The following is a 134,015-nucleotide window of genomic DNA, read 5'->3' on the forward strand; positions in this document are numbered from 1 at the left end:
AAAGTGATGAGTCATACTTTGAGTAAACGTCGGCGTATTTGTTAGATCTGTCGGCTTATTTGTAAGATCCCCATGTGAAAGTACAGGAGAGCTGCAAAATATGAAATATGATCTTCAGTAATATGATCATCCAGGAGCGAGGACTCTGCCATGTGAAACTGGCCTTACTGTCTAACATGACTCCTAAGGCATAATATGTTTCGAAAATGGGACTTACGCTTTGAAGGATTTGGGGTCGCTGAATCCAAATCCGAAATCAGAAATCTTCTATCTATATTTTTAAGGAAGTTAGACTTTGAGAAAAAAGTGATGAGTCATACTTTGAGCAAACGTCGGTGTACTTGTTAGATCTTGCCTCTGCTTGCCTCGAGGGGAAAGATGTGACAAAACGAGGTTCCTGGATAGGAGTCACCATGTGAAAGACATGATCTGACTCAATGTACTTCGACAAAAAAACGTGAACACTGTTCAGTGTTCAAGTTGCACGTCTCCTATCGTGTGAAAGAGGCCTAACAATTTCACAGGGTTCATATAATTCTCATACCGTTCACTAGATGTATTTCTCAATGAGAATATTATATTTTCACATTTTCTCTCATTCAATGCCAAGTGATTGGCTGTGTACCATCGCTTTGAACTCTCTAAAGCATTGTTGAGTTGACTTAAAACAACGTTCTCATTCTTATCAATGCTCAGAACGGTGGTATCGTCAGCATATAATACTGAATAAGATGGGACATTCACACTGTAGTCATTGATATAGACAATGAACAAAAACGGGCCCAGTACAGATCCTTGCGGAACGCCTGCTTTTGTGAATCTAGGAGCTGAATAATTATTATTGACTCTGACTATTTGGATTCTATCTTTCAAGTAGCATTTGATCAAGTTCAATTCAGAGCCCTCAATTCCATAATATTCAAGTTTCTTACATAGAATTGAGTGTGACACAGTGTCGAAAGCCTTGCTCAGATCCAGCAGGCCACCACCAATAACTGAACCTCTCTCAAATCCCTCATGTATAAACTCCACAATTTTCTCTAAAGCCATAGTAGTGGAGCATTTGTTTCGAAAACCAAATTGATTATTATTGAGCAAATTATTAGTTTATATGATTTATTATAAAATAATAAATTATTGATTATTATTAGTAGTGAAATGTCCAGTAAGTGGTATTAATAAACAAGTTTCAATCACTTTACTGATAATTGGTCCTATCGCAACAGGTCTGAATTTTCAGGTTGGTTCTTATCACCCTTTTGTGAATGGGGTTGACTACTGATTGTTTCAAACAGTCGGGGAAAACACCAGATTTAAAAATATAATTTATTATGAATACCAATGGAATATTGATTGAATCAATGATGTTCTTTAGTAAGAAATTTGAAATTCCAAAGACATCTTCACTACGTGATGAGCTCATTTTTTACAATTTTCATTATTATATTCGTGTCTACCTTAATCCAGGAAAACTTACATGCAGTTTTGTTGTCATTCCTTCGTATTCCTTTGTTGGTTCTTAGAAAATCTGAATAGTAAGTGGGTTTTGACAGCTCTGCTGATGGCCAATGACATTATCAGGAACGTCTACAGAGAAATCGTTAAATTCGTCCGGTGAAATCTTGACATCAGTTAGTAAAGGTGTTGTAGTGTCCTTAATAGAATTTATTATTTTCCATGCAGTTTTGCATTTGTTTTTTGACTCCAAAATCAATTTATTATTTGCGGCAACTTGTGCTAGTGTCAATGCCTTTCTATACTTTTTCTTGTAATTTATAAATAGAATTATATAAATCTAAAGTGTAGGTCATATCTAAATTCACAAAGAGTTCGATTCTTGTTGGTAAGATAGATGTTATTCAATGCAGAAATCATTGTTATTTTACTAAAAGATAGGATAAAATGAATCTCTTTCAGGGGGAGTTTTGACAACCCACAAAACTCATTTTTCATTTGAAGAAATAATATCAAAAAGGTGCATAGGACCTTACTTAATAGGATCCTTTTTCATCCTTTGAAACCCTTAGAGGCAAAATATCTCAAAATCCGTTCTTAGTGCGCGTCTAGCATGTTTCAAGAATATTTGTGCAAAGTGTCAAGTCTGTAGGACAATTAGTTTGAGCTGTAGTGTGATTTTACATCAACATTTTCGAAAAATGCCCTCTCCTGGACCCCCTGTGCTCCCGATCGAAATTTTTCTGCATAGATCTAATTTTTTTTCGTAGCTGAACAAAAAAGTTCCTCATGACTTTGCTGTGCAATGAGCGGTTAAAAAGTACAAAAATTTGGGGGGGGGCCAGCTCCCTCAGGGGGGCAAATTTCTGAAAATCCTTCCTTAGTGGATGTTTTCAGGCTACCATAAACAATCGTGCAAAATTTCAAGTTTTTAGGCTCAGTAGTTTGGGCTGTGGTGTGATTTCAGTCTGTCGGGGCTTAGCCTTCTATAAGTATAGAGAAGAAGAAGATTAAAGATGATAAAATTTCCAATGAATTGACTGGTCGCACAGGACTACTTTTTGGATTTTTTATCTGAAGTGTTCCACAAGATACACAACTTTGAATGTGCGAGAAATTTGTGATATTTCCCCCATTTTCACAGTTCCGCATATGCAACGTTGCGTATCTTGTGGAACACTTCAGATAAAAAATTCAAAAAGTAGTCGAGGTTGTGATGAATTTTCTCCTCTTTTCACTCCCATGAATTATACTTCTGTTTTCAATACCGTTAAAAAGTTACAGCCAATTGAATGATGGTCTTTATTTTCTCACTTTTCTTGCAATTTTACTGTTATTAAAGAGTCTCTAAAATATGTACAATACATGATAGAAACTTGCGATTGGTCTTAAATGAGAGAAAATGTCATGCTCTATAAGCTGAGTTAACTTAAATTGATCTTGCATCACTGTTTATATCGAAAAACTGTCGAGACTGTGAAAATGAGAAAAGTATTGCAAATTCCTTGATTTTTTGAATCAAACGTATCTTACTTCACTATTATATTTTTACAAAAATCATTCACCTCACATAAAAGAAGAGACTCTTTTCTTCAAATCAAGACCAAGTATCATTTTGAGTTACCGAGATACACAGTTTTGAATATAGAAATCGGTCATTTTTCTATGCATTGAAATATGGGCTAAAATACACTAAAGGAGGAATTTCCTATTTTTTTAAACAAATTTTAGTGAGATGATACATGATTTTCAACCGCCTTGACGAGCTGATATGAACGAGCTGTAGTACGAGGAGATGTGATCATTCAGTCAAAAGTTATAAGTGTTTAAAGTTTTGATCCTGGACGTATCCTTATGTGTGCCCCCCACTAGGAAATACTGAAATCTAACGAGTGATTCTCATAGAACATAACCCTCGTAAGGTGATTTCAGTCGAAATATGTTTCTTTTTTGTTAGGAAGGCCATGAAAAGGTATTATAAAGAGAATTTGAATTTTGGCTGTAGGACATGATTTTCTATTTTTGGGTGTATTCCCCCTCCCACCTCTACTAAATTCAAAAATAGGTACCTAAGGAATTCTGTTCAGAACTAATATTGTTAATTCACGTGATGTGTGGCTTTCTGTCATTACTAGAAAAATATCCTAGTTGTATAGGGTAGAAGTGGTAGGTTTGCATAATTTTGAAAACCCCTTAAAAAAAAATACCCCTTTTTTGAAAACTCTTAGCTCCAGAATCAAAAATCGTAGAGTCCTGCGCGACCACTGAATTTATTGGAAATTTTATTATCTTTAATATTTTAGAGAATGCTTTTTCTCGAGAAGTTAAAGGTTCTCAAGATTTAATGGAAAACTTGAAAAAAGTCCGAAATTTTGGGGTTTTTTGGGAGTTTTGGGGGTGAAGCCGCCCTCTGGAATGTCAGCAAATTTCAGATTAGAATTCACCGCCCCAAAATACATATAGAACCGTGCGAAAAATTCTTTCGGACTGTTTCCTGAAAAACGACCATTTGACTGGACTATTATACAAAACAGAAAAAAGTAATGAAGCATTACAATAATTACTTGATTACTGTGTGGTAAATAGGCTGTAAATTAAAGATTGGAATTGGCTTCATTTGATATTTTTCACAAATTTTTGACAAGAGAAGTTTTTTCTTCTGTCAAATTCACTAGAGTTTGCGATGTTGTTTATAATTGCATTCCCATTTCAGAGACATTAATATCATCATGAAACGCCTTCGAAATTAAAATAACTATTAGAATAAAATGTACATTACAATTTAACTTATCATTGTGCTTTTAAGAAAATAAGGTTGTAACAGCAAGGAAATCAAACACAGGACCATTAAAAATTAAAATTAAGCATAGGAAATCAGAATAATAGTGGATGATGATTTACCTTCAAACTCATAGGCTTAAAATTACTAAAATTCCTGCATACACATATTATCAATTGTATTTTTTATACTTTATATTGAGTTAAACTTTGCAAACTATAACATTGTAAAAGTGGGAAAAGTATTAAAATTAACTACATTGGGATATCTCTATTTAATACCTTGATTTTTTAGCCATGATTCAAAATGTTGACATAAAATATAAAAAAAATCATGCCCCCCCCAAAAATGTTGATGGCGCAAATTGCTGTTCACAGAACTACTAGTTAAATGTCTTGAGACCAACTTGATGCTACCATTGTTCAACTTGAGTTGAACCTTATTATGAAATCAACTATGTTTCATATTGTACTCATATAACAACTGTAGTTACTCAATTCTTAAAGATTGAATGTGAGATATTGATTTCTCCACTAATGAACAATAGTGATACAAAACGAGACATGGAGTAACTCGAACAGTGGGATGCCATAACTTATCAACAAAGTATCCAGACAAGCCACCATTCAATATATATATTTAATCTACAAGTTTCAAGTCTCAGTACCGTACTAAGCTTCAGAAGATCTTCTGTCTGATTGTGATAATGATAAAATCATTGAACAGTCTGAAATTGCATCATGATGTTATTATAGCGGTTTGATCTTACCAATCAATACTGGTTTTCAATTACTGGCAATGGTCTGGCATTACAGAAATAAGCTTGAAATTCAACCAATGAGTAATTGTGGAAAGAATTAAAAATTACGTACATCATGAATGATTCTATTTTTAAACTCATGAAGTTTTGAAACTCAAAATATGTTTTAATAAATTCCTGTGTGACCTTTTAAATGTCAAGTTTATCATTATATTGAAACAGTAGGGTAGTGATTATTTTCCAGGATTGTAATATAACTTACTGTAATGCATTCATAATAACGTGACTGAACAACGAAATAGTATTCATTTCCATGCAATGTGATCAATAAGGATTATTCATTGCCGTCTTCTTTAACCTATGAAAAGCGTTCAATTCCTATTTTCCATCAAGTTATTACATAGTAGCCTACCGTCCAAAACTGTTAGGCATTGCTCTAGTAACCTTTAGTTTAGTATCAATCAGGAACGATGAAGAAAAACTAACAGCTATCACCGTAAGGAGGTGGTCTTGTTGGATATATAACTGGATACAATAATTATTCAATGCATTTACTATTATAATAGCTTCAACTATAATAAATCTATCGATCCAAGAATTATTTTGTTGATAAATTATGCGATTACGGTACAGAAACCAGGAGAGAAGTCAGAAATCAATTACAAATAGTGAGGATAAATAGTATAATATATAACTACCCCTTTGAAACTTCAAAGTAGGGTCAAAGAGCCTTTCTAATATTCGCTAGAAAAGTTCATTATCAAGATCCGCCATTTATCATACGTATGATAAGTTTGAGGATAAATCCTATCAGGAGATCACATAAACTCAACCGATTTATTCACCGATGAAATGAAAGGGAAATACGACGATAGCAGTAGAGAGACAGTGAGACAATGTAATTAAATTCTATACTCACTGCAGAGAGAACGCCACTACCTATTCTAGCAACTTTACTGTTTGACTAAACGCCAAACTGTCATAATTCATAGACCTCGTTATCGATGGAAAGATCAGATCAGATCTGAAAGATAAGATCCAATCAGATCTTATCTATATATATAAAAGCGAAATGGCACTCACTCACTCACTGACTGACTGACTCACTCACTCACTCACTCGCAGAACTAAAAATCTACCGGACCAAAAACGTTCAAATTTGGTGGGTATGTTCAGATGGCCCTTAAGAGGCGCACTAAGAAATCTTTTGGCGATATTTTAACTCTAAGGGTGGTTTTTAAGGGTTTAAAGTTCTTTTAGCATGTATATTCTTCTTATTCCAATATCTTAAAATTATAATTGAAATGTCCATACCATATGTTAATATAGAACTATAATCTAGAGAGAGTACCTCGTCGAAACAGTTGTTCTGGTAACTAAATTAAAAATTTTGTCAGGTTGGCATTAAATTGAGTTGACTTTGTCGTTAGGTTGGCACCAAGTTGAAGATTGAAATGCATTTATCCAGGACCTCCTAAATACCAATTTATCCAGTTAGCCGAAATTAGCGTTTTCTCAGCTTTTCTGCGTTTCCTCACCTTTTTCAATAATTGATGGAAATATATTTAAAAAAAATCAGTACACAGGTTTAGCTGAGGTGGAAGACTTTTGTTCGCCAAAGATAAGCCGATATAGTAATAGGTGTTCTTCGAGATCAAATTGACATAATACGTTCAAATTCAGTTCAGAGGTTTCGCTGAGGTCTACATGCAGGCGAACGAAGCGAGCCCGCTTATCTCATTTTTGGACGATCCAGTCGGGGGTCCAGGGGGCGGAGCCCTCTGGCTAGACGGATATGGCGAGCGAAGCGAGCCTGACGGCTAGTAATAATAATAAAATTAATGTGTGAAATCTATTTCTATTTAGCGCAGGAAACTCAGGATTGGAATAAGCTACTTGAGGATATATGTAGGTAACGTTAATTTTTTCCTACTACAATATTGTGAATTCATCTTTGAAGTCTGTCAAGTGTTAACAGACATTCAACCAAAGACCGACAGTGAGTTATGTTACCAATTCATAGAAATGAACCTAAAACAGGTTGAGCTTTGAAGAAAAATCAAATAAAATAAAAGGTGTAATTTACGAGATTCGAGCAAGAAGTGAAGCTATTAACAGGAAAAAAACAGCGGAAAAGTTCTGTTCTGTTCATTCATCTTTTACTATTTTTACTATTCCGATGATTCTCACATAATAAGAAGGAATCCGCTGATTGCAAGGTGAGCAAGAGTTCATTTGCATAATATGTTGTTTACTAATTCACTTTCATGGATCTTATGTCAAGATTCACAAAAAAAGAAATGCATTCACTACGGACTAGCCTACATGAGAAAACAAGAGAAAAGGTGTTGTTAGAAGAAGCTGCTGTGAACGTGATCCCAGTTGTGTTTTATTAATTATAGTGGCATTCGCTTTTAAAATTCACCAATTACATGGCAATTTTACCATCCTAGAAATTACAGTGTAGGGATGTAAAGAAGACAAGTAAAAGAGGATCAACCTATAATAACATTCTTTACCATGCTGAATTGGTTGAAACATAGAAAAACTTTGCTAACGATTTCGTTTCTCAGTTTACATAGAAAGCAGATAATATAATACTGAAGTAAGGTGTTGCAGGCTATTGAAAGCCCTACTATAAGTCCAACCCAATTTAGTAATATGCCAGGGGTGCCCACAGGGGGAGGGGTTTGGATGCAGACGGCGGCCTTTTGAAATTCTTGTGGGGGGAGGGGGAGTCTTAAAAAAGGTTGGGTGAGGGTTTTACATAAATTTTAGAGGTGTTCCAGTAAAAGGTTGGAAGTGTTCAACATGATTTTTTGTGAGGGCCCCAATATACACAGGGGAGTATACCCCTGATATTGATACTGATATTGATACTTAGGATATTTGTTTGAGAGGGACTTGGACTTGGGGTTCATGTGAATAACATTACATATTTAATCTCACGTTCTGGCGTGAAAATAATTGAAAGTTGCGGGTTTCAATGATTACAGAACAATAGTTCTTGAGCGAGTTTTCCAACCCAGGGGTCACTAGTTAACCTATATGTAATGAAGAAGAATTCTCAAATCGAGCATATAGGCCATGAGATCAATAATATGGAGAACTGTGCAATAACTGTAAAGTTTTGACATGAAACGGTGGGTTTGAACTTTGATGAATTTATTCTGCTAAGGATAGAATGCCCTTCCAAGAATGCCCACCATTGCTATTAACACTTGACTTGGCTAATAATTTGACCGATAATATTATTGGGGGTTGGGAGCCTCTGGAATAGGTGACTGGGGGTCGCTTTATACGAAAAAGTTACACTAAAATTCTATTTCAACTTAAACCAGACTCAATTGAAACACATTGTAATAAATGCGACCATATAAAGATAACGCGGGTTTAATTATTCCCGTTGAATCTTTACCAACTTTTATACTTACCTTTATGCTAACTCATTGATTTTAAGACATAGCCACTACATTCATCTTCCAGAATAATTATTTCTAATGGATTTGATGATCTTAGACAGCGGACTGATCCTTTCCGATCAAAACTGTCAGAAACATACCAAGGATTATAAAAAAGTTGTCAAGCTCTTAGAGAAGTAGACCACTCCTGCTGGTCCAGGAGTCTCAGGTACCTTGGTTTGACATAAATTAGATCCGTCAATCTATTACCTCTGAAGCATATACAATTTATTACATATTATGATAGTATTTTTATACATATCTAAGCACGCTTGATAAGTCGGCAAGACGCTACTTCTTAGAAATTCAATTTATGAAGCGTGTGTTTAGCCCATGTTTCAGTTTTCAATAAGGAGCCACCCATTAGACATATATATCTAGTTTTTCGCAAGACAGAAGTTGTTTTTTCGAAGAGTTGATTACAGTTAGAGGTTCAACCTGTCATCAAAACTCGCCTGAAGGCGGCAACCACAACCAATTCCAGAAGCTAGTCATTATTATGCAGTATAATGGAAATTTGAAGGAATAATTGCTATTGCAGGGTATGTGTAGTACGGTACATGGCCTGTAGTATTTTGCAGACAGCAGACAACTTGTCCCTACAGAACGGTTTGATTGACATTTCAAAGTTTTAATACTGCAATGCATATTTGCTCTAGTTACATGATAGCTTACACCTTCCACATGCATTAGCCTGAGGTACTCAATTATCCCATGTAAATATACCTTGAATATTTTTTTATCTTGTCAGGATAACTAATATCATCCTTTATATTGTATTACCTACATTTCATACACCGAACAAGTTTATCAATTAATTTCTGGAAAGATAACGCCAGTTTTGCTTATCCACGTTGAAACTTAGTGGTAAAATATAAAAATTTCTTTCGACAACGGTGGATAAAGGAAAAAAAGGTGGAGTCTTTAATCAATATAAATTAATAATTATGATAGGAGCTACTCAATGAATAATGATATTATCAATCTGAATATAAATCAATAAATTTATTCGAAACGCTGAAGGGAAGTTGAAATTTGACAATGGGAAAGGTGGTTTAATTTATCTCTTTATTTAAAAACAATCATACAATCTTATACTGGGTGCGGCAGGAAGGATGGATGTTTTTAGAACAGATAGTATTCTGATCTGGGTAGTCGGATTGGGCCAGCTGAAGTGAAAATGTGTTCGGTAGATCATACCATTTCTTCTAGTCATTGTTTAGTCGGCATCATGGATTCGTGGAATGTGCAACATCGTGTGTTTACTTACGACAGTTTTGTGCGTAATAATGAGAGTATCATTACAGTTCAGCGCGAGTTTCGTCGTCATTTCAATCTTGCGAGAAATGGAAATGTACCCACTCGTAACACCATTTTACGTTGGGTAAAATCATTTCGTTCAGTAGGAACAGTAATGAATAAACGACCGACCACCAGGGGTTCATCGCACTGTACGCACTCCACAAAATGTAGAAAGAGTTCGGCAAGCCATACTCCGTAGTCCTAATCGATCTGCTAGGAGACATTCTTCTGAACTGAACATCAGTGATCGGTCAGTAAGGCGTATTTTACATAGGGTCTAAAGATCTAGGATTTCATCCCTACAAAATGGCCATGGTTCAACAATTGAATCCTGGCGATTATGTGAAGCGGCTGAATTTTGCTCAAGAAATGGAGACCATACTTGACCAAAATAAAAACATCATTTTGTTTATGACAAATGAAGCACATTTTCATTTGAATGGTACCGTTAATCAGCAGAACTATCGTTATTGGTCAGATGAAAATCCAAAATTAATGCATTAGAGACCATCATCACACAGTCCCAAGGTGATGTGCTGTGAGCAGTACAGTTGTTATTGGTCCATACTTTTTTGAAGACGACAACGGGACCACTGTAACTGTAGCCTCAGAACGTTATAGACAGATGTTCACTGAATTCTTCCTACCTAAATTAATAAGAAGGAAACGTATTCCTATCCGGCAAGTATGGTTTCAGCAGGACGGGGCGACAGCTCACACAGCAAGAAATTCAATGGAAGCAATTCGTGCTGTTTTTCGTGGTCGCATCATTTCTCGTTTTGGTGACATTGCTTGGCCTCCTAGTTCTCCAGACCTGTCCATGTGCGACTACTTCTTGTGGGGTTTCCTGAAGTCACGTGTTTACCAGCATAAACCACGTACACTTCAAGAACTAAAGGAAGCAATTCGTGAGGGGTGAGGAAGTCGAACAAATTGACAGGGCAATGTTAGAAAGAGTACAAACCAACTTCCGAGAGCGGCTTGTAAAGTGCAACGCTGAAAACGGCCGTCACCTGTCAGATATATTGTTTCAAACATAAATTTTCTAAAATTATAAGATAATGTGAATATTCTGTAAATAAATGTTTTTTTATTCACAGGTAACGACATATTACTTTCTTGAAAACCGTTCATCCTTTCTGCCGCACTTTGTACAATCATTACAACCTCACCACACTTCGCTACAATCCATAGCGTCCAACCACAAACAAGAGGCTTGAATCTGTGGTACAGCCCATAAGCTTAGGATTTCGCGCGTGAGTGAAACAAAACTTTGAAATAAGGAAAGTGTTATAAGACTTATAAACTTAGAAAAATGGAATAATCATTTGTTTCTTTAGTCAAGAAACCCAGATCAACATACACTAAAATCGATTATTGCTTTTGAAGTACAGTAATAAGAATTCAACAAATTATCAGTATTCTAAATTCTAATTATAGCTATCCATCCATCTCATGGATGGAATATTTCAGCAACGGGATTCTTCCACTTGACATGTAAAAAAAGGTAGTAAAGGATGACTATAATAGAAATAAAGTTTTTTCTATAAAAAACTCTATTCTCAATGATAAATGATAATTAATAATAGTTATTCCCACAAGGATATCAAGTTTAGAAATAAAGCCAGTGTAGAAGGCGTAAGCCTAATTTAGCCTACGGTACAGTAATGAGAAAACTTCCATTCATAAAAAACTATCTCAATATATTAAGTAGAATAACCGGTTTAAGTTACAACTTCATGAATAAATAAAAAAGAATGCACTGTGAGATGTTCCTTTTAGGATTAAAATAGTTCATTTTCTAAACATGATTTGTATGAAGAAGCTTGAGATTATGATATGGCACGAGTAGGTACAGAAGGCGTTTTTTAGGCATGAAATAATATTAGTTTTCAGTTGACTATCATCCCACATTGTATTAGTAGTACTCTTTCCTTAGTATAAAATGTTCTGGTACTCATATAATATATATATATATATATATATATATATATATATATATATATATATAAATTTCCTGTGAGGGCTACTCGTATTTATCTGGAGACTGGTCGGCAGGCTCGCTTCGCTCGCCTTATCCGTCTAGCCAGGGGGCTCCGCCCGCTTGACACCCGGCTGCATCAACCAATAATAGGGTTAGCAAGATCATCATTTCATAGGGTTAGCATTCATCATTTGAGCTTTCTTCCTTCCGTCAAAAAGTCAAAAGAGACTTTCAGGCTCGATTCAATCGCCAGTTTTCTTTGAATTATGAGGTAGCAAAAATCTCTATTTTATCAGAATTGGTGGATATTCAGCTATTTCTCAATATTATAAACTTGGTTAGGTAATTATGAGAATTATTTTTATTGTATTTCAGTTTTTTTGAAATTTGAAACAGGAATGATATGGAGAACAACCAAACCAACATTCATATCTAACCCTGCCAAGTATGAATTTGCTTGAGAAATGTAGAAAATTGCCTAGAAAATTCAATGAAAAACTTGAGAATGGAAACCCTCTAAAAAACGCTGGAGAACGTTGTAAAAGCGCCTTCATTGGTCGTATCATTGAAGTTTTCTCAGGACGAAATTCTAGACCCTAGCTGATCTTCTGTACCAAGTTTGAAATTTTTTTTCAATTGATTCTTGAAAAATGCGTGAGAGAACGCTGAAAAAACGCTAGGAAAGCAAGGAAAACGCAGTAAAACCGCCGATTTTTGGGCGTATCTTTGGTGTAATTCTGAAGTCCTCTCAAGACAAAATTTCTAAACCCTTGCTGAGCTTATGTACCAAATCTGAACATTATCTGGCAATTAGTTCTTGAGAAGGCGTGGAAAACGCTCAAAAACCGCGGAACTTGGGCGTTGTTCCAAGAGCCTCCAAATGCAATAGTCTTTTATGCAGCTGAGTCTGTGTACCAAATTAACATTTTCTCTCAATTAGTTCATGATGGGAGAAAACGTAGAAAAAACGCTAGGGAACGCGGGAAAACGCAGTAAAACCACCTATTTAGGGCGTATATTTGGCGTAATTGTGAGTCCTCTTTAGAATAAATTTCTAGACCCTTGCTGAATTAATGTAAAACATTTCAACTGGATCTGTCAATAAGATCTTGAGAAGGCCTAAACAACGCAGCAAAAACGCTCAAAACCGCCGATCTTGGCGGAACTTGGGTCTTTGAAGTTTAGGCGAAACTTGACTTCCAATACAACATTTATATACCTCAGCTTAGCCTGTGGACCAAGTATAATCATTTTCCACCAATTAGTTCGTGAAAAATTTTGAGAAAACGCAGATTTTGGGGGTATCTTTGGATTTTTTTCAAATCCATTCTTAGTGCGCCTCTAGATGGCCAACTAGACATACATGCCAATTTTGGTACAGTAGATTTTTAGTTATGCTGATTATGAATGAATGAGTGAGTGAGTGAGTGAATGAATCAGTGCCATTTCATTTTTATATAAATATAGATTAAAAAATCATTTTAAAATTCATTCACTCACTTGAAAATTGCGTTAATATGTCGAAACATGTCGTGGGTAATAGATAAATAAAGTTTTTTTAAAAAGGTGTATGTAGGCTACTTTGATTTTCTAATTTCTAATTTAATATCTGTTTGAATTTGAGATTTTTATAATAATAAGTGATTGTAATGTTTTTACTTATTTTATCGATTGGAATAGAGCATTCTGTGAATAAATAACCGAATAAATGGGGGTTAGCACATTTTTTATCGAAATGAATCCGAAAAAGATTTGATAAAATAAAAAGGTATCCTACTTTCAACCTCTAATCAAAAAATTGTAACAATATTGAATCTGAGCTGCAACCCTCTTCTACAGTTAAATGAGGAGAATGTAATAGACCTAGTTTAATTAATGAATAATTTTAAATGTATTTATTTATAGACAATAAATTTATTTATTTAATTATATTAATTGATAATAACTTAATTAATATACCGTATTAATAAATTATTTTATTATTTATTAATTAATTTAAATTATATTATTTATATTTTTTATAATTAATAAATTTATTAATTAATTTATATTTACATTTATTTAATGTATTATTCATTTATAGATTCGACCAATAATATAATCAGGGTGATAATATTCTACAAAAGAGAAAATAATGAATCAACAACATAAATATATTTTAAGCTGCGTTTATACCAAAGTTATTAAAAAAATGTTAATTACTTAATCCTTATAGATTCTATTAGATTGGACATAACTTATCATTCACATGATGAACATTATGTGTTTGTCAAGTTCCGTTCAATCTAATAGAATCTATAAGGACGGAAAAATAAACATTTTGTTAATAGCCTCAGTGTAAACGCAGCTTTACTTTGCTACATATACGAGTAAGTAGCCTAGTTTACTTTCAAATACTGAACTTGAATAACTTATATGTTGGAAGATTTTAATAATAGCAAAGTTATTTTATTATGAGTAGTCTTCTTAAATCATGAATAATATTTTTTATTTAAAACATTAATTCATTTAAATGTGTTTAAATAATATTATAAATCAATATGGTTTTCATGGTAGCCTTAATAATTAATTATCAAAACTGCATAGATATTCAGTAGTCCTTTTTAGAAGTTTTTATTGAGTCTTTATTGATTTATACAAGAAGTACATCATCGAAATGATAGGGGAAGAAAAAATAAGTTAACCTTGTGCTATTCCTTCCTTCTGTGCTAACCTAGTTGAGGTTACACATAGTCCGAAATAGATCAAGTACAATTAAATTTTGAAAACTAGGTACATATTTAAAGCTTCAGTGATCGTCTTGCAATAGAGTTATTCCATTAAATGGAAATACAGTACCCTCATTCTAGCTCAGATAAGCTTTCAGATTAGCCATTTCGATAGTGATAAAGATAAGATAGTGTGTTATTGAAAGAATTTATATATAGATTGAATAATACGAATTTATGTCTATGAATATCAAACACACTTCTACTGGTGCTTCGGAGGCCAAGAAGTGGCCGATACTTCAATATTGTACAGCTACCGACAATACGTAATTATTGCGAAATGAGCAAATGAGACACTTCTACTGGTGCTTCGGAGGCCAAGAAGTGGCCGATACTTCAATATTGTACAGCTACCGACAATACGTAATTATTGCGAAATGAGCAAATGAGTCAGATGATATACACTGCGCCGCCTATGATTTATAGGTTATTGAGTAATAAACGGAAAGCCGCAGGACGCAGGCTCACTAATAAACTGCAAACATTCACTACTGACACTGATCAGCGGTCGACGAACGCCAATTAGCCAATCCATGACCACGCCACCGACAAAATGGTTCCCCTGCAATTAAGTGCTCTTCCTCAATAAATTGGCTGCGCACTGCTAGTTTGTAGGATCTGACGTCCTCAAGTTGTAGTAATGAAAATGCAAGAGGCTACTCCACGAATTTCAAATAAATATAAAGAACTATGATTGATTGACACTCAACCATAAGCTGCTCTGTAGTGAGATTATATTAATCTAGATGAATATCAATCTATGTATATATATATATATATATATATATATATATATATATATATAATATATATAAAGTTATGTATATATGAAAACAGAATAGTATTCATTGATTCATTCAATCATTCATCTATTCACTCACTCATCAACTGAACTAAAACTCTACTTACCGTAACCAAAAACGTTCAGATTTGAAAATTATATCCAATATTCAAATGAAATGGCTCTCTATAGGCGCACTAAGAAAGGATTTGAAAAAAATAAAAAAACGCCCAAAATTATTGTTTCTGTAGCGGTTTTTCTCCTTCCCCAGCTTTTTTTTTAGAAGAAATTAACAGAAAATATTCAATTTTAGTACAGCTAGAATCAACAAATCTTGTGTTGAGAGAGCTTCAAAATTTCGCCGAAATTGGCGTTTTCTTCGTTACGGTACCTCACTTTTTGGACACAGTAGCCAACATAGATTCATCTTTAGTCTTTGTTTTCCTAGTGAATTAGTGACTGGAAATGGGCCAATTTTTGAATGGGGTTTGGTGTAATTGGATGCTTTTAAATTTTTAATTTATAACTTATTGGGATTTGTAGATTTTTCTGCTAGTAAAAGGATCGGGGGAGGGTCACTGTTGAAGGTTTCCGGAAGCCTTATGGTGAGGAGAAACACTCTTCTCCATAGTGACTCACTAAGATGGGAGGATGGATGCAGAGTCTATCTGTACTCAGATGGCACATATCTACCATAAAAAATAGTCTGAAGCAATTTTTGTCGGTGAGGATGATGCCAGCTTTACATTACATTTTTTTGTAATGGGTATGCATCCAGTGTTGAGGGTGTTGCAAGGCCGGGGACTGTAAACGCCTCCTACATGGCTAAACTCTTGTAACCAGCTGGGAATAGCAAAAATTCAGACCACTGCATACCACCCAGAAGGCAACGGGAGAATAGAGAGGTTACATCTCACCCTCAATTAGAGCATGGCTCACTTTGTTCAACGGGATGGTAGTGACTGGGACAACTGGCTGCTTTATGCTCTGATGGCTTATAATAATTCAGTTCCTCATTCTTCAACAGGGTATTCTCCATTCTTTCTATGTCGGGGTCATGAAATGGTGTTACCTGCCAATCAACCCATACTTCAAACCTTTAAGCGTTGTTCAGTAGGAGAGCATTTGAAGACATTGAAAATGAGACTGGGTGAGGCTTATCAACAAGCTGTCAAGAGTTCCTCGGAAGCAGCAGATAAACGGCTTATAACCGCTAATAAAGGCAGAAAACCAAGGGAATTCAAAGCTGGAGATGCAGTTTATCTGCACAATTCCGCAGTAAAGCCTCGATTCTGGAGAATCGAGTAAATTCCATCTCCCTTGGGAATGGTCCCATTTGAAGTGAGTAGGAAGATGTCCCCAGTGAACTATATGGTGATCTCGCCCAATGGTCGCCAGATCAACGTTCACGTGAACCGTTTGAAACCATGCCTCAAACTCAAGGATGAGGAGAGACTGAGTTCCAGTCACGTTGCTGAAGAAGTTTTGATGAACAGGAGAAGGAAGACAACCTGGAACAGGAAGTACCAGATTCGGAGGAGGATGACCCATCTTATGTGGCCGGAGGTAGGAATGAAACCATCACAAGAACCTCGCCATATAACTTGAGACGGAGGAACCAGTACCGGTATAGCTCTTCTTTGAACGGTGGGGAGAGTGTGAAGGGAATCCCCTTCATGGCTTCCATGTTATTAGCATTCGTTGCCTTGGCAACCCTTCAGACAAAAAGTTTGTTATCTTGTTACGATTAGTCATTAATGTTCAAGTTTTATTAAAGAGAAGTTCAATTTAAACGGTTTGATTGACATTTCAAAGTTTTAATACTGCAATGCATATTTGCTCTAGTTACATGATAGCTTACACCTTCCACATGCATTAGCCTGAGGTACTCAATTATCCCATGTAAATATACCTTGAATATTTTTTTATCTTGTCAGGATAACTAATATCATCCTTTATATTGTATTACCTACATTTCATACACCGAACAAGTTTATCAATTAATTTCTGGAAAGATAACGCCAGTTTTGCTTATCCATGTTGAAACTTAGTGGTAAAATATAAAAATTTCTTTCGACAACGGTGGATAAAGGAAAAAAAGGTGGAGTCTTTAATCAATATAAATAATTATGATAGGAGCTACTCAATAAATAATGATATTATCAATCTGAATATAAATCAATAAATTTATTCGAAACGCTGAAGGGAAGTTGAAATTTGACAATGGGAAAGGTGGTTTAATTTATCTCTTTATTTAAAAACAATCATACAACCTTATACTGGGTGCGGCAGGAAGGATGGATGTTTTTAGAACAGATAGTATTCTGATCTGGGTAGTCGGATTGGGCCAGCTGAAGTGAAAATGTGTTCGGTAGATCATACCATTTCTTCTAGTCATTGTTTAGTCGGCATCATGGATTCGTGGAATGTGCAACATCGTGTGTTTACTTACGACAGTTTTGTGCGTAATAATGAGAGTATCATTACAGTTCAGCGCGAGTTTCGTCGTCATTTCAATCTTGCGAGAAATGGAAATGTACCCACTCGTAACACCATTTTACGTTGGGTAAAATCATTTCGTTCAGTAGGAACAGTAATGAATAAACGACCGACCACCAGGGGTTCATCGCACTGTACGCACTCCACAAAATGTAGAAAGAGTTCGGCAAGCCATACTCCGTAGTCCTAATCGATCTGCTAGGAGACATTCTTCTGAACTGAACATCAGTGATCGGTCAGTAAGGCGTATTTTACATAGGGTCTAAAGATCTAGGATTTCATCCCTACAAAATGGCCATGGTTCAACAATTGAATCCTGGCGATTATGTGAAGCGGCTGAATTTTGCTCAAGAAATGGAGACCATACTACTTGACCAAAATAAAAACATCATTTTGTTTATGACAAATGAAGCACATTTTCATTTGAATGGTACCGTTAATCAGCAGAACTATCGTTATTGGTCAGATGAAAATCCAAAATTAATGCATTAGAGACCATCATCACACAGTCCAAGGTGATGTGCTGTGAGCAGTACAGTTGTTATTGGTCCATACTTTTTTGAAGACGACAACGGGACCACTGTAACTGTAGCCTCAGAACGTTATAGACAGATGTTCACTGAATTCTTCCTACCTAATTAATAAGAAGGAAACGTATTCCTATCCGGCAAGTATGGTTTCAGCAGGACGGGGCGACAGCTCACACAGCAAGAAATTCAATGGAAGCAATTCGTGCTGTTTTTCGTGGTCGCATCATTTCTCGCTTTGGTGACATTGCTTGGCCTCCTAGTTCTCCAGACCTGTCCATGTGCGACTACTTCTTGTGGGGTTTCCTGAAGTCACGTGTTTACCAGCATAAACCACGTACACTTCAAGAACTAAAGGAAGTAATTCGTGAGGGGTGAGGAAGTCGAACAAATTGACAGGGCAATGTTAGAAAGAGTACAAACCAACTTCCGAGAGCGGCTTGTAAAGTGCAACGCTGAAAACGGCCGTCACCTGTCAGATATATTGTTTCAAACATAAATTTTCTAAAATTATGAGATAATGTGAATATTCTGTAAATAAATGTTTTTTTATTCACAGGTAACGACATATTACTTTCTTGAAAACCGTTCATCCTTTCTGCCGCACTTTGTACAATCATTACAACCTCACCACACTTCGCTACAATCCATAGCGTCCAACCACAAACAAGAGGCTTGAATCTGTGGTACAGCCCATAAGCTTAGGATTTCGCGCGTGAGTGAAACAAAACTTTGAAATAAGGAAAGTGTTATAAGACTTATAAACTTACAAAAATGGAATAATCATTTGTTTCTTTAGTCAAGAAACCCAGATCAACATACACTAAAATCGATTATTGCTTTTGAAGTACAGTAATAAGAATTCAACAAATTATCAGTATTCTAAATTCTAATTATAGCTATCCATCCATCTCATGGATGGAATATTTCAGCAACGGGATTCTTCCACTTGACATGTAAAAAAAGGTAGTAAAGGATGACTATAATAGAAATAAAGTTTTTTCTATAAAAAACTCTATTCTCAATGATAAATGATAATTAATAATAGTTATTCCCACAAGGATATCAAGTTTAGAAATAAAGCCAGTGTAGAAGGCGTAAGCCTAATTTAGCCTACGGTACAGTAATGAGAAAACTTCCATTCATAAAAAACTATCTCAATATATATCAAGTAGAACCGGTTTAAGTTACAACTTCATGAATAAATAAAAAAGAATGCACTGTGAGATGTTCCTTTTAGGATTAAAATAGTTCATTTTCTAAACATGATTTGTATGAAGAAGCTTGAGATTATGATATGGCACGAGTAGGTACAGAAGGCGTTTTTTAGGCATGAAATAATATATTAGTTTTCAGTTGACTATCATCCCACATTGTATTAGTAGTACTCTTTCCTTAGTATAAAATGTTCTGGTACTCATATAATTACATATTATATACTCATAATATAAATATATATCTATATTAAATTTCCTGTGAGTGCTACTCGTATTTATCTGGAGACTGGTCGGCAGGCTCGCTTCGCTCGCCTTATCCGTCTAGCCAGGGGGCTCCGCCCGCTTGAGCCCTGGCTGCATCAACCAATAATAGGGTTAGCAAGATCATCATTTCATAGGGTTAGCATTCATCATTTGAGCTTTCTTCCTTCCGTCAAAAAGTCAAAAGAGACTTTCAGGCTCGATTCAATCGCCAGTTTTCTTTGAATTATGGGGTAGCAAAAATCTCTATTTTCATCAGAATTGGTGGATATTCAGTTATTTCTCAATATTATAAACTTGGTTAGGATATTATGAGAATTATTTTGATTGTATTTCAGTTTTTGAAATTTGAAACAGGAATGATATGGAGAACAACCAAACCAACATCTATATCTAACCCTGCCAAGTATGAATTTGCTTGAGAAATGTAGAAAATTTCCTAGAAAATTCAATGAAAAACTTGAGAATGGAAACCCTCTAAAAAACGCTGGAGAACGTTGTAAAAGCGCCTTTATTGGTCGTATCTTTGAAGTTTTCTCAGGACAAAATTCTAGACCCTAGCTGATCTTCTGTACCAAGTTTGAAATTTTTTTCAATTGATTCTTGAAAAATGGGTGAGAGAACGCTGAAAAAACGCTAGGAAAGCAAGGAAAACGCAGTAAAACCGCCGATCTTGGGCGTATCTTTGGTGTAATTCTGAAGTCCTCTCAAGACAAAATTTCTAAACCCTTGCTGAGCTTATGTACCAAATCTGAACACTATCTGCCAATTAGTTCTTGAGAAGGCGTGGAAAACGCTCAAAAACCGCGGAACTTGGGCGTTGTTCCAAGAGCCTCCAAATGCAATAGCTTTATACCTCAGCTGAGTTTGTGTACCAAATTAACATTTTCTCTCAATTAGTTCATGATGGGAGAAAACGTAGAAAAAAAGCTAGGGAACGCGGGAAAACGCAGTAAAACCACCTATTTAGGGCGTGTATTTGGCGTAATTGTGAGTCCTCTTTAGAATAAATTTCTAGACCCTTGCTGAATTAATGTAAAACATTTCAACAGGATCTGTCAATAAGTTCTTGAGAAGGCCTAAACAACGCAGCAAAAACGCTCAAAACCGCCGATCTTGGCGGAACTTGGGTCTTTGAACTTTAGGCGAAACTTGACTTCCAATACAACATTTATATACCTCAGCTTAGCCTGTGGACCAAGTATAATCATTTTTCACCAATTAGTTCGTGAAAAATTTTGAGAAAACGCAGATTTTTTTCAAATCCATTCTTAGTGCGCCTCTAGATGGCCAACTAGACATACATGCCAATTTTGGTACAGTAGATTTTTAGTTTGCTGATTATGAATGAATGAGTGAGTGAGTGAGTGAATGAATCAGTGCCATTTCATTTTTATATAAATATAGATTAGAAAATCATTTTAAAATTCATTCACTCACTTGAAAATTGCGTTAATATGTCGAAACATGTCGTGAGTAATAGATAAATAAAGTTTTTTTAAAAAGGTGTATGTAGGCAACTTTGATTTTCTAATTTCTAATTTAATATCTGTTTGAATTTGAGATTTTTATAATAATAAGTGATTGTAATGTTCTTACTTATTTTATCGATTGGAATAGAGCATTCTGTGAATAAATAACTGAATAAATGGGGGTTAGCTCATTTTTTATCGAAATGAATCCGAAAAAGATTTGAGAAAATAAAAAGGTATCCTACTTTCAACCTCTAATCAAAAAATTGTAACAATATTGAATCTGAGCTGCAACCCTCTTCTACAGTTAAATGAGGAAAAATGTAATAGACCTAATTTAATTAATGAATAATTTTAAATGTATTTATTTATAGACAATAAATTTATTTATTTAATTATATTAATTGAAAATAACTTAATTAATATACCGTATTAATAAATTATTTTATTATTTATTAATTAATTTAAATTATATTATTTATAATTTTTTATAATTAATAAATTTATTAATTATATTTACATTTATTTAATGTATTATTCATTATAGATTCGACCAATAATATAATCAGGGTGATAATATTCTACAAAAGAGAAAAGAATGAATCAACAATATAAATATATTTTAAGCTGCGTTTATACCAAAGTTATTAACAAAATGTTTATTTCTCCGTCCTTATAGATTCTTTTAGATTGGACATAACTTATCGTTCACATGATGAACATTATGTGTTTGTCAAGTTCCTTTCAATCTAATAGAATCTATAAGGACGGAAAAATAAATATTTTGTTAATAACCTCAGTGTAAACGCAGCTTTACTTTGCTACATATAAGTAGCCTAGTCTACTTTCAAATACTGAACTTGAATAACTTACATGTTGGAAGATTTTAATAATAGCAAATTTATTTTATTATGAGTAGTCTTCTTAAATCATGAATAATATTTTTTATTTTAAACATTAATTCATTTAAATGTGTATAAATAATATTATAAATCAATATGGTTTTCATGGTAGCCTTAATAATTCATTATCAAAACTGCATAGATATTCAGTAGTCCTTTTTAGAAGTTTTTATTGAGTCTTTATTGATTTATACAAGAAGTACATCATCGAAATGATAGGGGAAGAAAAAATAAGTTAACCTTGTGCTATTCCTTCCTTCTGTGCTAACCTAGTTGAGGTTACACATAGTCCGAAATAGATCAAGTACAATTAAATTTTGAAAACTAGGTACCTATTTAAAGCTTCAGTGATCGTCTTGCAATAGAGTTATTCCATTAAATGGAAATACAGTACCCTCATTCTAGCTCAGATAAGCTTTCAGATTAGCCATTTCGATAGTGATAAAGATAAGATAGTGTGTTATTGGAAGAATTTATATATAGATTGAATAATACGAATTTATGTCTCTGAATATCAAACACACTTCTACTGGTGCTTCGGAGGCCAAGAAGTGGCCGATACTTCAATATTGTACAGCTACCGACAATACGTAATTATTGCGAAATGAGTCAGATGATATACACTGCGCCGCATATGATTTATAGGTAATTGAGTAATAAACGGAAAGCCGCAGGACGCAGGCTCACTAATAAACTGCAAACATTCACTACTGACACTGATCAGCGGTCGACGAACGCCAATTAGCCAATCCATGACCACGCCACCGACAAAATGGTTCCCCTGCAATTAAGTGCTCTTCCTCAATAAATTGGCTGCGCACTGCTAGTTTGTAGGATCTGACGTCCTTAAGTTGTAGTAATAAAAATGCAAGAGGCTACTCCACGAATTTCAAATAAATATAAATAACTATTGATTGATTGACACTCAACCATAAGCTGCTCTGTAGTGAGATTATACTAATCTAGATGAATATCAATCTATATATATATATAAAGTTATGTATATATGAAAACAGAATAGTATTCATTGATTCATTCAATCATTCATCTATTCACTCACTCATCAACTGAACTAAAACTCTACTGAACCAAAAACGTTCAGATTTGAAAATTATATCCAATATTCAAATGAAATGGCTCTCTATAGGCGCACTAAGAAAGGATTTGAAAAAAATAAAAAAACGCCCTAAATTATTGTTTCTGTAGCGGTTTTCCTCCTTCCCCAGCTTTTTTTTTAGAAGAAATTAACAGAGAATATTCAATTTTAGTACAGCTAGAATCAACAAATCTTGTGTTGAGAGAGCTTCAAAATTTCGCCGAAATTGGCGTTTTCTTCGTTACCTCACTTTTTGGACACAGTAGCCAACATAGATTCATCTTTAGTCTTTGTTTTCCTAGTGAATTAGTGACTGGAAATGGGCCAATTTTTGAATGGGGTTTGGTGTAATTGGATGCTTTTAAATTTTTAATTTATAACTTATTGGGATTTGTAGATTTTTCTGCTAGTAAAAGGATCGGGGGAGGGTCACTGTTGAAGGTTTCCGGAAGCCTTATGGTGAGGAGAAACACTCTTCTCCATAGTGACTCACTAAGATGGGAGGATGGATGCAGAGTCTATCTGTACTCAGATGGCACATATCTACCAAAAAAATAGTCTGAAGCAATTTTGTCGGTGAGGATGATGCCAGCTTTACATTACATTTTTTTGTAATGGGTATGCATCCAGTGTTGAGGGTGTTGCAAGGCCGGGGACTGTAAACGCCTCCTACATGGCTAAACTCTTGTAACCAGCTGGGAATAGCAAAAATTCAGACCACTGCATACCACCCAGAAGGCAACGGGAGAATAGAGAGGTTACATCTCACCCTCAATTAGAGCATGGCTCACTTTGTTCAACGGGATGGTAGTGACTGGGACAACTGGCTGCCTTATGCTCTGATGGCTTATAATAATTCAGTTCCTCATTCTTCAACAGGGTATTCTACATTCTTCCTATGTCGGGGTCATGAAATGGTGTTACCTGCCAATCAACCCATACTTCAAGACCTAAAGCGTTGTTCAGTAGGAGAGCATTTGAAGACATTGAAAATGAGACTGGGTGAGGCTTATCAACAAGCTGTCAAGAGTTCCTCGGAAGCAGCAGATAAACGGCTTATAACCGCTAATAAAGGCAGAAAACCAAGGGAATTCAAAGCTGGAGATGCAGTTTATCTGCACAATTCCGCAGTAAAGCCTCGATTCTGGAGAATCGAGTAAATTCCATCTCCCTTGGGAATGGTCCCATTTGAAGTGAGTAGGAAGATGTCCCCAGTGAACTATATGGTGATCTCGCCCAATGGTCGCCAGATCAACGTTCACGTGAACCGTTTGAAACCATGCCTCAAACTCAAGGATGAGGAGAGACTGAGTTCCAGTCACGTTGCTGAAGAAGTTATTGATGAACAGGAGAAGGAAGACAACCTGGAACAGGAAGTACCAGATTCGGAGGAGGATGACCCATCTTATGTGGCCGGAGGTAGGAATGAAACCATCACAAGAACCTCGCCATATAACTTGAGACGGAGGAACCAGTACCGGTATAGCTCTTCTTTGAACGGTGGGAGAGTGTGAAGGGAATCCCCTTCATGGCTTCCATGTTATTAGCATTCGTTGCCTTGGCAACCCTTCAGACAAAAAGTTTGTTATCTTCTTAACGATTAGTCATTAATGTTCAAGTTTTATTAAAGAGAAGTTCAATTTAAACAGTATGATTTTTCATTAAATTTTTAGCATTGCCAGTTCTTTACACTCCCAACTCAGGAATAGAGTCCTACACAAGGTGGGCTTAACTTGCTAGGCAGGTATCAGTGCATAAATGCATTCTCTCGCTCTCTATAAGCTCTATTCTTGAAAGAAGTAATGTTATGTTGAGAGAACTTACAAATTCTATGGTGAAAATACGTCTATTAATCCATCTGCGTTTGTAGTAATTTTTTCCAGGGTTTTCAGGAACGAAACAACTAAACATTTAGGTAAGCCTAAACACGATACACAAGTCCAGTTTAGGTAACGCCTTGCTGTTTTACATGGTTTTTTTACCAGTTTTTAATTGCGTTTCCCATAAATTTCTTCCGATTTTCCAAGTACGGTAGATCACTACTTGAGTTCTGTAGATCATTTCCAAAGAGTTATAGATACAACATTATTAGATTCAATAGTTCTCACAATACCGTTAATCATGCTTTTCACGTGGAAAATTATATTTGCATCAACACTTATTAAAAAAAAAGATTGCGATACAGCCCTAAGATAGGGTTAGATAGATATTTAACACTATTATAAAAAGCGGCTAGGTTTTTTACTTTCCTTGCCCTACTACCATAGGTAAGGAAAGTATTGCTTTCCAAAAAAAATTAAGATACCCCAATTTCAAGTTTTCTATACGTTTCAAGGTCCCCTGAGTCCAAAAACATGATTTTTGGGTATTGGTCTGTGTGTGTGTATGTGTGTGTGTGTGTATGTGTGTGTGTATGTGTGTGTGTGTGTATGTCTGTGAACACGATAACTCCATTCCTAATTAACCGATCGACTTGAAATTTTAAACTTAAGGTCCCTATACCATGAGGACCCGACAATAAGAAATTCAATAAAATTCAATTCAAGATGGCGGAAAAAATGGCGGATAATTACTAAAAAACCATGTTTTTTACGTTTTTCTCGTAAATGGCTCTAACGATTTTCTTCAAATTTATATCATGGATAGCTATTTATAAGCCCTATCAACTAGCATAAGTCTCATTTCTGGGAAAATTTCAGGAGCTCCGTAATATTCTTGAGAAAAATGGCGGAAAATGACTAAAAAACCATGTTTTCACGGTTTTCTCGAAAACGGCTTATAACCGCTAATAAAGGCAGAAAACCAAGGGAATTCAAAGCTGGAGATGCAGTTTATCTGCACAATTCCGCAGTAAAGCCTCGATTCTGGAGAATCGAGTAAATTCCATCTCCCTTGGGAATGGTCCCATTTGAAGTGAGTAGGAAGATGTCCCCAGTGAACTATATGGTGATCTCGCCCAATGGTCGCCAGATCAACGTTCACGTGAACCGTTTGAAACCATGCCTCAAACTCAAGGATGAGGAGAGACTGAGTTCCAGTCACGTTGCTGAAGAAGTTATTGATGAACAGGAGAAGGAAGACAACCTGGAACAGGAAGTACCAGATTCGGAGGAGGATGACCCATCTTATGTGGCCGGAGGTAGGAATGAAACCATCACAAGAACCTCGCCATATAACTTGAGACGGAGGAACCAGTACCGGTATAGCTCTTCTTTGAACGGTGGGGGAGTGTGAAGGGAATCCCCTTCATGGCTTCCATGTTATTAGCATTCGTTGCCTTGGCAACCCTTCAGACAAAAAGTTTGTTATCTTGTTTACGATTAGTCATTAATGTTCAAGTTTTATTAAAGAGAAGTTCAATTTAAACAGTATGATTTTTCATTAAATTTTTAGCATTGCCAGTTCTTTACACTCCCAACTCAGGAATAGAGTCCTACACAAGGTGGGCTTAACTTGCTAGGCAGGTATCAGTGCATAAATGCATTCTCTCGCTCTCTATAAGCTCTATTCTTGAAAGAAGTAATGTTATGTTGAGAGAACTTACAAATTCTATGGTGAAAATACGTCTATTAATCCATCTGCGTTTGTAGTAATTTTTTCCAGGGTTTTCAGGAACGAAACAACTAAACATTTAGGTAAGCCTAAACACGATACACAAGTCCAGTTTAGGTAACGCCTTGCTGTTTTACATGGTTTTTTACCAGTTTTTAATTGCGTTTCCCCTAAAATTTCTTCCGATTTTCCAAGTACGGTAGATCACTACTTGAGTTCTGTAGATCATTTCCAAAGAGTTATAGATACAACACTATTAGATTCAATAGTTCTCACAATACCGTTAATCATGCTTTTCACGTGGAAAATTATATTTGCATCAACACTTCTTGAGAAACATGGCGGATAATGACCAAAAACCAGGTTTTTCACGGTTTTCTCGAAAACGGCTCTAACGATTTTCTTCAAATTCAAGCCATGGGTCATTCATAAGTCCTATCAAATGACATGAGTTTTTTTCTTGGAAAATTGCAGGAGCTCCGTAATATTCTTGAGAAAAATGGCGGATAATTACTAAAAAACCATGTTTTTCACGATTTTTTCAAAATAACTTGACCGATTTTTTTCAAATTCATACTCTGTATAGTTATTTATCAGCTCATTAACTGGCATGAGTCTCCTTTCTGGGAAACTAATGGGATGTCCACCCCATCCTTGAGAAATGGACTTTGTAACCTCCTTCTCGTGCATGAGGTAGGTAGGTAGAGCAGTTCATAAAAAGAACACATAGTCGAGATATTTCATCTGTAGAACAGCTGTTTTGACGACTTTAAAAAAATGACGACTAAAAAAATCATTGAATTTCACAATTTACACAAAGGAAAAAGTACTCTGAAAACAATTATATATACACATATACAAAAGTCTGATCGTAGTTTCGAATATGAGCAGGGAAAGTTGTGTGAGTGTACCACACCAGATTTTTTTTTCTATTAACAGTGGTGGTTCGTCATGAATTTCTCTTCCAATAATTTCAATTAGGTGGGATATTGAACAAATGAGGAATTAATAAACAATAATTCAACTAAATGTGAAAAACTTGTAAGGATTTATGTGGTACCATCCTCCCGCAGCAAAAAGTGATATTTTTAACGTGGCTAGCATGTAGGTTATCTTCAATCTAAAATTATCTAAATAAGTAGCTCCAGAAAATATCACTGACCTTTTCAACCTGATGGGAAAGTTGATTTTCTGCAACAGTATTTTGTACCTAAGAGGTTGAAAATAGTTATTTGTATATCTAGAGTGAAAAGTACGACTTTTTCTCCCTGTGGGAAAAAGTTTGAAGCCCGAGGCGAAGCCGAGGGCAGCAATTTTCCTGAGGGAGAAAAAGTATTTTTCGCTTGTGATGTACACAACATTTTTCCTCCATCTACATTTTTTTATAGAAACTGCAAATAAAATCATTCTAATAACTTACGTATTGGTGACAATGATTCCTAACAACATAACCTGAATCTAAAACCTAAAAACCGGTCGTCTGATTGGCACAGCCGATTGCGCTATCTATCGGCAAAAGTTGTAACAATTATATCAGCTGAGGAGCTACCAAAAATGGCTGACTCCAGATCACGCGGTTCAGATTTGAATAAATTGCAGATCAAAAATATTTGTTGGCTGGTATTTTGAATAGAATAAAATATTTTAAAAATTGTATAAATTTTTATCGTCTACTAATATTAAGAATATAATAATTATCATACAAACATTTTCTTATTGATTGACGGAGTTTCTCATAGTATTGGACTATTGAAACCGTATCCTGTCACCTGTCAATAAATCTTCAGCGAAAAGCTTGTACAGTTCACATCATGCATTTTTATAAAGCTTAAAGTTATTTGATGATTATTCCTTCAGCTGTAATATTGAAAAAGCACATGAAAAGTTTTTTTGAAGAAAGATCAAATCAAAATACTTCTTAATAATATTAAAAACTGATATAGGCTTCTGAGCCTTGTAGTCAGATTTTTGATCAAGATAATCTTTAGCCAGGTCACTAGTCGCAGCAACAAGTATTCCAAAGTGATAAGTGAAAAAATTGACAAAAGAATATTTTTAAATAGATGTTCAATTATATTTTTATAACCAAAACTAACAAATGAATTATTATAATAACAGCTATAAATAAGTGTAATAATCATAACTAATAAAATTGATGAAATTTCATTCTTCAAGCTATGATTTCATGTGAAGTAGTATATGATAACTTCTTGAGAATAAATAAGAATAAGAAATAACTCATCATGTTCAATTAATTTTTGAACAAAAATGTCTTGAAAATTACTAGTACCTAATAATCTTATAATATTATGATGAAGTACCATTATTCAATGTATGAGAAAAAACTGTAAAAAACAATAATAATGATAATGAAGTCAATTATTCATAAACTTTATTCAGGTATTTTAAATTTGGAAAACGTCTGCAGCAAATGTAAAATGAATCAACAGATGGTAGAAGCATATAATGGCACTACTCAGAGAGCAAATTTTTGAACAACCTCTATAAGTTTTAGTAAAATTAATATTGTTCTATCTTCTAAAATCTACACTACGATTCTTGTTTTGTTCAAAAGCTTATATATCTGAAGCGTTACTATCTCGAGAAAGCCTTAAAAGAATGAAGATTAAAATTAACTTTTCTAAATGAATAAAATAGAGAGTTAAAATATAACATACAATTGCATGAACTAATATACATTAAATGATTAGTTGGATAGGCTACAATACCTAATACTTAATTATGAAACATTATCTACAGCCAGTTCTATACAATAATAGCTTATTATTTACAATATCATACACATTTATAAGTTAGTTATAGCAGTCAATGAAAGATTGAGGAATAGAACACGATTATGAATGTTGTATACCGTATCCTAATAATCTCTCATAAAAGTGTCATTCATAATTATTTGGGTTATATGAGAATGACAAAATAGTTACAAATTTCTGGATCTAGAACTAAATGAATATTATCATACATGATTTAAAAGCCATTAGGAATCATGTGAATGAAGATAATGAGAATGAAGTAAAGAATCTATTGGTACGAATTGAGAATTATCTCAGTTTTACTGAAAAAATGTGAATTGATTGCAAAAGTAATTATGTATTCTTGTAAAACTTCAAGGAATAAAGAACGTTCAATTAAAAAATATGAATTGTTGGAAAAACATTTAACATATAATATAATAAAAACCATTGATATGAAAGTCGTATTCAGTACTTGAACCATATTATGTCTAATAAGTGAATCACACATTCAATTTCAAATGTTATTTGTAGACTGTGAAATGCTGAAGTCTAATTGAAATACATGGCCAGATTCTGATGTTCTATAGTTTCCTGTTGACAGGTCTCCCGTTCAGAACATCTTGAATCTCTTGGAGGGAAAGACCCCGAGTGTCGGGCAATAATACCACTGTGAACAGGATCGCCACCACGCAGAACCCTACAAAACAATCAAATTTATACATCAATCACTTCTACCCCATAAATTATATAGCTTTTTATGAAACAATATGATGACGATATCTCAGTAATAAGTAGATATAAATCGATAAAATTGATTGAAATGATCAAAAGATAATAATTGTTACATGGTTTATTGACAGTATCATAGTAGGCCTATTGTAATTTAATGCATTATTAGATTGATAGTCCATCAGATTTAATAAGAGTCCTAGAAACAGGGTTTAAGACTAAGATGAGTAACTGGTAATAGTACATGATCATTTCGGAAAATTTAGTATAGACTGAACTGGAGAATTTTGCATGATGCAAGAGGATAGTATATAGCTGGTTAAAACCCTTTATTTCGTAGTGGTTTCATATTGAAACCACACATTCAAGATTTTTTTTACAGCTTTGTAGTGGTCTATAGACAACACCACTCTCTAATAAGTTGGTAAAACTATTTCTCTTTAGAGGTAATTATTTTCATTCGCCTGACATTGGCCAGATTGGAGTAATCAGACAAAGCTTAGCAGTGCGTCATCGTTTTGTGAGGTTATGTCGGCAACCCATGTTGTGCACCACGTTTTGATTTTTTACATACTATTTCTGCGATTTGGTGAGTTAATTTTTTCATACATTGTTGAATATTATTCAGACTAGCTATTATGAATATTACTTCACAATTATTTCACTCTAATCATCCTCTGCTGAACGAAATATGTGTGGTATCACTGTGAAACCACCATGAAAGAGGAACCGCTATGAATTGCGCTTTTAGCGCTATTAGTCTTCCCTGTGCTCCCAAGGAAGGCTAACATCCCTTTCATTACTACTATTGTATTATCATTACTGTATTAGTACTATTATTATTATTATTACTACTATTAAATTCCTTTTATTACTATTATTGTATTAGCATTACTGTATTTTTATTATTATTATTTGAATAAAAAAATATTTAAAAAAATCATTATTATTATTATTATTACTATCACCGTATTACTACTATTATATCCTATAGTGATTGTATTTATTATTGGGCTGAATAAACCATTCTGCATAACTTTAATTTACTGATTGTTTTCTCATCCAAACAACTACCATTCTCTTCACTCACATATGAATGACTTTCATAGTGGTTTCACAGAGGTACCACCTCATTATTTGAGGCATTAGTGAAAATTTCGTTAACTTTTCAATTAATGGTCAATTTTTTGTTTAGTTGAACAAGAAAATGAATGAATTCCACTTGATTTCTTGAAATTTCTTAATTAATGAAATAAAGGGTTAACTCATCAACTAGACTACATGCGCACAAGCATTGCGTGAACGCGGCATCAGTATTTTCGTGATTCCAAGTTTTTCTATCGAAGAGTAATTTTTTTTATTCTATGGGTGTTTCTATTGCATGAAAAAATAATTGATCAAAAGCGAGTTGATGGTTAGTTCAGCGGATAGTTTGTTGACTAAGTTAATCATTCAGATATGGTAAATAGATCTGCTTCTTAATTACAACCTGGCATGTTCTTCCAATATCATTGCCCCAGGTTGAGTCACCATTCACCATTTTGTAATTAAATTTTTTCTAGGTGAACAGTAACCTTATGCATATAAATCTAGCCAATACCTACGTTCAACATTCGTCCATTGAGTACAAGAAGTAAGAACTATAAACATTGAAATGCATAACTCATAATCCTTAGTAGTTATCAAGCTTTGATAATAAATATTTTAAAAAATGCAATACTTTTATCTTTATTGAAAACTAGCAAGTAACCCGTGCTTTGCACTGAGGAAAATGTTGTGTTGTAAAATGCAATCTCCTTATGTCTAGGAAACAAAAAATAGAATAGGCTATTTATTTATTAGTCTTTCAAAATTTTGTAAACAATCTTCATCAAGAGTTGAAAATTAAAAAAAAAAAAAAATAGTTTGGTCACGAATCCGCAATCTTTGACTTATGAACCGCGCATGCTATCAATTATTACACTAAATTCAGAATCTTGATGTAAAATAAATAACAAGTTAATCAGTATGTTATTTATTACTAATAAGTGATGATTCCTATCCCACACATTTTTAAGCCAAATCCTTTCTTTATTAATAAGAGGATTAGATATTAGGCATCATATAATATGATGTGATCGCAACATGTTTGAGTAAGTGCAGATTATAATCTCAATATTCACCTTATATCCCAAAATTATCTCAATCCAGAATATGAAATAATGATTCATGAAGTATCTATTAAAGTGAAAAAATTATGAAGTGAGTGCTGCACGTTGTAATATTACATTTTTTCTCACATTTGAATCGAATCTTCAATTCGAGATCTATGAAACTTTATAGTAAATATCAGAGTTATCTATAGACGGACAAACTTTTCGACGGAGAATTTTTTATCGTAAATGTTTGTTGCATTGTTCCATGGTGTCACCGAGGCAGGGTTAACAAAATTACTAGATAAATGGTTTATTTAAATCGAGATATATATAAAAATTTAAAATAATAGTTTCAAAATAAAGTTTTATTGAGAACAGATGTAGAATGTGAATTCTAAACTTGTAAGTTATAATTTTTTGGTGACGTGTCTGTAATATCTACACCGAACAAGGCATTGGCTCTGTGATTTGTAACTTAGGTTTTTCCTGTTCTTCCTTCTCTAGAAAAATGGCTGGCTTTGTGTTGTTGTAAAATTTTGCTCTGAATCATTTTCGTTTATTAATGTTTTAAATTGCGTTTTAAAAAGTTTATTGTGTTCTATTTTGTTAACATATAGCTATTAGTGTATTCAAGCCAATAGCCACTGTTTTTCAACTGTAAACTAGATAAGTATTTTAGTTCGTAGTTACTCTAAAAAATTAGGCTTAAGATATAGTTCTTTGTGTATTTGTATAAATTCATCTGAAGATTATAAGTTCATTTGCTCTGAAAACTGGATTTCTCATTCATAGGCGATAGATCCATTCACAATTTATCAAGAATCTATTTCATTGGAGCCGACAACTATCCTTAGGTTAATAGGTGGAATGCTATTCCAACCGATTTAAGGAAAAATTGGTAGCACGGCAAATGTTACCCCTGTGGTGGGACCGAATTACAAAATAAATATGTCCCAAATGGTACACCATGAAATCCCTGAATATAGAAATTATTAGTGGATAGATATCTTGATAGGTTATGAATGGTATACTGCTGAGTGGGAAGTCGGTTCAAGAGAGATCAAGTCCTAATGAATATATTATCTGTGCAGACTAGCAAAATGGCATACAATATGAAAAATATTAAAAATGATGATGAGTAATAGCTGCCTTAACACAACTGTTTGATAAGCAAGATGCTAAGTTAGACCAAATGTTTAAAAATCAAAATGCTAGATTTGATGAGCAAAATGCTAAGTTAAATGCTAGGTTTGATGAGATGAAGCAAGAATTTGCTAGCATTAGACTAGAGCAGGTTAGTATAAACCTTCTATTGAAAAATGCACATGAAACATTGAGTGATAATCATGAAGATGAAAACAAATTGACGCAGGATAATAGTAGTGTTAAGATACAAGATCAACTCATTCAAGTTTCTGACAATGTAGGCCTAGTTACTGTTGTTGGAAAAGTCAACCCTAATGAGATAGTAGAATTGAGTAAAGAAGTAGGTAGGGAGTTGTCTTCACTGAAAGTCAACTATCATGAAAGTAATATTGCTACATTGAAGGTTAGGAAAACTATGAACAAAGTGAATGATTACATGAGACAGGTTTCTGTAGAGGTTAGGAACAATGTAAACAAAATGAATGTTGCTTTGAGTCAAGTTGATGAGTTCAACTTTCAACTGAGAATTGAAAAGGTGTATGCAATGCATTCTCAAGTGAACATGACTAACTTTTGTAGGCAAAATGGCTTTGTTGAAACAAATGAACCCATGAATAAAATCATGTTCTTGAAGAAAACAAAGTACAAAGTTTCCATTGATGTATTAGTATTCAAAGGTTGTTTCAAGTTGCTTATTTACAAGATGATGACAGTGAATCACATGATGAAAGGGTATTCCCCAACACACAATGATTAGGAATCCTGTGTCATGCCGGGATTCAGAATAGCAATGACCGTAAATACTACGTATGGTAAGAGTCCATAATTGTATCTTTTTTCTTTCCTGTAGCCTATTTTTCTTGGCCCTTAATCTTTTCAATTTTCGATTCTTTCCTGTCTTTGTGTAATATTCAGTAAATTTCTTCTATGATGCATATCTTAACCAATCTTGTCCATAGTCATTTAAATTTGTATTTTTTCTGAAATAATTTTGGAAGTTAAAATAGTAGCTTATTTTCCTAATCCTTAAATTGTTGATGAAAATTAACTTTTCTAGAATCTATCCACTGTAGTGTAAAGAATTGTGTGCTTGTGACATATTTTTTCATCGTGTATCACTTATGTGAAGTGTATCAATTTTGTGTGTGTTGTTTTAGGGAATTTATTTACCCAGTTTTCTATTTCTCTTTTTTGTATTTTTTAGGGAACTTATTTACCCATTATTCATCTTGATCATCTTTGTATTATAATCTTGAAATGTTTGTACTTATTATACAGTCTTTAAATTATAAATTATGTTATTATAATAAATAAACTTCAAAATTTGAAAGTATTAATGAATTCTGTAGCCATATATATGTGATGTATTAATGAAAGTTAGCTTGAATAATAATGTTTTTATTGAATAAAAACGTTTTGTTATATTATTAATTGAAATAAGTTTTTGTGATTGATATCTTTTTCAAATTTTAAAATTGTTTGTTCTATAAATTTTGATATGATTGATTATCGTTTGAAATGGATGCTGGAGTGTATGTAGAAATTTTAGTGGGGTTTGTTGATTAGAATTTTGCTGGTATGTGATTGTTTTTTGAGATGGAAACCCATTATTGCCTAAAGAAGGAATAACAGAGGTTATGACTTAGAGAGGCAGTAATGAGATAATATTTCTTGTGTTGATTACTTATGTTGATTGCCATAGATGCAAAATAATGATTAATAATGTTGATTGCCATAGATGCAGATTACTTATGAATATTGATTGCCTTTGAAGCAAAATATTATTGATGTTTTGAATGGTTTCTTGTTTAATGTTTGATAGTAAAGTTTTGTCATGAAATGTAGTTTGTGTTTAGAACATTGAAGAGTCGAAATAAACTATAGTATCCAACAAACGATGATTAACAATATTAAATAATTGCTTTTTATACAATTTTTGAACAAAATTAAAACTAAATAATTTTGAAACCCTGAATGATAAATCATAAATGTGAAATGAACTTGCTATAAATGCTATAAATGAAATGTTATATTAAATGATAATGAAATGCAGATATATTATGAAATGATTGTGAATAGAAGACCAATTGTCTGAAATTATTGAAATATATATTGAAATTATTTTTGTTGTGAGGATCTGATGTTTTTACAATTTTGATAATGATACAGGGTGTTATGAAATTCTATTTCTATTTTGAAGAATGGATTAAATTTTGATATTTGAACTGTGAATAGATGAAAATGAATTTTTTTAAATTTATCATTGATATGTCCATATTTCACAATTTATGTATTGCTGACTGTATAATAAGATGTTAACAAATTTCAATTTCATATATATTTAAAAATAATTTTCATGTGTATTAGATTGTATTGATAGCCTAATCAAGTTTTTCTTTTTAGTTTATAAGCATTTTAAGATAACAGGTACAGCACAGACATTAACATTGAAATAGTTATCATGTGAATCTCGAAATCAGCAACAAGTGAACGCCATGAAGAGTGTTAAGAACATTTGGGTGATTTTCGAACTAGTGTGACTCATCTACGCTGCGGCCTACACCAATAACTACGCCAAAATCTACGCCGATGCCTGTGCTGATGCCAATGCCTGCGCCAATGCCAATAGCTACGCCAATGCCTGCACCAATGCCAAAATCTGCGCCAATGCTGATGCCAACGCCAATAACTATGCCAATGTCAACACCAATATCAACACCAATAACTACGCCAAAATCAATGCTGATGCCTACACTAATAACTACGCCAATATCAACACTAATAACTACGCAAAAATGCCAAAATCTACGCCGATGCCTGTGCTGATGTCAATGCCTGCGCCAATGCCAATAGCTACGCCAATGCCTGCGCCAATGCCAAAATCTGCGCCAATGCTGATTCCAATGCTAATAGCTACGCCAATGCCTGCGCCAATGCTGATGCCAACAACAAAAATCAACGCCGATGCCTGCGCCAATGCCAATATCTGCGCCAATGCTGATATCAATGCCTATGCCTGCGCCAATGCTGATGCCAATGCCAAAATCAATGCCGACACCAAAGCATACGCCAATAACAATGCCAACGCTTATTGCTGACTTTGTATCTCAAACTTCAACACTACTACATTACCTGGAGGTAATTGCCATCCATGTTCACATTCACAACTTTGAATTCAGAATAACAGTCACAGTATCATGAAAGAATTGATTAAAAAATCCTCTCCTAAATTATTCCTGTATGCAGAACTCTAAACCTTGAAAGCTGAAAATATAAAAAAACCAAACCTTACCTAAATTAATCCTCACCTAAATTAATCCTGTATGCAGCGTCTATCTCTTTTCCAAAAAACGAATTACATTGTCATTTCAAGCCTGAAATGTACATTGTATAATTACAAATATGATACAAAATTTATGTGACTCTGTATTGAATTTGGAATGCAGCCGTCTACTACAAGCATGAGGCAATGCTAACTGAGATGTCACCTGTATCGAGTTTGATATGCATCAGTCGACTACAAGTATCAGCCCAACACTACATGCATCCAGATCAGCCCAACACTAACGTCATCACATTGGAGTCACACTTAACTGAAAATCATACTGAGTGCCTTAACAGACTGTTTCCAAAATGTGCATCAATAAAATCAACTGCGTCAATAGTGAAAGAAATGAACATTTTTTGATTTATTGAAATTTTATGTGAGAATTAAATGTAACAATTCATCAATTCATTTAAAAAAAAAAATATATATATATATAATATATATATATATATAAATAATAATAATAAATTTTTTTCATTCAACATACTAAATTTTTTTTTATGCAATAAAAATTAAATTTTTCTATCTATTAAATTTATGTGCAATTTCAAAAAACTATTCTTTACATATTAAACTTTCTGTTGAGATATTTTCCTTTAAATTATAAAACTAAATCAAAAGTAATATTGATATTCTATATTTTGAAATATTGTTTGGAAACATATAACAAACGCTATTGATGAATTTTTATAATAATTTTCAATATTATTGGATGACATGTATTGTTTTTCTAGAAAAAATTGTTACTGTTCTCGAATTTAAATTTCAACAATTTTCATTAGGGTCAATGTAATTTTTTTTCTTTAAATTTTCAAACAGTGAAATTTTTTATGTCAAGAGGGGGGTATTTGTAATATTACATTTTTTCTCACATTTGAATCGAATCTTCAATTCGAGATCTATGAAACTTTATAGTAAATATCAGAGTTATCTATAGACGGACAAACTTTTCGACGGAGAATTTTTCATCGTAAATGTTTGTTGCATTGTTCCATGGTGTCACCAAGGCAGGGTTAACAAAATTACTAGATAAATGGTTTATTTAAATTGAGATATATATAAAAATTTAAAATAATAGTTTCAAAATAAAGTTTTATTGAGAACAGATGTAGAATGTGAATTCTAAACTTGTAAGTTATAATTTTTTGGTGACATGTCTGTAATATCTACACTGAACAAGGCGTTGGCTCTGTGATTTGTAACTTAGGTTTTTCCTGTTCTTCCTTCTCTAGAAAAATGGCTGGCTTTGTGTTGTTGTAAAATTTTGCTCTGAATCATTTTCGTTTATTAATGTTTTAAATTGCGTTTTAAAAAGTTTATTGTGTTCTATTTTGTTAACATATAGCTATTAGTGTATTCAAGCCAATAGCCACTGTTTTTCAACTGTAAACTAGATAAGTATTTTAGTTCGTAGTTACTCTAAAAAATTAGGCTTAAGATATAGTTCTTTGTGTATTTGTATAAATTCATCTGAAGATTATAAGTTCATTTGCTCTGAAAACTGGATTTCTCATTCATAGGCGATAGATCCATTCACAATTTATCAAGAATCTATTTCATTGGAGCCGACAACTATCCTTAGGTTAATAGGTGGAATGCTATTCCAACCGATTTAAGGAAAAATTGGTAGCACGGCAACGTATAATATCTCAATTCAGATTATGAAAATGATTGATGAGTTTTAGGACAGGGAAGCTTTCAAATTTATTTATTCATTATCCACTGTCAGTGAATATTATGAATAAATTACGCATAATGTAAGTGTTCAGTGTTGCACGTATAATATCTCAATTCAGATTTGAATAATGATTGATGAAGTTTGAGAATAGAGTGAATGAAATTGAAGTCCATTTTTATCTAAGCTTATATTCTTTGATGTCACATTATAATTAAGGTACCTGAGAAAATCCAGAAAGCAAAAGCCATTCCAAGTGATGCAGCCACCGAATTGAAGCCCAAAGTTATGATGAAGCCAAGAATCCAACAAAACGAAGCTGTAATCGCAGATGCTTTGGCTTTCATGTTAGGTGGAAACATCTCCCCCATCACAGCCCACGGCAATGGTCCGAAACCTGAAAATAATAAAATTAGAATTTCGAATTAGGCTACTCATCAAAGGTGATTTTAGACAATGAATTGACAATAATTTACTGAATTTGTCGATTAATTCATTCATCGACAAATACTTGGTTCGATTGTAACAGTGAAAAATAAACTTGACTATTGAGAGACCGTTATCTTTTCTTACTCAAGAATTAAGAGTTTTGTACATACATGTTTGTGTCTTCCCATATCGTCAGCCACTCAGTAAGATTCTTTTCCATAGATTTTCTTATACAATTGAATAAATCATTTCAACTGATTATTTTAATTCATAGCACACTGAGATTAATTCTCAATTAGAAGACCACATAGTGTGTTTTTTAAATGAATATTTGGAAATGAGCTTGTCCATAAAAACCTCGATCTGAAACTTCAGATTACCTTTAATACTAAATAAGATGTACTGAAAGTATCCACTCTCCAAGGTGCAGCAGAACCGATTTTGCTTCGTCACATGGGCTATGGCAGAGTTAAATTTTGGACTGCTGTCAATGTTTGCCCATTATTTAAACATTCAAGTGGGGAACATGATTTGGGAAATCGTGTTTTGCTGTACTCATTTTTGGACGAAAAGAATATAAATCTGTAATCGTTACACAATGTGCTTTTTGACGACAGTTCAACATTACACGCGACATAACTGTTCCTAATGCTAACATAGTTCGGTCCTGGAAGTTGGAAGTTGGAAGGATCAGGTATATCACACTAACAAATGACAGACGTAGGCGTCGCAGATCCATTAGAATCACATTCTTCTGAATTGGAGATTTGAAAAGGATTGAGAAGGATTTTTCACTCTGATTTGAAGTCTCATCCTTTTACAATAATGATTGCTCAAGAATTACGCTCAGCAGACTAACTAAGGCAACCGGAAAAATTTGTGTGAGCAAAAATGCTTGCTCAGATCCCTCTAAATGCAGCTTTCCTTAATAGTGACGAGGCATATTTTCATCTCAGTAGACCGCAAAACAAATAATTATTTATGAATTTCATGCCATACCCCGCGACATGTGTGCTAGAGCTGCTTAAAAATTCAAAAATCGTATTGAACAATGTATTGATGCATGGCCGCGATATTCAGGACATTATTTTCAAAACCTGTTCAATATAATATGTGCCTTTATACCGATTTAGATACCAAAACTGAACTTAATTCTACTGAAATGGATTCATTAATTAGATTTAACCTTGGTGCTGGCACGTATTGATGCCCCTTAGATATCCTGAAGTTTCAAATGGCTTGCAACAATTCTCCCTCAAGAGAATATACTTGTCCTGGCTGATCAGATAGGTAGCCTACTGTACATTGCACAATTCTTTCCAATTACGAGAAATTTCTATTGCATTCATGCCAATCATCCAAGGTCGAAACAAAATTCAAGTTACACAGAGCTCTCTAGAAGTAAAATAAGTGGAATATTTGAGGATACAATTTTATCCAACAGTTTCATGGCTGTTAAATGAGATAACTTATTTCAGATTCTTCCCACTTTTACTGTTATCTGTAGTAAACACTCTCAGCCAACGTGATAAATAAAACAAAGGACCACTCACCTAGACAGTATGTTACGATGTAGACAACCATGAAAATGATGGGAGCTGTTGACAATGATGAAACATCAACTCCCTTATCTTTGAAAAAGAAGTATACTCCAAGGAGTGCCTGTGAAAATTCAACGGAAAATTATTATTGAAAATAAGGACTGAATGCACAGTGTTATTATAATTGAAATTTATCATGAGACACAACGTGCACAGTCAGACCTGATTAGAAACTTCCTAATTCCTAATGCGTAAATGTGTTCTGCCATCTTTCATGAAAATAGTAACTTCCTTAAATTAATAGAAAGATGTCGTGCATTGAAACCGATGTAGACTTCTTCGTTATTTGGAATAGGAGAATATTGTAGTATGAATTTTTTTGAACTGTTGCATGAGCATAACTTGTTTTTTATCTACTTGATACTGTGAACAAGTTGAATGTTTAGAAAGGTGATCATCATCCCTTGTAATAATTTATTCTGATCAGAAATTCAGTTCCAAGCGGATATCGGAAATATATTCTATTGCTTCAGTGAGTGTAACAAGTTTGGAATTTTTTTCTAAGTGATGGTTCAATATGAAATTTTTTCTATAAAATCTAGTTAGTCAATATCAATCAACAAAACGTCGACAATTAATTTCAATCACTATCTTGGGACAATAAAGAGCATCCCAATCCAATCAAAAAATTTGAATTGAAGGTATAGAATAGAATAGAATATCTTTATTAGCCTCAATAGTACATCACAATTTGACATATAGGCCAGTCAACACAATACAATACAGCACAATAAAAACGGGCAATAAACCACCACAATAAACAGTCACAGTAGTACATTGGATTGAAATTCAAATATACATTACATACAGTTCATAATATACAACAATACACATCATTCAAAAATATACATTATTTTTAATTCATTTCAAAATCCCTTGGATATAATTTTTTCTCCATATATTCTTTGACGGAGTAGAAGGGATTATCTAAGAGAATTTTTCTAGCACATTTCTAAACCTTTTTTAATTAAGTTGTCTTATTTCAAAGGGCAGTCTATTCATAATTTTGATTGCGGCATTAGTGGGGCTTTGATCTGTCTTGTGGAGTCTGCTTCTTGCTAAATTCAAAGATTGACTTGTTCGAGTATTATGTGTGTGTGTAGCACTTCTCAACTCCATTTTATCGGGATTAGCTTTCAAGAACAGTAAACATTGTAATATGTATAATGAAAAGAGTGTTGATATACGCAATCCCTTAAAATTTCTCTACAATGTTCACGAAATGGAGCTTTGGCAATGACTCTGACAGCCTTTTTCTGCAACAAAAAGATATCATGCGCTTGTGCTGCACAACCCCAGACTATTAGGCCATATTGGATATGCGACTGAAAAATGCCAAAATAGGCCTGACGAATGCCATCCTGGTCCAGCTCACCACAAAGACGTTTGAGGGCAAATACACTGCTGCTCAACTTATTTTTCAGACTGGCAATGTGATGGGTCCAAGTTAGAGTAGGGTCTACAATGATTCCCAAAAATTTCTGAGCCTTATTATTTGTGCTATTGGAAGCAGATCTACTTTTAAGCCCAAACGTGATTGTTGTTGTTTTATCTGCATTGAGAAGCAGCTCATTCGCATTCAACCACGTTTGAACTACCTTCAAATTAGATTCAGAAAGTGCCACAGCCTGAGTGTCATCTGAATGCCTATTGAGAACTGTGGTGTCATCTGCATATAAGACTATTTTCGATGGGACATTGATGCTCAAATCATCAATCATAATAAGAAAGAGCAAAGGACCCAGGACCGAGCCCTGAGGTACTCCACACTTAACAGACAAAGTACCCGAGCTTTTACCATCCACACATACATATTGAGTTCTGCCCTGCAAATAGCTGGAGAATAAATCCAGTGCTAATCCTTCAATCTGTAAGTGCTTCAATTTTGCTAACAGGATGTCATGTGAAACACATTCAAAAGCTCTACTGAGGTCGCAGAATGATACAGCAGCAGAACATTTCTCCTCAAAACAGTCCAGAATTTCCTCCACCAATTTAATCAGAGCATGGGTGGTTGATAGGCCTTTTCGGAAACCGAACTGAGTCTTACAGAGCAAGTCATTCTCCTCCAAAAATTTGCAAAATTGCTTTCCAAGCAGAATTTCTATTATTTTCGAAAAAATAGGAACTATAGCAATGGGCCTGAAGTTTGTAATATCTTCATGTTTACCCTTCTTGAAAACCGGTATTACTTTAGTGATTTTGAGTGAGGTGGGAAATTTCCCTTCCGCAATGACTTTATTTACAAGGCATGTGAACGGGGTTAGAATACAATTGATAATATTCTTCATTAGAGCATTGGACAGTCCATAGTGGTCCTTACTATTCTTTGTAGACATATGCTTTACAACTTCCAAGATACAATTTTCTGTTACAGGTTTGAATCGGAACTTCTTAATATTTTCAGGAATATTTTTCTTTTCTAATAGTTCAGCCGATGTTACTCTATAGTTTTTAACAAGTTTTTTCTTAATTTCTTCAGCTGTATTTACAAAAAAGCTATTAAAATTATCAGGAGATATATTTATTTGCGGTAACTCCTCTCTTTTTGTTTTACTTTTATTTACAATGTTCCACAACATTTTTGACTTATTTTCAGAATTTTCTATAATATTTCTGTTTGCTACTTTCTTTGCTTCTCTTATCATTAGTCTATAGGAACTTTTTTCTCTAATATACATATATCTATAATCTAAGTGTGTTTTAGAAAGAAAATACAGAAAGTCCAACCTATTTTTCTGCTCTTTCAGCTCCGGAGTGAACCAAAATTGATTTTATTATAAGAATGCCTAGCGGTTCTTGAGTTAGAATTAATTTTTTTGATCATGTTGAAACTCAGATCATAATAATATATAACTGTATTCAAAAATACATCAAAGCTCGTATCAACATCACTATCATAAATAGAAACTGACCAACCTTCCTTTAACAGGTGGCATCTAAATACATTAATATTACTTTCATTTATTTTAGTGACTTTTCTATAAATCTTACTCGAGGACAACAAGCTTTTTTGAGATTTATTGAATTTTACTGAGATAAGCTGTCCTAAGTGGTCGCTGACATGGCAGTTGCTTATTTCTACACTCAAACTGTCTTGGAAGCTGGATGAGAAAACATTATCAAGACAATTGGCCCCCCTAGTCGGCTCATAAACCCTCATTTCAAAGCCATACATACTACACAAATTAACAAAGTGATCTGCCTGTTTGTCATTTGCATTGAAACGTAAGTTGAAGTCCCCACAAACTATTGACTTTCGGTTTCTCTTATTCAAGTAACTAAGAGCTAATTCCATTATTTTACAAAACATTTCAAAAGTCCCTTGAGGACTACGATATACAGTAATGACCATAGTATCAATATTTGAGAATTCTACACCTGCTAATTCGCAGTCCAGCTCTACAGAAATGTTATTTATATATTTTAATAATCTATACTGTGAAGGTCTATATTTTGAATAAATGGCTACCCCACCATGCATTCGTGTTGTGCGGCAGTAACCAGTAACTAATTGAAGTTCTTTTAGATTAGAATTTACTTCCAGTTCAACCTCAGTCATCCAATGCTCAGTAAGACATAAAATATCTAGTTTCTTATCCACAATGATTTGTTCAATTAAACCTATTTTATTAGATAGACTCTGTACATTCTGGTGGAGAATATTTATATTACCGCTAGCTGAATCGCATTTAAAACTTTTTCCTTTTATAATTGCCCCTGTAACTGTTTTACTGCTAGGTGTTGTATCCCCTATATCAGTACATAAAAACGTTGACGTGTCAACAAGAGTCACATTTTGAACAGATTTAGTATTCTGTTTAGTATGCTGCTTAAATGAATAATTCTTATTACAGTTGTCAAAACACATGCAAACACACCCTGAACACCTTTTAGACTGTAAACACATTCTAAGCTCCAAATTGTTTTGATCGTGTTGATCAGTTATAGAGAGTTGTCTAAAAAAATACCATCGTAATGTGATTGAGCAGTTGTAAAGTTCACAATTGAAGAGTCACTCACGTTACCAGCTTCACTTAGTACTGCAAAAGGATGTTCACCGCTGTCAGTTGTTGAATCCCTTGGAGTAAATGAGAAACCTTGTAACTCCTGGCAAGTGGGTGAGAACCCCCGAAATTCCACGATGGAGTCATCATCAGTAACTGCCTCAGAACGCACCGCAAGACTGTGACTGTCCTGGACAGATTCAATTTCTGTCGAACAGACCAAACTCCTACTCTGAGCAGCTTCATATAAAATCCTTGAGTTTCCAATAGTTTTGAAAATTTCCTCGCAAATTATCTTTTTTCCCATTGTGCTATAATGAAGACCATGTCGTGTAAAGCACCTGCGTTTCAAATATTGACTTGTGTCTTTGAGGGTGATATTTAGTTTTCCCTTATACTTTTCCAATATATTTCTGATAAGTGAATTGGCAAAGTGTATGTCATCGTTGAGGGCAGTGTTGTCAAAACGAAATGGAATCGTGTGTAGAATCACATTTGTCCGATTGGGTAGAGAAAACAGAGCGTCTAGGCCTTGCATTATGGTCACTGACCAGTTGATCAGTCCTTATCTGGCAGGCGATGAGGTCGGATCGTTTATCGGAGCTCCGGTTCACAGTTTGAAAGTTTCGAAGTGCATCAATCCGCCTGATTGTTCCTGTATTTGCCGGTATTGTGTCTATTCTGTTGCGAATTAACTTTCAAATAATTATTTAAAATACGCGTATACACCGACGGGAAATGGCCAAGTGCAAAAAGTGTGATAAGGACATTGTCTTTGAGAAAGGAATAAAACTGGACGATTATAAATGCGTTATTTGCCAGGCTCAGTTTCATACGTCGTGCGTGAGTGAGACGTTAACACGTGGTGCGAAAACAAACTGGAAGTGCGAGGTATGTGGTTCTAATACTGTATCAGGGACAAGTAAACTAGAAAATAACAAAGATCAAGCAGATACATTAGTGCTTAAGGCGATAGCTGATCTACGAGCTGAAATTAATACGCGGTGGGATGAAAATGATAAAAAACTCGATCGTATGCAGAAAAACATTGATCAAATTAACAGTGAATTTTCGTCTTTTAAAGCGAAACTCGATGGAGTTGAGCAAAAAGTTTCTAGTGCCGAAAGTAAAATTAAACTATTAACCGCGGAAAACTCAAAATTGAGAGATGAAATTAATGATCTGCAACAGCATACACGGAAGAATAATGTGGTTATTTCCGGTATCCCGGTTCTCCCAAGAGGTGCTAATGTGTTCCCGTTAATTGATAAAATAGCCGATCTACTTCAAGTACAGTATTATCGCACGGACATTAACGCTGCCCATTGGCTTCCGGTACGTGGGGGCGGCCAAGAGAAACAGTCCATCCTCGTTGCTTTCGTATCGAGGATTGTCAAGCAAGAATGGCTACGTGCGAGGCGTAACCGAAAAAGCCTCACCGCCAATGAGATTGACAGAAATTTCCCACAGAACCAAATTTATATTAACGATCAACTGACACAAAAATCGCGTGAAATTTTCAACGCTGCGAGGTTCTTGGTCAAACAGGAGAAATTGGCCTCGGTGTGGACGAGCGACGGCATCGTGATGGCCAGGAAAATTCCACGAGGACGACCCTTCCGGGTGACCAGTCTGGATGCCCTCACCGAGAGAGCGTCGCCTCCGGGGGCTGCACGGCCCGTCACCGTCCCGCCCACCACTGACCAGCCCAGCGCGCTTGACCAGAGCCGACGTCGTGCCGACGACGAGCCGAACAAGCAGACAGTTAGTGATACGACCGGAAATTTGTAATTGTAATGGACTTGAACAAGGTAAAGCAGAGCATTTTTATTCTTTTCCTTTCTTACTATTTGTATACTGTATCAAAGCTCAAACAGTTGGGATACATAATTTAGAGACTTTCTTTATAATTTTGTTTTTTTTTCTCAAGTTTAGTTTTTAGTTTATTATCTTTATATCTTTTTTTGTAATCCATGCAACAAGAAAAAATCCTACTATAGCTTATGGTTTTGGGGGTGAGGTAGATATGAAGTATTTTTCCAGATGTACAGAATATTTATCTTTATTATTTCACTCAGTATGCTTGAATGAACACGATCTCTTAATTTTGTCTCTGGTAATAGCAAAGTAAAAATCTTTCATCACATGTATTTTGTCGATCTTTATCCAACATAGATAAATGGAGTCCTAATACCCGAACTGAATAATCATATTTCGATAAAGCGATGACAGCAGAAGAGATAGGGCATAATATTGAACAAGCTCGCCATAATTACGGGATTAGATTCCCGTTCAAACAACTATAATATATCAAACTATAAATAAAAACTATAACAGAAATCATCATACTATAAATATCAAACAATGGAATACGGTATTAATATTGCTTCTTATAGACCTAGGAACATTGAAGGTATAATTATGCCCTATGCACTATTAGACTAGTTCATAAATAAATTATTTGCTTACTAGTATCCCGAAGCTTGCAGAACATTATAATTTTAATATTGCAGGTTATTCTGCTAATGTTCAATTTTAATATTGCGGGTTATTTTGCTAATGTTTCAAACTAAAAATGATGGATACACACCCATTGCTACAAAAGTTCTGTATTACTTTATTTCAGATTGAGAATTAGGATTTTTCTTTATTGTCTTGTCTTTTTGTTGAACACAGTCTGTCATGAATTACGAAAATAATAGATAAATATAATCAATCTGTATGAAAATAAATATAATGAAAACATTGACAAAACCTTTAAATGAAATATGTCTTTTAGTACTCCAATTTCATTTCACTGGAAGTGAGGTACACGTTTTACTCTCAATTTATAAAATCCTTATACATTAAAGTTTGCTTAATTACACATATAAGAATTATTATGAAAATTGTCTCCTGATTTTAAACAAAATAATTTAAAAATAGATACCTCGTATCAAACTTTTAAAATTTCAAATATGTAGTTATAAGTTTGAGAGTGAATCGTTAATCTAGAAAAGATAAGGTATAATGGGTATTAGCTATATATATGATGTATGTGATATATATATATATATATATGATACGTGAATAAAAATATATTGAATTGAATAAATTGAATTGAGCTATTCTATCTTTTTTTCTCAATTGTTCAGTTTTGATATTAAGTATTAGTTTTGATATTAAGTATTAGCAACTTTTATAACAGCGTAGATATATTATATAATAATTTTTGTATCTTGAAAACCACATGAAGATGAATGCTTTACTAGAAAATTATATGCAGCATCCGTTAACATACTTTTTAATCAGGCGGTATGATGCACTGTTCTTCACCATGAATAATAACAATCAAGATGAAGTCCTGATACAATGTTCCGAATTTGCTGACAATGATGATTTAAATAGTAGTTTTCAGCATAACATAGATGTAACAATTAATTGTGTTAGACTCAGATTACTTCATCTCAATATTCGAAGCTATAATAAAAACTTTGATGAATTTCTCATATTGTGGCAGGGTATTAAAACTAAATTTAATGTTATAATTTTAACCGAGGCATGGTTGGACGAGGATAGTGAGCTCATGAGCCTTGACGGGTATCAACTGTTTCGAAGTCACAATGGATTGAATCAATGTGATGGCATAGTTGTGTACTTGGATGATAGCTTATCTTCCGTCACCTGTAATCAGTTCTCAATTGGTGGGCTAGCAACGAGCTTGACCTTGAATTTCACCTGGGCCAATACACCTTGTCAACTTCTCTGTATTTATCGTAGCCCGTCTTCATCTCTTCCATACTTTATTGATAGTTTAACGAATTTGCTCCATACCGACACTAACCCTTCATATCTAAAAATCATAGCTGGCGATATAAATTGCGATATCCTTCACCCAAATATAAACTCGCAAGAGGAACGCTATCTGGATATGCTATATGAATGTGGTTATATATCATGCATAGACCGGATAACGCGCCCCAATAGCAATACATGCATAGACCATTTCTTTATCAAATTGCCGTTCCATTTCAATGCATGTTCTTTCATTCTTCAAACGAGCATAACTGATCATTTTGTAATTGGGTTAGAAGTAGAGAATAATTTGTTGATAGAACCGAGTAGAAATAGTGACACCCAATATTCCAAGATCATTAACTGGTCTGGAATTGATGAAGCCTTGAAAGTGGAGAGTTGGAGACGGGTGGTCGGGGCGGCTGATGTTGATGAGGCTGTTGAGAGTTTCAATGAGATCCTACAGAAAAATTTGGAGCAGTTCACAACATCCGAAAGAGTGTGTGCTAAAACGAAAAAAATTAAACCATGGATAACCTCTGGCCTCCTGCAATCGATGCGTCGTCGTGACAAGTTGAGTAAAGAGGTCAGGAGAAATCCATACAATAATCAACTCAGACAAAAATTTATTCGATTCCGAAATACACTTAAGGCAGCTATTAAGCGTTCTAAATACAATTATTATAAGAATAAATTGAGTGAAGCTGGGGGAGACTCTAGGAAATTCTGGAATGTTATTAATGAGGTTTCTGGTCGATCCACGGGCAAGCCGAAATTTCCGCTGCAGGCGTACTGTGAGCGCGGCGGTGAGGCCTCTCCCGCTGAAATTAAACAAATAGGTAATGCCTTCAATGAATACTTTGCCTCGGTTGGCTCGCGGTTGGCCGGGGCACTGCAGCCGACTGGTCCACTCGAGGTGGACGACGCCGACCATGCGACGGACGCTGTCTTTGCTCTTTGTCCCGTCACCCACAACGAGCTTATCGCGGTAGTGGTCAGTATGAGAGGCGGCTCGGCTCCGGGATGGGATGGAATACCGACCAAGTTAATTAAAAACAGCATTAACACACTACAGTTACCTCTGCTACACATAATTAATCTTAGTTTTACAACAGGTAGATTTCCGAATGTTTTTAAAATTGCAAAAGTTGTTCCTATATTTAAGTCTGGACAAAAAAATGTTACCTCAAACTTCAGGCCAATTTCTATACTTTGCACGGTATCAAAAATAATTGAAAAATGCGTCAAAATACAACTCACAAATTACCTTGAGCGTGAGAAAATAATTTCCAATTCTCAATTTGGCTTCAGACAAGACAGGGGTACCTCCCACGCGCTTTTTGAATTAATAAGATACATAAGTGGAGAAATAGGCAACAAAAAACGGGTGATTGTCACATTCCTCGACCTGGCAAAAGCATTCGATTCTATTGATAGACATAAATTGATAGTGAAACTCCAGCACGCCGGCGTTGAATCCCTGGACTGGTTTATTAGTTACTTGGAAAACAGGTCACAGTTTGTGTCCATCAACGGTACACAGAGTGACCCAAAAAGCATCGAGTATGGTGTGGTTCAGGGTAGTACCCTGGGCCCCCTACTATTCTCTATCTATATCAATAACATAACTAGAGTAAATATTGAAGGGAAACTATTGTTATTCGCCGATGACACTGTTTTAGTGTCGTCTGGAAGTTCTTGGGACGAAGTCTATGAACAGGCCTCCTCAGACCTACTAAAAGTTAAAAGGTGGTTTGACCAGAACACCCTATCATTGAATGTCGGAAAAACCAAGTCTCTGCCTATATACTTTAGACAGGATGGCGATCCTGGGCTGAGAAGGCTTGCAATACACTCCTGTGGTGATCTGCGGTCGGCCGCCTGCGGCTGTGACGAGGTTGAGCGTGTGGAGCAGTATTGCTACTTGGGAATAACAATTGATCACAAAATGAGTTGGTCCCCACACATTGTCAATGTTAAACGGAAATTGAGGAAATTATTGTATGCCTTCTCACAGCTGGCATGGTTGCTGGCTGCGGATCAGTGCAGGAGTGTGTATTTTGCGTATGTTCAGTCGCTGCTTCAATATGGTGTAGTGGCGTGGGGCGGTGCCTCGGCCGCTGTGCTTGAGCCTCTGGCTGTCACGCAAAGAGCGCTTATAAAAATTATTCTAAAGAAACCAGTCAGATACTCGTCAGACCAGCTCTTTTCCGATTTCCAGGTACTGGATATCCGCCAGCTTTACTTGAAATCCATCCTCACATTTATAAAAACAAATAAAACCAATATCTTTACAAACTTACAACATGATTATCAAACCAGACACCGAATAAATTACGGATATAACTTTCCCAGATCAACCTTAACGTCACTGAACAGTAATCCCTTTCTACTTGCCCATTTGATTTATCGAAACCTCCCACAAACAATTATAGATGCAGAAGAACTTGGTGCTGCCGCCTACAAAAAGAGAGTAGGTTTTTGGCTCCGCTCAATCGGCCGGGTGGCCGCCGCGGCGCTGCTGGAGTCGCCATATAGGTGACACGAAGCAGTTGGCACATGCTCAACCACAAACCTCACTAGTTTGTGATTTTGTATTCCAAGCCCTTCATGCCTCTCTTATTTATTTTAATTATTTATATTCTGCTTTTATATTGTACTTTCTATTTAAGGTTGTTAAATCGTCAGTTCAGATAGCTCACAAGAAGATGAAGTATTCTGAGTCGGGTACTTGTGCTGTGTGAATCATCATACATACAGTTTGTATTTTGTACATTACAGGATTTAACATATTTTTTTTTCTTATTTATAGGTTAAGCCAGAATCAATATAAATTATTGACTGCTGTCAATGTTTGCCCATTATTTAAACATTCAAGTGGGGAACATGATTTGGGAAATCGTGTTTTGCTGTACTCATTTTTGGACGAAAAGAATATAAATCTGTAATCGTTACACAATGTGCTTTTTGACGACAGTTCAACATTACACGCGACATAACTGTTCCTAATGCTAACATAGTTCGGTCCTGGAAGTTGGAAGTTGGAAGGATCAGGTATATCACACTAACAAATGACAGACGTGGGCGTCGCAGATCCATTAGAATCACATTCTTCTGAATTGGAGATTTGAAAAGGATTGAGAAGGATTTTTCACTCTGATTTGAAGTCTCATCCTTTTACAATAATGATTGCTCAAGAATTACGCTCAGCAGACTAACTAAGGCAACCGGAAAAATTTGTGTGAGCAACAATGCTTGCTCAGATCCCTCTAAATGCAGCTTTCCTTAATAGTGACGAGGCATATTTTCATCTCAGTAGACCGCAAAACAAATAATTATTTATGAATTTCATGCCATACCCCGCGACATGTGTGCTAGAGCTGCTTAAAAATTCAAAAATCGTTGTGAACAATGTATTGATGCATGGCCGCGATCTTCAGGACATTATTTTCAAAAACTTAATTCTACTGAAATGGATTTATTAATTAGATTTAACCTTGGTGCTGGCACGTATTGATGCCCCTTAGATATCCTGAAGTTTCAAATGGCTTGCAACAATTCTCCCTCAAGAGAATATACTTGTCCTGGCTGATCAGATAGGTAGCCTACTGTACATTGCACAATTCTTTCCAATTACGAGAAATTTCTATTGCATTCATGCCAATCATCCAAGGTCGAAACAAAATTCAAGTTACACAGAGCTCTCTAGAAGTAAAATAAGTGGAATATTTGAGGATACAATTTTATCCAACAGTTTCATGGCTGTAAAATGAGATAACTTATTTCAGATTCTTCCCACTTTTACTGTTATCTGTAGTAAACACTCTCAGCCAACGTGATAAATAAAACAAAGGACCACTCACCTAGACAGTACGTTACGATGTAGACAACCATGAAAATGATGGGAGCTGTTGACAATGATGAAACATCAACTCCCTTATCTTTGAAAAAGAAGTATACTCCAAGGAGTGCCTGTGAAAATTCAACGGAAAATTATTATTGAAAATAAGGACTGAATGCACAGTAATTGTAATTTATCATGAGACACAACGTGCACAGTCAGACCTGATTAGAAACTTCCTAATTCCTAATGCGTAAATGTGTTCTGCCATCTTTCATGAAAATAGTAACTTCCTTAAATTAATAGAAAGATGTCGTGCATTGAAACCGATGTAGACTTCTTCGTTATTTGGAATAGGAGAATATTGTAGTATGGATGACGTATAAGAAATAGAATTTTTTTGAACTGTTGCATGAGCATAACTTGTTTTTTATCTACTTGATACTGTGAACAAGTTGAATGTTTAGAAAGGTGATCATCATCCCTTGTAATAATTTATTCTGATCAGAAATTCAGTTCCAAGCGGATATCGGAAATACATTCTATTGCTTCAGTGAGTGTAACAAGTTTGGAATTTTTTTCTAAGTGATGGTTCAATATGAAATTTTTTCCATAAAATCTAGTTAGTCAATATCAATCAACAAAACGTCGACAATTAATTTCAATCACTATCTTGGGACAATAAAGAGCATCCCAATCCAATCAAAAAATTTGAATTGAAGGTATAGAAATCAATGTAGAAGTTTAGAGACTTGGATATAGATCCCGCAATGAAATTGGATAACAAAATGAGTGTGTTTCTAGTTACTCACCTCAGATAAGAACATGCCAACGCCTGACACAATCAACATCATTTTGATTCCGAAAATACTGGTGACTGGAGGAGCGATTCCACCAGATATGACCAGCACTGCACCAATGATAATGGAGCAGATGGCGGGAGACAGAGCGGCCCCAGTCAGGTGGAATATTTGCTCGCTGTAGAACAGAATCACGTTGATTCCACTGAACTGTTGAAACGCAACCAGGCCGCAACTGAGGTAAAGTGCTTTAAAGTTGCCTTTCGATTTCACCAGCTCGATTGCTCCTGATTTTTGCGTTGCTGACTCGTTTACAGAGTTCTGTCAACAAAGAAAAATCAAATTTAAAAAAAGTGGTGGAGATGGAAAAAATCATATGTAAAAAATTATTTCAACATATTGAATGTTAGAGGCCAAAATAAATCAATGTTCAAATGTTACATAGTTTTAATCATCTTGAAATGTAACTTAAATATGAAAATATGTACTTGAAATATTATGTTCTTCAAAATAACACGTTGAATGTTAGAGGCCAACGTGAATCGATGCTCAAATGTTGTATAGTATCAATCATCTTGAAATTTATAACTTGAATATTATGAAAGTAGTTACTTGAAATATCATTTTCTTCAAAATAATTAAAATGTAATTTTGTTTGACCTTAAAAAGATTACATGATTTGAGTTCAAACAGGTGATTAAATAATACTATCGAACGTTTAGATACAGAGTAGAACCCGAGTACATTTTGTGATTTCAACTTATACAGAGTGTTTCAGAGAAACGGGAAATTTTGAAAGTTAAATAATTTCAAGAAAAACAAATCTTTAAATAAAGTTTTTCATATCATTCAATATTTATGGATTTGTTTTACTTGAAATTATTTTACTTTCAAAATTTCCTGTTTCTCTGAAACACTCTGTATATGGTCCTTACAGTCAGTGAAAAAATAATTTCAAAACTGAATGAATAAAGTAGAAAGAATAATAATGTACTTTTTCTTGTTTTCTGTATTCAATACATAATTATGGATTTGAATTTGATATTCGAGTTATAGGTCATAAAAAGAATACAGATGAACATGCGCATGCTGATTCTTAATATGACATGTCGTATGCACACAAAGTGGTGAGAAACAATACTTTCAACAAACCTGCATATCAGTGACTTCTTTTTGCACAATTGAAGCATCATCGGCTCCTCTCAACCACTGCAAGGCTCTGATAGCTTCAGCATTTCGCCCTTGGGCGATCAGATAGTAAGGTGATTCTGGCATGAAGAAGAACAAAACTAGAAAGGCGATTGGTGCAATACATGACACCAAGATCAGCACCAAATAGCTGACGTAAGGTCCTACGACGTATTCCAGCAGGAAACCACCGCAGAGGAAGAATGCCAGTAGAGAGCCTACGGCACCACGGACGCTGTCCTGTTTATAGAGAGAAAAAATGAAATATTTACATTTTCAAACACCATGAAGTCCTAAATTGATAGGCTATGTAAAAAAGGGATGTACAAGTTATAAATAATACTCCTCCCCTGGATACAAAATTGATGAATACATGAGAGTAATATTCTCAAATACAGTATCATACTCAATTTTTTGAAATTTATTTAATCTGCTGTTCAATTGATATCATATACATCAATGAAATTTGTAAAAGATTTTGATTTTGTTTACTGCGATGTGGTAGATCTCCGTATTCTAGGTGTGGCAAACTGGCGGCAGGGAGCACAAGAGCGGGATTTCTGGAGGCTTCATGTAGAGAAGGCCAAGGTCCACCCAGGACTGTAGAACCAGATAAAGTAAGTAAAATAAGTTATTACGATGACATTATTATACTTCTTCTTCGACTGTACAGTTATAATATTTGTAACAAATGTTATTTAATAGCTTGCAATATGAAATACGATTTTAGAGTATGAAAAATTGTTGGATTCATATCGTGAAGAAGATAATTCAAGTTTTTGTATTAGTTGGCTAACGATACAATTGGACTTATAAATGAGCGTTATTTTAGAAAGTGGATTATTGCATTGTCATATGAATATAAATTAAATTTTGTTTTCTAATCAGGGATTCGTCTCAATCTTGAGCTGCGTTTACAGCTAAGTAGTCAAAAAAATGTTGTCCAGAAATAGTTTTTTTACACTAAATTGTCATTTTTTTGTACATAACAATGTAGAGTAACAAAATTTATCAATTTTTCACCCAGAGAGCTTAGTCGGTGTAGAGGGGGAACATTTTATTGGCAACTTTCTCAGTAGGATACAAAACCTTGTTCAAAGGATTTCTACTAGTTGATGACAAAATGTTGCTGTGCTTCTCAAGAAATTGACAACAAAATTGTTGCAGTTCGTTGAAAACTCATTTGAAAACTCTGGTTTATGTCGTCTGTTGTGAGATATTAACATAACTATTAATAGATCGCCAAAGAGTCACAAAAATGATATCTCAAATATTAAACGATGAGATGTGAACTTGGAAATATTAAAATTATTTTCTTATGGAGTAAACGATACTTGAATATTATCGACTGTGGGAAAATATAATGTGTGAATCATTTAAATTTGTTTTAAAATCTTATTAATAGGAAAATGAATGAATAAGAGCCTGTTAGAGTATGAATGCGAAGACTGGAATCCTAATCATAATATAAATGTCCAACAACATTTGGACATTTTTTTAAAGCAGAAGTTGTATGCTCCTTTGTTTACCGAACTTTTAAATTTCCTCAGAAGTATGTTTACGGTAATATTAGATCACTGAGAGTGATGTCAAATTACTTGCTTTTCTCTACAATTTATTGAATAATATAATTGATGCATCCTACTTGCTTTCTAAAATCAACATACAATCATACAGATATACTATTGTTCGAAGTCCTGGATTTTCATTTAATGGATCTCGTTCTAGAACGGCAAGCCATTATAACTTTCATCTTGAGCAAAGAGAATTATTCAAAAGTTAGTTGATCGGAGCACTTGATATATTCTGGTTCTCGCCGAACAAATTCCGAAATATGATACATTTATTGTTCAATTATTATTACAGCGTACCAAGGTATATTATGCATTGGTTTATGATTGTGCATCATCCGCAATGGATTTGGTTATTTTTACAATTCTATATTGATTGTATATTTTCTCTATTTTTCATATCTTTATTTTAAATTGTATTATGTTGAGAATTATTTGTATTGTTTGAAGGTGGCAAAATAGGTTTCGACCTGTAGTATCAATTAATAGAATTATCTTTCATTATTATTATTATTATTATTATTATTATTATTATTATTATTATTATTATTATTATTATTATTATAGCAAAAATGTTATCTTGGAAGAAAATGTGTGAGTATAATAATTGATCATGGGCTCACCTCAGCGATTTCTCCGATGTACATTGGTATAGAAGCATAGCAAGACCCTGCAGATACACCGGCCAACACTCGGCCCACATAAATCAGTTCAAATGATATACTATCAAAACTGCTAATTGCAATTCCTATCAGAATCCACGATAAAATGATTAATACTGCATTCAGGTAAAGAGTTTTCTTCCTTCCTATCCTGTCAATCAAGAATCCAGAGACGAAAGGCCCCAGCGACGCTCCCAGGGCGATCAATGATCCCAACCAAGATTCTTGACTTATGTGGATCTCGTTGTTCTCTTTCATCTTTGATATTGTAGGGGAACTCCATGTTAAGGCGTTACCCGCTGCAAATGATGCCAAATTACCTGCATACAAAATCAGACACTCAATTATAACTTTTCTGATAGAGCTAGCTGACTCTCAATTTACGTATCAATATGGGTCAGTTATAATCTTTCTTTTAACATTAGAATAATTGTATCAATGTTATCTAGAAGGAAACAAATGAAATGCAAACTTGAGAAAATATGACTGAATGCTGATTGTTAAATTTTCAAAATATGTAGACTACCTATGTGATCTAATTCAATAAAAATCTGCATCCAATAAAAATTATTGTAACTTTCATTATTCATAAAAATGATACAATTGACTAATGCCTTTGACTATCTTTAGATAGACTAAAGCCTTGTACACATCACTGCTAGTCGCAAGACGGTGACACGAGAGCATGAGAATTTTCAAGCCGTTGTTCAATGTTTGATGTCACCATCATGCGATTCGTCGTACTGGTGTGCACAAGGCTGTTGAGAGAAAGGTCTCTACTACAATTTTCCAATACAATAGCCTACCATCAGCAGAGAGAAGGAATTAAACGAACCAAAAATAAATTAAAAAGGAGAGATTGATATTTCAGGAGAAAAATATTACTTTTAACTAAAATATTAATAGCTGATATTTATTAATATAAAATTGAGGTGACAGCTGAAAGATAAACTATCTATTTATTTTACTAAGACTACATTTTTATTTCATTAAAAAAAGGAAATAGAATGCAATATTAGTGAAACAGTTAGATAGATCAATACATCTATAAATTGATCATAAATCCTAAATAAATTGAAAAAATATCATATTATCAAAAAGTCCCAGAAAATTGATCATGCAAATCCTAGGATTAATCAATTAATGCCATATTTCACTCTATTGCTTTGCAAAGCTATAATAAAGTTTTTTTGCATCATTTTTATTGGTGACATAAAATAGCAAGGAAATGATCACCTAAGCTTGCGACAAAATTATCGAATTGAGATTGAGGTGCATGCATACATCTCAACAAACAAATATATTGCACTTGAAACTAATTAACAGGCAATGAGTGGAATGGGAGCGTTATCTTAGCTCCTGTACTACTGGCATAATCACTCTTGATTTTGTCGTGGTGCCAAATGAAAACGCACTTCAAATTATCAATTCTGTTAACTGTATTGAACTTGAGTAAGTGCATATTCTGTTGAAAGCATTCAAGTTTGTCACACCTAAGGTGTGACAGTTACAGTGAGTAATAGCAGCAATATTTACCCAAAATTGAGTACCTGAAAAAAATTCAGGGTTATCAATATTCTTGTGAGACTCGATCTCGCTTCAATTTGATATAATTAATAAGAATCGACCATGGGATCTTAAAAATTTTGAAAATGGGATCTTAAAGAGTGATAAATATCTTAACTGGATCTAGATTTTACCACACATGAGAAGAGAGACCTGCATTATTCATGCAATTAAAAATGTTTCAATAGGATGAATAAAGTACCGGTAATGATATTTAACGTAGAATATGATGAGAGATTGATATAAGACTGATAATAGATAACATCATTTCCATAGATTCAATATTATGTACTCTATCAATTTGAACAAATCATGACTCTAGATGTTAAATGAATTGAAAATCTAAATATTTTTAAAATTGACTCTTCGAACGAATGAATAAAGAAATTTGTTATAGAATAGATTTTCCTTCTCTATTTTTACTTGATCAGATCTTTCCGAAATTAGTTTTACACTACTGCTATAATTTATGATTTTTCTCAACGGAGTGAATAAAAAAGGATTTGTTGGTTAAAAATCTAGACTAGTAAATACTAATCTAATAAATGCCATTCTGCTAAAAAATACAAACTCTGGTAAAATAAGGATGAGTCTCTTTGGTGTTGAGATAAGATACCCTTGCTTCCAGACATAATTCATTGGCGGCTTTATTTTAATTCTTTCAAACAGATGTTCGCAGTTTGCTTCAAATACAGTCGTGGCCATTGAACAATCAGTTCCAGAATAGAAGCAGTCGAAGCGAAATAAACACGGAACTGTTTAATGACTAGTAAATAAACTGGAGCCATCTCGTGAGTCTTAGTAGCATTGCAGAGATACTGAAAATATCCTCTGACAGGAACTTAACAGTAGCTGAATGAGTGTTGTTAAATAAATGTATCTGTTCCCCACTAATTCTGGCTACAGTCCATACAGATATTCAAGTACGAATTCCATTGTCCAACAAACTTTATTATTCAATGCTGAAATTCTTGTGGAAATCTATATTTATAATTTGATGGCTAATAACTTCCATATGATTTTATAGGTTTGTGTGCAGTTGAAGGGGCGAGGATACTCTACACGACCCGAACCGAAGTTGAGTTTTACAGAGATCAACGTACAATGTCTCCAAATGAACAGTTTAACCAACTGAAAAATAATTCACCGATGGATTGGAATCCACCTGGAACTGCAATTTCCCAGAATTATTCCTCCTATTACCAGAACATGAGCCCGGGACTTTTGTTGGCATCATCGTCAGAAATAAGGCAATACACGAAGGTGATTTATCTTAGTTTGTTGATTGGCATGGAATTATTATGGGAATATATAAATTATGAAGTTGCATGGAAATCTTTGTTTTGAAGAGCGCAAGTGGTTCTTTAACAATGCAATTTCAATCGCCCTTAAACAGTGTTTATTTTTTATTCTTTTCAGGTATTTGTTCTAGCTAGTTTTTTATAGAGTTCCACTACGAACAAATAAAAAATTTAACCCTTGATGACAATGTAATCTAGACTCTGTAGAATCCTATATACTAAATAAAGCTCAAGTGCCTATATGATTTTCATTGCTAAAGAACGCAGAGTATAATATGTTAACTAATCGTTTTCATAACTTACGACAAGCATTTCATAATAAGTGTTCAAGAAAATAGAGAAGAAATCAGTTTCAATTTCGTAGAACAGGTAGTTTATATATTGAATTTTCCAATTTCATTGAAGCAAAATATACAAGAGAAAAATAATTGAATTGCCAATATACTGTAACATAGTATATAAAAGTTAGTAATTGTTGTCACCAGATAATTCAATAGCAAATGAAATATAGTAGTTACACAATACGTTATGGATCAAGAGATTCAAGATAAAATAATCAATTCTAACACTCTTTAACAATAATAATTGGCTATTATTATAAGGTATACAATTGAAATATTGACAAAAATTAACATCATTAATGCTTTCTATCACAAGTTTATACTAACATATCTATTTTTTTGTATTTGACGAAATCCAGAATTAATAGAACTTACAACGCACTGGTGGAGGGACAGTTTAAAATTAAATTTGACAGTACTAACAAATCTGATCTGATAAAAATGTTATTCGTCAATAAGAATTTTCAAACAGCTTAATATATTCAATAGAAATATGAAAGATTCTACATTTTCATAATACACTAATACAATAATGCAATTCGCAAAATAAAACATATAGCTCATGATAGAAATAAACAACTCGAGTGAGACATAAATTATATTATATTAAATATCAACAATGATAGACTTTATCTGCAATTTACAATGCAAAGAGACTTTGAAATAATAGAGATGAAAGGTCTTTTAAATTCAATTAAGGTACACTCATTGTATAGAAAAACATTCATTTGAGTTAGGTACTTAAGTTACTGTAGGTTACGTTAGGTACTTTAGTTTGTTTGTGCTTCAATAACGTGATTTATGAAGTACGAGTAGAAGAAAGGATGAATTGGATAAAAATTGAACGTATTATGAAAAATTGAACAAAAATTAACATTCTATCTTCTAATAGGGATTTCAATATTGAGTTCACATATGAATGATATTATAGAATGATATTTATTAGATAGAAGTCGAATAAGTTGATACATTCTTATAAGTTGAACTTTTCTAGAATTTATAGGCCATCAAATTTGATAAGCTACTCCAAGAGTTCCTATCAAATTAAATGAGTCCTCAATCAAGTTAGTTTCTTAAGAATAAATCCATTTTCACTGACAAATGCCATCATTATTATTGGGATGCTCTTGGGAACTAACGGTTAATAGAATTACTAAGAAATATATAGAAATAACAATAGAGGCCTATCAAACACGAAACAGCCAATAAACAAGGATTTTGTTACTCAAGAACTGCGTGTCTTTTAAAAAAATCTTTTGAATTAGCATTTTCTGATGTCAAAAGGTTTTTGATTTCATTCAAAATAATTTTGCTTAAATAATCCTCTACATTTTGTCTGAAGGAAAAAGTTATCTAAAAGATATTTAATCCGGGAATCGTGTAGAAAATGGAGAATATAAATTGGTTCCATTAGTAGCATAACATGGAAGATGTTTGGAGTAATAGTCAAATTCACCAAGGTTATGGTTTATGGAGGGGCTTAGGCCTATACCACTAAAACTGCCAGCATTAAACAGATTTTTGGGATTTCCAGAATAAATTGAATAAGCAATTCTCTCAAGAGTTCTCTGGTCGGCGATTTTTATTGAATATATCCGTGAATAAAATATCAGTCTCGGAAGAAAGAGAATGAGACAAAGAAAACAAGAGAATGAATGAATAAAGAGAAAATTCATTCATTGCCGGGAGAAATAGCTAGGCTATAATTTGTTTTAAAGATTCAATAGTGATATTTTATTTGTATGCCTCTTTATCTCTCACAGTTTAGTAGCCACTGTAATTATCTTATTTGAAATTGAAATCAATAATCAATAATAACATCTCCCTTTGTCATAAGCAACATAAAATAAAAACTAACTAGTAAGGTTTTTTCCAAAAGTACTGACAAAGACTGTGATATTGATTGTGGGATGATTGAAAATAGAAAAATTTGAAACCTTTAATTTCAGGCTTCTTGAACTTATTAATAGTTCCAGAATGACAAATAAATAATACCTATTTGTAGATTATCAACATTATCATGAACTATATTGAGAATAATTAGAGGAATGATTCATTTTTAATTTGATATAAAACTCTTTTTCAATGCTTAGGCCTATTATTATATTCATGACAAAAATGTTCATTTTGGGATCTCATTCTGAATCCTATTTAATATTGATTTGTTTTCTTTTGACTTGGGTATTATTTTGATTTTGCTTTTGAAAAATTCGTAATTTGATTTTACGAGTAGAATTGAAGAGTAGCTAGTAAAATAAGGTTCAAGTGGATTCCGTAATAGAGTATATGATTATAAATAGACGTGATTTAATTACTGATTTATTATTTACTGGATAAAGCAATACAATAAATTGTACTTATATATACTGTTTTGATTTTGTTAATTTAAAATAGACCTCAATTTTCTTAAATTAGAAATGTCATAGATATATAATTTTGTTGATTTGAATTAAATTTTGTTAATTGAGAATTTGAATAAAGTACTGCTATTTCTCAGAGTGAAAAATTGTTAAAATCCCGTAAATGTGATTGTAACATATAATTGAATTCAGTAAAACTCGAGTAACTAAAACTTGTATATTGGGACATCAGTACTCAGCCTTCTTTAGCTACACCAATAAACTAATGAAGTTACTGAAGCTGGTACAATAATTCCATCAATTACGAAACCCCTATCAAAGATTCATAGTGGCAATCACACTTTGAACACATTGAACACACTCACATCCCACACAATTACTTACTAACTCATCACTAACACAATAAATAATTCCTCTGCCTAGAAAAATGTGAAATCTTGTTCAGTATAGGGGTTGAAATAATGGAGTAGGTCAATTTCCTTATTTATGTATTATTTGCATAGAAATATTAATTTTTTCGTGGTTTCAAGTGACATTTAAAATTTGTCTTACAATACTGTGATAGAAGTTTTTCTGTTTGATTTCGTGTTTAGGAATTAGGAGTTGAATGATCTGATAAATGTTTAGTTGATACCGTACATTTCGGACTTTGTGTATGAATCGAATCAGCAACTCTACATAACCACCAGACGACTGGCTATTTTGGATTAGGGTTTAAAGCAGTTTTCGGCGAATGTATGTTGTTTTTACTACGAACCTAGGCCTATAGGTTAGTATATACGGTAATTAAATCAACTCGAATTGATTTTTAGAATTGATTTTACTATTGCTGTTTGGTTTCATGTTTTTATATTCTACTATTCTCCACAAAACTATAGTATATTTCAATTCACATTCAAAATACAAATTTCAATCTATTTCTATCCAGTACATACAGTAATTAAATTAACTCGAATTGATTTTAGTATTGCTGTTTGGTTTCATTTTTTTATATTCTACTATTCTCCACAAAACTATAGTATACTTCAATTCACATTCAAAATACAAATTTCAATCTATTTTTATCCAACAAAACTATTGTATAATCTTGAAAGTGACTCACAAATGCAGCAGGCGATGTAGAGATTGCGGTTTGAGGTTTTGCCAGACTCCATGGTGGGCCTAGCGCCCCCCCGGGGCCTGTCCCCCCCAAGGAGCGGGTGCACGGGTAGCGCTGCCTCACTGTTGTGATCGCCCTTCGAAGCCATCGTCGACTGAACGCCGCAGCCAAACCGCAGCGCCACACAACTCAGGCCACTCCATCATTCTGCAACCGATAACACAACGCATCACGTGTGACGTCACTCTAGCAATACATAGGCCTGCCCTTACCCAGTCAACACACAATTATTGTACAAATAATATAGAAAATTATTTGTATTATATCCAAACTATTGTAATAAGCTGCATTGTAAAAGCTATTGATAATTTATATTTTGTATGGAGAGATTTTGTAAAGGGAACCAAGGGTCACATCGGCCTATAGGAGTAAGTAAGTATTTTATATTTTGTAATTATTTATTATAAGCTATTTGTTATCTATTTTCTATTATCGATAAGGGACTAGTTAACAGTTTCAATTTATTTATTAAAATGAACCAATTTGAAGCAGAGGCTTTGTAAAGGATACCAAGGGTCACATCGGCCTGTAGCGCCTAGGAGTAAGTAAGTATTATTATTTAGTGATTATTAGCTATTTATCTATTTTCAATTATCGGTAAGGGACTAGTTAACAATTTGAAAATATCAAAATGCAATTGACTGGATTGTAAATGTTAGACTATTGTTCTAATCCGAATTGTTAGTTGCTGGCATGATTCATTATATTTTATGAAAATATGATTCATATTCATTTCATACTCAAGTTTAGAAGGTATTTCCTAAATTAATGAGAAATTTTATTATCCTTGATTCCTTTTGTATATTTCCACGAGATGTCAAATATGAAGTATATTGGAGAAATGTAAAGATAACCTGTGATATGATGTGGATTGTAAAAGAACTAGGTACTGAATAAGTACGTCACTAATGAATTGGCCTTCCGCTGTATATTTTAGGTTTAATTGATATAACTAAAGCTTAATCATTACACAATAAAATTCATTTAATTTGCTTGATAAAATCAATTGACATCTACAACACATTGAGTAAGAACGTGCATACGGTAATGAAAAGTTAATAAGTTCAAATTCAAATATATTAATTCACCATAATGATTATATACAAAATAATAAAATGAATATTGTCGATTACAATACGGTACTACCGGCAAACAACAACTTGTGCGCCGGCAGTGAGTTCGAACAACTAGATATGATAAACATGTCAAAAGAATAAGAAAAATAGAGCTTATTATAAACAACTGAAATGAATGAAATTAAGGAAAACTAAGTTAGTAATCCACGAATCAATTTTTAGCGATATAACTTGAGTTACTAAAGTGAGCGATTCTAAGAAATAAGTTAGTATGAGGGATTCCACAATAGTTATAGGCCTATTTGAAAATTATACGTACATTTTTTTCTGAGGTTGATGCCCACATGAGCTCTGGGCTTGTGCGTGGGTAATGAGACGGGTGATAATGAGAGATGAATGGACCTACAGCTTTAGGTGGGTTCTGAACCACCGGGAAGTGATTTTACAACTGAATCAATCATGATGGGAAATTAATGTAGTATTGAAGAACGATTAATCTCATACTGGGCACTTACAATAATGAATATCGGGGCACCGAGCTTCGCTCGTTATTTATTTATTGATAAACAGAACTCAATTCTTTAAAATGATTGGGGAAGGACTAACAGGCAAAACCAAAAACGGTTTCTTCCCCGAATTTTGATTTATACACTATAAATATTCCAAAAAGTAGGTTATGTTGCATACACTTGAATTCAAGTCAAATTTTCAGTCCAAGTATTTGAAAACATAAAAGTTCTAATTTACATTGTTTACACACCAAATTGAATAGGTAACAAAATAACACTCACTTATCACTTAGAACTGTAAAATATTGATTAACTATGAATATTATAATATATACCATCTCATGTCAACAAATCAGATTATTTTGTCAATTAGAATTTCTAGATTTCTCGCGAGATACGGTAAGCTAATTGATTACACAGCTGATCTCCTACACATGCACACGCATCTTCTGTTATCGACAGACGACGAAATTATCATCTGTTTTTCCAAGGATGAATTTTTCATGTCCTTCAGCGAGTTTTCCCAGGGATGAGACCTAGTGCAATCGAATTTTTATATCATAAACCTACTATGTTCCAAATTTCGTGAAAATCGTTAGAGCCGTTTTCGAGATCCGTTGAACATAAATATATACCCATATAAATATGGTTATAGAAATTGCTCGCTTAATATAATAGGTTGATTTTAAAATGGAAATTAAACTGATCGTTATTATTTAAAAAAAGAATAATAATTATATGAAACTCAAATGCATTTTCGTCAGGATATCTGCAGGCTGGTATTTTTATTTTCAAGCTGAAAAATTAGTAAGATAGGTTAATCAAAGGTACTAGGTGTAATCGCCAACTACTCACACACCCTCCAATTCCCAGTAAATATTATACTAGTGCAATAGTAGTAAATGATAACAAGCAATTTAAATTGCACTAAATAATAGCAATTGCAGTTCCAATTGCAATAAATAGAAACATTTAGTTATAAATAAAAAAAGTGGCAGTTTCCTATTTTTTACATACTTGTACTAACCAACATTTCAGTAATTTTTCCAGTGCCACTTCTAATATCTTGAATTTTGGACAAAGTGGAAGAAGCTTGCTGCATACTATCTTATCTAAGCACAAACATATTATGCTCTTATCAACACAGGCGCTACAGCTCTGGATCGAATAAAAAATCCCATCACCTGATCAAACAAGCTAAATCTAGTGCACTAAATTCTATATGAATGCAGTGATTTTCATTAAGTGAATAAAAAAACCAGAAGTCTAGAACTCTATTCTTCTACTTCTATTGTTAAATTTTGATTACAGTAACCATGTAGGCCTACTGTAGTATGGTATAGGCTGTTCAACTCCCCTTTGGTTAATTTGAATTTTATTAGTTCTAGCATAAAGTTACAAGCCTTGTAGGTATAGTAATGAGTTTTGCATTAGAGATTTGACAATTTACAAATAAATTATCTGAATCTATGAAGAAACATAAGTTTAATAAAAAAACTCAAACTAGAGAAGATTAAGCTACCAAAGAAAAATATACAGAGTTTACTCTCCTTATAATGATATCGAAGGTTTTCATAGTTATAAAGAGAATATAATTTTACATAGTGTAATTACTAAGATGAGATACATTGGAAAATCATGATAAATTGCTGTCGAATATTAGCATTATTCTAAATGTTCTCAATTACGTCTTTCACATAACGAGACACTTAGAATTTTCTTAGATGATAGGCCTATAGTATGTACAGGATATCGCAGGTGCGTAAATTATGAGATGTGTGATCTCCTTCAGAAAAAAAATTGTTGATTTTACTCTACTCTTGAGCAAAAATCCGATTTGCCAAATTGTGATTTTGTGATTATTGTTCATGACTGAATACAATGAGAATTCAATGAGACTGTGTTGTCATATTGAATACATATAGAGTGATTTCAAAAAGGACTTTACAGTTTTGATAATTCATATAAAATTATTAAAAAATATGTAGAACTGCTTTCAGAGTTGTTTCAAAGGAAAACACATCAAGTTTTTATGAGAATAGTCTGATAATAGTTGCAATTTGCGCCATGACAAGTGTTAGCGGTAGGTAGTTCAGTTGGAAATGGCTTCCTCCACTGTACCCAGGCATGTGCGGATGAGTAGGCCTATACAGTAAATTTTTATTGCGGATGATGCCTACATGAACTTTCAGCTGATGGAAAGTGCTACGGTGATTTATGAGATGATTAAATGTCCATGCCCACCGGCGGGATTCGAACCCACGACTAGGTTGCTCTAGAAAACTGAAGGGAGCAACGCCTTAGCCGTCTGAGCTAACCTTGCCGGTAAAGTTTAGAGAGTGCTGTGGTTTAGAAAGTTTCAATCTTGCATTGATTGAAATTGTCGTTGTTAGTCATTTTTATCGATATTTGGTATACTTGTGAATAAGATAATTATGTATAATTATAAATTAAGATACATGTCCCTGTCATATTTTTTCTTGGATTAGGATAGCTGATGTACGGTAGCTCTCTTGGGTCATTTTTATCGTAACCAGTGCCAGTGATTATTATGACGAGATTTCGTACTACATATAAAACTTGAGCTGTTTTGTAGCAGTACTAGATGCAACTGAATGTCTTTTTTCTACAACTGCGCGTAAAGAAAGAATTTACATACTCAATTCTCCTCGTTAAACAGCTTATTTCTGAGGAGAATCTACTTTTTCGCTCGCTAACCATCCGCGCATGCGCAGTAGATTTTCTTTACGCTCGCTGATCATTCGCGCATGCGCAGAAGAGTTTCTTTACGCTCGTCAATCAGCTGATGGTAAGCAGCTCGCCAAAAAGTCAGATCTTAACCTAAAAAGTCGGTAATTGTAACTCCGCCGATATAAGTAATTTAACAGGTTTGGGCAGTTGTAGAAAAAAATTGTATGGTAGCAGCTCGCCAAAAAGTCAGATCTTAACCTAAAAAGTCAGTATTGTAACTCCGCCGATATAAGTAATTTAACAGGTTTGGGCAGTTGTAGAAAAGTTTTGTATGTAATTCGCGCGTAATGCTTCTTTATCGCTCTTGCAAAATTATCACGCTCCGCTTCGCGTCGCGTGATAACTGTTTTGCGCGAGCGATAAAGTCGCGCATTACGTTCTTAATACATAAATAGCTATTTTGGATATTTTTCATGAATGATGAAAGTTCAGCCCTTTTTGAAGGGCTGGTCTCAATTCGCGCAATTTTGCAACGCGGATAATAATTTGTTGACTCAGCTAGAAAAGGATAGCGCTATCTACTTTGTCGAATGATAGACAAAGCTAGCAACACTAATCAGTTCATCAAATACTGTCATCAAACTATAGAAAATGTACTGATTTTGGAAAAAGGTCCTGAAAGAAACAAAGACTGGTGAATGCTGTTCTAAGACATTTATTGAAATGGTTGAAGCATATCACCAATCTTATAATTCATATATGGTTCGCTAATTTATCTTATTTTGGCATGAGCTGAGAGTGCGGGGAAAACGACAATTCAACTGACAAAAAAGAAGAGTTCAATTGGTTATCAAAAGCGCACACTTCAAGAGCCCTTCTCAAAGAGCTGGTTTTGCAGTTGAGTCGTTAATACTTATTTAATTGAATGATATTACATTCTATTATTCTCATTTCTGAACGAAAAAGCAAAAACTATAGATTTAATAACTCTCGCATTAAAATGATAAATTAAAGATAGATTTACTGATTTTTCAGCGATACCTTTGATTTCATCAAAGTATAACCTACTTTTATTATTAGTAAATAATAGGTAATACTCAAGTTATTAACCTACTTCAATTATTAGGTTTAAACATAACAATGTCTGTTTTCAGTTGAATTTTCGTAAGACGAGAGAAGTAAAAGTAAAGAGTCGAAATTAATTGTATTAGCTACATTCCCATTTTATTCGCTTGACCATACTCATAACTTCAGATTAGAGTATAAAATTACGTGAATCGTAGATTGTGACAAATTAATGAGAAGTGGCAGTAACTCATTCAGCAGATCAGAAAATCTTCCGAACCAAAGAGTTTAAAAATGAAAAGATTCAGGATTCTAAGAAATGGGATAGTGTGTTCAGAAAAATATTTTACTTTAATATATTTAAAAATATTAAAAGTCGCCCTCGCCCTAAAAAACTGACGATTTTGAGTTCAGGATTAATTTCCCATTTTTTTGCGAACGTCTCCAACAAATCTATATGGAGGGGGGGGGGATTTAGTGAATCACGAAAATGGAAAATCATCCGAATGTGGGTCTTCAACAATAAAAGGTTGGGAATCACTTTAAAATCATTTCATCACTTGAACTAATTTTATGGGAGAGTGAGCGAATTCTGAATGTTTACTGGAATAGTGATATTGAACTAGACTAACGGGAAGTATCTTATCTTGGTATTTTAAAGAATGAAGCTCAGTTGTTACGATGGAGTGTTGGATATTTGATTTGTTCTTGTTCAATATTTAAAATCTGAACAATTATTGATATGAAACTGATACGTTAAGAGAATGAATTCTAAGAAAATAGATAAGTAATGCAGTGATTAGTAAATGCAATAAATTGTGTGATTAATTGACGGGATGGTATTATCAGCCTTTGGGGTTGGTCTGCTGATCATTCAATATAGCATTGCTTATTTATTTCTTTGATATGAATAACAAAAAAATGTTCTATATTAGGATTTGAAGGAGCATTAATAGTAAACTCAGATTCGGAAAAAAATGTTAGCAAATTGCGGAATTTTCCTTTGATACATAAAATATATTAAGGGTAAAAAAATAAATGATGATTATTTGGAATTGATTTTCCCCTAAAACTCACTGGAATTATATATGGCGAATTAATTAATACAATCAGTTTGATTATATGAAACAATGATTTATGAGTTTTTTTCTAGAGATAGATTCATTACAAGAAGCTTTATTAAATTAGTTACAAAATGATCTTGACTTATGAAAAAACTCTTCAATATTTGAATTAGTTCGGTTATAGATTTCACATTATCAATCATTTGACAAATCATGACATAATGACTCAGATAACATTATAATGAAGTAGTATTTACTACTTGTGACATTGACAAGCTTCAAGGCTATTTATATTTACTAGAAAAGCATATAATGCTTCTTATAACATTATCTATTGATTTTTTCAATTGTCTTTGCCAAGATTGATAGATTTTTTTCAATCTATATCAAACTGTAAGTGATATGGCACTAAGTTTGGGGCAAAAGTTATCAACAGCTTTTGGTATCTTTTAGAGGCGCCACCGTTTCAGACAGATAGGAAATGACTTTAGTTTTCCATAAATTGCAATTGAAAGCTCGATAAATCACCGCAATCCAGTAAATATTGCATGTTGATAGTAAGAAAAGAAGAGCATTGGCACAAAAAGTGCCACCTCCATTTTAAACCACAAAAATGAATTTATATGTTTTCAAAGCTCGGAAATTTTGCATCCAAAACAAGTAGCCTACAGAGTTAAATTTCCAAACCCGTATTTTAAGGGCCGATTTCCGAGCTCGGGAATTAGCTAAGTTCTAGCAGGATTTTCTATATACCGGACCTGCGCCTATAAAAAAAATGGCAGCCGTATGTGGTGGCCGACATTGATATTTTAAACGGGAACTAGACGAACTGAGACGCTCTCTAACAGCTAATTAGTGATTTTTTTCTCAGTAGGAATTTCTATAAGACCACCACATACGGCGGCCATTTTTTTCTAGGTTCAGGTCCGGTAGTATATAGGAGGTCCTGGTTCTAGACTTTGAACAGCTGGCGAGTCAGAAAATTGGCTTTCCGAAATGGGGCGTAGCACTACCTCCGTAAACAAAGCCATAGTGCATTCTGGTGACGTCAGCACAGGTAGGGCTCCTACACAAATAAAAATTTGTTCATTTCAGCTGATCTATGAGCTAGGATTGAGCTGATCAGCTGAAACAGCTAGTGTTCTATTGGTGTAAGAGCCCTTACCTGTGCTGACGTTACCATCAACCACCTGTCATGCACTATGGCTTTGTTTACGGAGGTAGTGGGCGTAGTCGCAGTCCACGTTTAAATTTAATTTTGAAAAACTACAAAATTGAACACAAAATAAAATAAAGAGAAAATAATGTAAAGTTTCAGCTATTTTGAATTATTTAGGAATGTTTTATTTCGTCAAGGAAAATCGATTCCAATTATAGAAATGATAAAATGAAGATTATCATAAAAACTGCCACTACGCCCCGTTTCGGAAAGCCAATTTTCTGACTCCAGCTGTTCAAAGTCTAGAACTTAGCTAAATCCCGAGCTCGGAAACCGGCCATAAATGGTTTAGGCCTATTTCTTGTTTTAAAATGTTAGCAGTTGAAAAACTACATTCTTCAAAGATATGTATTTGAATTCAAATTGATTGAAGAAAGCTTTAATGATCTTATATTTTGGGAAGGAGAAAAGTTCGACACTCAATAATAGATGATCTGCTACATTGAGGCTATGTTGAAAAAATCTGGTGTGGCACAATCGCACTTCTTTCCTTGGATAGCATATTTCGAGGATAACATATCAAAAGTCCCCATCCCTACCCCATCTGCTAAAGGGGTGAGGGTGGTTTCAAAGTTGCATTTTTAGCTTTTTGCTTCCATGCTTATATCTTGGGAACAACATGTTCAAGGCTCATGACTAACTATTCAAAAAGGAAGCTTGATAAATTTTCTACTATTTTTTTCAGTGGAGTTTTATGATATTTCCAACGATTTTAGAGAATAATAACAATAGGGTTGAAAAACATTGTTCAAGCCATTTTTGAGAAAATCGTGAAAAACATGATATTTCCACCATCCACCATTTTGTATAGAATTATTATTGTCGGATCCTCATGTTATAAGAGCTCCAAGTTTTAAATTTCAAATCAATTCGTTATACTAATAAACTGAATAAGGTTCAAAGTAAAATGAAAAAGTAAACTTTTATTATCAATACGGTATAAAACTGATGAATAGGAAAAAAATTCCAAGCTATATCTATATAAATTAAAATCGAGCCTCAAATTTTTACATTCAATAAATTTTTAATGTGTGCACCGAATTTGATGATTTTTGGTTAGTTGTGTTCGTTATGTTCAGGACCAGGTTTATGGCCTATCAAATTTATAATCCGACTTCAGGACTCTTTCCTACGGTCCTTCAAAGTTTACATGTAATCCTTATGGGAGAAGATTTGTGAGCTGGCCACACAGAAATAAAAATCAGCTGTTATAATCATTGCGTCATCCAACAGCCGTCGGTTGATAGTAGACAAGAGTGTGTGCCGCTCCATAACCGCCCATGTATTTTATTCTAAAAGAGCTGACTAAAAACAAAATGACTGTTCTGTGTGTAACCATTCTCAGGTTAAAGTCTTACATATTATGCTCTAAAGACATTGCTTTGTTACGAATAATGGCCGGGACACACATATCCGCACCGAGCCCGCGCCGCGGCACGGCCGTGTGACGGACGTACTACGGTGAGTGAGAAAACAAATGCTTTCAAACGTGTAGGGACACATACTACCGCACCGCGTCAGCACCGTCACCGTGTTTGTTGCCCGAGCCGTCACCGACTAGTTCAGTTTACTTTTTGACGGAGACGGTGCGGGCTCGTTCGGCCCGTACCTAGAGAGTGAAAAAACTTATTGATGAGATACGGAATTTTCCAGTTCTTTATGATCAAAGGGATGAGAAATATAATGAACAGAAGATGAGTTAAACCAAAAGTAAAAGTATAACCAAATAATAAGTCAAGCCAAAGGTATGATAGACATAATATAATAATTAATAATGAAACAACAAAAAGTATAGAAGAAGGAACCCGTGACTGTGTCTTAAATTTTAAATTTAAAACTAATTACGTTTAGATACATAAGGCAGAATATAACAATTTTATTGCTGATATATATTTCCGATACATGACTGATTATGGTATTGTTATGCACCAGCACTATGATTCTCATAGTCTACAGGTAATTAGTTTAAAATTGAAAAAAAAAATATATAAATTTGAATCGGATGTAACAAGCTTTAATAGTGTTATATTATTAACAATAGTTTAACACATTCAGAAATCAGACCACAGTAGCACTACAGAACTGAGACACGGCTGTCGCACGGATATGTGTGTTCTCTTACCATCATCACCGTGTCGCGAACGTAGCTCGGCCGTACCTCGCACGGGCTCGGTGCGGTTATATGTGTCCCGAGCTCAATTGTGTTGTCTTCGGTGTTTAGAATTAATTTATTTTTAGCAAGTTATTTATGTTGATGTTGGATAATCTATATAAATAAAAATCGAGCCTCAAATTTTGACATTCAATAACTTTTTAATGTGTGCACCGAATTTGATGTTTTTTAGTAGTTTTGTTCGTTATGTTCAGGATCAGGTTTATGGCCTATCAAATTTATAATCCGACTTCAGGACTCTTTCCTACGGTCCTTCAAAGTTTGCATGTAATCCTAATGGGAGAAGATTTGTGAGCTGAAATAACACATTCCCAGGAAAAACACACAGAAATAAAAATCAGCTGTTATAATCATTGCGCCATCCCACAGCCATCGGTAGATCTGTTTTTCAATTTTCTTTCTACTGATTCATAAAGTTTCAATTCTTAATAATGCCGCAGTTCGAACGACGTCCAAACTTGGGTCGTAGAACTCGAATTGTTGTAAATTTAGAATATGCACGGGAAAATCAGCAGCAAGAATAGATAACATTCAATTCCCAGCAATCTGTATTCAACTATAACTAAAAATACAAACTGCTGCACAACTAACTAAGCACATAGGAAGTCCATATTGAGATATAAAAATTATATACTAATGTAAATACTGATTGTTGAATAATTTTCATAAAAATATAGTGCAACAGATTAAGCTATGGCTAAGCACACCAGAGGAGGCGCGGCTTTGTGATACAAAGTTGATCTTATGGAGATTGCCTTATCACACCGTTCCACTCCAAGCCCAATTCAGTGTGTGTGAGATCTTCCATTCAAGCCAATAAGCAAGAAGCACCTGGATGCAAAATGCCGCATCGCGCCTTCTCAGGTGTGCATCCAGCTAAAGTTTGTCATTATATTCATCAACTATTTGGCGGTACGAAGTTCGCCGGGCCAGCTAGTATAGGAAATATTTACATCAATTTACTATTTTTTAATTGAACATCATTTCAATTATACAAATCAAAATATTGATAGTTGATTTTGTAGATAAGAGCGATTAGAAGAATTTGATCTTTGAAATAGCTTTTGTATTATTAAATTGAGTCTTTTTTAGCCAAATGTGCTTAGAAATATAAATTTCTCGACTCTGACTCTCACTAAATTGTTTGTGCTTTCAAGTTTACTAGATTCATTTTATGTTTGATTTTACTAATTAATAATATATTGAAATAATTCAATGGTATATGGTATTAGTTGAATTACTTGAACTTAGATTTAAATTGTATGAAATGAATTCAGTTTCAGAATTAAATTAGTTCACAAACTGTACAAGTTAGTATCCTAAAAAATAGAATATTTTATGGAAGATAAAACATAGATTCATAGAATAAAATAAGACTAATTCGTACTTGAATTTTCTGTATGATACAATTCTGTGCCTTGACTTGTATAATATTGGAGCCTTTTAGAGGATGTGAAAATTAAAAAAAAAATGTTACTCTCAAGATTAATAAGGAGATTTTATTGACATGGACGGTTTTGAGGTCTCTGGTGGGTCTAACTGTTTTTTACCTGAAGGTAGACAATGCAACAGGTTGATGGGATAGATATTTTGTGGACCCATGAGACGTCTGTACCGGTCGTATTATTCAACCCTGGCCGGTATAAAACTGCTATAAACCTTGAGTGTTTCAATACCTAGTATAGTTCATTTGACGAGAAAATAAAGTAGGCTTAAAATAATTGAGAAATCATACTCTCTAGAGATCTATCTGTCTACGGCACACAGATAATTTTATACTTTTACGATAGATACACACATAATAGTTTTCTTTCATCATGGACAGATAGACCTCTAGAGAGTATGATTTCTCAATGCTTTTACTTTATCTTCTCGTCAAATGAATTATAGGTAGGTTATTAAGTAGTTGAACGATTCAACTACCAATGATTCTAAACCGAATAATTCTCGTGAAAATAAATTATGATTTGCTTACATTTCTCAATGATAAAGAATCAACTCAAAAGCATAGTTAGTAAACATCATAATATACTATATAATTATATTTAATTCTGTAAGCTGTGTAATCTCGTACCAGTGAGAACTTTAGGGGGGCTTTGTTATAACACTAGGAATTATTACTTTTATACTTGGACAGAAAAAAACATTTTAGTTAACTTGCTTTTTAAAATGTTTCATTTAAATAAAATGTGATTTTTGAGTATTCTATATATACAAACAAGTCCAAGTAAAAATAAAATAAGAAATTCCTTACCTTGTAAATTCCATTCTGAATTAAATAATTATCAATGTCACAATACAGGAAAAGTAATTCTGAGATTTTTAGAGGAGTCAAAAGCCTCAAGAGCTGAAAACAAGAACTTGAGTGATCATATTGTTTTTATTTGCAAGATCATAAAAACATATGACTGTATAAATTAAAATAAGTTGAAGATAATAAAAATATTCATTTATTAAGTTTATTTACAGAAAACAGAAGAAACCACAACTAGCCCTTCTAAATAAATAAAACTGGAAGATACTTCAAAATTGGTTCTATCTTGCTATTTATGAAAAATTTATAATTTTATGATGCTGATAAACAGACACAATTAAAGCTATAATTTCTCTATGATATAAATCAAATCAACGCTTATGGAAAAGACGTTCATAATATTATCAATTACCATTTTTTTTAAATAATGAATATTATTTTTCAAAATATCGAGAATAAATTATATTGAAGGCATTTATGTAGAAAGCCAAATCAATGATTAATTCAGAATTGAGATCTAGAAGAAGATCAATAGTTTAAAATGGTAGACTAGTTGATTGTTTATCGGGTAGTTAGAATGCAAACACATTCTAATACAAAAAAGGTCAAGGATAGCCCACTCAAAATTGGAGGATCTGAATAATGCTCATTAGATGAAGTGAAAGCTTCGTCCTCGACTGGTTGGTTCAATTGCAAATAAGATCAATCACCAAGACATAGCCAGTCCCAATTCCTCAATACAAGAATGCTGGAGATCAATTTGAATTTAATTTTAAATGCTTTATGCAGACATAAATAAATTCTTTTACTTTTCTGAATAATCTTGTGAATACAAGGATCAAACGAATTCTAGTACCATTATAATAAACATTCAGATATTCCTTTGTTAATTTACTTCTCATCTTTCGTAAAAAACAATATTGTAAACTTCCGGATTTACACAACAGTAATAGGAAGAACCTACTTACTATAATTCCATACAATTAGATGAATTATTTTAAAAAATTGAAGATTTCTTCAATTAATCTGGGTTTAGATTGAAAGCTAAGTAAGAATATGAAAAAAAGTTTAAGAATGATTAAACACTCACCTGTGATTTTGTAAGCACAAGTAGTATCAGATGTCACTGGCGCAAGCTTGAACAGTCTTTGTTGTGGTTGTGCGTTTTATTATGTAGTTATTGATTGAATGTAACTTATCTTTGTTTATGCACTTAGCACCCTTCAACTTTACAATGCACCCAAGAGGCCAATAAAATTTTTCAACTACAGGACCGATAGCAAAAAAATTCTCTAGCTTGGATTATAAGATTAAAGATAGAATACGGTGCAATTTAGTAGATTAATACAATTTAAAGAGATTTGATTTTTGAAGAATATTCTTCAAGCAGAGAAGGTTAATCAAGCTTATCGAGTTCAATTGCACATTCCTTTGATAAACTGTATTTTCAAGGAAGATAATTCTTAATATGAATTGATAACACAAGTTCTTGAAGACAATTTGTGAACAATTGATGTAATAAACAAAGCCCACATGTATTTAAGATTTGTGGTTAACGGTAAATAGTACTATGGAATTGGTTGGAGCCAACAAAAGGTGATTACTATATATATATATATATATATATATATATATATATATATATATATATATATATATATATATAACGATGAAATAAAAGCAACCTTTACCGAGTCATCTCAAGGAATCATAGCAATAGAATTTTATTCATTTCTCACAACAAATGAGAACAAACCCTAATAAAGAACTTCAATAGGGATAGGCCTAGTTGAATTGTTATTTAATGAAGAAATAATTTCATAGTACCCTTTTTTATATAAAGCATAACAACTAGTTTTGGCTTTCAAGCCATTTTCAAGTTTTTTTTTCTAAAATGAGTTCATTTTAGTGTGTGTTATGTGTTTATATAAAAGTTTAAAAAAGGGTACTATGAAATTATTTCTTTATTAATTAAAAATGAAACCAGTTAATAAACGTAAACTAAATCAATCATTTCATGAGCGTTAAAAGATCTTATTATCACTTATTAATGCTTTTTATGGACTTATTGAAATGAATGAGAACAGTTGTAGGAAGTGAAATTTTATTTATATAAAACTATTTACAAAGTTTGATTCAAGGTAAATCAAGAATCATTTGTTAGGGTCCAATTCTCAAGCACATTGGCTAGGGCTGATGTTTCTCGCTCTGGAATGAGATAAGAAAATTGCCGTTTAATAGAGCATAACAAGACTAAAAAAGGAATCGAGATCAGCATAGTTGCAAAGAGCAGAAATCATTCTGGTTTACAATAAGCACTAAATTTTCAGAAGATAAGTTTGTTTTTCGTTTTTTGTCTTAAATTTTCTTAAATATGAGTCAATATTTTTCAATTTAGTGTTGAGTGGAATATTAAAATTGTATTAATAAATTGTATACCAAATTTTGGCATACATCTACATTAAAAATTCTGGTAGCTGTAAAGATCTAACCTCTTTTCGGACTTTGTCATTGTTTGAAAATTCTGAAGAGAATTAGCTTTTGGTTTGCCTTATTTCTTTTCTCCCAATCATTTTCATAATTACCTATCAAGTAAATGATATTTGTTGAAATAAAGGACATAAATAGAGATTAGGTATGAGAATCAAACTGGCCGTCTTCAGAGGCGTCTCAAGTACTAGAGTATGTTACCTAAAGGGTTCGCTAAGCGAAACAAACGTTTTACAAATGAAAGAAACAACACTATTTCAAATTATTTATTGAAAGTTGACATGTTTCCTTACCTCTTCTTGCTTTTTCTTTCCTCTGCTTTTTCTGAGCCAAAACTTGAAGTTTTTTTAGCTTCTGGTTGCCTGGGAGAAGTGTCTGTTCGTCTTCCAATTCAGTTTTTTTATCCAAACTTTGTCTCTTCTCCTTCTTATTCCTATTTCTTTTCCTCTTCTTCTTGTTACTTCCCTCTCTTTTTTCCAGAACATCGGTGTTTTCAGTGGTGATGACAAAATTTCTATTCTGCATCGGAGAGAAAAACAAGCATTCATCACTGTGATATCTTCAATATTCAGGTTGATTTGATAATAAAATGAGCTAATCTATTACAAAATTATTTAAATAAATCAAGCCTCGGTAATCCTAGGTATTTAAAAAACAGACATTTTCAAGTAGGCGTTGGGGATGATAATGACTGATTATTGATTGGTACGGTTTAGGTAGAACCGTTTACAGCTCTAGTTGAGCACCAAATCACTGGGATAATAAAGTGATCGTTATTTTCAAATATTCATGTAAAAAATGGTAAGTTCTAGATGAAATTTCAATGAATTTCTGAGAAATTAATTTGTTTTCGTGGAATTCGAGTTTTTTGGTAATCCAAGGTACCATGATCCCAAACTACTCACCTCAGACTATAAACTGTAATTGATTCCTAATGATTTTTTCTTATCGTGTTAACTTGCACACTCTACTGTATTATCAAGAGAGTTACATGTTCTAAAAGCTCCCATGAATCGTTTTCCTGATTTCAGTACCGTTTAAAAGTTACAGCTAATTGAAAAAATGATCATTATCATTTTCATTTTTTCTGCGATTTTACTGTCGAGGAGATTCTGTTCTTTAAATCAAGACCAAGTACCATTTTTTATCATTCCGGGTTACCGAGATACACAGTTTTGAATATAGAAATTGGCCATTTTTCTGTGTATTCAAATAGGGGCTAAAATACACTAAAAGTGGATTTTTTTATTTTTTCATCAAATTTCAATTATGATACATGATTTTGAACCGCCTTGATGAGCTGAGAAGAATGAGCTGTAGTACGAGGAGAACTGATCATTCTGTCAAAAGTTATAAGTGTTTAAAGTTTTGATCCTTGACGTATCCTTATGACATACCCCCCACTAGGAAATACTGAAATTAAATGTTTCTAACGGGTGATTCTCATAGAAAATAACCCGCGTGAGATGATTTCAGCTGAAATATGTATTTTTGTTAGTGAGGCCTTGAAAAGGTATTATAATGAAAAATTTGTATTTTGGCTGTAGAACATGATTTTCTATTTTTGGGTATATCCCCCCTCCCCCCACTACTAGATACGAAAATTCCTAAGGAATCCTGTTCATAATGAATTGTTCTTTCACGTGATGTGTGGTTTTTTTTTATCTATACTAGAAAAATATCCATGTTATATAGGGTAGAAGTGGTAGGTTTGCATAATTTTGAAATCCCCTTAAAAAATACCCCTTTTTTTAAAATTCGTAGCTCCGGAACCAAAAGCGGTAGAATCCTGCGCGACCACTCAATTTATTGGAAATCATATTCTCTTCAATTTTGTCGATAATGATTTTTCTTGAGAAACTCAAGGTTCACGAGATAAAATGGAAAAATTGAAAAAAGTCCGAAATTTTGGGGGTTTTTGGGAGGTTTGGGTGTGAAGCCGCCCTCTGGCGTGTCAGCAAATTTCAGATTCGAATTCAGCGCCCCAAAATACATATAGAACCGTCGAGAAAAATTCTTTCGGGGCTGTTTCCTGAAAAACGACCATTTGACTGGACTATTAGTTTAAAATACGTTATGAGATAAGAGTTATGGATTCGATAATTAATGAACTGTATATTACAAAACAAAATTTCAATATAGGATTTTTACAAGAGAAGATTTCATGCTAAAGATGATTCTCATGCGTGGGTAATAGGACGAATGATGTAGATGATGATGTACGATGGTAACCACTACTGAAACGCTAGGTAATAAACTTCCACTTTCACCTCTCAATTTACTAGCACAAGTAATTCAAAACCACCACACACTTCCAGATATGAAAGTGAGGGAGTCCAAGATATAAAAAGTTGAAAAAAGCCAACCGCTAAAAATAGCCTGGGGCATTAAATGATGTGGTATCTAGGTGAACCCATTTGAGAGTGGAATACACATTGTGAACATGTGAATAAGAGTAAAGCGCAACTCACATCTGATTGATTATCTTCATCCATTGAAGTGACCTTGGACTGAAGGTCATTGAGATTATCCAACACATTCACTTCCATGGTTTCATAGGCGGCTTTGTCCAGGTCGAATTCAGCTGCCTGTTGTTCAACTATGGCACTTGATACATGCACTGTTCCTTCCTCTACGGGTGGTTCTGTGTAGTATCGAATTTTTCCCCTGTGAAATTGATCAGAGATAAGCTTCAACTTTCACAACGAAATTATTAGAAATTGTAAATAGCTTTAATTCACGTAATTCAATAATTTTCATTCTCAAATATTGAAAGTATAACTATTCAAAGCAACAGCACAAATTCATGATCTAAAATTTTGACTTTGACTAAAATTAATAGGACAATTTCAACGAAGAATAGTTTGCTTACTTCAAACTAAATTATTCATAGTTATAAATTAATAATAAATTGGGAAATTGTCAATATCAAAATAAAGAAATATTATGTTAATCATGAAATTAATCATAGAATGGATTGTGACTCAGTTAATTAATGAGCGCTCAAAAACCCTCTATCATTAAAGCAGTGTCAAAACTGAACAAATGTTCGACATACATGTTTGTTGAGGGGCTCAGGGACAAACATTTTATAAAGTTTGGACAATCATTGTTTGTCAAACAAAAAATTACTATTTCCAAACATTTTCAGTGTTTGCTGTAAAACATAAAAACCTGTTCTCTACTTATAAATATTTTGTTTGGTGATGCATCCACACTTGTTTGTCAAACATAATAAAATGTGCCCAAACTGTTTCAACAAACAAGTTTGTCGAACATAATTTTGTTCAGTATGGACCCGGCTTAACAGTAGGCTTCGCTAACTACTACTGATTACTGCTATAACCCAACTACTCAAAAACTGATTTTGTGAAAATAGTACTAACGAGTTCCAATCGTCGATTAGTGATTTAGCAGCGCCTTCCAAGTCAAGTATTCCTCCACGCTTGAATCGTCCATGACGCTTTGCCTTGGCAGTGAAAAACTCGGTGGGTGTGTCGTAAGATGGAATGTCATACATATTCATCATCTGGAAACATAGTTATTTGTATTCATGGAGCAAGTGTCATCTATAATATAATAAAGGGAAAAAATATTGGCTTATTCACGCACGGGATAGGAAATTCACGAATGACGCATCATCACATCTGAACTACTGGACTGATTAACTTGAAATTTTGCATATTGATTCTCAATTTACAGAGGATGATTATAGATATTTCGAACTCTTCAGGATTCCAGAAGGTCAAGTTTTTAATTCGACCCTTGCAGAGCACGGGTTGACTGCTAGTTTAAATAAATTAAGGTGGCCAAAACTCAATAGCTAACGGTAAACTATAAAGTAATAGTGGCAGTAATATAGCTTCTCAGTACAGAATAGAAATATATGAATGTAGAAGTCCTTAGTTCTATTGATATAGCTGTCATTGGATGTTTGAAATAATTATTATAAAGTAATAATATCCCAGCAGTTGGTTAACTGCTGTTTCTAATGAATCTTCATATATATATGCATGTATGTATGTATATATAATATATATATATAAAAGCGAAATGGCACTCACTCACTGACTGACTCACTCACTCGCAGAACTAAAAATCTACCGGACCAAAAACGTTCAAATTTGGTAGGTATGTTCAATTGGCCCTTTAGAGGCGCACTAAGAAATCTTTTGGCAATATTTTAACTCTAAGGGTGGTTTTTAAGGGTTATAATTATATATTATAATAATTGTTGAATTGAAAAAAAGAAATTATGAATTCACTTAATCCAATTAAATAATAATATCTGATCAATCGATTATCTGTTAACATCTATTCGTAGGATTTTCTAAACAAAATGATCTAAATACCCTTCTCCATTCCTGTTCCTCTGCTGACAGGGACTCCCTCTAATTCTCAATTCTAAATATATTATTATTGTTTTACCCGCCAATTCCTATTTCTAGTGTAATGAGCTGAGCCGCAGAACTAATGTCACTCTAATGCATTTTTACCAGTAAAGAGTCATGAATACAAGCCATATGAGACTTTCTATTATTATTATTATTTGAGTTTTTGGAATGAATGTTCAAATCTAAAGAAAAAGTTGATTATCCTTCCAATTCACTTAAAAATGAGTTCGATATTACTTCTTTGAAAGAAAGACGCGATGTCAAATCACTTACTTTTCTTTATAATTTTTATTAAATAATAAGATTGATCCTATTTGTTATCAAAAATCAATATATATGTTAATACCATTGCTCGCCGTTCTGGTTTTTTATTTCATATAGCGCGCTCTAGAACTGTAAGTCTTATAGCTCCCCTCTAAATAGAGTTCAGAGAATCTTAGAATATTTATTATTTTAAGATTCAATCACTGTTCGGAGCGCTTAGACGTCTTCTGGTTCACCCTCCAAATTCCTTAAGATCTCATATAATTTGGTTGGGTAGCATCTGTCTTTTTGTAATTGGTGTTCTAATTTTATACTATTTTCTATTATTATTTTATTAATTATTTCCTTTCAATTTTGGTTTTACACAGACATTCTTTCTTTCACTCTTCATGTTGTTTATTGATTGATTATTCTTATAATCAATTATTATTGTTTATGATTACTTCAGTGATTATTTGTATTCTTTCAAATTATTGAATAATTCTTTTATTTTTTATCTTGTATTTCAAATTGTATAATGTGTTGAAAATATTGTATTGTGTGAATTAGGCAAAATAGGTTTCAACCTGTTATCTCTATTAATAAAAATTATTATTATAAAAAAAGTTGGACCCTGATGTTTCATTTCAATTTTGTACAGGCCTTATCATATCATAATATCTGATCATTCCTATTTTTATTCTCAATCATTAAAAAAATGACACAAAGAAACATGATTCCTTTTTTACCACTTGGGAGGTAAGAAACATGTTCAACAAACCTGTTGTTTAGTAGCCCTGCTAAGTATGACGGTAGCAACACCAATGGGATCTTGGAGCTGCTCTACCCGGGAAGCATTTTTGAGTGCGTCGAACGCAGTGCCTCCACTAGTCAGCACCACTCCAGGGCTGTCCACCAGCTTTATCTTCTGATCCAGTTGCACTTCCTGCATCTGCCTCGTTATACCAGGCATGCTCCCAACCTTACATGCACGCTTCCTTTTCAAACTGTTAATAATACTGCTTTTTCCAACATTCGGAAGGCCTATGGAATGAAAATTTGTATATCAATTGCAACGTTCGTTACTAGGTACCAAATAAATCACTTCCAAACACTTCACCAAATATATTTAATAATCATTATATTTAAATTTAATAATATTTATATTTATATATTATAATATTTAATAATTTAATATATTTATATTTAATAATATAATATTTAAAATCATTTGAACAATTTATAAACATATTGGACAAAACTCACCCTGAAACATTCCCCACAACATAAACCAGAAAACGAGAAGCTAGTCAGCCAGTTATTGGCGCCAGAAAAACCAACTAACCTCACTTTTTCAGGTATTTATATCATATATATTTAAATTTATTTCTTCATTTTCTAACTTTAACATCTCTAATTTATTACTCTATTTATTGATCTTGAACATTTATAAGTATCTATTTCAACACAATGTAAAGTTTTATAAAATAAGTAATTTGACTGAATCAGTTTCTTTTAAATATTTATATTGTAATTAAATTGTATTTATTTATCTTTAATTGTTTTATTTATTTATTCACTTTTATTATTCCAATTTATTTTCTCAAAGTAACCTTCAATCATTACCATACCAACTTAATTTTTCTATGCCATCATAATAATAGCGCGGTAAGATTCAAAAGTAATATTACACAATAAAGAAATTAAATTAAATTATAAAATTAACTTAGTGCAACCGTGACAACCAATAGTTCACAGAAGTTTTGAATACAATGGAACATGGCTAAAGATAGATGAATTGTGCAATTCACATAATAATAATACTGAGGGTGATGCACACATAAGCTCTTAACCTAGCGCCGTAGTGCAGGATGGTTTCTTACAGCTTGGCGTTGTTGTCATTTGAGATGGGTGTCTGGCTTGGAAGTGTTTCGACCGCATTGCAGGATGACTATTAACGGTTGCCGGAAGATCAACAGCTGGGTTTTTTTCGTTATTTTTCGTGATAGAGAAATTCTGATTGCAGATTCGTTCTCAGCGACCCCAAATTTAGCCTGAAGGCTCAGAATGTCAACAATGTTTTTAAATAATTAAAAATCATAATGAAAAGTCATTAATATGGTAGTACACCACGTTTCTGGAAACTTTTTACTGGTGACTGGAGTTTTTATTGATTATAGGTAGTACAAAAATCAAAATAGCCGTGAGAAAGAAAACTGCTGATGAACGCGAATAAGACCGTCACTCCATTGTTCTATTGTCTCGGCTGCTTGGCTGAGCCTGGCTGGAGGGATCAAATAACCGACTGGATTGATCTTTCGTCTGTCCACCAGGCGGAACTACGCCGACCATTGCTGGGTGGAAGATGTTACTGCGGCCACTCGCATTCCCACCAACGCTGCTATTATTTGCTGTCTCAGCGCCTAGTCCGATTCAGCCAAGCATCCAGCCTGCACTGCGGAGCTAGGTTTAGGCTTATGCGTGTGCATATCATAATCTTTCGTAATTTATTAGAGGCACAGTCCCGCAAATTATATGCATCAGAGTTTTTGCTCGACCTGTCTAGTTTTATATTCACTACGCCACCTGCGATTCCGACAAACAAGCAAGATCTTGTAGTGAGGCTCTTAGTCTGGTGTTCGGATAAATTTTTTTCCGATATTTCCAAGTCTCAAGTTTCAACACCGAGGACTCATTACAAGATTTACAACTGCAAGTGTGACGTCACAGCCAGGGACCCCAAAAGGACGTCACACGATCATGGCGAGGTCATGAGAGATCAGTGAGAGGGATGATGATGTGAGTTGACGACTACTTTTTAGGTAATCGATAAAGATATACGATAATTCTTCTGAAACTACAATATTAGCAGTTTTGCATTGTTGTATTCTCGAGTACATGGAACGGAAAGGAATGGAATGGAACTTTGGAACAATAACATAAAAAGTAAGAATGAATATTAAGAAAACGGAGTTTTTCTGAAATTGCAAGCTGAATTGTGAAATAAAATCTATGACTAGTTTTTAAAAAATACTGAAATGTTTTCTTACAAATAAAATAATTACTTGGAAAAGAAGAATAATGACATAACTGGTGTCATAATTAGAAGGAGAAAGAGCGACTTACCGACGATTCCAACAGTAATAGACGTTTTGATTCCTTTATTTCTGCAGTAGTTGGCTAACAATGACATGAGGAGTTCAGCTCCCACGCACTGAGACACCTGTAAGCCTTCTTTGGGCGTTTGCTTCCTCAGCTTCTGACGTCCCAGACGTTTTGCTTGCGACTGAGTGCTCGCTTTGAATGGAACCGCTGGGAAGCTATGCCTCAAATATTTTATCCATTTATTCAGGATATCCCTCGGAACCAAATCTGAAAATCAGAATTATTATAACATCATTGACAGAGATCTTGATAGTTTATTCACATTGTGTACAGGCCTTATCGTATGAAAAAAACGTGAATAAATATGATTCCTGTTTTTACCAATATGTTATTTATTTATTGTACAAAACACTACAATCATAATATAATTATGACAATGGAGGAAAAACTAGGCTGAGCCTGTAACATTTCTCTCCCAAATTTTGTCAAAAAGCTGATATTGTCCAAAGTATTATCCTATTATATTAAACGAGCAATTTCTGTATTTTTATATCTATTTATATTATTATATCTGGTTATTTATGTTCAACGGATCTCGAAAACGGCTTTAACGATTTTCACGAGATTTGGAACATAGTAGGTTTATGATATAAAAATTCGATTGCACTAGGTCTCATCTTTGGGAAAACTCGCTGAACGACATTAAGGGCCGTTTGCACAGTGTAAGTTTAAGCTAAAGCTTAAACCAAATCTGGATTTTTTTTGTTTAAACTAAAATTCCGTTTGCATAGTATCAGTTTAAACTCTGTATTGAGTTAAAACTCTGGGAAAGTTCAAACCTCTAAAGCAGGAGGTTTAAACCAAATAATTTGGATTAACTTGACATCTGTAAAGATTTGATGGGGAAACAGCTGATAGTAAATTATTTTTCGACTGTTGTTTTTAATGCTTCTGTTTAGACGATAATTATTATCAATTTAGGTTATAGTGAATCATTATTTGAATGTAAAAATAATTGTAATGGAGGAATTGATAGAAGTTTTTAATGCGATTGATAAAGATGACTGCAAAGAAATTTTGAAACTGAGAAAAATTGGGCAAAAAAAAATAATTTAAATTTCTGGGATAGAGAATTTTTTTAACGGTTTTGCTTGAGTAAAGCAACTGCCAATTTAGTATTTTGATTGAATAAACCACTTGATAGAAATTAAGACAATTTTCAACAGTGGTCTTCGATTAGAAAACATGTTTTTAATAACACATATAACTGAGATATAATGCTTTCGAGAGATTTCTAATAAACGTGGAAGACCGTAGTAGATTCAAGCGTAACAAAATAACTTTTTTATCTTACATTCTAAAATATATTTTCTGGTGCCAACTAAACATAAGTTTTTAAAGAATTTCTTGATCGCTTTTCACTTTTATAACCGTACAGCTTACAGCTCTGTGGATTTTGAACAAGAAAATACTGAAATAGTAGCTACATAACCTCAATTTACTGATGGTTTGTAAACAAATAACAAATCTCCTGTAAAAATCAGCCTTCCTGATATTATAAACGATGACATTCTATTACCAACTTAACGCTAAACTAGTTTAACTTAAACTGGATCAGTAAATGCACTGAGAAAACCGATTCAAGTTTAAACTTTCAGATTAACTTAAACTCGATTAACTTGATCGAGTTTAGCAATCTATACTGTGCAAACGGCCCTAAAAGGATAATTCATCCTTGGCTAAAACAGCTGATACTTTCGTCGTCTGTGGATGGTAGAAAGTGAGCAAGTGATTCTGTGGAAAATCAAAATATTGCATCCCCTAAATTCATAAGCTGACGTATAGCCGCCAGCTGTAAAATATAAACACGACCATTTTAGAGAATTGTGTTCTGTTTATCAATAAATAAAAATAACGAGCGAAGCTCGGTGCCCCGATATTCCTATCATATTAAGCGAGAAATTTTTGTATTTATATGGTTATTTATGTCCAACGGATCTCAAAAACGGCTGTAACGGTTTTCATGAAATTTGGAACATAGTTGGTTTATGAAATAAAAATTCGATTGCACTAGGTCTCATCCCTGGGAAAACTCTCTGAAGGACATGAAAAGTTTAATAATTATTCATCCTTAGAAAAACAAATGATAATTTTGTCGTCTGTCGATAACAGAAGATGCGAGTGTCTGTGTGGGGGAGAGACAGAATTATGTTCAGCAGTGTAATCAATCAGCTTCTCACGAGAAATAGTATCTAGAAATTTTAATCAACTTGATCAAAGTAATCTGATTTGTTGACATGACATGGTATATCATTCTAAATTAGAGTATACCATAATTTCCAAAGTTAATCATTATTTTACAGTTTTAAGTGATTAGCGAGTGTTATATTGTTATACAATTTGGTTTGTAAATTGGAAATTTTCTGTTTTCAAATGTTTGGACTGAAAATTGGCCCAGAATTCAAGTGTATGGAACATAACCTACTTTTTGGACTAATTATAGTTTATAAATCAATATTCGGGGAAAAACAGTTTTGGGCTGTGCCTGTTAGTCTTTTCCCAATCATTTTAAAGAATAGTGTTCTGTTTATCAATAAATAAATAACGAGCGAAGCTCGGTGCCCCGATATTTAGGTAATGAAATCGCACATCACTACTTCACCACTTAATTTTTGACCCAGGAATAGTAACTTAATTTGAAAATTTTGAATGTTGTGTTTTGACGTAAGCAATAGAATGAATGATGAAAACAATCAATTGAAACTTCATAAATACAGCACGTTTTGAAAAATTGAAAGACAAACCTACTCATTATGAGTAGGTACAGCTGTATATTTTGTCACTGTAATAATGTAAGTTAAAAATGTCTTATTTTCATTTTATTATATATACTGTTGTGTGCAGAGATAAAACTTGATTTTTATTATATTAATATACTAGCAGGGCACCCGTGCTTCGCTACGGGAGTTAAAAGATAAGATTATTTTTGTGAAACATTTATAATCTGAATTCTACCGAAATTGTTATAATAGTTTTTGAGATTAGGCCACAACTTGGCATGTAAATAATTTTTGAGTCAAATCATTCAAATAATTAATTGATATGTTGGAAGTCCTCTGTAGAATAGTAGTCTAATTGCAGCGATTTTTTTAGAATATTGGGCGGGGCTTAAGAGTAGACCTCGACTTTATTCATTGGCAATTAATATTTCCCGTAGACAGTTATCAAATTAGCAGTGATCATGTTTTTGTTTTTGCTTGATGCAATAGAAGATTAAATTCCAAATTAAGTTGATTCTGAATTTCATGACTCTGGTATCCATGGATCTCGCTTAATCTGGAATTTTTGGAATAGCCTGTCGTTTACTTTTTGTTTCACTTATCCAAAAGTGTAAAAGCAGCAAATCCACTGATTCTTTCTTCCATGGAAGTCCATTCATACATGTGAGTCCATTCATAATAGTTAGTATAACATAAATTTATAAAACAATATAAAATCTTATAGCACCCTTTATTAAAAGAAAAAAATTTAAAATAGTTTAACAACTAGTTTCGGAGATATCACACCATCGTCAGGTGTTATAAAATAAAATTCAATAAACTTTTACTAATTGATACAAAATGAACATATGCTTAATTTCATATGATTAATTTATTTCTGGTTAGAGTTATTAAATTTAAATAAATATTTTTAAAATTTTAATTTTTTTTATTTAGAGCAATGATTTATAGATTGATAAATAAATATTCCTATGATATAAGCAAAAATATAAACAAATTAATCAACAAAATGATAGAGATTCAGAAAATAAGGAATATATTTGTGTTCCATACAACACTATTCTCAATAAGGCAATAGGAAGACATTCGCAAAAATTTTTTATTTAGGATACAAAACAACAAATAATGCTTTTGATTTAATAAAGAAGATTTCTAATAAAAAAATACAACAGGAACAATTAAAAAAATCAGGCGTTTATAAACTGGAATGCAGTAATTATGAGAAATTTTACATTGGTCAAACAAGTAAATGTTTAATGAACATATTCAGGCTTTAAAATCAAAAAATGCTACTCAAAAATCAGCTTTGCTGAGCATTTAATTGAAAATAATCATAATTATACCAATATAAATTCTAATATGAAAATATTAAGCATTGGTAATGAAAGTAATAAATTGAACGTAAAAGAAGAATTTTATATCTATAAAACTGCAAAATTGAATAGGAATAATTTAATAAATATCATACAATTTGACTTAAATAATCCTATTTTTGATAAAATTAAAAGTGAATGAATAAAATATAAATTTAAAATTGAAATTTAATAACTTTAACCAGAAATAAATTAATCATATGAAATTAAGCATATGTTCATTTTGTATCAATTAGTAATCATTTATTGAATTTTATTTTATTTTATAGCCTGACGATGGTGGATATCACCGAAACTAGTTGTTAAACTATTTGAAAGTTTCTTTAAAAATAAAGGGTGCTATAAGATTTTATATTGTTTTATTCATTTAAAAAGTAGCTCATGTGAATGAAGTGTTTTTAGTATAACATTTATTGTGGCTGACTTCTCATGTCCTAAACTTTATTATCATAAATATTAAAGTGGGATCATTTTAATGTAAATTTGCATAAATCTGGATAGAGTTTATTCAATCACTTTGATTATTGACTACCATTATATGATTCCTTTCTTTGATCTTAGCTTGAAACCAGAGGCTTAGGGATGAAAATTTAAATGTGAACTAGCTCAATTCAATTTCTATCTAAATTGACAACTTAAAGCTGCGTTTACACCGGAGTTAATAAAACAAGTTTTTAACATTTTTGTTATCAACTAATGTTAATTACAAAAGTCAATAACATCATGTTAAGTTGCGTTTACACCAGAGTTGATAACATGAGTTATTAATACAAAGTTGTCAACTTGAGTGAATCGACGAAAATTTCTCTTGAAAAAGTTAATAACTCGTGTTTTTAACAGAAAATTCCTTGTTATTAACAAAATTTATGTTATTCATCGAGAGTCGGTAAAGATCAAAGGAAATGTGTTATGTTAATAACAAAAGCCTCTTTTATCGCATTAACTTTTGTTAATAACAGGTTACTATCTTCCCCGCAACTATACGTTAAAAAACTACTACCCTACAACTACAGCTGTTCCCTAATAACTACAGCTGCAGACTAAACACGTGACAAAGTTATTAACTTATGTTGAAAACTTTTGTTTTAAACTCTGGTGTAAACGCATTATAATTACATTAGATCAGATGAAGATCATTATGTTAATGATCACACATGTTTCAATTTAAAGTATTTTGAAGACAATTTTTGCGTTTTATTCCGGCTATTATATCATATGAATACTCTCGTTAAATGAAATCATATGGAAGTCAATTATATTGATAACAAGATCATGTTAATAACAAGGAATTTTCTGTTAGAAACATGAGTTATTAACTTTTTTTGAAGAGAAACTTTTGACGATTTAGTCAAGTTAATAACTTTTTGTTAAAACTCGTGTTATTAACTCCGGTGTAAACGCAGCTTTAGTATTTACTTGTGATCTATCAATATCAATAGGTTTGTCTTGTGTCATGTAATGATATCATGAAAGGAAATAGGAGCAGCTGATATTATGTTTTTTTTCGATTTAGATTTTAGCTGATTTTGAAACATGAAAATATCAGGCCCAGTAGCACAAAAGCCTGTTCAATTTCAATCAGGATTAAATTTCATGAGAATTAATTAGAGCAGGGTTTTTTAATAGAAGGCTTCTCTGATTGGTTCTCGTGATATTTAGTCCATATTATGAAATAACAGACAGTGCAACTGTCTCTCTCAAGGCCATGGCTGCGTACAAACATAGAGCAACCAATACAACTGAAGCTGAAGAAATTAGTCACATTTCTATCACCTCCACACAAAGTTAGTAGACAGAAGGTTGGTCACTCATCTATAGTATTTTAGTTGAAATGCAATTGGAGTGGGGGAACTGCAGCCGTGACGTAGGCTGTAGTACAGAGTAGGCAAAATATCGCATTCTTGAAAATCATATGGTGACGTATAGTCAAATTATATAACACAAACATTTTCTGACATGCAAGCTTTCTGTTTCTGCCTTACAATAATTATCAAAACATCTAAATAATACAAGCATTTTGCCATATAAAAGCAAAAACCCCACCTCCTATCTTTTCTTTTCAAACCCTTAAGGTTTCTTCATCTTCTAGGTCGTGTTTATATTTTATAGTTTGGCTTGTGAATTTCGGGGATGAGATATTTTGATTCTGCCTTACAATAATTATCAAAACATCTAAATAGTACAAGCATTTTGCCATATAAAAGCAAAAACCCCACCTCCTAACTTTTCTTTTCAAACCCTAAGGTTTCTTCATCTTCTAGGTCGTGTTTATATTTTATAGTTTGGCTTGTGAATTTCGGGGATGAGATATTTTGATTCTGCCTTACAATAATTATCAAAACATCTAAATAGTACAAGCATTTTGCCATATAAAAGCAAAAACCCCACCTCCTAACTTTTCTTTTCAAACCCTTAAGGTTTCTTCATCTTCTAGGTCGTGTTTATATTTTATAGTTTGGCTTGTGAATTTCGGGGATGGATGAGATATTTTGATTCTCGTAGAACATGTGCTCGATACCAGCATGTGTTCAGTGCATTTTATATGAACGAAATTTATCGGGATCTGTTTATTGTAATGCATTGGTTTATCAATATTTTTTATGCGTTAATCTGAAATTATAATAGTATAACGTTGTCTACTAACGCTTTTTCAGCTTATTAACTTTTTCGTGTCACGTTTTTAGATTCTTGAAAAACTTTCAACTTCATTTTGTTCATACAAGTTGAATGATCTTGAAATATTAAACAACATCATCAAAATCGGTGATTCATTCGCTATAAGTATGGAGAATTTTCAAGTTCTAGGTAAATCTTGAGGGCAATAAACGACGATGTATTTGAATGTATTTTCAGTGTGGTTACTCCATCACATTTTTACTACTTGTGACGTCACGCTGGTGTTCCCCCCACCACTTCGAATCTTACACCTGTGAGTGATCAACCTTCTGTCTACTAACGTTGACCTTCACAGACAGTGCAACTGTCTCTCTCAAGGCCATGGCTGCGTACAAACATAGAGCAACCAATACAACAGAAGCTGAAGAAATTAGTCACATTTCTATCACCTCACAATGAGCATTACATTTAACAACCATATGTTTGGAAAGATCGATTTTAAATTTCTTTTGCTATCATCCGGTCACTTTCTGAACCTATTCTTCCAGATATTCCATGAATACTGCAATGTTAGCCAATAAGGTCGCCACATTTGGTAACTCAACTACAGCTATTATAAAACTACAGCTATTATAATATTTTTTATTTGCTCACTTTTTCTGATCAGCTGCTACTTGAGGGACCAATAATCCTTTCTCAAGGAACTTCAGCGAATTTTCCCAGAATTAAGACCTGTTTTTGTCGTTTGTAAGTTTTTTGTCGCAAACCCACTATATTCCTGATTTAATCAAAGTCGTAGAGCCGTTTTCGAGATCCGTCCGACATACATACAGTCATATCCACAAACACACATATTCAAACTGAAATTGGTTTCTTAGTACAATATATTGACTTCAATTAATATTATGATTTCATTCAATGAGAGCTTATTTCACATAATAATAATAACAGCTGGCATCAAAAGCAAAAATGTCAAACATGATTGAAATCGAAACAGCAGCGATCAACACAACATTATCATCTTCATCTGATCTAAAGTAAACAAATTATAGTAAGATTCACATCAATGTGTCAGCATTGTTTGAATGGGGATCGTTGGTGGTATCAATGAGGAATACTGACAGTCAACGAACTGTTATGCATATCTATATATATAAAAGCGAAATGGCACTCACTCACTGACTCACTGACTGACTGACTGACTCACTCACTCACTAGCATAACTAAAAATCTACCAGACCAAAAACGTTCAAATTTGGTAGGTATGTTCAGTTGGCCCTTTAGAGGCGCACTAAGAAATCTTTTGGCAATATTTTAACTCTAAGGGTTGTTTTTAAGGGTTTAAAGTTCGTCTTTTAGCATGTATATTCTTCTTCTCCCAATCTCTTAATTATAATTGAAATTTCCATATCATATGTTACTATAGAACTATAATCTAGATAGAGTACCTCTCCGAAACAGTTGTTAACTGGCAACTAAATTAATAATTTTGTCAGGTTGGCATTAAGTTGAGTTGACTTTGTTAGGTTGGCACCAAGTTGGAGATTTAAATGCATTTATCGCGGAAAAATTGATTGGGCACTGCTACTTCAATCTTGGGAATATTATATTTCTAGCCGTCAGGCTCGCTTCGCTCGCCATATCCGTTTAGCCAGACGTTTAGTCTGGACCCCCGACTGGATTGTCCTAACATATGATAAAAATGCTCAAATGGAAAATGCAGGCGAGCGAAGCGAGCCTGCTGATCTTATTCTTGGACGATCCAGTCGGGGGTCCAGGGGGCGGAGCCCCCTGGCTAGATTGATATGGCGAGCGAAGCGAGCCTGACGGCTAGTTCTCCAATATTTTTATCAAAAGCTACCTTCTATTATCTTTGGTAAAACAACCAATGTTTGGGAATAATTGATTCATGGGAAAAGCGCCTTACTTCTATGGAAGATATTTTTACATTAGGAAAAGCAACAATGGCCGTTCAATAAATAATCCCTTTTTTCGCCCAAGTTAAATTTTGGCCGAATTTTCTCATTCTTCGCAAACAGATTCCACAACGGACACTCCTGAAGTTTTGAAAATACCCTCCATATATCATACTGAATTATTAAAATTTCATCGAGATTGTTTAGATATACAAACAAAATTATTCTTGATGAATAGGATCAATTGATAGAGGCAACTCCCGTCATAAAAGTTTGTTTTATGAAAAATAAAAATCTGGTGTGGGCACTCACACAACTTTCCTTGCCGTTATGAGAATTGATCACCTGACGCTAGCGTTCACGCGCATCTCAAGTCTACTTATAAACAAAGATCTGAGCCAGCTGGTGACAGGACAATAACGCTGGAGACATACGAGGTCTGCTATCTCTTCATAGTGAATCATTTAATAGAATCAACAGTTGCCAACAGTTTGCAATTGGATAATCACACTTTCTCGAATTTCGAGCTTATTTTCAATTTTAGGTGAAAATGTTACAAAACATTGATTGTAGAGATTTTCATGCTGAATCTTTTTAACCCATTTTTTTTGTTTAAACTGTATCTGAAGCCTGATAATTGGGAATCTAAAATCAAACTTTGCATAGCTGGGGCGGAACTCATGAAATTTTTACAGATATGAGACTTGTTGCAGTTGATCAATGACTGATCAATAACAACAACAACGAGCTTATCAATGACTATTTTAGATATAAATTTAATCAATATCGTTGAAGCCGTTTTCGAGAAAATCGCGAAAAACCCTGTTTTTGACAACATTTTCTCCATTTTAGCCGCCATCTTGAATTGCATTTGATCGAAATTGTTCGTGTCGGATCCTTTATATTATAAGGACCTTAAGTTCCAAATTTCATGTCATTCCGTTCATTGGGAGATGAGATATCGTGTACACTGACGCACATACAATCATACACACATACAGACCAATACCCAAAAACCACTTTTTTGGACTCAGGGGACCTTGAAACATATAGAAATTTAGAAATTGGGGTACCTTAATTTTTTTCGGAAAGCAATACTTTCCTTATCCATGGTAATAAGGCAAGGAAAGTGAAAATTATCTACACTCCCAGGAATAGCTCTGATTGAAGCAGCAGTGCCCAATCAATTTTTTCTCGATAAATGCATTTCAATTAGTTCTTCAACTTGTTGCCAACCTAATGAAGTAGTCTCAACTTAATGCTAATCTGACAAAATTATTAATTTAGTTGCCAGTTAACAACTTTTTCGAAGAGGTACTCACTCTAGATTATAGTTCTATAGTAACATATGATATGGACATTTTCAATTATAATTAAGAGATTGGGAGAAGAAGAATATACATGCTAAAAGACAAACTTTAAACTCTTAAAAACCACCTTAGAGTTGAAATATCGCCAAAAGATTTCTTAGTGAGCACCAAGGACGTATAGGGAAGCTATATTCCAAGTTTTGTTGCAATCCATCCAGTAGTTTTCCAGAAATCGTGATCAGTGAGTGAGTGAATGAGATAAGAATTTTATAAGTATAGATTAATATTGATAACTCCTTAGAAGGAATTTTACTATAATATAATATTATTAAGATAACAGTGATTAATTAAAAAAAAGTCAAATTATTTAAGGAAAGAATACAGGCTGTATGGTATTCTACTCTACGATTAGAATTTCAATACTCAATATTAAAATGAAAAAAATTATTAGAATCACGTCGTTCATACATGTAGGCTATGCACTTTTCATTTAAATAATAAGAAAATGGATAGTCTGTCATGATAACCATTCAATTTTTTGACAATCCACTATAGTAAATCTACAATATGGTAGTATAGTACTATTATGGTGGTTTCTTAATAAAACTAGTAGGCCTAAAAGGACAACATGATCTCTTGTTAGTATAAATGTAATTGAAATCTGTATTGAATTGTTAAATAAATTCTGTCACAGATTTTATTATAATTATAATGAATATATTGTCTCATTTAAAATGAAGAACGAAGTGGAATATGAACTATACCTGCTTTATTCAGTACTATGATCAATCGTTTGCGACCGGAGTCCCTGACTGCTTGCTCGACTTGTTCACACCTTGTTCCCAGCGGATCTCTAGCATCCACCACTTCCAGAATTACATCGGCTGCTTCAACCACCTATTCAAAATACATTAAATTAGCTTCCATCTCACAAGACGATTCATTAACAAAGGTTATATATTTTCTATACATTATATTTGTGAAATAGTTAGCTAAAACTGACAAGTCTTAAAATAGTTTATTAGGAGAGACAGCTATCAATATTGTTAGAATACGTTTCACTATTTCAACTTCATGCAATCATTCAATCAGTTGATGAACATTTATGATTCAGTTAAAACCATAGCATTTCCTACAAAAACTGATTTTCCATTAATATCCACTAACCCAAAATCAATTACCTAGATAAATTACGATGTGAAGTGTAAGAGCCATCAATAAATTATAGATTTTTTACTATTTGGGTTGTTTCTAGTATTGTTTATTGTAATTGGTTGATACAAAATTTATAAATATACCTTTAGTCACTCTAGGTTGATAAAAAATCGAGCTCAAAATATCCTGCAAAACTTTATAAAGCAGTACAATTTCTCATCCTCCGTAGTTGATTATAGAGTGGGCTTCTTTCATTGTGGATCCAATGATAAGCTAAAAGTCAAGAGAAATGAAAATTTTTGATACTTGTTTACTTCAATATCAACTTCTTACTCACTTAAAATAACAACAGAAAAACAGCTTACCTTTTTGAATTCTTTTCCAAATGCTCGAGTCGAATTATTAGCTTTTTCAACAACTGTGAGCTTGCTTGGATTACTCAAATTTATATTGATATTTTCTTTCATTTCGATATCTTGCGCCTCTGAATTCATGACAAGCGATTCAAGTTTTTCTGATGTCATTTTAGCTTTTCGTTCGGCTTTAAGTAACTCCTTTCTCTCCCTCTTCTCACGTTCTTTCCTTTCCTTGGCTTCCGCCACTTCTTTCAGAATATCTTCCTTGAAAGGACATATGTTAGGAACTAGTATAGGTTTTTTTGATACTTTGCCTGAAAAAGTGCGATGAAAATTTTCATTATTTGCCTTGCTCCAAACTCGATTTGCCAATTAATAACATAATTTACGATTATAATTTCACACAAAGCAAGAAACAATTGATCTCAAAGCAATATTTTGGATGAAGGAGTGCATTAATTTGTTAAAAAGACAGGTGTGTGGTAGACCGGTACATTGTTGGTGAGAATTATGTAAGCAGCTTAATATTTATGTTAAAAGGATATTTCAACAACAGGTTTGATTGAGGATCCTATTTGAATTGGAAAAAAACTTTCTGTGGCTTCAAAAGTTTGGTCAGCCATCTTGGATCCGCCATTTCGAATCCAACTCTATTTCCTTAAATGATGAGGGGGTCATGTAATGCACATGATTTCGATACAGAATTTCAGAAAATGAATAGCGAAAACCACACAGTATGGGTTTTCGCCCGTACTCCACCAGTACCGATACTACCGAGTATCTTTTATAATATATAGCAAATTTTAAATATTTTCAAGTTGAACATTTTACTTGAAATGCACCTTTCATGCTTCAGTTACTGGAAACATTGTCGAGTGTAGTGTTATATGTATGAACAATTTTGAAGCAATTAGTAATGAAACAGTGACGTCAATATTTGATCACAAGTTATACCTTATTTGCTCATGAACGATGCGCACTTTTCTAAAAATTCAACGAGAAAATTGAGATACAATACCGGTATGTACAGTTTGTCAACGATGACTGTTTCCTAATTGTTGAATGAATGCTAACTTCTAAATACAACAATGCGCGTTAATTGAATATTATTTTTCAGATAATTGAACGATGTTTTTAATAAGAGCTTCAATATTACCTAAATAATAAATATGTATTTTTTTAATAACGACTCACTCTCGTTTATGGGGTGCGCATCCTACGCAAGCAAATACGGTATATCAGCCTACTAGTCTTGGTTGAAGTCGAGATAGTGAGAATGGCCTTAAGCTGGCCCCTAATGGTAGAACATGCATGTTTATCTTACAAACACACGTTTTCATAAAGCATGTTTTGTCATCAGCGAGAGGCTTTTAACATAAAATAAACAATAAATAATAATCCACTGGAAAATTACATATTATAATGATAGAGAAATAATTTAACCTCAAATAGATCAGCGAAGAAAAAATAACCAACAAGAATTCGGAGATACAGAAACCTAACCTTAAAATGCGTTGCTCCGTTCACTGTAATTAGCATACAGCTGTGATGACACAGCAATGTATGTCGACTGTGTATCATGCATGTTCTACCGTTAGTGGCCACGTGGCTAGCCTATTGGACTAATAAAAATCACAGGAAGCCAAGTATTATGGAAAATTAAATCTTTGAAAACTAACCTTTAGTTTTCTTTGCTTCTTTCCGCAACTTCCTATTATGTTCTCTTACTTTTTTCTCAATTTTATACCGTAGTCTGGCAGGTGTTCGTTTACTTTTCTTTTCTGAAATTAAAGATAGTAAAAATCAATACAAATTTTGATAATCTGTTACACTTTGATCCATATTATAGTATGTATAACATAAGTTGAGACTTGGCCCTTCGAGAAGTGCGACTTCTTAAATTTCTAATTCAACCACAGAATTACAGTATTTGTAGAATATCCTCCCCGATATTCCAGTGGTGCTACCTATGTTTCAGGGTTGAAAAATGAGAAAGGAATTTCATTCTTTTTAGTTGAAATTGAAAATATCGCAAAAATATGTTTTTCTTTCGAATATCTCTTCTCTCAGAATTATGGGATGTGTCGTAATGATTAAGAACTTGACATCAAAATAATGAGATTGAAGAATGTCTCCTCACTATTGTGTCTGGATCATTTTTATCCGACCCTTAATTATGTTTTAATGAATGGTTATGTTCGTGGATGTCAAGACATTTTGAGCTGAAAACATGAATTATTCGACATGCTAGAAGCTTTTTTGATTGTAAAGATAAGTAGGTGGTGAAAGCGAGAATGTTTCTCAGAAATAAATGAAATTAATTTTTCAATAGCTTAAGTCGGAAGAACGCATTTTTGGCTTTAGGAGTTTTAATATCAAGGGAAGCGGCTGAATGGTGTTTCACCATAATGATATCAACTAGGACAACAAACGCTTGAAAAATTCAGCGACTGCAAGACACATGATTATAATAAACAGTGAATATGACAACATTGCCTCGAATTGCTTGCAGTTGAAATATTTTAGTCGTATAATATCTTGTAAACTGCCAGTCTTTAGCACACAATGCACTACAAGCAGCTGCTCTCCTGACTTCAAAATTCCTTAGAGAAAGCAATCCTGTGTGCTCTAGCCGTGGCGGCTCTAACCAAGCAACTCGAGTTGCCGCTAAAAAAATGCACCTTAAGTATAACTTAAAATAGAAATCCAAGTAGGCTTACCTTTTTTAAAAATTGTTATAATTTTTATTTATAAACTTATTAAAGAGTAGCCCTAACGGAAAAAAGACGATGCACCTTTATTTATGTTCATTAAGCCTCAACTATACGGGCGTCTGAAGGTGCAATTCCTTAGCGACGACTATGACCATGCTTGAGCCGCGTGGCTGGAGTTGTCGCGGCTAGAACACATAACCTAAAATTGCTAGCACTTGCGTCTAGATGATAATATTGTGTAAAGATCATATGATAGAGGTTGAGCAAAGATATATGGAGAATATATGAATTTCTTTTGGGAAAATTTAGAAAAGTTGATTTTTTAGCCAACTCATGTTCTCTATACGAGCAAGATGGAGGCAACTATAAAATAACAAGCATTCTGGGGACGCGCGAAATACATTCATTTACTAAAGTCCTCAATTACATTTATTTGAAGCCAGGTTCACAAAATTCTGTTTTTTATACACGAACAGAACAAGCTTAGGCCTACTCAGTTTCACAATATTATGTGTAAAAGTTATCTTGAATGGGAGACAAAAGTTTAGGGTTGATTGGATAGGTTAAATTAATATAGAACAGAAAGGTGAATTTGGAAAAGCACATTTGAATCAAAACAAAAACTTGACGCCAGATTCGTTTGCCATTGATCTACACTTACAAATTTGAATACATTATTGATTAGGATCTAAATACATGCTTGCAAACAATAAAATTTAGGCTAAGTATGATGAGGATGCGGATATAAATTTTCATTGAAGTTAATAATTTTGAAGCCAGTTTTATAAAACTCAGAAACGTTATACAAAACTCGGTTTACCTTAATACTATTTTATGTGAATACTAGAACAGTTTTAGGTTAAATTACTTAGGTTGAGAGAATTGATATTGCATAATTAGTCGACAATATATTTACTTACTCAAACAAAGTTTCGCCATTGTAGAATTTCCGTTTAATAATTAAAGTGTGTTAAAGTATATAAATAAAAAATAATAATAATTCTCTAGAATTACACACACGTGTTTATAAATTCAATCTTGACATCAATAAAGAAAGAAAAGGCTTTAACGCATGCGCCAATATCCAGGAGATATTTGGCATTGAGCAGAAGAATAATAGAGTAGACCACTGTATTAAGACTAGTTCTGTGTCAAAGCTGTTTGCATGGAATACTTCCGATAGTTATGATTGCTCGAATCAAGAGTAGACGTTGAAGAGTTATTTGAAAAGTGTACTCAAGTTTGTGTTGATCAATAAATAAACCATCAATATTAATGTTAAATTCCTTGTTGAATAAAGTGTAATTACTTTAGAAAGGATGAAGAAGAAGTTTTTTTTAAGAAAATTAGCATGTCTAGGGGATAAAAATACCAATAGTTCCCACCCCTAGCCTCATCAACTGTGCTAAGGGGGTGGGATGATTCAAAGCTACCATTTTCTGCTTTCTCGCATGTAAAACCATGAGTCTATCGGACTAGACTACTTTTTACAAAATTTAAGCTCTCATAGTCTCCTACAATACTATATTCATTCACAAATTTTCTCAAGTTTTCGAGATCGGTCTTGAAGGTGTGACATTTTGGAAAAAATACGTTTGCTCCACTTTTTCTCCCATAATAACTTCTTAAAAAATGATAGCATAAACACATTGTGAATGGAATCAGAATATTCAAGAATTTTTATAGAATAGAAAAAGCTAATCAGATGACCGTTTTATAAGAAATCTATAGCTTTTTTCTTGGCCTGCCTTTAGCTCTTCTTGAAAAATACTCTCCCATTGTTTACCACTCTCGGCAGCCGTGTGCTCTCATCCATCCTCTCGACATGCCCCAGCCACCTCAGTCTCTGTGCTTTTATGAAGCTGACAATATCTTATCTTCCCAAGCATTTCACTATCTCACAGTTTTTCCGTATCCGCCAATCATCACCATTCCTCACAGGTCCCATGATGCAAACAACAATTTTCTTCTCAGCAACTTGTAGGAGCTCTGCATCTTTCATTGTTATGGTCCATAGTGAGTTTGGTTTTCCTGGAGATCGGTTTGCTTTTTTATAACTTTCTGTTTGCAGAATATATGTTCTGCTTCCAGCATGAGTTATTTCTTCAATGCTTCTAGACATGTCATTGTCTCGCAGTCAATGTTCAATCTTCTTACCTTCACTTTTGATTTCTTTTGATTTCATATATCTCTTGGATGAAATCTGTATTTCATGCAAAAAGTGCTATGTCATCGCACGCAGTTGCCAGGTCATGTGGGAGATATTGCCTTTGATGCCTATTCTATCAATTACAATATGCAGGGCCAGGGCCATATTGAATAATATGCAACATATAAACAATTCCCTCCCTTGTTTTACTTGTTGCACGCCAGTTCCAAAAAGAAATGGCTGACAGCATTTACCAACAGTCTTAACTGTGGCATTTGTCTCTTCACCAGCTTCTCTGATTGGTTTTCGTGGCATTATTATTTCATCCACTGACCTCTGACAAAAGGATATATTGAATTGTCAAATTTATACAAGAGGAAAATGTGTACAACCTGAGGTTTGTAATATTCATTGAACTCCTCCACTTGGTATGCACCAATAGACAGCAGCTCTCTTCTCAAAAGAATCCCAAGGGTCGGTTTCCGAGCTCGGTATTTTGGTAAGTTCTAGACTTCAAACAGCTAGTCAGAAAATTGGCTTTCCAAAACGGGGCGTAGTTGCAGTAAATAGTTGCAGCAAAATAAATTTTTACCTATTATTGTCTCATTTCTATAATTGGAAACGTTTTTCCTCAACAAGATGAAACATTCCTAAATCCCCACGACTGTTGCAGCAGCTTCAGTGTTGAGTGTGAGATCTTCAGTTATGCAAAAATAGACCAATTGACAAAGGAATTTGGAGAGAATGTTTTGAACACAATCTTTGACTTAGCAGCTTTGTTGGGACCAGTTAGGGGGTGAACATATCAAAAGTCTCCATCCCTATCCCTTGTATTAAAGGGATGAGGGCGGTTTAAATGTTGCATTTTTCAATGTTTTGCTTACAAGCTCATATCTTGAGAAAAATGCATTCAACAGACATGACTAACTATTCAGAAATGGAGCTTGATAGATTCTCTACAATATTTGTTTTGTGGTGATTTGTGATATCTCCAACAATTTTCGAGATATACGCTCTTAAAAGTGTAAAATTGTTAAAATAACAGCTAATATTGTAGAGAATTTATCAAGCTTCATTTCTGAATGGTTAGTCATGTCGGTTGAACGCATTTTTCTCAAGATATGAGCGTGTAAGCAAAACATTGAAAAATGCAACATTTAAAACGCCCTCATCCCTTTAACACAAGGGATAGAAATGGGGACTTTTGATATGTTCACCCCCTAACTGGTCCCAACAAAGCTGCTAAGTCAAAGATTGTGTTCAAAACATTCTCTCCAAATTCCTTTGTCAATTGGTCTATTTTTGCATAACTGAAGATCTCACACTCAACACTGAAGCTGCTGCAACAGTCGTGGGGATGTGCGTAAACTTGTGAAATTATAAATTATAAACTATGTGATATAATTATTGACTGGGCTACTATATTAATTTAGTAAAAAAATCATTCGCGTTGTCTACTTGTAATATGAATTTCTTGATTTATTTTCTAAATAACTGACGTGACGTTAGATAGCAAAAAATTGAGGGAAAATGTGTTTTTTCAAAAATGTCACATCTTTTAGAGCGGATATCTCGAAAAGTGAAAGAGATATAGAGGAAGTTGTAGGATGAATATTATGGGAAATTATGTAAGCTTTAATTTCTTATAGAATGGTCATGTCTGTAAAATGCATAGTTTTTGAGTCATATGCGAGAAACCGAAAAATTGTACCTTTGAACCACCCCCACCCCCTTAGCACAAGGGGAAGGGGTGGGGACTTTTGATATGTTTACCTCCTCACTACCCCAAACAGAACTGGGGGGTCAAAAGTTGTCTTCCAAAATTTTCCCTCTATACCCTTTTTTGAGCATTCATTGCCTGGACTATAGGTATAAATTGAGTATAATTCACACATTACACGACATGAGCATTGCAACGATTAAAGATCATTGAACTCACAAATCCCGTCCGGTAGGTGTAAACAGAAGACAGTATTAAATTTCAATCACTGTCTCTTTCTTCAAAAACGCGTATTCATCTATGGTCTTATTTCATCAGCACTTTGAAAAAAACGAAACGTTAACTATGAATTAAATTAAACTAAATATGAAAAAAACAGCAACCACTCCGTACATATTTTTTTTGTGTATGTGGGCGTGTGTGCATGTGTGAATGTGTGTGCATGTGAATGTGTGCAAGAATGATTATAATAATTGACATATTGATTATTTCAATATAATATCATATTCAATTATTATGTTCTTCATGTTATAATATTTAAATTTGTATATTAATATTTTATTATATATATTCAAGTGTCCCCACACAGGGTAGCCTATAGGGAACACATTAGAAATTAGGAAACAATATTGTATTTGCTCTTTGGAATGTATTTGATTGTTATTTATTTTTTACTTTCCTTGCCCTACTACAATAGGTAAGGAAAGTATTGCTTTCCAAAAAAAAGGTTTCAAGTTTTCTATACGTTTCAAGGTCCCCTGAGTCCAAAAACATGATTTTTGGGTGTTGGTCTGTGTGTGTGTATGTGTGTATGTGTGTATGTTGTAACATATTGAAATTTGATAGGCAAGTAGAAAAAGAATGTTATTTGCTACTTATTATATTATATAGAGTATTGGAAAATTTGAGGTTAGGCTTAAAATACATACTAAGTCGGAAATGAAATTGTAGAAATAAGAGTAGAACCTGCCCACTTGCCAGACAAATGCCACTATGGAACAACACTAAAATTTGTAGAGCACAAGACCCTTTGTTAAATTGTACTTCTGGAAGACTTGAAGTTTAAATTCATTAATTAACTTTTCATAAGACTTAGTGATGCTGCATTAAAGCGAAAGTCATTTAAACATTTATTTATTCCCTTGGAGAAGACGACTTCAGCCACCAAAAATCCAAGACGACCAGGAAATTTGGATCGCCGCCAACATCTTGTAAAAATTCAGCACGTGAGTGATAAATCATCGAAATATATAAAGTTAGGGCGCCCTCAGTGCTTCGAGTGAAACAAATATAAAAAGCTAGCTCATCGGAAAGGTTATAAATATTAAAAATTATAATAAAACTTGTGCAAGTCTCAAGAAGGTACAAGAAATATATTTTATTAGCTGAGAGTTATATCAAATTTACAAATCCAAAGATGCACAGATTAAAGGAGTATTTAATTTTAATCTTCTAATATACATATTGTAATATTACATTTTTCTTCTCACATTGGAATCGAATCTTCAATTCGAGATCTATGGAACTTTATAGTAAATGTCAGAGTTATCAATAGACGGACAAATTTTTGACGGAGAATTTATTATCGTAAATGTTTGTTGCATTGTTCCATGGTGTCACCGAGGCAGGGTTAACAAATTACTAAATAAATCGTTTATTTAAATAGAATATATGTATAAAAATTTAAAATAACATTTTTAAAATAAAGTTTTATTGAGAACAGATGTAGAATGTGAATTCTAAACTTATAAGTTATAATTTTTTGGTGACGTGTCTGTAAAAATCAATACTGAACGAGGCGTTGGCTTCGTGACTTGCAACTTATGTCTTTTCCTGTTCCTGCCTTCTTCTGAAAACATGGCTGGCTGTTGTTTGTGTAATTTTGTGCTCTGACTTATTGTCAGTTTAAGTGAATTTATTAATGTTTTAAATTGAGTTTTATACAAGTTTATTGTGTACTATTTTATTATTAAATAGCGGTTTGTATTTTCAAGCCAATAGCCACTGTGTTTCAACTGTAAACTAGATAAGTATTTTAGTTCGTAGTTACTCTGAAATAATTAGGCTTAAGACATATGTTTCTTTGTGTATTTGTGTAATTTCATCTGAAGATTATAAGTTAATTTGCTCTGAAAACTGGATTTCTCATTCATAGGCAATAGATCCGTTCACAGTTTATCAAGAATCTATTTCATTGGAACCGACAACTATCCTTAGGTTGATAGGTGTTAAATGCTATTCCAAACGTTTAAGGAAAAATTGGTAGCACGGCAAATGTTACCCCTGTGGTGGGACCGAATTACAAAATAAATATGTCCCAAATGGTACACCATGAAATCCCTGGTTATAGAAATTATTAGTGGATAGATATCTTGATAGGTTATGAATGGTTTGTTGCTGAGTGGGAAGTCGGTTCAAGAGAGATCAAGTTTTAATGAATCAGTGCATATTACAAAATGGCAAACATTAAAAAATGATCTGAATCTTATAGCATTCTTAACACAAAGGTTTGATAAGCTAGATGCTAGATTTGATGAGTTAAATGCTAGATTTGATGAGCAAAATGCTAAATTTGATAAGCAAAATGCTAAGTTAGACCAAATGTTTAAAAATCAAAATGCTAGGTTTGATGAGATGAAGCAAGAATGTACTAGCATAAGACTAGAGCAGGTTAGTATAAACCTTCTATTGAAAGATGCACATGAAAAATTGAGTGATAATCATGAAGATGAAAACAAATTGAAGCAGGATGATAGTAGTGTTAAGTTACAAGATCAACTCATTCAAGTTTCTGACAATGTAGGCCTAGTTACTGTTGTTGAAAAAGTCAACCCTAGTGAGATAGTAGAATTGAATAAAGAAGTAGGTAGGGAGTTGTCTTCACTGAAAGTCAACTATCATGAAAGTAATAAATGCTACATTGAAGGTTAGGAAAACTATGAACAAAGTGAATGATTACATGAGACAGGTTTCTGTAGAGGTTAGGAAAAATGTAAACAAAATGAATCTTGCTTTGAGTCAAGTTGATGAGTTCAACTTTCAACTGAAAATTGAAAAGGTGTATGCAATGCATTCTCAAGTGAACATGACTAACTTTTGTAGGCAAAACGGCTTTGTTGAAACAAATGAACCCATGAATAAAATCATGCTATTGAAGAAAACAAAACACAAAGTCACCATTGATGTATTAGTATTCAAAGGTTGTTTCAAGTTGCTTATTTACAAGATGATGACAGTGAATCACATGATGAAAGGGTATTCCCCAACACACAATGATTAGGAATCCTGTGTTATGCCGGGATTCAGAATAGCATAATCGCTACACAGTGTATGGTAAGAGTCCATAATTGTGTCTTTTTTCTTTCCTGTAGCCTATTTTCTTGGCCCTTAATCTTTTCAATTTTCGATTCTTTCCTGTCTTTGTGTAATATTCAGTAAATTTCTTCTATGAAGCATATCTTAACCAATCTTGTCCATAGTCATTTAAATTTGTATTTTTTCTGAAATAATATTAGAAGTTGAAATAGTAGCTTATTTTCCTAATCTTTAATTTGTTGATAAAACTTAACTTTTCTAAAATCTATCCATTGTAGTGTAAATAATTGTTTGCTTGCGGTATATTTTTTCATCATGTATTACATATTTTAATCATGTCTATTTTTTTTTTAGGTATCATATTAGGTAATTAGGTTTTTCAGAGCAATTATGTCCCATGTTCTCATCTTTCATTGCATATTGTGCCATAAGCCATATGTAATTAGGTTATAGTTTTCTTCTGGGCTTTTAACCCATTTTGCATTTTATTTTTTTCTTTGCTGTCCAATACTTTGGATTTTTGGTAGACAAGTAGGTGTGATTCTTTTAGAGGTGTGGGCGTGGACCACATACGGTGGGACTCGATTATCTGACCTATTTGTTTGCGATATAAAAACCTTATGACTGCAACAACAAATGTTTGTAAAACCTTTTGCATACTTTTGTTTTTGTGGTCCGATACTAGAGTCTGCTATCACATTGCCTTACAGACATCTAGGAACTTTCCACCCAGTCACAATAGTCAACATATTTTTTCCTTCACCAGTTGTTTTTGTGGGAGTGATAGCTCACAATTATAACAAATTAGAGTCATACTTGGAATTTACAAAATTCCATAGTAGTATATTTTATTAAATATACTTCCTCATGAAAGTTCAGTACTGACATGTAGGATAGGCTCTAATAATCTTTCTCTTCTTTGTATTGTTTTAGGGAATTTATTTACCCAGTTTTCTATTTCTCTTGTTTGTATTTTTTAGGGAACTTATTTACCCATATTTCATCTTGATCATCTTTGTATTATAATCTTGAAATGTTTGTACTTATTATACAGTCTTTAAAATTTTAAATTATTTAAAAAAAAATAAATGGTTCAATTTAAAACGTTTTGTTATATTATTATTTGAAATAAGTTTTTTGTGATTGATATCTTTTTCAAAATTTTTAAAACTGTTTGTTCTATAAATTTTGATATGATTGATTATCGTTTGAAATGGATGCTGGAGTGTATGTAGAATTTTTAGTGGGGTTTGTTGATTAGAATTTTGCTGGTATGTGATTGTTTTTTGAGATGGAAACCCATTATTGCCTAAAGAAGGAATAACAGAGGTTATGACTTAGAGAGGCAGTAATGAGATAATATTTTTTGTGTTGATTAATAATGTTGATTGCCATAGATGCAAAAATAATGATTAATAATGTTGATTGCCATAAATGATGATTACTTATGAATATTGATTGCCTTTGAAGCAAAATATTATTGATGTTTTGAATGATTTCTTGTTTAATGATTGATAGTAAAGTTTTGTCATGAAATGTAGTTTGTGTTTAGAACATTGAAAAGTCGAAATAAACTATAGTATCCAACAAACGATGATTAACAATATTAAATAATTTGCTTTTTATACAATTTTTGAACAAAATTAAAACTAAATAATTTTGAAACCCTGAATGATAAATCATAAATGTGAAATGAACTTGCTATAAATGCTATAAATGAAATGTTATATTAAATGATAATGAAATGCAGATATATTATGAAATGATTGTGAATAGAAGACCAATTGTCTGAAATTATTGAAATATGTATTGAAATTAAATTTTGTTGTGATAATCTGATGTTTTTTTTTACAATTTTGATAATGATACAGGGTGTTATGAAATTATATTTCTATTTTGAAGAATGGATTAAATTTTGATATTTGAACAGTGAATAGATGAAAATGAATTTTTTTTTAAATTTATCATTGATATGTCCATATTTCACAATTTATGTATTGCTGACTGTATAATAAGATGTTAACAAATTTCAATTTCATAAATACTTAAAAATAATTTTCATGTGTATTAGATTGTATTGATAGCCTAATCAAGTTTTTCTTTTTAGTTTATAAGCATTTTAAGACAACAGGTACAGCACAGACATTAACATTGAAATAGTTATCATGTGAATCTCGAAATCAGCAACAAGTGAACGCCATGAAGAGTGTTAAGAACATTTGGGTGATTTTCGAACTAGTGTGACTCATCTACGCTGCGGCCTACACCAATAACTACGCCAAAATCTACGCTGCAGCCTACACCAATAACTACGCCAAAATCTATGCTGATGCCAACGCCAATATCTACGCCGATGCCTGCGCCGAAGCCAATATCTGCGCCAATGCTGATGCCAAAATCCGTGCCAATGCTGATGCCTACACTAATACCTACAACAATATCAACACTAATAACTACGCCAAAATGCCAAAATCTACGCCGATGCCTGTGCCAATATCAATGCCTGCGCCAATGCCAAAATCTGCGCCAATGCTGCACCAATGCCAATAGCTACGTCAATGCCTGCGCCAATGCCAAAATCTGCGCCAATGCTGCACCAATGCCAATAGCTACGCCAATGCCTGCGCCAATGCTGATGCCAACACCAAAATCAACGCCGATGCCTGTGCTGATGTCAATATCTGCGCCAATGCTAATGCCAATGCCTGCGCCAATGCCAATGCCTGCGCCAATGCCAATATCAACGCCGATGCCAAAATCTGCGCCAATGCTAATGCCAATGCCTGCGCCAATGCCAATGCCTGCGCCAATGCCAATATCAACGCCAATGCCAAAGCCGACACCAAAGCATACGCCAATAGCAATGCCAATGCTTATTGCTGACTCTGTATCTCAAACTTCAACACTACTGCATTACCTGGAGGTAATTGCCATCCATGTTCACATTCACAACTTTGAATTCAGAAGAACAGTCACAGTATCATGAAAGAATTGATTCAAAAAATCCTCTCCTAAATTATTCCTGTATGCAGAACTCTAAACCTTGAAAGCTGAAAATATAAAAAAACCAAACCTTACCTAAATTAATCCTCACCTAAATTAATCCTGTATGCAGCGTCTATCTCTTTTCCAAAAAACGAATTACATTGTCATTTCAAGCCTGAAATGTACATTGTATAATTACAAATATGATACAAAATTTATGTGACTCTGTATTGAATTTGGAATGCAGCCGTCTACTACAAACATGAAGCAATGCTAACTGAGATTTCACCTGTATCGAGTTTGGTATGCGGCCGTCTACTACAAGCATGAGGCAATGCTAACTGAGATGTCACCTGTATCGAGTTTGATATGCATCAGTCGACTACAAGTATCAGCTCAACACTACGTGCATCCAGATCAGCCCAACACTTAACGTCATCACATTGGAGTCACACTTAACTGAAAATCATACTGAGTGCCTTAACGGACTGTTTTCCAAAATGTGCATCAATAAAATCAACCGCGTCAATAGTGAAAGAAATGAACATTTTTGATTTATTGAAATTTTATGTAAAAATTAAATGTAACAATTCATCAATTCATTAAAATTTAAAAAAAAAAAAAATAATAATAATAATAAATTTTTTCATTCAACATACTAATTTTTTTTATGCAATAAAAATTAAATTTTTCTATCTATTAAATTTATGTGCAATTTCAAAAAACTATTCTTTACATATTAAACTTTCTGTTGAGATATTTTTCTTTAAATTATAAAGCTAAATCAAAAGTAATATTGATATTCTATATTTTGAGATATTGTTTGGAAACATATAACAAACGCTATTGATGAATTTTTATAATAATTTTCAATATTTTGGATGACATGTATTGTTTTTCTAGAAAAAATTGTTACTGTTCCCAAATTTAAATTTCAACAATTTTCATTAGGGTCAATGTAAATTTTTTTCTTTAAATTTTTCAAACAGTAAAATTTTTTTATGTCAAGAGGGGGGTATTTGTAATATTACATTTTTCTTCTCACATTGGAATCGAATCTTCAATTCGAGATCTATGGAACTTTATAGTAAATGTCAGAGTTATCAATAGACGGACAAATTTTTTGACGGAGAATTTATTATCGTAAATGTTTGTTGCATTGTTCCATGGTGTCACCGAGGCAGGGTTAACAAATTACTAAATAAATCGTTTATTTAATAGAATATATGTATAAAAATTTAAAATAACATTTTTAAAATAAAGTTTTATTGAGAACAGATGTAGAATGTGAATTCTAAACTTATAAGTTATAATTTTTTGGTGACGTGTCTGTAAAAATCGATACTGAACGAGGCGTTGGCTTCGTGACTTGCAACTTATGTCTTTTCCTGTTCCTGCCTTCTTCTGAAAACATGGCTGGCTGTTGTTTGTGTAATTTTGTGCTCTGACTTATTGTCAGTTTAAGTGAATTTATTAATGTTTTAAATTGAGTTTTATACAAGTTTATTGTGTACTATTTTATTATTAAATAGCGGTTTGTATTTTCAAGCCAATAGCCACTGTGTTTCAACTGTAAACTAGATAAGTATTTTAGTTCGTAGTTACTCTGAAATAATTAGGCTTAAGACATATGTTTCTTTGTGTATTTGTGTAATTTCATCTGAAGATTATAAGTTAATTTGCTCTGAAAACTGGATTTCTCATTCATAGGCAATAGATCCGTTCACAGTTTATCAAGAATCTATTTCATTGGAACCGACAACTATCCTTAGGTTGATAGGTGTTAAATGCTATTCCAAACGTTTAAGGAAAAATTGGTAGCACGGCAATATGCTCACTCAATCATTGATTTTATTTAACAGTTTGTAAAGATATAATGTAGCTCTTGTTCACTGGATAAATTGATTTTTCTACTTCCATCAGAGGGCAAACCTTAAGCCCTAAAAGATATATATATTATCGAGAAATATACTGAGATCTACAGATATTAATATATTTATAATTTATGATTTATCAATTGATTATCTTTAGGATTTTTGGAAAGAAGATATACAGTGAGATTTTTAAAATCGACAAGCAGTAGCAAGTCGATACCTAAGCTGCATGAAAATCAATGCATATTATTAATGAATTAAAGCACATGGTAACATTTCGTGCTAAAGAGCTAAAAAGTAGTGAGCCAATCTGTGATATTTTATTCTTGATATATTTGTTCCTATATTAATTGTGTGTGCTTGTTGCTCTATATGTTTCCACATCTATTTGGTTGTTGATATTTATTTATACAATATATGTATCAAATTTTTTATGGTGTATCCTTTATTTGATTCCCCAATTCCATGCATGACCAATCTCATATTCATTTATCGAATTATCAATATTGAATTATCAAGAAAGTTACCATCCGATTTTATTATTAATAAAATAAGCTGGTTTACTCAGCAATATATTACATTGTTAATTAAATCTCTGGAAATAACACGTTCCAAAGATTTATATAAATTGTCCAAGAGCAGTAAACTGCGGGAACTCCTGAGCGAACTTATAAGAACTTTATCTAAGTTGCATTCTAAGAACCACAACCAGAGTTATATATTTTTTGCACTCATGCTTTACCGACTGCAGCCAAGCTAGGCAAACCGTTATTTATAAAAATAATGTCAGATAAAACATGACGCATTCAACGTGGGACTAGTGATGAGAACAGAGCTCATAAAATCATTATTGAGTGTAAATCAAGTCTATATATCGCTGATAATAACTAAAGACAAGTCAATGCATAATGAGATTTGTCGTGAATGGATGATAGATAGTAAGAACGTACTGGGGAATGCAGGCAAGTAAAAAACTATTTTTGGGAATAAATAGCTTTAAAACAAGAAGAAATTATTCTATAACATTTTTATTATTATTGTTGAAACTGTATTTTAGAGAGAGCTATATTATTTTTATGGGCCTAAACTGCTGAAATTTGTCTAGTCATTAGTATTTCAAATATAAGCTGGTTTGAGAATAATATAAGCCACAGTCTGTAAGCTAGTCAGAAATCGACAACTCAATACATGAATAATATTAATATATTATAAGAACTTAAGTAATAAATTACCTGATAGTTTGTAGCCAAAAACACACTGCATATAGCTATTGGCTGTAAATCCCTCCTTGTGTCCTCATAAAACACTCATTGCACAATATTCATCACTTTTTTAAATTGCACTTAACACACATTAGTAACATGAACTACACTCCCGCAAACTCTGAAGCTTCATATATGTATGGCGGTTGTCCAGACCCCACTTTGTCGACTCCCAGCACATCAACTCCCACAATGGTAGATGTCAATATACCACGAGAAAGGGAACCAGGAAGTGTCGGGTTGATAGTTTTCGATCCACAAAGTCTGCAACCTCTGTCGTCCACTCAGATCGACGCCGCCGACGCACCGTTGAACCCAGGGATAGCAGAGATCAATGTCGAGGGGGGCGAGGAGCAGCCCGCAGATCCAGTACCCTCTGAGGCAGAGTCACATCTGGTGAAACAAAGCATGTTTTCAGATACGGAACTAGATCCAGTAACAAAGACAATAATGGAGCAAACTAGCAGTATGTTCACTATCATGTTACAAAATGCAATGAGTAATATGATGCAGGAGATTAAAAAAGAAAACACAGTAATTAAAGAGTCAAATGAACAGGGTTTGAAGGAGGCAACGGACACCATACAGTCAGTGGAATGGAGGTTAGACACTATTGATAGCAAGGTAGAAAATTATAGGGAAGAGTTAAGGGAAATGATAAATTTACAAAGCGAAAGTCAGGGAAAGATTATGGCTGGATTAGCAGAAAGGATAGACACTGTTACATGCAAGTTAAATGAAAAAATAGATAGCCTAACCATACAAACCACCGCACCAATTCAAGAAATAGCAACAAGCCTTAAAGCCGATTGCCAACAGGAAATCCAGAAACAGATTACAATCGCTAACCAGAATATATCTTCTACAATAGATTAAAATACTAATAATATCGCAGTAAACAGACCAGCATGTATACACAAATGAATCAATTACAAAGTAATCTAAATCAGAACATATAGAAACATGTAAAGCTTTAAATGGAACTCTACAAATACAAAAATCAACTTTAACACTAAATCAAGAGATAGAGATTAATAAAACTGCAAGTAATAATCAATGACAAGTAGCGCATGAGAAACTAATAGCATTAGAAAATCAAATCCAACAACAACCCCAGGGAATTCAAACAGATAGTATCAATTCAAATGGTATACTGCAGGGACTAGGTAGATTTGACAATACTGATTGCAATTTGCAACCTCAACCGTTTATTGACCAAATAAAAATAAATTTTTTATGGTGTATCCTTTATTTGATTCCCCAATTCCATGCATGACCAATCTCATATTCATTTATCGAATTATCAATATTGGATTATCAAGAAAGTTACCATCCGATTTTATTATTAATAAAATAAGCTGGTTTACTCAGCAATATATTGCATTGTTAATTAAATCTCTGGAAATAACACGTTCCAAAGATTTATATAAATTGTCCAAGAGCAGTAAACTGCGGGAACTCCTGAGCGAACTTATAAGAACTTTATCTAAGTTGCATTCTAAGAACCACAACCAGAGTTATATATTTTTTGCACTCATGCTTTACCGACTGCAGCCAAGCTAGGCAAACCGTTATTTATAAAAATAACGTCAGAATGTGTGTATGTGTGTATGTGTGTATGTGTGTAAGTCTGTGAACACGATAACTCCAATCCTAATTAACCGATTGACTTGAAATTTTAAACTTAAGGTCCTTATACCATGAGGATCCAACAATAAGAACTTCAATAAAATTCAATTCAAGATGGCGGAAAAAATGGCGGATCGTTACTAAAAAACCATGTTTTTCACGTTTTTATCGAAAACGGCTCTAACGATTTTCTTCAAATTTATGCCATGGATTAAGCCCTATCAACTGACATGAGTCTCACTTATGGGAAAATTTCAGGAGCTCCGTAATATTATTGAGAAAAATGGCGGATAATGACTAAAAAACCATGTATTCCACGGTTTTCTCGAAAACGGCTCCAACGATTTTCTTCAAATTCATACCATGGATAGCTATTTATAAGCCCTATCAACTGACATGAGTCTCATTTCTGGGAAAGTTTCAGGAGCTCCGTAATATTATTGAGAAAAATGGCGGATAATGACTAAAAAACCATGTATTCCACGGTTTTATCGAAAACGGCTCTAACGATTTTCTTAAAATTCATACCATGGATAGCTATTTATAAGCCCTATCAACTGACATGAGTCTCATTCCTGGGAAACTTTCAGGAGCTCCTTAATATTCTTGAGAAAAATGGCGGATAATGACTAAAAAACCATGTTATTCACGGTTTTCTCGACAACGGCTCAACGATTTTCTTCAAATTAATACCATGGCTAGCTATTTATAAGCCCCATCAACTGACACGATACTCATTTCTGGGAGAATTGCAGAAGCTCCGTAATATTCTTGAGAAAAATTGCAGATAATTACCGGTACTAAAAAACTACGTTTTTCATGATTTTCTCAAAAATAACTTGACCGATTTTTTTCAAATTCATACCCTGTATAGTTATTTATCAGCTCTATCAACTGGCATGAGTCTCCTTCCTGGGATACTAATGGGGGGTCCACCCCATCCTTGAGAAATGTACTACTCCTTCTCGTGCATGAGGTAGGTAGGTAGCGCAGTTCATAAAAAGAACACATAGTCGAGATCTTTCATCTGTAGAACAGCTGTTTTGACGACTTTAAAAAAATGAGGACTAAAAAAAATTATTGATTTTCACAATTTACACAAAGGAAAAAGTACTCTGAGAACAATAAATTATTATATATACACATATTACAGAAGTCTGATCGTAGTTTCAAATATGAGCAAGGAAAGTTGTGTGAGTGTACCACACCAGATTTTTTGAATAAAGAATTTGTATTGTATTGTATTGTATTATTTTATTGTAATGCTGGTTTTTTATGTTTATTATGATAAACCATGAACGTGAACAGAAAATACTCCATATTAATCATGAACTTATAAGTTTATACATTCATGTATATAAAACTAAATTTCTTAGTGCTACTTGATATTTTTCAAGCGATACATATTTGTCGAGTTGTAAGTTGCGGACCAGAGTGTTGGATTTTGGAATAGGTATTGAGAATATTATTTCTTATGATAATACTCTTCCATGACTCCATGGAAGTCATCTACTATCATTTCTCATTAGTCTCTTAAGTCATTTACTCATCCCATTAAAATTAACAAACGTTTTTTTGTGAAACTTTCGTCTGCAAACAATGCAGGCCTTTGTGGTGAGACAGTCATTCGATCCTAAACACTGGAAACAAAATAAAAATGGATAAATAAATATAAAAGTAAAAATAGTATAATATTATTAGTTTGAAGTTGCGATATCAATATCAGATGCGATGTAGATGTTGGAGTGCTAAATTCATGAAAATTAAAAACCGTTGTTTAGATTCTTTAGAAGAGCCTTGGGATTGTTGTCTCGGACAGCTTAATGATTGTTCCGAATGGGGAGAGATTCATGAATAATACGAAATGTAGAGCACTGCAAAATACGTTCCATTCACAAACATTGACGTCAGAAGCTCTCGAAACATCCAGAGTGTCTGATTCTAAAATTAGTTGTATAAAACAGAGTAATTACAGGAATAGAAGTGTTTTGATAGGTTCTCTGCTTTATTGCTTCTTTACAATTTTCTCAGTCGTTGGACACACTTGAAAAATCAGTAGAAAGATTATGAAGAACCTGATTCTGATAATAAATGTGTGTGAAGTTCCTTTTGAATTCAGAATTTCATTCAAGCCCAAAAACTTCAAGACTAAGTTTTGTGTCTTTGGTAAATACAAAAAATATACTTACTTTAAAAAAAATCCAATAATTTCTTCATCCATGTAGATTAAAAATGAAATAATGCTTTTTATATAAAATGTAGATGTGTGAAATAACTTAGAAAATAGTCGAAAAGATAAGCTTATGGAGATTAATTATTATCAATGTCAAAAGAGAAGTTGCGCAACCCAACATTCTTTATATCCATAATAGGCCTACCATTTTTTTTTCACTGTTACTGCGTATGACTTATTAAACTTCTGTTGTCATGAGTTGATAATAGTTTCAGTTGTAACAAATTGAAGACTAAACTTATCGATTTTTTAAGAAAGTAGCACGAGAACTCTCTTTTTTTTAAGAATGATAAACATTTTCACGAGTACCAAACATAATAAGTTTGTATTTACGTCTTCTTCTTCAGGTTGCGGAGGTTGGCTACCATTATGGCAATTCTAACTTTGTTAACTGCTGCTCTAATAAGAGGTCCTGTGATGTGCGAACGAATGCTTCTCACAGGTTTCTACGCTCTTCTAATTCTTCATGTTTCTAATTCTTCTACGTCCCAATGGACGCTTCCCAACTATTTTACCTCGAATTATGAGGTGCAGAATCATGCACTAAGGTCCTCTTATATGTGTCCAAAGTATGTCAACTTCCTGATTTTGTTTAAAGTATGTCATGCATTGTATCCAGTTGTGTACCCACAACTTATATTCACTTTATTTGTGACTCTATCTGTCCGTGATATACGGTGATATATGTCACATCGGCGTGATATACGGTAAGTTCACAGATCAAATGTTCGAAATCTGGTTTCACATTCCTTATTCAGTGTCCATGCATCCACATTATAGGCCAACAAGAGAGCAAGGAATACTATAGCACTTCAAAAGGCTGGTCCTGACCTCAAAAAACAGTTCACTAGATGAGAAAAGAGTTATGGTTTTAAAAATGCTCAGATTTTTCCAATTCTTATTTTCATATCTGGAATGTGACTTGCATTTTAGCAGAAGCAGGTTCGCAGAGATATTTAGTTAGGCCTATAAGCCTCCACTCGCTCTATTATGATATATTGTCCAGGAAAAAGGTGATATTTTGGAACTCCTTGCTTTGTCATGACCATATTCTTTGTCTTCCTAGCACTGAATATGAGCCCATAATCCTCACTGGCTTTTATCAGATTGCTTAGAATTCTTTGCAGAATACTATGCTTCGGAGTACAGAGTCATCTGCATACCTAGTGTACTCTACATGGGTACTATTGATGACAACGCTTGCTGCTCCACCTTCCAGAGCTTTTTCTATGATATTATGTCGAGAGTATAAATTGAACAAGAACGGTAAGAGTTCTGAGAGTTCGGTTTTATTGGGGCATTTCGTACCATGATGAACTCATATATCGCTGAAGGCATGCACCAAACTAGACATAGGATCCATTAATATTCATGCATATCAAACACCTCAGTTATTACAACCCAAGATAACGGGCAGATGCAAGTGTAGGCTCATTGAGATGCAGTGGAGTAGCTCTCGAATAGCATCAGAGCAGAACTACTTAATTCAAGCACCAAAGGGCGGATAATTGTACCTTTATCACTCAGAATAGCTTGTACTAGTTACTGAAACTCTATTTAGATCATATTCTTGATGTGTGACATTCAAGACTTTTGCTTAGCTTACTGGATCATAAAAATTCAAAATCAAGTTACACTTTTTAACATTTATTTTTTATTTTGCACAAATGATGAGAAAGGTAGGTACTTCTATTTTTTATTTTAATTCCAATTCAAGTATCCCTTACTGGATCAATATCAAATTCAATAAAATATTGTGATTGTGAACCCGATCTCAATCTGCATTTACTAGGCTACTCTCAGAAAAATGATGTACCTTATCCTCCTTATGTACTTTGCGAGTTGTATAACCAAACGTTTTGTATTGTATTTTACTTATTGAAGTGAATGGGATTGTATATAGGCCTAATGAGTATACGAGTGGAGATACTGAGTAACATTGATATTCTAGACGTATTGCTTGTTGTGTGTGTGTTTGTTCGCTTCATCGGTTGTGAAAATTAATATTCATTAGATTCGTGATAATGACTCAACAAATAATGAAAGTAATTTTCATTCTATTTTTTTTCAGAATTTTCTCTTCTATTTCTCGAAAGCTCTTTAGAAATGACTAATTGATGACTGAGCTACACTTCCTTTTTTTATTTCATTTCATAATTTCTTTATTAATACACTCAATGACTGAACTAACTTTCGAGGATGAGATTATGTTATTTCAAAGTGAGCATATTCTTAGCGACAAAAAAATAAAAATCTTGGAAAAATGACCTGTAACAGAGTGAAAAGTTTGTAACATTCATCAGTTTAGGCATTATTGTCTTCAATTCATGAATAAGGGCTTTGAACGGAAAGTTTTGCAGTGTCTTCTTCTGAGCTCAGGTTCCTAGAACAAGTTTTCAAACTTTATTCATTCATCTGCTTTTCAGTCGTTCCGGGCTCAGTCTTGCAAACAAAGTTGTTGAGTAGAATGGTTTTACGAGCTGGCCAGAAGAATGAAATAAATTACAGCTCATCGGCTTCCTGGTTTCAAAGTAACAAATTGGGTCTCCTATAGAGATGCAGACACCACGAAGATGGTGGAGGAAAATGGAAGCAATTTCCTCCAGTATATAGTTGATATGAATTATCCGACTCAGTAGATCAAGTAGTTCATTCTCATCACGATAACGTATTTTCTGCTGCTTCGAGTAACTTTCCTCGCCGTCATTCAGCTCCAGCAATCTTCGCAATCTATTAAGATCGACATCATCCAACTCCACCAACAAATTCTATAGATTTTATCCAGAATCATTGAAGAATTGAATAACAAATCAAACTGCTAACATAACTAACAAAAAATCAGTAATTTGAATTGAGAAATTGCTCAGGAAATTCTTATATAATAATTTCTCGCATGTAATAGCCTATACTTATTTCATTCAAATTCCCTTCATTTGATAGTACAAGTATCTCATAGCATAACTCTGTAGAAATAGGCATTGTACTCTTGAAGCTCAAAAAAGCTTATATTATTTCAATTTTAAAGATATATTTTCATTATTATACTCATCACTGTTCGGTGATGAGTATATTGTGATTGATGGTTGTGTTTCTAACAAGTTTTGTGGATGAAAACGCACATACTATGCGCTATGTTTAACGGCGAAACACTAAACCGATTTTCAAATCTAAACCGATTGATCGAACCTTCCTCCAATCGAAAATTTTTTATTGAAAAGTAACTCCATCCTATTTTCATGAATGAGACTTTATGATACATCTGGGATTCAGAAATCTATGAAATAAGCAACTACAAACAACAACTATGAAAAATAAAAAGTTATTTTGAATTTTCAATAAAACGAATTATAAATTCGAAATATTTCCAGGAGTCAATTGTTCACTTAAATACGATATACACATTGCTTCCAATTTGAATCTCATCTCATTAGTATTATCAAAATTTCTCATTCTGATTCAGTTGACTCTATTCATGAACATGTTGTTGAGTTTTCCGACAGTAATAATATTTTACTAGTCAAATACTTTTGTTTAATATCTCTATAGGCTACTGGCACAATATAATATCCTGTAATTATACTGAAGTTGAAAAATCTAATTGTTATTCAACAGTAACTTACTGGTATCTAATATGATTATTATAGTACATGTTTGTCACAGTACCGACACTGTTGAAATCTATAGTAGTTCCTTAATAGAGTAGGTACTGGTACACTCTTCTGTTCTAATTTTTCCGATACTGAAATTGGCTCAAATCATTTGTTGAACTCATTGGTAATCGAATTCTGATTATAAAATTCAATGTAAATCGAAATATGTAATTGTGGACCATTCCATTCAGTTTCCACAGCAATCAGCAACGAGAATGACTTGCTAAGGCCTGAAGGTTGTATGGCTCTATGATATTGAGATGAATATCACAAAATACTCGTATAATATACTTTATTATAGTTCAGGAATAAAAAGAAGAATATAATATTAGAAAGAAAACACTTCAATACTCATTATCCTTTAGCTCAATGATGCACTACACCTCACCTGAATATCACAAAGTTTTAGTAGAGCCCCACCAAAAGTCATCCTCTCAAGAAATCGTTCTCTATTTTGGACCCCCTCGGAATTGTTCTTGAACCTCCTCTCTCACCAAGAATTTCAAGGACACACAACCCGCATTCACGCCCCTGAAATAGGGGTACTCCTGAAATAGGTAATGCTCAAGTGTACTACGAAGCAAATTCAAAATCACAAATCCTTTCCAGATAAAATACACTTCAGATGGACATAAATGAGATTCGTTCAGTAATAATTTATTATTGAATATAGTTCACCTGATTCAACTTTTTAATTCAAATTCTGAAGTTTTCGAAAAATTTATTACTACTGCGTTCAAACTTATGGAGCTGAAGGTTCAGAAAATTGAATTACTCTATCCCTTATCTTGTCAAGAAGGACGGCTCCATAAAGTGTGAAAACTGAGGATAGTAGCTGATGGAAGATTTCCACTTTATGAACCCCAGCTCTCTTTGGATCCTCAGTGTTAGACATATTCCTTTCAGATTCTCTTCGAAAACACTATCAAATAAAAGAAGGAGCTGTGAACTTTCCATCTCCAGTCACAGAAAAGACATGAAGAAAAAATGAAATTCCCTACAAGGACAGTGATGGGAGAAACCGTTTATCTCAGTGTTAGTAAGTCTGGAACACGTTTGACTCGTGAAAACCTCCACAGTTGATTTAAAATGATTGCTTTGAGAGAGGAAAGACCCCCCCCATTTTTGTAGTTCGACCGTCAAGTTCAATGCAACCATCATACAGATAAAGAATGATTGAAGGAGACTCAAAGACTTATCGTGATAACATAGAAGTTTTTGACTAGCTACTAGTAATCTGAATCTGACAGAAAAAGTCTGAATCTGACAGAATCTGACAGAAAAGCAAAAAAAAAAAAAAAATGCCAGAAACTAAGACGTTGGCATGTTAAAAAGTATTCACGATAGAAATTCTTGATTTTATTGACAGTTTCCAAGTCAATGGTGAGCTGCTTTGAAAATAGTGAGCTGTTTATTCATTGAGAAGAACATCTGTGTGGGCGGAAACGTTCGTCGAATAGAAAAGTGGAAAGATGAGCACTCTGCCAAATTCATCTTCGTTCACAGAAAAGTCAAGCTATGAAAATGATGAGGACTATACTTTATTCTTCACGACCACCAATAAAATTTTGAGTTTATGTCCAACCAGAGCGAATCCAGATTTATATGGTCAAATAGTGCTTATCAACTTTAGTAAGGGAGATTCCTTACAATATCCTGATTTATCTTTATGGAGATAGTTGGTCTCAATGTACGGTTTTGTGCAGCTCATTCATTTTCCATTCGTTCTCAATTTGTTTCGTACACGGAATACTTATTACTTTGAATTCTTGGATGAATAGATTTTCATGATGATAATTGTAGCTCGTTTACTACGCTATGATTGTTGGAATTGAAGTGGTGAGCACATTTGTGTGAGTGGTTTTTCTTATCTCGCGGCCGGATCATAAACGACTGTGGTCATTCGAGAAGAGTCGGCATGATCAATTTTTATTTGCGTCGTTGATGGGTTGCTGGCTGGGTTGTTAAAAAGCGGTTAATTAAAAATAAAAACAAGATTGATAGGGGGGAAGAAGGTGATGAAGAATTACCGGAACGAGGGGATGGGCGGTATTGATTGAGAGAAGACCCTGCTAACACAAACAGGCAGGGGCAGTGTGAGTGAGAAAGGGTTGAAGGGGGTGATAACGGGGCAAGGGGGGCTGGCTGTTTAACGACGAGGGTTAGGGGTGAAGGGGGCTAGGGGGCGGACCACCTGTGGGGGCGACTCACACGCAGGCTCTGACGCCAGCATCCAACATCCCAACATCCCTTCGTCGCGACGCTCGCTCTGATCTCAGTGTGAGCGCGCCAGCCACTCACTACTATCGTCCATCTACTTGTTCCTCAGCGGCCACCTGATCACAGCAACATATGCGAGTGAGTACCCGACACATGCTTCTCACCTTATTTTATTGTATATCTTCATTCTGCTTGTTTGATTAGTAATGAAAATCCTCTATAATTGTGAATTACGTCGTAAACTCTATAAATATCGCATTTTACACTATAAAATGAAATATTGTGTTTCAACTATGTAAAAAATAAGAAATTTACAGTTCAATAACTATGTATGATAATTCCTTAATTCATACATTCCCTTCGTTTCTATTATGATAAAATTACTATTACCTACTACTCTTGTTATGTAAATTAATTTACCAAGAGAGAAATTTGAAATTGTGGGAGAAATTTTAAGACATATTCTATCTGAATAGCACTGAGTAGAGTGTGATTGAAGTGGGGTGATATAAGTTAAGTCCGATTATAGAGGTAAGATAACCTTCAAAAATTATATTTTTTCATATTATTATTATGTTAACCAGCAGGATTAGTACTCAGCGAATACCAGTTCACAAAATTGTAATAATAGATTGTGAGAGGAGAATTATGATTCAAAAAATTCATAGATTTTAAAATATAATAATCATGTATTGAAATTTGAAACAACTTAAAATTTTGAAATAACTTGAGCTAGCTAACGGTTTTTGAAGTTAACGTCAGAGGGTAATTTAATGAATTATTTTCCATATGCCAGACTCAGTTATTTTTGCATCAGATCCCGATAAAAATTGTTTTCTACCTCCACTGGATTTTATTTCGCCAGCTTATATTTTGCTGGTTCATATCCACTAGTCTATTCTATTTTGGACAAATCAATTTCAATAAAAATGATGGTTCAAATAGACCAGTCCATTCAAAAAGAATATCGTCTGACTTGGCTAGTTTTTTGTCTGGTAATATACATTAAATAACTCTAGGGTATTATAATCCAGATTTCATGAATCGGTTAGTTACTTAAAAGATTTCAGAAGAGATTAGAAATTCGTTCTAGATTTTATCAAAATTCTGAGTATATTATTCCCTACATTTATGTTTGGATCAGTTACTTGTTGTAAACTGCGTATAATCTTTGCATAGTATGATTAACAATATGTTTACTATAAACACAGAGTCAATCATTATTGCAGACGTAGTTTCTCTATAATATCTGTAGTTAGATGGTACATCAATGTACAGACTACTTTTCCGTTTGAGAGCATACAACTTGAATACTCATGGTCATTCTTATCCCGATTATCACTTATCGTATATCGGTAATGAACTCTTGAAAACTTCAAATGAACAAATGATACAGTGACATAAATGGCATATTTTATTTTTGAAAGTTACCAAACTTCAAGCTTCTCTATTTTCTAATGGATGTTGGAAGTTGAATAATTGCCGGTAATTTAGGATTAAGAACACTGTCCAAACTTTTTACGCGATTAAGCGTCTTGACGTTGTTGACTTATCAGCATTAGTCAGGCATGCTGCAAAAGTCAAGTCTTTATATTCTCCAAGAAGTAGGCTCCATTTTCACCAGGAATGAAATAATATTTTCCAAAACTGATTTTCAGTCCACTTCAACATTATCTACAAAACTTTGCTATATATTTTTCTAATTTTTATTTTGAGACGTGCAGTTATATTCAATGATTGATGTAATTTTCAACCTAAAGTTTTCTTTTGTAAAAATAGCTGAACGATCCACACGTACAAAAAATTATGGTCAAACGTGGAAAACTTTATTTTACTTTTCCGGCTCCATACCCTGATTTGTAAAATCGAGAGCCGTTACGATCTATTTATGGTAGCAGTGACCGTTATTCTTCTTCGTTTAGTCAAGGGCCCTGAACGATATTATTCAGTAATATTTTTTAGATTATTCTCTTGTAAATTGCGAGAAATATTGAATAGGGTTGATAGATTTTCATAAAGTAAACGGTATCGTTTAATAAGAAGGTGAATTATACACTTCCTATCAAGAGTATAAATATACTACTCCGAAGATTTTTAAAGCTTGGAAAATTCAATTCATGATTTGAAAAATACTAATATTATCCATGCAGGGAGTATATTCTTTATATTATTGTCACACTATTGTTTTGTAAATATGTTTTTTGAAGAATAAATTCGAATTTGAATTTTGAAAAAAGAATATGACGCATACTCATGAAACGTAAGGTATTTAATTTAGTTGACAAGGAAAGTAGTTGAAAGACAAGTCTCATGAATTTCGTTGAGATTCATTCGCAACTAACTGACAAAAGAATTTAGAAAGACAAGTCCACTTTTGGCGCAACGCGTGATGAGGTTAAACGAGAAGCGAGAGGGAGTTGACGAGTAGAGGGTTATCTGGTGAATCCTGACCGGTGAGAAATGGATGTGCGCCGCTTTACTCACGCCACTCACCAAGTCTACATGAAAAAGGAGGCCTGTCCAAGCATGCCAAGTCCATATTCAGCCCTACTTACATAAAAATATAATCCATCAACAGAAAAATCTCTTCTCATAACAATCTACACATGGGCAATATTCTAGATTGTGAATTTACGTAATAGAAATAGACAAAGTCAAAGTTTCTTTAGCTCGACCTTCTAATAATCAATATTCAACTAGGTTAGTGCAATCACAGTGGATTTATCAGATTTTGGAATAAATAATATTTTTGATAGAACAATCAGTACTAGTAGTGAAAATCCTGTTTGAAGATTCTCGAGTAATATTTACCTACAATGTTGATAATCTTATACCATCCACAATACACGCTTTACTCCATTGAATACGTAGGATACATACTCTTCTTCTATTATACCTACTTCTTCAACTACTATATCAAGTCTTTATTAAGTAATTGATAAAGACTTGATACCTACTTCTTCTACTACTTTATCAAGTAATTGATAAAGACTTGATAATGCCATCATATAGCCGACACATGTCGTGACGAAATAATTTTAAAAAAGTACTCAGATTCATATTTTTATTCTCCTCCTTCTTCTTCTTCTTCTTCTTCTTCTTCTTCTACCTTTCAGGGTTTAGGCATCTCTGCCTGTTCCGAACCTCATATCTGCCCATCTTTTCCTTGGACGGCCTCGGTCTCTCTTTCCTATTAGCTCGGAGTTGAGCACCAATTTTGGTAGCCTGTTTTCCTCCATCCTATTCACATGCTGGTACAATTTAAACCTACTCTGAGATATCTTTTCTTTCATAGAAATATTTTTAAATATATTTTTATTCATGTTAAAAAAGTGGCCCTAAAGAAAAAAAGACAATTTCTTCTACTATTCTTTCTACTCTTACTTCTCATACTATTATACTAAACAACTACTTCTTCATGACCTATTCACGATTACAATTTCGAATTAATATTGCAGTAATATTTTATCCCCTATATTATTGTTTTTAGAAATCCATCCAACATGAGGTGACTTGGAGATATTATCTTTTTCAGGTATAGGCTATACCTTACTAAAGGTGATGAATTTCAATCTTCAATTTTGACTTTACTACAAATCATATCAATAATATAAGAAATAAGAAGAACAAGTATTTCTTAATGAAAACAAGATTTCTCAACAAGCAAGATTTTCATCACTTTTTTGCTATTCAAAAGAGCGACTAGCAGTCAAATTTTTTCAGTAAGTGAATTAATTCACTCAGGGCCGTTTGCACAGTATAGATTGCTAAACTCGATTAAGTTAATCGAGTTCAAGTTAATCTGAAAGTTTAAACTTGAATCGGTTTTCTCAGTGCATTTACTAATCCAGTTTAATTTAAACTAGTTTAGCGTTAAGTTGGTAATAGAATATCATCTATACTTAGAAAATTCTTATCTCACTGACTCACTGACTCACTGATCACGATTTCTGGAAAACTACTAGATGGATTGCAACCAAACTTAGAATGTAGCTTCCTTATACGTCCTAGGTGCTCACTAAGAAATCTTTTGGCGATATTTCAACTCTATGGGTGGTTTTTAAAGGTTTAAAGCTCGTCTATTAGCATGTATATTCTTCTTCTCCCAATATCTTAATTATAATTGAAATGTCCATATTATAATTATGTTACTATAGAACTTGAATCTAGAGAGAGTACCTTTTCGAAACAGTTGATAACTGGCGATCAATTAATAATTTTGTCAGGTTGGCATTAAGTTGACATTATTTCATCAGGTTGGCACCAAGTTGAAGAATATATTAATTAAAATGCATTTATCGAGAACAAATTGATTGGGCACTGCTGCTTCAATCAGATCTATTCCTGGGAGTATAGATAATTTTTATTTTTCATAAAACAAACTTTTATGACTTTTATCAATTGATCCTATTCTATGAAGACTAATTTTGTTTGTATATCCGACAGATCGCGAAAACTGCTTAAAGGAGTATTTTAAAAACTTCAGAAGTGTCCGTTGTGGATGGAATCTGTAAAGAATGAGGAAATTCGGCCAAAATTTAACTTGGGCGGAAGAAAGGGGTTATTTATCAAAACGGCCAAATAGCTGTTTGTGCTTTTCCTAATATTAAAATATCTTGCATAGAAGTAAGGCGCTTTTCCCTTGAATCAATTATTCCCAAACATTGATTGTTTTACCAAAGAGAATATAAGGTAGCTTTCGATAAAAATATTGGAGAATATGTTTAACAGTTCGTTGACTGTCAGTATTCCTCATTAATAGCATCAATGATCCCCTTTCAAACAATGCTGAAACATTGATGTGACTCTTACTACAATCTGGTTACTCTAGATCAGATGAAGAAAATAATGTTGATGATCGCTACTGTTTCAATTTCAATCATGTTTGACATTTCTGCTTTTGATGCCAGCTGTTATTATTATGTAGAATAAGCTCTCATTAAATGAAATCATAATCATTGAAGTCAATAATAATTATACTAAGAAAGCAATTTGTTTGAATATGTGTGTTTGTGGATATATTTATCTATGTCGGACGGATCTCGAAAACGGCTCTTACGATTTTGATTAAATCAGGAATATATTGTGCTTGCAACATAAACATTATTTTGGAACATGATTAACTCTGGGAAAATTCGTTGAACCACCAAGAGAAAGGATTATTGGTCCCTCAAGTAGCAGCTGATCAGAAAAAAGTTTTCCATAGTCTGTTGAAAACGTAAGAAAGTGTGAGAAAATAAGAAACATTATAATAGCTGTAGTTGAGTTGACAAATTTGGCGACCTTATTTTAAAACATTGCAGTATTCATGGAACATCTGATAGGATAGGTTCAGAAAGTGACCGGATGATAGCAAAAGAAATTTAAAATCGATCTCTCCAAACATTTGGTAGTTTACTAATTTCTTCAGCTTCTGTTGTATTGGTTCCTCTGTTGCTCTATGTTTGTACGCAGCCATGGCCTTGAGAGAGACAGTTGCACTGTCTGTTAATTCATAGCCCGGACTAAATACTACGAGAACCGATCAGAGAAGCCTTCTATTAAAAAAAAACCCTGCTCTGATTAATTCTCATGAAATTTAATCCTGATTGTAATTGAACATGCTTTTGTGCTTGGGCCTGATATTTTCATGTTTCAAAATCAGCTAAAAACTAAATCGAAAAAAAACATAATATTCCATCAGCTGCAACTATTTCCTTTCATGATGTTATTACGACACAAGACAAACCTATTGATATTGATAGATCACAAGTAAATTCTAAAGTTTTCAATTTAGATAGAAATTAAATTGAGTTACATGTCAGTTTACATCCAAATTTTCATCCCTAAGCTTCTGGTTTCAAGCTAAGATCAAAGAAAGAAATCATATAATGGTAGTCAATTATCAAAGCGATTCAATAAACTCTATTCAGATTTATGCAAATTCACATTAAAATAATCCCACTTTAATATATATGATTGTAGAGTTTAGGACATGTGAAATCAGCCACAATAAATGTTATACTATTATGAATGGATTCTTATGTATGAATGGACTTCCATGGAAGGAAGAATCAGTAGATGGGCTGCTTTTACACTTTTGGATAAGTGAAACGGAAAATAAGCGACAGGCTATGTCGAAAATTCCAGAATAAGCAAGAGATCCATGTATACCAGAGTCATCAAACTCCGAATCAACCTAATTTGGAATTTAATCTTCAATTACTAAAGCAAAAATAGCATGATCACTGCTAATTTGATAACTGTCAACAGGAAATATTAATTGCCAATGAATAAAGTCGAGGGCGACTCTTAAGCCCCGCCCATATCCTACAAAATTCGCTGCAATTAGACTACTCTTCTACAGAGCACTTTCAACACATCAATTAATTCATTTCATTCCAAGTTGTGGCCTAATCTGAAAAACGATTATAACAATTTTGGTGGGAATAGAAGAAGTTTTTTCACTAGAAATGCTGATTGCTCTTCCGATTAAAGCCCTAGAAATTAGCTTTCATTCACAATCAACCCATTGTTTTGCCCTTCAAATCATCTCCCTGGAACCTTATTGAAAGGATAGTTGTCGTGAATCATTGCGTGGAATTGATCTACTACCAATGCAGGCTATGTCTGTGTTATAGGCTGCAGCCTATCCTGGTAGCCTTGTCATACGTACATGACAATGTCAAAGGACTTGATCCGCTCAGCTTCAGCTTTGCTGAATGTCGATTCAAATTGATTTGAAGAAATGGATTTGCAGTAAAGCATTGTTTTTTACAAGAGATACGGGATAATCTCTTGATAGCCGATGCATGTATAGGCTACTGAAAGAGGGTTTCCCCACATACATTGTATGGGATTAGGAAAATGTGTAAAACATCAATAATTGTTCCATTAAGGCATTGTCTATCTCGCATGCGACCGTCTGACATTTCGTATTTTATTGGATTCATACAATTCCTGTAATCTGGATTCTGGGATCCAGAATTGAATTTTCAAAAATGCAATGTACAATATTATAAAGGGAGCAATTGGCTTATCAATGCTCGGGATACGAAATACATGTTTGACGCATTATCGCGTCTCAACTAATCAACTTGAATTTTTCATAAGGATTATTTATTTACTGAGGATGGTTATAGGCCAATTTTCAATTCTTCAAAATTCCAATAAGTCAAGTTTTCAGTTTGTCAAGTTTACGATTCGCCAGGTTCTCATTACATCAAGTTTTCAATCTGTCAAGTTCCCAGTGTGTAATACTTTGCTTGAGTGATCATCTACCTATCTATCTATCTGTATAATATTATAAAGAAAAGAATTGGCTCGTACATGTCCGAGATAAGATATACCATGATTGACGCATTATCACTTATGAATTGATCAACTTGCAATTTTACGTAGATTATGAATTCATTGAAGATGGATATGAGTTTATTCTAATTTTCATTCATCAATTAATTCTATTTCAATATCTAGAACAAATCTATTCGAATTGTGATTCAAAGTTCATGCTCAACCAAACAGAGGTTCCTCCAAGTGAATCCGTGGCGTGATTGGTAGCACGCGTGACTCATGAATGAAAGGTTGCGGGTTCGAGACCAATATAACTCATTTTCCTTTTTTCTGAGAATTTTCAACTCTGATGAAGATTATCCAAGTAATTTTGACAAAATAATAAATAATATTATTATTTTTTTATGTTCTCTGGGCTTAAGGAGATTGCACCCTACAACACGAAAATTTCCCCAGTGCAAGGCACGGGTTACCAGCTAGTCTTAGATAAATGATAAGAATATGTTACTGATCAAATTAATAATTTCTTACTTCACATCAGTACGATGAACTCACAGAATCACCAAGTCCATCACTTTCAACAGCAAATGATAATTCAATTACTTGCTATGGAATCACTCAAGAGCTAACAAATCTGTCCCCTAGCTTTGTATTGATTTGTTGATGTATGAGAAGCATTCAAAGATCTGCAGATCACGTCTGAAGCTTGCAGGCGAATTCCCTGCACAAAGCTCAAACATCGTCTGTCTAATCCTTCTGTTTAGGATGAGCTCATCCCTTGCCACGACAACTAATCTGTAGCAATTGTTTCCATACGTATGCTTCCGTGAACAGCTTTGTCTTGCTAAGACACTATAAACCCCATTAGAAACAAATAAGTTTCTGTATTATTTCGCGTTCACCGCAATCAGAAGTTCTAAGCGAGTCTCCACTATTCATGAAGCTGCTAATAATCTGACAGTTTGTAGCATCAAGAAGTAATCATACTCAAACTTCAACCTTTAACCTTTACGCACAACTTTCGAAGTTATCATTTCCAAGTAATTTTGCATGTTTTTCGTAGCAGCCAGGTTGCTTATGATTGATTCAACAACACAGCATCTTTCTGAATTTCATTACTCAAAGAAACTGGCAGAATGATTGATTCTACTTTGAATATTCTAATCTCATCGTTCTGGAATGAGGAATTTTGGGAGCGTTTCTTTATAGGATTAATTTATTGTATCTGCCTTTAAAGGCTGTAGTGAAAGTATTGTGATCAAGGCATCTGCTGGCTTGAAAAAATATTTCTTTATGGTTATTTCTCGACGAATAAAAAAATCATACATGCATTTTCAAGTTTTTGAGCAAGAGTATGGTCTCATCTGCTACATGCAACTTCTGTAGCCCTCAATAATTTTGTGCTAAGAGAACGTTTCTAGGGGTAATAAACATGCATCGATGGGGTATGACACCCCTCCCTGAAGTCTTGCCAATGAACACTCGGCAATGATGTGGTTCATGGTTTGCTCCTGACCACATTCACAAAGAGGGGTGTCATACCCCATCGATGCATGTTTATTACCCCTAGAAACGTTCTCTTTTATATCGAACCATAGATACTCATTGTAGAAAAACCAGAGAGTAATAGAGTAGTTCTTCTCTTAACTTTCAGAATACATAAGTAGGAAGAGTAGAAAGGTTGCAAGTAGAAATTTTCAATGAAAACTGAAAACGAACTTGAAAAGCCTCATTCCGAATGGGGCATAGAATAAAACGCCCATTCGAATCGATCCATTTATTTATGACCTTTGCATCTGGTTGAAAAAAGGTATGAGCTATGAGCTATAGTGTTAGGTCTACATAGTGATATTTGCTGGAATAAAGTTTTACAACGAGTAATTAACTTGTGAAATATTTTCCTACAGGAGGAAAACCAAGACTAAAACTAGTGAATAAAATCTATTATAAAGATCATTTATTTAAGATTCTCTACTGACAATTGCTCAATGTCAGTATGTGATAATACAACTATGTTGTATTGACTTGAAATTTTGGAAATTAATGAGCCTGGGGACACTTCTGTTTCTATTTGTTTCCTGCCTTGTTTGTGCTATAGACGGATGCTATAGAGAGGACCTTAGCACATCCATTAATCTTGACCAATTTTGTTCAGGTGCTATTCTTCTGCCACTTCACCTCTGGTTAGTTTTCCCATTACTTAGGACATCACTTATAGATTTGGGAAATAGGAAACTCTAGTGTATTGGATCTCTAAAAACTTTACTTTTCAGCGTTCACTATCAACTGCAGTTTCATGCGTCATAGTGGCTCGATTTGTGAATAATTCTTATAGGCCTACTGATTTCATGGGCGAGTATAATACTTACACTGTAAATTCTACTTCAATTTTTAGTTGACATGGTTTTGATTTGGAATTTGTACCTTAGTGCCTTAGTGCTGGCCACTAAAGGTAGGACATGCACACACACATGTTTATCATGCATGTTTTATCATCAGTGTGAGGCTTCTAATATAACATAAACAACCAATAACAGTAAAAAAACCACTTGAAAACTATTTTACTCGGAGTCTTCCGTTGTGATGACACAACAATATATGACGACGACATGTGTATACACATGTTCATCATGCATGTCCGACCGTTAGTGGCCAGCCTTCGGCATCAGTCACGAATAACGTTCCAAGTCCGCAAAAGTGAGTATTCAGTCCAACACAAAACAAGATTACTGAGTTGAAGCAAGAACAGAACCTCAAAATTTACTTTCTACCTTTTGTTATAAGTTCCATACATGGCGTAAGCATCAATAATTTATTTCACCTTGCGTTTTAATTTTCTGAACAAACATCCCACAAGCTGCATTGTATATGAAGAGCAGAATGTACGAAAGCCTGTCGCACTTGGACCGTAAAAAACATAGAAAGTACTATTTAATTGAGAAAAATTACTCGTGCATCTTACTCAAACAATGCGCGGTTGCAAATGGAAATGGTCTCCTGCACGAATGAATACTGTACCTCCATACTTGATTGTAGAACTCATAATGAGTGGTCATTCAAAAGTTCAGTTACAATGTTCAATTTTTTTGCTGAATATCAATTACTGTTTGAGATTTCAAGTTTAGAGAGCTATGAGAGCACATGATGTATGAAGAACTCTTTACGATCCAAGTATTTTAATGTTCACGATTCTCCATAATATTCAGAAATAAAAATTCCTAGCATTGTACGTCTGTAATGAATTACTGTTCTACAATCAGCAGTTATATTATGGGTCCTGGAAATCAATTACTAAACCTTTCTGAATTATATTTTTGAGAAAGAAAAAGAATACTGTGAGATGATTGCTTCATTGGCTTGTATATAGTGAGATCAACTCCTAATATTACTGTGATGAGTAGATTGGAACAATCAAATCATAGAATCATGGGATAAGAAGAAGATAAAAGAGATCAGAGCCACTCTATCAAATCAAATTGATAATATCAAATGACTTTTCTCTTCAACTCGTATATCAATATTCTTCTATGAATTCTGATATTGGCGTTTCTGGAAACAATTCAGGAAACGAAATCATCGTCGCTTTCATATTGTTTGTCAGTTGTTATCTTTGACATTTTTGAATCGTTCTATTATTTGTTCGAATGCTATGACATACTTTGAGAGACACAGTGTATCGTAGAACATCCGAGAGTATGTTGACAGTTCAATCTGAGGGAAAGAAAAGCCAGTTGCATCCCCACTTGATCTTTTGTTATTTGTTGTTGGTATGGGTCCGCCGGCTCTTCCCTGCCTACTTCCAGCACACTCTTTTCTCGCTGAAGCTATTATTTTGCGAGTCAGTATCAAAGTGCTGTTTTCCAGGATCGCTCTCAATATAGAGTCCTTCTATCGATTGCTGCGACTGCAATACAACTTATTCAAAAAAGTCGTCAGACTGAGAATAAAAGTCGGATGTCATGTTTTTGTCCCAAACAGCATTATTTAAAAAAAGATTCATGGTGGAAATGACTATTAA

At 33.6% G+C, this 134,015-nt stretch overlaps 3 protein-coding genes across 7 annotated transcripts in view; 1 reads left to right on the top strand and 2 right to left on the bottom strand.

Moving 5' to 3' along the window:
* Positions 1-28,867: 28,867 nt before the first annotated feature.
* LOC111047192 (facilitated trehalose transporter Tret1) lies at positions 28,868-76,543 on the bottom strand. Of its 4 annotated transcripts, none has more exons than XM_039439833.1 (9): positions 76,327-76,543; positions 75,237-75,329; positions 63,129-63,332; positions 56,420-56,778; positions 54,190-54,465; positions 53,050-53,358; positions 40,568-40,676; positions 38,809-38,982; positions 28,868-30,269 (listed from the first exon to the last, which is right to left on the bottom strand). In XM_039439833.1, the coding sequence occupies exons 3-9, from the start codon at positions 63,271-63,273 to the stop codon at positions 30,154-30,156; spliced, it is 1,488 nt and encodes a 495-aa protein (XP_039295767.1). In that variant the 5' UTR covers positions 63,274-63,332; positions 75,237-75,329; positions 76,327-76,543; the 3' UTR covers positions 28,868-30,153. The 4 variants fall into 4 exon arrangements, with proteins under 4 accessions (XP_039295767.1, XP_022188572.1, XP_039295775.1 ...); XM_022332880.2 differs by lacking the exon at positions 40,568-40,676 and adding an exon at positions 52,260-52,368 and having other exon boundaries at positions 76,327-76,374; XM_039439841.1 differs by lacking the exon at positions 75,237-75,329 and having other exon boundaries at positions 76,327-76,394.
* Positions 76,544-77,330: 787 nt separating this feature from the next.
* On the bottom strand, positions 77,331-100,759 carry LOC111047182 (guanine nucleotide-binding protein-like 3 homolog). The gene is made up of 10 exons (XM_039439850.1): positions 100,609-100,759; positions 98,654-98,755; positions 96,984-97,288; positions 96,228-96,360; positions 85,490-85,735; positions 83,145-83,407; positions 81,113-81,255; positions 80,198-80,393; positions 78,020-78,245; positions 77,331-77,444 (listed from the first exon to the last, which is right to left on the bottom strand). Exons 1-10 carry the CDS (start codon positions 100,625-100,627, stop codon positions 77,383-77,385), a joined length of 1,695 nt encoding a protein of 564 aa, XP_039295784.1. The 5' UTR covers positions 100,628-100,759; the 3' UTR covers positions 77,331-77,382.
* A 22,023-nt stretch (positions 100,760-122,782) lies between these two features.
* The window catches only part of LOC111058767 (prolactin-releasing peptide receptor-like), a 297,162-nt gene continuing 285,929 nt past the window's right edge, over positions 122,783-134,015 (top strand). For both annotated transcript variants that reach the window (XM_039439860.1, XM_039439868.1), the window contains exon 1: positions 122,783-122,863. The gene's annotated coding sequence lies outside the window, so the exon portion shown is untranslated. The remainder of the gene's footprint in view (positions 122,864-134,015) is intronic.

This window comes from Nilaparvata lugens, chromosome 1, assembly GCF_014356525.2.
Source record: "Nilaparvata lugens isolate BPH chromosome 1, ASM1435652v1, whole genome shotgun sequence".
NCBI lineage: Eukaryota > Metazoa > Arthropoda > Insecta > Hemiptera > Delphacidae > Nilaparvata > Nilaparvata lugens.

What these genes read in the sequence shown, in the direction of transcription:
- LOC111047192 (XM_039439833.1), bottom strand. Translation starts at nt 63,273, where the DNA reads ATGGCTTCGAAGGGCGATCACAACAGTGAGGCAGCGCTACCCGTGCAC. An exon ending in TTGGCATGTTCTTATCTGAG is followed by an intron (nt 40,677 to 53,049) that starts GTGAGTAACTAG and finishes GAATTTTCACAG; the next exon opens with GCACTCCTTGGAGTATACTT. An exon ending in TGCTTTCTGGATTTTCTCAG is followed by an intron (nt 30,270 to 38,808) that starts GTACCTTAATTA and finishes ATTGTTTTGTAG; the next exon opens with GGTTCTGCGTGGTGGCGATC.
- LOC111047182 (XM_039439850.1), bottom strand. An exon ending in CTAATCGACGATTGGAACTC is followed by an intron (nt 80,394 to 81,112) that starts GTTAGTACTATT and finishes TCAATTTCACAG; the next exon opens with GGGAAAAATTCGATACTACA. An exon ending in ATGAAGATAATCAATCAGAT is followed by an intron (nt 78,246 to 80,197) that starts GTGAGTTGCGCT and finishes TCTCCGATGCAG; the next exon opens with AATAGAAATTTTGTCATCAC.